Source organism: Octopus bimaculoides, chromosome 1 (genome assembly GCF_046866305.1).
Source record: "Octopus bimaculoides isolate indiv1 chromosome 1, ASM4686630v1, whole genome shotgun sequence".
Taxonomy (NCBI): Eukaryota; Metazoa; Mollusca; class Cephalopoda; order Octopoda; family Octopodidae; genus Octopus; species Octopus bimaculoides.
Window position 1 is genome coordinate 40,965,961 of NC_142928.1, and position 124,727 is coordinate 41,090,687.

Consider the following 124,727-nt stretch of genomic DNA (forward strand, 5'->3'; position numbering starts at 1 on the left):
GTCTTCGCAAGCCGAGTTTCGTGTCCAATGAAGGAGACGACGTTGGCATGGGTGCCAGTCGTCAAATTTAGTTCGATTTCGTTTTCGCTTGCCTCAACAGGTCTTCGCAAGCCGAGTTTCGTGTCCAACGAAGGAGACGACGTTGGCATGGGTGCCAGTCGTCAAATTTAGTTCGATTTCGTTCTCACTTGCCTCAACAGGTCTTCGCAAGCCGAGTTTCGTGTCCAATGAAGGAGACGACGTTGGCATGGGTGCCAGTCGTCAAATTTAGTTCGATTTCGTTTTCGCTTGCCCCAACAGGTCTTCGCAAGCCGAGTTTCGTGTCCAATGAAGGAGACGACGTTGGCATGGGTGCCAGTCGTCAAATTTAGTTCGATTTCGTTCTCACTTGCCCCAACAGGTCTTCGCAAGCCGAGTTTCGTGTCCAATGAAGGAGACGACGTTGGCATGGGTGCCAGTCGTCAAATTTAGTTCGATTTCGTTTTCGCTTGCCCCAACAGGTCTTCGCAAGCCGAGTTTCGTGTCCAATGAAGGAGACGACGTTGGCATGGGTGCCAGTCGTCAAATTTAGTTCGATTTCGTTTTCGCTTGCCCCAACAGGTCTTCGCAAGCCGAGTTTCGTGTCCAATGAAGGAGACGACGTTGGCATGGGTGCCAGTCGTCAAATTTAGTTCGATTTCGTTCTCACTTGCCTCAACAGGTCTTCGCAAGCCGAGTTTCGTGTCCAATGAAGGAGACGACGTTGGCATGGGTGCCAGTCGTCAAATTTAGTTCGATTTCGTTTTCGCTTGCCCCAACAGGTCTTCGCAAGCCGAGTTTCGTGTCCAATGAAGGAGACGACGTTGGCATGGGTGCCAGTCGTCAAATTTAGTTCGATTTCGTTCTCACTTGCCCCAACAGGTCTTCGCAAGCCGAGTTTCGTGTCCAATGAAGGAGACGACGTTGGCATGGGTGCCAGTCGTCAAATTTAGTTCGATTTCGTTTTCGCTTGCCCCAACAGGTCTTCGCAAGCCGAGTTTCGTGTCCAATGAAGGAGACGACGTTGGCATGGGTGCCAGTCGTCAAATTTAGTTCGATTTCGTTTTCGCTTGCCCCAACAGGTCTTCGCAAGCCGAGTTTCGTGTCCAATGAAGGAGACGACGTTGGCATGGGTGCCAGTCGTCAAATTTAGTTCGATTTCGTTTTCACTTGCCTCAACAGGTCTTCGCAAGCCGAGTTTCGTGTCCAATGAAGGAGACGACGTTGGCATGGGTGCCAGTCGTCAAATTTAGTTCGATTTCGTTTTCGCTTGCCTCAACAGGTCTTCGCAAGCCGAGTTTCGTGTCCAATGAAGGAGACGACGTTGGCATGGGTGCCAGTCGTCAAATTTAGTTCGATTTCGTTTTCGCTTGCCTCAACAGGTCTTCGCAAGCCGAGTTTCGTGTCCAACGAAGGAGACGACGTTGGCATGGGTGCCAGTCGTCAAATTTAGTTCGATTTCGTTCTCACTTGCCTCAACAGGTCTTCGCAAGCCGAGTTTCGTGTCCAATGAAGGAGACGACGTTGGCATGGGTGCCAGTCGTCAAATTTAGTTCGATTTCGTTTTCGCTTGCCCCAACAGGTCTTCGCAAGCCGAGTTTCGTGTCCAATGAAGGAGACGACGTTGGCATGGGTGCCAGTCGTCAAATTTAGTTCGATTTCGTTCTCACTTGCCCCAACAGGTCTTCGCAAGCCGAGTTTCGTGTCCAATGAAGGAGACGACGTTGGCATGGGTGCCAGTCGTCAAATTTAGTTCGATTTCGTTTTCGCTTGCCCCAACAGGTCTTCGCAAGCCGAGTTTCGTGTCCAATGAAGGAGACGACGTTGGCATGGGTGCCAGTCGTCAAATTTAGTTCGATTTCGTTTTCGCTTGCCCCAACAGGTCTTCGCAAGCCGAGTTTCGTGTCCAATGAAGGAGACGACGTTGGCATGGGTGCCAGTCGTCAAATTTAGTTCGATTTCGTTCTCACTTGCCTCAACAGGTCTTCGCAAGCCGAGTTTCGTGTCCAATGAAGGAGACGACGTTGGCATGGGTGCCAGTCGTCAAATTTAGTTCGATTTCGTTTTCGCTTGCCCCAACAGGTCTTCGCAAGCCGAGTTTCGTGTCCAATGAAGGAGACGACGTTGGCATGGGTGCCAGTCGTCAAATTTAGTTCGATTTCGTTCTCACTTGCCCCAACAGGTCTTCGCAAGCCGAGTTTCGTGTCCAATGAAGGAGACGACGTTGGCATGGGTGCCAGTCGTCAAATTTAGTTCGATTTCGTTTTCGCTTGCCCCAACAGGTCTTCGCAAGCCGAGTTTCGTGTCCAATGAAGGAGACGACGTTGGCATGGGTGCCAGTCGTCAAATTTAGTTCGATTTCGTTTTCGCTTGCCCCAACAGGTCTTCGCAAGCCGAGTTTCGTGTCCAATGAAGGAGACGACGTTGGCATGGGTGCCAGTCGTCAAATTTAGTTCGATTTCGTTTTCGCTTGCCCCAACAGGTCTTCGCAAGCCGAGTTTCGTGTCCAATGAAGGAGACGACGTTGGCATGGGTGCCAGTCGTCAAATTTAGTTCGATTTCGTTCTCACTTGCCTCAACAGGTCTTCGCAAGCGGAGTTTAGTGTCCAATGAAGGAAGGTACGCATAAGTGGGCTGGCTACACCCCTTGCAGAGGCCTTGGATTTAGGTCTCCCTTGGTTTGATGATATTAAATACTAATAAGTGTTACTCAGAATCCTTTACATCAATTATAATAAACAAGTAATGAATGAAACAATTCACAATTTGAAAGACAGAACAACAAAAATAATTATATTTGTACTGAGATAGCAATATTTTTATTCACAAAAAATGTTGAGCAAATATTTCATTGAAGTTTTAAAGATAAACATTAAAATTATATATCCAGCAATATGTTTTTTATAAAAGAAGATTCCTATTACATAAATTCTGTAGATATTTGATCAAAAGCTGTAAGCATATGTTATTGATTTCTAACATCGGTGTAAGTTAAAGTGACCCAAAATTTGACTTGTTATTATTTTACCAAGCTTAGAAAGATGAATGCCAAGTCATCTTCAGCAGATAAGATGTATAATATTCAGTTTCCATCTGTGACTTAGTGAAGGAATTTTAAGTAACTGTCCTGCTGATCAAAATACAGGTAACTATTGATTTTGTCGGCTATTAATCAAAAATCAGGAACCTTTCACTGAGAAAAATTGTAAATATTATTCCAGGCAATCAAGTTTCAATTAGTATCATTTGTGGTTTACTATCGGAATTAAGGATGACATCTTACAATAAAATAAAATGGACAGAAGCATAAATAATTCATTAGAAGGATTAAAAAAGTTGCAAAAATCCAAATTCTCAGAACTATCCAAATTATACAATCATGACAAATACATAAAACTCTGTGTATGTGTGTGTGTGTGTGTAGTCTAGGCAACTATGTGGCTAAATACATACAACAATTTCCCATGGATATTCAACATAGATACATATGATTGTACTTTTTCATGTACAGTTGAGTTTATTTGCATGTGTATGTGTGTGGACTTGATGTATGGGTATCTTGCATGTGTGTGTGTGAGTGTGTATGTAAGTGAGTATGTGTGTGTGTGTGTGCATTTATGTATGTGTTTAAATGGGTGTGTGGATGTTTGTGTATTTCTGTTTGCATGACTGTGCATTTGTATGTATTTGTCTTTATGAAAGTCTAAGTATTTGTGAGAGTTAGAAAGCATATAGATTATGTATGTTAATTATTTCTGCATGTTGGTAGACAAATAAAAATGTTGTCTAATTTTAGTTTGTGGAACATCACCTCTTCTATGTCTTAAGTTTAACAATCACAATTTTGGTATAGAAGTAAAGTGAAACTGACAGAATATTTCACAGAAGCATGTAACCTTAGAACAATTCTTCTGCTGATTAACGACCTAATAATAGTAAGCAGAAGTGATAACTTATGAGAAAAATGTAACACTATTCTGATGATGTGTTTACAGGTACTCATAACTGAAGGGTTATGAAAGTTCTGAGTTCAATCTACTTGCATGGCATCTTAAACAAATATCTTCAGCCATAGTATTAAGTCAACTCAAACCTTGTGAATGAAATTTGGTAGATGGGAACTGTGCAGAAGCCAATCAAATAAATTGTATTTGTAACTCAAAGATCTGTGTTGAGGTAATTCTGTCTTAGAATTATATTAAGGTTACATGAGCTTGTGAAATACTCAGTCACTTCCATGCTAATTCGATGGGTTGGTAATTCAGTTCTGTGAACAACTGAATAGATATTGCTTAAACGGACTGAAATCTATTTACTTACCTAAACATTTGGAATAGAAACTTTCATCAAATCTTATTTGAAAGTATCACTGACTTTACAGCTTGTTTTTCAACAAATAAACTACAAGAATTAAGCATAATCATTTGTTTGTTTGTTTGCATGCAAGTACATATGCATATATGTATGTACATATGTAGGCATGTGTATGTGTGTATGTATGTATAAACATAAAGTGTAAATGTATGTGTACTTATATGTATGTATGTAGGCATGTGTATGTGTATATGTATGTATAAACATATCTATGTATATATGTAAGTATGCATACATATATGTTCATACAAAATTATGTACCTATATATGCATGTATGTATGCATGCATACATGTATGTATGTATTTTTTGCTTGCCTTTGTATTGTGTTTTTCATGTATGTGCTAGGTAAAAGGAAAAACTGCACTACACAAAAAGATCCACCTCAAAAGATTTTCCTCCAGGCTGAACCATTGAAAACAAAAACATTTGAAAATAGAGATTCATTATTTAAATTCACTGTAAACCAAATATCACATGTAAAAATTAAATATCCAAAATACTGATTCAACTCGATATTATGCTTATTTTTAGAATATAAATTTTTATCTGTATGTATCATTAGCTCGGTGATCTCCAATCATCACCAGGGGTTTTATTCCTGAATAAAGAATAAATACATATGAAAAATGAAGGCTGTAAAAGCAAGTGCAGAGTTCTCAAAATAAATGGAACATGAGGAAAAGGAGGCCCATGAAGACTTGAGAGGAAGTAGTAAAGACTGATCTCATAATGTTGGACTTCACAGATGAGCTGACAAAGGGGAGAGAAGGTTGACAACATAAGGTGCTGGAGAAGACACACCCCTACATGCAAGTAGAGTGAGACAAGTGAAAAATGGTGGAGGCTGGGTGACATATCTGCATATGTATATGTGTGTTTTATTCATATGTGTTTGTGTGAGTGTGTGTGTGATTATTTGTATGTAAGTATATGTTGTCTCCTGCTATGTATGTCCCTGTTGAGTTTGCATCTGTTCCCTCCCCTATCTTTGAAAGACTTTCATCTCCCTATCATTTTCATATTGCACATCACTCTAACACCTATTCCTCTATCTAGTCATTTCTCCAACACTCACCCACTTTACCTCAACATTCACCCTATCATCACACATCCTCTTTTCTATTTACTGTATTTTATTAGTATAACTGTTACAGGTAGTATATGGTACTTTGTAACATCAACTTTTCTGTACTGCCAGTCATCACTTCCTCTCCTCCAAGTTACTGCTCCTTATATCTATCATTCTCAATATCAACCACCTCTGTTACTATCCATCACTCTCACTAACACTCCCACCCCCAAACGCTTACAAGCTAACTTACTCTTCATAATTAGTCTTCTGTTATCATTCTCAATTCTAGTCTCTAACTCAGACATGTAACCTGGCATGTATAAAAACATCATAGAGTAGTAAGGATTCTCAAACCTAACATGATACAAGACAAACTCACTAGTGCTTGTACCATGATAACATACACCCAATACTCTTTGTAAAGGAGTTGGTGATCAAGCAGAGACAATGTGAGCATGAGAAGACCCCTTTTCTCTCATTGAGGACATGACAATCTCTGCAGTACTAGTGCTATAATAAAATACACTCAATGCAATCTCTAAAGTGCTTGATGATTGAAAGGGCATCCAGCTGTAGAAACCATGTCAAAAATTAAATGTATGAGTGAGACATGGTCTGTAACTCCAAATAATAACAAACTCAACCTACAACAATCTGTCCAACCCATGTCAACAATAGAAAGCATTTATATAAAATGATGATGATGACAAATGTTTCAAGCTGGAAATCACACTATGATTTTCACCTTAGACAACTTACAAACTATAGCCATTTATTTATGATGCAAGACATGAGAAACTTAATGCTGGTTTCAAATTTTGGCACAAGTCCAGCAAGTTTGGGAGCAAGAGTAAGTCAATTACATTGACCCCAGTGTTCTACTGGTACTTATTTTATTGACCCCAAAAGAATGAAAGGCAAAGTCAGCCTCAGCAGAATCTGAACACTTAATGTAACGACAGATGAAATACCGCTAAGCATTTTGCTCAGCATGCTAACAATCCTGTCAGCTTACTGCCTTTGTAAGAAATCTGATGTTAAAATCTAGGTCAAAATTGTGAGGTAATATTCAACTGTAAAACAAAAACAATTGAATACAGCTACAATTTTTTGGAAATAAAGATACTGAAGGATGGTAGCCTTGGGACATCTAAGGACTGTTGAATAGACTTCATTGCTTGTGGCAATAAAACAGTAAGATGCATATCAAATTCATTCAATAAACATTATGACTTTACCTTCACCTTCCATGCTGGCAGGGGATAGAAGAGGGATCATCATGATCTAGCTTCCTGACACCACCTACTTTGCAGAGTGTGCATTTATTACTGGGTGCATTTATTATGGCCCCAATACTAGAGTGGCTGTCATGTGCCTGGTCAGACTAAAGAGTCCATTCATCATAAGTTTTTCTCTGTTCCTTCGCCAACTATTTTACTGTGTACTAGGTGCATTTTTGTCAAGGCACCAGCTTTAGTAAAGTTGCCTTGTACCTACAAGACTGAAGAATCCTCACTACTCTATATTGTCTTCATTTATACATGGCATCAAGATCAAGAGAGTGAACTGAAGAAGGAGCAACAGCAGATGTTCCATAGAAGGGAATAGCAGAAGAGAAGCAGCGATAGTAGCTACATATTTACCAATGTGAGAGAGAGAGACAAAGATATTAACTGATTGATGACAATAGTGATCGGTGATGACAAAAGAAAGTGATGGATGTCAATAAAGAGTAGCCTGAGGGAGAGGAAGAGATGGCTGGCAGAAGGCAAAGGTGAGGTGGAGTGTATCATATGTAAATAGCCTTCAGACATAAGGGAAAGATAAGAGTGATAAGGCTGGTTGTGGAAAACACGCCATTCTAATGATATTTCTCATTACACAAGTAGCATAATGCAGTCAATAGAAGGGAGTGAGTGCCAGAGAGATGAGAGAGTCAAAGAGAAGATATCCACTTCCATTCTTGCTATATAGGCAGCATGGTGACATGAAGTAAAGAATGCATAAATGGAGAAAGCCTAAGCCATGGAGATAAGTGACAGAGATGAATGATGGGGAAAGAGTGTGAGTTATGGAGAGATGAGTGATGGAAAGACGAATGGCAGGATATGAAAGGATATCTGAGATGGAGGATTAACAGGAACATATCAGACACAAGAAAATGTTCTTGTGTCTGTTTTCATATCAGTTGAGTGCATGGAGACAACATATAATAAGTGTCTGGTATGAAAGATACAATGCATCACCTAGTCTAGGAAATGAACCTATAACTTAATGACCATGCACCCAGCACCTTAACCACTTGGCTACATCACTACCACCATTCAATGTTTGCTTTACTGTACTTGCATAAGAGGACAGGTTTTCTCTAGGACCAATAAAGTCTGTCTTCAATCACAAAGCTCATTTGGTCAGAGCTTATCTCAGTTTCCATAACATTTAAACAACTGAGAATATGAGACAATATCCCCTGCACAGTTACCAGTCCATTACAGGTTACTCTAAGCTACCATTAGTATTCATGTCAGTTGGGTGCATGGAGACAACATATAATAAGCCATTATACTGTGACCTTACTGGATAAAAAAATCAATACAGTTATATGCAGTTACATTAAATATAAATGCAGTTATATATATATATATATATATATATATATATATATATATATATATATATATATATATATATATATATATATATATATATGCATGCACACACACAGATGCACATGATTTTGTTGACAATGACTTATGGAGTTTGCTAGGTTTCTTCAGACTGTAAGATGAAAACCTGCAGATATCATTGCTTACCACTAAGTGATAGGGGGAGGGTAGAAATGGTCAAAAACTTGGCGCAACTGATTGTAGGCAAAAATGCAAGTGATCAGAATTTAATAAGAAAATGAAGGTATAGAAAAATAGATAGTAGTGGAGCAGGTAATGACAATGCTAAAATAGGTGTTATGGTAGTTATAGAAGAAGTTTAGATGTAAGGAGGTATCAAATATCAAATATACATGATTAAATGAATGTAATAAATCAACATGGATATGGGATTTTCAGTTTAAAATAGTGAGTACAGGCCAAACTTGAAAGTTATTGTGAGCAAAATTATGATTTCTTCTGTTCAGATTTTAAGTTTTTTATTCAGTGATTGTTTATTGTCATTTATGCATCTAAAAACACTTGTTTTTTGCATCATACATACATACATGCATACATGTGTGTGTGTTTATACAGAAATACAGACAGATAGAATGATAAGTTTATTTTATAATTTTTAATAAGCGAAAAATTAAGAAACTCAGAAGCCAATTAAAATCAATGAAAAATGGGTGTATATACTCATATTATAGAATTATATTTCTTCTGTTTGTTCTAACAAACCTATATAGATATACATATTATAAATGAATCAGTTTCATTTAAGCACTTGTATTTTGTGGATGAGAACTTTCATACTTGTCCATGTAAGGTTTTACAGTATTCCACACCTGAAGAAAATAAATATTATATGTAACTTAGTGATTTTTTAAAAAACATGTCCATGTTCATAGATGCATATACAAACATATATAAATATAAAATACAATGGTTTTATTAAAGCATGTAGTCATTTTTGACCATTTTCTCATTCAAACATGTAAGCTACATACAACACTGTTGTTGCTGTCATTGTCCAACCAACAAATCATCTGCTTGCTTCACATCTTCAAAGAGATGTATGTAACAGATCCCTTTCTTGGAAAATAGGTAAGGCTTGGCAACAGAAAGAGTATCCATCTGTAAAGCAATGCCTCTATAATCTATTTGTCTGAACCCAAGCTAACATCATAAAATGGACATGAAACAAATGAACATACATACATATATGCATGTGTGTATATATATATATATAGATATAGATATATATAAAGAAAATGGAGAGTGTGAACACAGAAAAAATACTAATATATGACAAGTGAGTAGAGATAGGAGTGGCAGCCAGCCTCTAACAAAAAAAAAAACAGATCTAAATTCTATTAAGGGTGAATAGTAATATGACCTAGTTCTTCAGGACTGCAACTAGCCATTGACCACTGTGGTTGTAGTTTAACCACTAGCTATTTTTAGAACAGAATCCAAAGACACACATGCTTACACACACACACATGCACATACACACACACACACACATGTTGCTATTCAGTCATTAAGGAACTCTCCATCCTTTTGGATGTAAATGAATAGATGTCACTTTTGCCCTGAAGAGATTTTTACCTTTTAAATTCATAATGCAATTTTAATTGTAAAATATGAATGAAGGTGAGAAATTGAAACGTGCACAGGCGACATGAAATTGACTATTAAAACCTCTCTTACTTATATTTTCAAATAACCATTATAGCCTTTAGTTTTAGTTAATACCTAACTGGACTCACACATATCTTTCTTTCACATAAGGATAAATATGCATCTCCTAGATCCTATTCTGCTTTTTCTTTTCTCAAGTCCTATGTATAAATTCTGTTTACACTTGTTGCCCTGAAGAGTACAGTGATATATAATTAATTTAATTTAATCTAATTAATTTAATTCTACTTAACCATGAATTTGCATAATTTTTACATTGCTGTACAAAACAATCATCTGCATGAATTAAAATTCTCTTATATTTTAACATTTCTTCTCCATTTTTATTAAAATTTTTGAGTTTTATGGGATTTCTTTCCACAAATTCACAACACACAATATATAAATTGATTGTTCTCTGTTCACACTCTCTGTTTACTATATATTATTAAAATTCTGTTCTCCTATATCAGATAAAGGAAAACATCTATAACAACAACTGGAACTTCATAAGTATTAAGCACTGATGTCAAAGAAGAACCATCAATAAACACTAATACTAACACAAATTAACAGATTTCAGGAAAATTAATCGAAATGGAGCTAAACTGGTGTACACAGGGATGAATTACATCCCTTTTGAAAGAGCAACTTCTCCCCATTTGAAACCTTATATATATATATATATGCATGTGTATGTGTGTGTGTGTGCATGTCTAAGTGTGTATCTTTGTATATGTATCTGTGTGTGTTCATGTTATCTATGATAGACCAATATTCTGTATAACGCAATATCTATATTTCATTGACTTAATAATAAATACTTAATAGTAAGTACTTTCTCAAACTAAATACTCTAAAGTATTTAGTAGTACCAATTTACCTTCTAAGTTCATATCCCAACCAGGTTCATTATACTTTTCATTAGTTTGTGATTAATAAAGTAAGTGCCAGTTGAGACCTAGAAATGGACATATAATTGATTATGTTACAGCCCAATCACTTAAACCACTAAGAGAAAAAGACAATGAAAGCAATCATTACCTTTTCTTCTTTCAGCAACTTGGTAGCAGCATTAATATCAGGTGCCATATAACGGTCTCTGTCCCATGGTCTGTAATATGAAATCAAACTTTGTTTTAGAAAAAATGTTAAAATGACAGTTATTTATCAGAGTGGAAAACCACATTTGGAAATCCTCAAAAGAGAAACTCTATGACAATAACAATCCCCATAGCTTGGACTACATCTCAAAGGTTACCCCTTTTTCTTGGAACCAGAAATACTTCATCACCACCCCCCAAAAAAAATTTTTTGAAGCTCTACAGACTTCAAGTGAGGCTCACAAAGGAGAACTACCCCCATATCTGTGATGGCGTTGTCACACATACACAGACATCTTTGAATACATCCAGAGAAAAGCCACTTGACTGGTTGGTATATAAATCTTTCACAGACACACTCCAGTCTCTCTGTCTCCTTTCTCTGTCTTTTTATTGATACTACAATGGCTTCTGCTTTTTTAATCAAGCTTATTTCATGCCTCCTCCTCCACTCAGGTGCTCTTTGCATCAATAGTGCATTTAATAATATGACTCACAGAATTTATTCTGCTTCTCTGCATCCTGAGTTCAAATCCTGCTTGAGTCAGCTTTGCTTTTTATCCTTTTGAAGATGAAAATAAAGTACCAATCCAGAGCATCGGATTGACAGAACTGTTCAAAGTGTAGGTAAGAGAAGCTTTGTGATATCTGTTCTGATTCTCTACATTCTGATAGCAACACCTGTGATGACATTTGTTTCATGCTGTATTGGCCCAAGTCAGTAGCCTTTTCCATGGATAAAAATTGATGTTGTGCAGACTGAAGACTTACATCTATGGGCAATTGCCAGTCTTCTTCGAAAAATCATGTTCAAGTTTGTATACACATGTGCTGAAACATGATCTGCTATGACCAACAGGTGCACTATTAATATTTAATTGAAAATATTGTACATAACTATAAGTCAATATATATATATATATATATATATATATATATATATATATATATATATATATATATATATATATACTATACTGGGATTGGTTTGTTTGGCTTAACCCTTCAAGATGTTGCAGTCCAACAACTGAAACAAGTAAAAAGATTTTAAAATAAATGATAAATAATTGATTATCAAGTGCAGGAATGGTTCTGTGGTTAGAAGTTTACTTGTCAACCACATGATTTCAGAGTTCACTGCATGACATTTTGAATGAATGTCTCCTACTACAGCCCTGAGCTGCCCAAACCCTTGTGAGTATATTTGATAGATGGAAACTGAAGGAAACCCATGATGTGTGTTTGTGTGTGTGTGTCTCTTTCTCTCTCTTTGTGTGTTTGTACTTGTTCCCCACCACCACTTGACAACTGATGTTGGTTTGTTTATGACCCCATAACTTAGCAAAAGCGATTAATAGAATAAGTACCAGGCATAGAGAAAAACATGTATTGGGGTTGAGTCATTCAACTGAATTTCTACAAGGCAGTGCCCCAGCAAGGCCACAGTCTAATGATTGATACAAGTAAAAACCATAAACTGTACTTACGCAACAACACTGCGAACAAGCTTATAAACTTCCTCAATAGGCTTTGTAGGTTTCAATGGTTTCAGGAATTCCAGACCTTGACATGCAGCCAACAGTTCAATAGCTAAAACTGTTATGAGACAATATTATACAGATAGTAACACAATGATTTAAGGCACAATAAAAAAAATTATATATCTAAAATCTGTGGAGAAATGAATGATGTTATAAGAAAATTTTAATTGTAAACACTGTGTAGTAAGAAGTAAACTTTTAAAGTGTTTAGTCCTCTAGTAAGTTTTGATTCTTAAGTCCCTTTAAGTCATTTTTGCTGTATATGTCCTTGGAAAAGTTGTAGATGTTGAATTTTACTACTTTTCTCTCATTCTCTTTGTCAAAAAACTCAGCTTATTTTGTCGTGGTTCAAATCATAAGCAGAAACAGGATCCCCTACTGAAGGGGGTCAATAATGTATAGCTGTGGTTCTCAACTATTTTGGACCCTTTTGATTAATAAATTTATTCTGGTGGACCCCTATCGTCATTTGATGTTTAAAAACTACTCTTACTGATACTTCTTTCAAAATTCCTATTTTGTTTTTCACACTTTTAACTTGTGTAGTTTGTACTGTGTAAAATGTTAGATAAAGAAACTGAGCTGTTTCTTACAATAAATTCATCTGAAGCAAAATTTTTTCATAGGTCCTTAGAATAATATTGTGGGTAACCAATTAACTATTCTGCTTGTATGGACCCCCAAAATTTTATATGGAACCCCCAGGAGTCATACAGACCAGGTTGAGAACCTCTGATCTATATCAACAGTTCACAACAGAATGTCTCAAGATATAGCTAGATGTCATATAAAAATAACTAAATTTTATTTTAAAAAAGTAAAAAATACAAAGTGTTTTTCTACACTTTATTTATTGAATAAAGACCAAAAACCTAATAATTTTTATGGCTTAGATTATTTGTGCTTAAATATATAAATTCTTTTATTTGATCTAAAGTGTGTCATGAGTAAAAAAAGAATATTAGGGAATTACTGGTCTGTATAAACAAAGCACAAATTCTAAACATGCATGATCGTTCGTTTCATTAATTTCATCATTACCACCACCACCACTATTATCATCATCATCATCATATATCCACTTTTCATACTGGTTTTGGTTGGATGGGTCACATCACAAAACTCACCAAATAGCATTTATGTACAAAAATTTAAATACTATAAAACTAGTACTTATCGACTCATCATATGCTATATCAGTTGATGGGTAGCATATTCTAGCGTCACTAATAAAAGGATATTTAAAATGACTCTACTTTATGAAGCAATTTTTTTCTATATTTCCTCTTCATATAAGGTCAACCAAATATGTTTTCTTTCCACAAAGGAACTTATTATTTGATGCAGAAATTACGATCAACTATTCTAAAAAATAATTTTTTTTAATTATTGTTACCTTGTTCTACATTTTCAACAACATTCAGTGCTTTTCTTGCAGCAAATCCTCCCATGGATACATGGTCTTCAGTTCCTGCACTGGTTGTCTGTGAGTCAACAGAAGCAGGATGGCAAAGAACTTTATTTTCGGACACTAAAAATAAAAACAAATTTGAAGCGTCAAAAAATTAAAAAAATTAAGTAGCTTTGAAGTATCTTACAACATTTTAATACTTTCATCATCACCAACGTATTTATATATTACATCAGTCAATATCATTTAAAGATAAATCAACACAGAACTCACAGTAAGCCCTTTACAGATAGTTCTTTATGTTTGTTTATGTGCGTGTCTCAGAAATCTAAAAGGGCCCTTTTTGTACAAGAAAATTTATTCCATCCAGCCTTATATAGAACCAATCTAGCTTTATGCTGAAGAGTTAAATATTTATAGCCTATAAAATGTTCTGATCATCATCATCATCATCATCATCATCATCATCGTTTAACGTTCGCTTTCCATGCTAGCATGGGTTGGACGATTTGACTGAAAACTGGTGAACCAGGTGGCTACACCAGGCTCCAATCTGATTTGGCAGAGTTTCTACAGCTGGATACCCTTCCTAACGCCAACCACTCTGAGAGTGTAGTGGGTGTTTTTACGTGCCACCGGCACAAAGGCCAGTCAGGCAGTACTGGCAATGGCCACACTCGAAATGGTGTATTTTACTTGCCACCTGTACAGTTACGTGCCACCTCAATGCTTCATTATGATATTGTATAAATATCTGAATGCATTCAAAAAGAAATTAACAGAAATACAACAAAATGCAAAAGTGTCATATATTTAACACTTACCTAGGGCTGCAGCTGTGCAATGTGCAATCATAAAGCCAGAATTGAGTCCACCATTTTCAGTCAAGAAAGGAGGCAAATTCCCAAGAGCTGTAATAAAATATGTAATATTGACCATCAGTATCATCATCATCATCGTCGTCATCATCATTGTCATCATAGGTGCAGGAGTGGCTGTGTGGTAAGTAGCTTGCTTATCAACCACATGGTTTCGGGTTCAGTCCCACTGCATGGCACCTTGGGCAAGTGTCTTTTACTATAACCTTGGGCCAACCAAAGCCTTGTGAGTGGATTTGGTAGATGGAAACTGAAAGAAGCCCATCGTGTGTGTGTATGTGTGTGTGTGTGTGTGTGTTTGCTCCCTGGCATCGTTTGACAACTGATGGTGCATTTACATCCCCATAATTTAGTGGTTCAGCAAAAGAGACCAATAGAATAAGTACTAGGCTTACAAAGAATAAGTCCTGGGGTTGATTTGTTTGACTAAAGGCAGTACTCCAGTCTGGCCACAGTCAAATGATTGAAGCAATTAAAAGAATGTTTGCTTCCTATGCTAGTATAGGGTGGATAGATCATAATCAGTTCCTATTTTGAGCTACTGATCTCCTAATCAGGGTGGAGACCATGACTTGTTCGTACATTCTATTTTTGACATGTTTTCTATAGCTGGATGCCCTTTCTTATACCAACCATTTAATAGAGTGTACCAGGTATATTTCTTCTTAGCACAGCCTCTCTATTCTACATCATCTCCATTCATTCACCTACCACTTTACAAAACATAGGATGAGTATTTCATAGTAGTACCAGCAAAAGTGAGTTTACAAGACCAAAGTGTCCTCAGAGCTTTACACTGTCCCCTTTTTGTTAAAGGTAACATGATCAAGAGAAGAAAAAGAAGAGAGAATGATAGCCAAACAACTAAGACAACAGGATGAAAGAAGAGTGTAAGAGAGTAGAATGAAAGAGACTGAGTGCTGAGAACAAGAGGACGCCAGAGGATGGAGTAATGGAAGAGAGACAGTGACGGTAGCTGTATGTTTACATTTAAGGGACAGAGTAGTAGAGTTCAGTGATCATAAAAGAATGATGTTAATAATGAGTAACTAAAATACATATTGGTTTTACTATTTCACTTTTTGCAGTAATTAACTGGTTTCATATCAAATGTTAATTCTGACTATTAAAATAAATTAACTATTAAACTTATAAAATCAATCAACCAAAACTTCATGAAGTCTCTGTAAAGACTATATGATATGCATGCAATACACACACACACACACACACACACACACACACACACACACACTCACACTCACACAACTTTTTTCCATTTCAATATGCCAGATATACTGACAAGACTTTGGTCGGCCTTAGGCTAGCATAGAAAATATTTGCTCAAGGTGCCACACAGTGGGATTGAACTTGAAACTATGTGGTTAGAAAGCAAACTTCTTAACCAACCACACAGCCATGCCTACACACCTATATTACATTAAGGATATGATATACAATGCATATCAATACATGTATATGAAGACACAGAAATGTAAACCTGATTTATCTATTTCCTAGCAGAATATTTGAAATTCAATAGTAATGCATACATACGTTTATTTACGAGGCGTTCAATTCGTCTTTCACTTATATTCGCCAATTCATGAACTCCAATTGCAAGATAATCATTTGCCTGAAATGAAATATTTAATAACAGAAAGTCATACATTCTAAATTTTCCAAGAAAAATCTCAGGTAAAGAAAATTTATGGACATTGAGAATATAGAGTATTTTTAATGTTTTACTCCTTAACCCTTTTGTTACCATATTTCTGTTGTAAGACACAGTCTTTAATTCAATAAATTTTGAAAATAATGAAAGAATCTATTAAAATATACTTAAGTATTTATTTTATAAGATTCCTGATGTGAAATTGTGTGTTGAAACAAATATTATTATACTTGGGGATGGTCATATTTTTGCCAACCAACCATACATTCCTATATACTAGGAGAGCTTATCTCCCCTTGTCAGTCATTAAGATAGTGCTTTTGTGGCTATTGAGTGATTGATTTTGACTCTTATTTCTAGCAATACTAGTACTACATTGTACCCTCTGTCACTTTAGTGATATCATATATGTATGTGTGTGTGTGTGTGTATATATATATAGTTATGTTATCCTCATTATCCAGTTCAGCTTTGTTATTATTATTATTATTGTTATTATTACTATTATTATTATTATTATTACTATTATTATTATTATTATTTTAGTGTCCTTTCATCACGCATCCTGTGACCTCTTCAGTGACTCTTCATCCCACTTGTCTTCACCTGTTCTCTTTAGTCCATTTCAGACATAGGACTAAAATAAGAATAATAATAAAACTGAAATGAAGATACATATATTTATATACATATATTACTTATTATAATATTCAATTTGGTATGACTAAATTGAATATTCCTGTATATTTGGAATTTTACATTCCCTAATATTATAATAATTATATATATATACAACCAATTATATATATATATATATATATATATATATATATATATATACTTTTGTATAAGTTATATGCTTACACAAAAATGATTCTTAGAAATAGGCAATAATGCCTTTTTACTGAAAAAGGTTTTGAGGATAAGAATATACATGTTGTTTCATCATTTTATTTAATAAAGTTTCCTTCATCCTTAATAACAGCTTCTATTCGAGGTCTGAACTGCCTACATGCTAGAATCAAGTGGTCTGTGTCCATATTGAACATTACTCTGACTATGGAGGCTTTTAGGGGTTCTTTGGTGTTATGAGGATGCTCATTAACCTCTTTCTCAATTACGCTCCATACAAGTGTCTTCTACTATAGCGTCGGTCAACCAAATCCTTGTGGGGGGATTAGGTAGATGGAAACTGAAAGAAGCCCATCATATATATATATATATACACATACATACACATACATACATACATACATATATATATATATATATATATATATATATATATATATATATATATGTGTGTGTGTTTGTGTGTCTATGTTTGTCCCCCTTGACAAGCAATGTTGGTGTTTTTACATTCCTGTAACTTAGCAATTCAAAATTCAAAATCACCAGTGATCTGGCTGTCTGCTAGGGCGCTTATCTCCCCTTGTCAGTCATTAAGATAGTGCTTTTGTGGCTATGGAGTGATTTTGACACTTATTTCTAGCAATACTGATACTACATTGTACCCTCTGTCACTTTAGTGATATCATATATGTATGTGTGTGTGTATATATATATATATATATATATATATGTATATATATATATATATTTTTATATATATATATATATATATATATATATATATATATATATATATATATATATATATATATATATATATATATATATATATAGTTATGTTATATTCTGTTAAGTACAGTATAAAACTCGTCCACCTTCAGATTTCATCCAGTGCTATCTAGAAGTAGTATTATAAGTACTGCTAGATTTGTGTTGGGGTTTCTGTAGTGTCTGAATAGATAACTGAATAAAGTGGAGTCAACAAGGAGTACAGTTGGACATTTACTTGTAATCACTACATTGTTTCCACATAATGTAGTTCTCCAGGCTTGCAGGTATTTGGTTATGTACACTTATTAGCTGCTACTACCTTGCAGGCCACAACAGACAGAGAGGATGCACTTGAAGCCAAGAATTTGAGTTTATGGAGACAATATTTATATATCACCTGAGGAAACACAAATAGATCTCATAATGCAGGAAAATGGTTACAAAACCAAATACCTGCAAGCCTGAAGAACTACTTTGCAGGGAAACAATTGCAGTGATTACAAATAAATATCCAACTGTACTACTTCTTGCTGACTCCAACTTATTCAATTCGATATATATATATACACACACACATATATATATATATATACACACACACACACACACACACACACACACACACACACACACACACACACACACACATATATATATATATATATATATACGTGTATATATATGTGTGTGTATATATATATATATATATATATATATATGTATATAGGTGAGAGAGTTGGTATGTGAAAGCACATGGTTGGATGTATAAAAGACAAAATAAAGTGAAAAAACTGCAGAAGACTTGTCTTATATGGTTAAAAAATATATTTAAATCATTATGTTAGGAAAATGTTATAAAATTTTGTGTAGTAATATTGTTTTTGGAGAAATGTAGGACATGTCTGTTTGGTATTTTTAGGTTTATTTTTTTAATTTGTATATTCAAGAATGGTAGCTCCTTTTGGTTGTATTCCATTGTGAACTGTATGTTTAGGTTGATGGTGTTCAATAGTCCTTTGAATTTCATGAGTTTGTCTGTGTTTTCATTCCAGAAGATGAAACAATCATCTAGGAATCTTTACCAATTTTTCTTTTATGTATTGGGAAAGAGGATTTCCAAAGGTAGATAAAGATACCTGGTATATTATTATTTCCAGATAGCCCATTGTTAGGTTCACAATGACCTGAGCTGCCCTAGTGCCCATGGCAATTCCGGATTTTTGTCAATAGAACATGTTGTCAAACATGACGTGGTTGTTTCGTAGGATGATTTCAACCGATTCAATTATGAATTTTTTGCTGATCCTTTCCGGTATTTCTTCCGGATATTGGTCCAGCCAGAACTGAATTACTTCTAGCCCAACACAGACAAACTCCTGAAATTCAAAAGACTATTGAACAGCATCAACCCAAACACACACACTCACACACATATACACATATGTATATTTATACAATGAGCTTATTTCAGTTTCTGTCTACCAGATCCACTCACAAGGCTTTGTTCAACCTGGGGTTATAGTAGAAGACACTTACCCAAGGTGCCACACAATAAGACTGAACCCAAGATTATGTGGTTGGAAAGCAAGCTTGTTATCACACAACCGCACCTGCACATATGATATCCAATGTGATACCATAAATATAGATACTGACAAATAGGAGTGTATAAATAGGAGACTGAAAGACATCTGAAGACAAGGTCAGCTGATAAGGATGAAGAAACTTGAAAGATAAATGTAAATGTCCTACATGAATCATTTAACCTACTAGAAATATGTAGCAACCAAAGCTTCATTAAATTACACCTTGAAAATACATAGTAATGATGCCTGGAACATGTTTGGTCATAAAATCAGAGCCAGCACTGTAGCTAAACAATGACAGTGACAACCACTACAAAATTAATGATTAACTGCTTTCAAATTTATCATTAAGAAAGGTTATAGTCTATTGGTATATTTTGGAATGGTTATTTTTCTTTTTACTTGCCAAATAAATACACACACTATATATTCATTCTTCACTTGTTTATCATTGTTCTTATTTTATCTTATGTCCATTGTCTGTAATCTTTCATCACACATCTGTGACCTCTTCAGCGACTCTTCCATCTGAGTGTATCCTCCTGCTCTGATTAGTTCATAGAATGGACTAAAAAAAAATGACTGTTCCAAAATATAACGATATCTGTTTCAACACAAAAATTCATATCAGGAATCTTGCAAAACAAATTCATAAACATTATAGTCTACCTTAGCTGGGTATTCTCCATGGAAATTTCCTCCACTTATTATTTCACCACGGTCAGCAAACACCATCTTGGAGACTGTCAAGGAACTGGATTTTTCAAAATAAAAGCATTTAGGAATTCACAAAAATAAATTGTAACAACTGATTGACATTTTTATTTTGTGGATATGTGAAATATGGATTTGGAATTTCACAAACTATTTTCATCATCATCATCATTATTATCATCATCATCACATTATCATCATCTTCATCATTATCAATGACTTCATCATCGTCGTCGTCATCATCATCATTATCATCATCATCATCATCATCATTACCATTGTCATTGTTACCAGGGTTATTAGCCTTATCATCATCATCATCATCACAATGGTCATTTTTACAGTCTTCCATACAAAACTTTATAGGATGATATATGTAATGTAACACATTTGTGTTGAGTATATACAGAGATGTATATGCATATTTAGTATAGTGTATACAGTATTACATATTCATGCTTAAAACCTTATCTTTCACTGATGTATTTAGTGACATGGTTGACCATTAGTGAGCTGAATGGCTAAGCAGTATTTCAAATGCTTTGTAATGTACAGAGACAATTAATTCATAAGAAAGCAAGAAGAAAAGGAAACAGTATAGGATTTTAGGAGAGAAAAACAGTTAAAAAAAAAATTAAAAAATATAAAAAATTAGAAGCTTAGATAAAGATATAGGATTTTAAGAAAGAAAAATATTTTTAGACAGGACAAAGATATAGTTAAACCTTATGATAGTAAAATAAGATAGAAAGAAGAGATGTGTGAGAGACGAGATTTTAAGAAGTGTTCAGCAATATAGTTAAACTTTTATCATCTGTTAAAAGTACATAGTTGAGGTGTCACACCTCCACTCAAAAACCAAGACCATGCACATAACTTGTGAATGTTTCTTGCTGGTGATTACATCCTTGTCTTTCACACTGAGAGGATATACAGAGCCTAGTAGACGATTCTGACAGAGCAGACATAAATGTGAGTTTGTGTGTCAATGTAATTAAAATGTGTATTAATGTAATTAAAATTATTTGTTTTAAATTTCTGTAAAATATAAACAAAGGATACAGGGTTGTCTCCTGCACTGTTGAGCTCTGTGGCAAGGAGAGTTCGAACAAATGCATTTGTATCATTAACTACTCCATGAACCTGTAAGATTTAAGGAAGTGTTTGTTAGTTGCTTGAAAATCAGAAAGATTATAATCATGATTACTGTATCATCATATCAGAAGCAACAGCAGCAGCAGCAGCAGCAGCAGCAGCAGCAACAGTAACCACATCAACAAGATCATCTTCATCACAGTCATCATCAACATCAACTTTATCTTCATTCCCAATATCACTAAATTTACTGAAATGTTGAAATCATTTTTAAAAAGTTATTATTTCTATGTTAAATATGTGAATGCATATGGCTTAGTGGTTCAGGTGTTGCACCTATGATTGCTAGATCATGGGTTTGATTCTCAGGCTGGGTAGTGTGTCATGTTCTGGAACAAAACACTTCATTTCACATTGCTCTGTAGGTGGGAGAATGGTAGAATCATTGGCACATTGGCAGAAATGTCTTATGGTATATTTTCTGGCTCTCTACATTCTGAGTTCAAATCCTAGCAGCATGAAGAAAGTAATGGGGAACCACTCCAGTATCCATCCCAAGTCTAGTCATGGTAGCTGAAGTTCCAACAGTCTACTTAACAGTGGCAGGGAGGGTGTGGGCTCTCACAGTTCATATAGTGAGTGTTGGAGTAGATTTACATGTACAGGACCTGTCCAAAGGCAGACCACCTCAAGACTAGACTAGATAAATTAAACAGGTTGAAGCCATCTGTTTGTTTTAATCAACTATCATCTCATCTCAATACCTTTTATAAGTCTCTGAACTCATCTCATCACCCCTTTCCTGATCTGCTTTGATCTATACTTTTACACAAGCTGCCTTTGACCATCAGCATTTTTACACACCATTCATTCCTTTTCCTATACCTCTTCTACACATACCATTCAATATTTCATCCAGCCATTTTCTTAACTCATCTATACCATCTCTTTCATGCAAATTATTTTCCAGGTCTTCAATTAATATCGGTTAGACCACTGTTTAAAATATGTTGTTTTTCCTATTATATTTTATTGAACTGGCAAGAGGATATTTATAAGTCTTTCCCTAAAACTATTAATGTACACTCGTAATATGTGTGATATACACTTATTCATTTGCATCAGTATCATAACAGGATCTACTTACTTGTGGAATGCAACGTAGAGTGTAGGCATCTTGAACCTTGTTATTGGCAAGTTCACTTTCTAAAATTAAAGAAGGCCGTACAACAAATTAATCCTCTGACATAATATAAATACAATAGATATATAAGTATTAAGCTGGCTTTGCTTATATGAGTCATTTATGTATTGTATTGTACAGTATTTTATCATGAGATATTTATTTGTTGATCTATTTTTTTAACCCTAAAGTATATATTGTTAATTAGCATTACCCTAGAATTAAATTAACCTTTATAATGAGACAAAGATATGGTTGCTCAACCATTAATAATAGAAGCCAAAATATCCTTCAAATCGCACCCTTCTATCCAATAAAAAAAGGAAAGATACATTGGTTATGTGTGTTTTTTTTTATTGCTAATGTAAATGATAGCACCCACCATCTTCATAGGGTCTCAGAGAATGGAGAGATTGATTTTGTCATTGTTCCTCTTGACCTATTGCAAATTACTAACTGTAGGAAAGACACAAGCACGGAAGGAGTTTCCAGAGCACTGATATTCTGTGAAGAACTGGGTATAATGGTTACCATTTGGCTTAGAGATTTCTTTACAACAAGGGAAATGAGAGGCAAGTAAATGAGCATGCTGGAAGTAGAGGTGACATGAGCCCAGCCAGCTCTGAATAGCTGAGACCGTTATAATAGCAGTAGAAAATACAGAGAGAGAGAGAGAAAGAAGAGACAGTACCCCTCAGAAGCTGAAATGTCTGTGAGTCAAGAAATACTTTCCTGCTCACATTCTAGATGGCTATGTGTGCAGAAGAAGCACCATACCAGATGTGGATGCAACACTTCATTGAAGGCCTCAGCAAGAATTTTGTCAAGTTTCAATAAGCGCTGAGGCCTGAAATGCTTTCTGGTCCTGAAGATGAAGAGAAGGACCAGTTGTTGAATGCAGTGTTAGTTATGTGCCTACAAGAAAGATGAGAATGTTGAGGTACAGTGACAAATAGAACTTCTTAAACACACAGCCATGCTTGTACTTTTGTTCACAATAGTTAATGGTTAATGACCAAACCAGCTAAATAAATAAAAGAAACTGAATAAAATAGATATTCCCACATTGCTACCAACCTGTAATCTGTGATGGGTATAGATCAGAATGTAGAATGGAACGAAGTCTTGAAGCAACTTTTATTTGACCCAGATGTGGTCGAGCTTTATGAATATCTGCAAAGAGAAAAATTGGAAATTGTTTGTTATAAACATAATAATTATTATCATCACACAGGAGGTTTTAAGCTTTAGTTGAAGCCAATCTCATTTATATCGTTAGTGCTCTTGGGAAAAGAATGACTGACATAACCTTCTAGAGATTTGGGATTTTGGTGTTCATGCAAGATGTTAGCTCAACATCATCAATTCTGGCTCCACTGTATTCTTCTTTGCCATCATCACCATTCCTTTTATCAGGCATATTCTGTATTTCCAGCATCAGTTTGTACAGTAATGTCTTCCTTGATACTTCCAGTGCAAAGTCCCTCTTGGTAATGAGGATTGCTAATACCTTTAGAATTCTACAAAGACCCTTTATTTTTATTTGCTGTTCATTAATGTTTACCATTTATTCACCGCCTCTGCCTCTTGTGTATACAGTGAATAGAGACTTGCCCTACTTTTAATGAAAGATAATCTTGGAATGATAAAATTCTCTGATACACCAACATATGCAACCTGCAAGAAATAGCAGCCAAATTTCCTCAAATCACACCTTACTATCTGGTTCAAAGTCTTTTAAACTGCTCAACCAGAACTGATTTGGAGCAAAACAACAATAGTATCAAACGAAAAACCATCAATAGATCTTCACATACAGAAATCAAACATTTCAAATCAACTCACAGTCCAGATATATTTATATTTTTACCTTCATCATATGCTTTTGTTGTTCCTTTCAACGCTTCAAAGCTAACAGCAGCTACAATGTCAGCTTGGCGAGTTATTGCTTCCGCTCTTTCCAGAGCTGGAAAGAAAATAAGATTCATTATATGCAAAAATATGTACATGTGTATATACCAATGCATACATGTAATTGTGTATGTTATAAAATATTATGATTCTATATCCAACTATAAGAAAGTTATAATCTTAATACACACAAATAATGCATACACACACACACACGTATGCACACACGCATGCATGCACACACAATGATATACACATAAAAATCAAAAATCAACTAAGATACATCATATGTAAAACTATGACAAGAAATGTACCAGGTAAAATTTTAAGCATCAATCTGGACATTGCCAACATTATCAGGGGCTAGTGATGCACTTAAGTTTTACATTTGAATATATAGGAGAGTTAGGTGTAGCTTAAACAGGCAAATAAAAAACAGAGATCATATAAATATACAATCTAAATTCACATATCTAGATTAGTTTATAGCTTAACAATGACACTGAATAATCTATGAAATTGATAAATGTAGTGGCGCCAGAATTAGTAAAGTCATCAAAACCTTAGCATATTTATACTCAGTTATAGGAGACATGTCAAGGAGTTCACCGACTACAAACATCAAACATGAAACGGTCATCAACCTAAACTCCTACCTATTTGTACATACACTCGATTGATACACACACACACACACACACATATATATAAGTTCAAAAAAACAATAACAAAAAAACAATAACAAAAAAACAACAAAGTGAGGACGTGATATGGATAGTATTATTGGACGCTCAGGAAAGGAAAGAGAGAGTGTATGACGTTTCGGGCGTAGCCCTTCGTCGGAAAGATGGAAAGTTCAGAGAATGGAAGAACGGAGAAAGAGGAAAATGGTACCGATGCCCACGAGGTTACATTATATATATATATATATATATATATATATATATATATAGAGAGAGAGAGAGAGAGAGAGAGAGAGAGAGAGACATAGATGTACACATATCACAGTACATATAAACATATAAACTGTTATAAATATCCGCATTTCTATTCTTCCATGTAAACATGTCCAGCTATGGCCAAATATTACTTGCTGGGAAACAAGTTAAGGTTGGTATCAAGGAAGGGCATCCAGTCATAGAAACCCTTGCTACAATGGATTCCATTCAACCCATTCAAGCAAGAAAAGTAGACATCAAAATGAAGTTTTTTAGAATAGAAGAGTCATCTCAAATTATAACAAGAGCACTCATAGAGAGCGCAAGCGTCCGTCAAGGCAACACCAACGTCCTCTCAACGATTAGCCGGAGATGATTTTTTAAAAATGAGAATAATTGAAATAAATTCGACTGCTCTCGCAAACGAGAATACTAAAAATGAACCCGACCGCTCTCAAACGGAAAAATTATCCAAATACATATATTGAGTGAGAAGTGAAGAGAGAAGAGATGAAATACTAATACAGTGAAGGAGAAGTAGTGAGAATAATAGCCATGACTGAGAGGGAGTGAGAGAAAGTAATGACAATGAGAAAGACGAAACGAAGTGGCAAAGAGAGCGTCGTATGAATGAGAAAGGAAGGGGTGATAGATGAATAACGAAGAAAGGAGCGAAAAAGCCGATAAACGGCGCTTGAAGTGTATGTGTGTGTAAAAGAGAGGTTTGTTTGCGTGCGTGTGTGTGTGTGTGTGCGTGTACAAGAGAACTGTGAAACTTGACATATACATGTAAAGTAAACAAAATCGTAAAAAACTATCCAGAATCCTTGTCCGGTACCGGATCGATCTCAAAATCTAATGAGACCGTGCCAGTCAAAAGGCCAAACAGCCTTGAAAGTTACATCCGAATTCATCCAGTGGTTCTTGAGATATCTTGTCCACGAACAAACAAACACGACTGAAAACAATACCACCGCCTTCGCTAAGGCGGAGGTAATAACGATTTAATTATATAAAACTAAAACACTTATTTTTATAGACTTATTCTATTGCCAAGCACTTGTAGCATGTATGTGAAAGCTGTCAAAGCCAAGTATGACAGTACTTAAAGTTCGGTTGGGATCAAATGGGTGTCTAACTGAATATCTACCAAAATTCATAACTCAACTGATAGCTTGTTTATCTTAATCTTTATGGCATTGACACAGGACATCAAGAACGGACGTCAATGTTATACTGTAAGGGGAAAGCACTGCGTTTTGCATGAATCAGCGCAGTAAAGGTTAAACGGTTAGACGAAAGGTTAGACGGTTAGACGAAAGGTTAGAGGTTAGATGAAATAAGAGGAGTTCTGAGAGTTAAGAGAGTCGTCCCAATGGGACGACTCTCTCAACTCTCAGAACCATTAGAACTCTCAAAATATTTTTTTGTCCCAAAGATAATTTATTGTAGTCTCCAGTGTTTTCTTTTATATTTTTAATGCTATCAAATGATTTGATGTCTTACCTTCAGACCCAAGAGCAGTGATGAACTGAGCACCATTGATCAATGCAAGTCCCTGAAATAAATTTACCACAAGAACATGAATCTTTGTTCCTATTTACATACATAAATATATAGACATGCAGAAACGCCTTAACTTAACAAACCAATCGGTTCCAAATATCCAATCATGAAGAGAAATATCATTGACAGAGAGGATAACTCAATTAGAGTTTTCTTGTGTTCTCTTGGATGAGATTTTATTTTAGAATGACTTAAAATTCATGGAAGAAGGAACACTAAAACAATTTAGACGTGTCTAATGATTAAATACCCTAAAGACTTGTCATTAATGATTTTTCTTTCTTTCTTTTCTTTTTTTTCTTGGTAGTATGCGCTTTCAAAATAGGCACGTTTTGTCTACTTTGACAATGTAGGTGCTTGTGTGACAAAGTTTACTCAATTCGGTGTTATCAAATGTTATCCCTCTGCTTTGAAACCTCAACTTGTCAATCCCCTTGAATTTTGGGGGAAATATGATAGATTTCTTTATTTGGGATATATGATAATAGTAATATAGATGACTATGATTTAGATATCGTTATGCACACTTGGAAGCCGCCACTCTTCGATAATAATTCTGCCTAAGTTGAAAAAAAGTCAAACCCCTCAAGTTCTTTCTATGCTAGTATGTGGTCTTTGAAGGCGTAGAGATAAATGAACTTAATGGTTAATACATACATACATAATACATACATACATGTGCATATACACACAGATAGATAGATAGACAAACAGATAGATAGATAGATAGATAGATAGATAGATAGATAGATAGATAGATAGTGGCTAGCATGAAAATGGTGGGTTTGATACATGCATACGTGTTTATATATATATATATATATATATATATATATATATATATATATATATATATATATATATATATATATATATATATATATAGGTATGTATATATGTATGTATGTATGCATGTATGCATGTATGTATGTATACGCGCGCACACACACATGCAAATATCATATATATGATACATTTTGAAAAGAAGCCTTTTAAAAACTTTAACAACTACAAAATTTTCGACCGTAAAATAATTATCACTAATAATCTAAGTATCTAAGTAGCAAACATTTTTAACCTCTGCCCTCAACTTACCTACACATAAATACGTAACATGTAGTAAACGTAACAAAAAACATGTATATTAATATAAAACTCTACACCAGCCAAAGTTTTAAAAAATACTTTTTTAATAACATCCGTAGAAGTATCTCTATCTTGCTATCGAATGTATAAAAATCTTCGACAATACAGTCCCCTACAACAATAAACCACAAAAATCTAGAAGATTTAAAGATAAGGTCAAATATCTTTAACACTTATCGCCCCTTGTAAGAACACAAATCAATGCTTCTACATGTGATACATGTCAAATGAACTTTCACATACTGAACTGTTTGTAAAGATGTAGTATGATATTGCTTTTCAAAAGCACACATTGTCTGTTATGTGAATAGATGATATATGAAATTAAGTTAGTTTGACTTTACCTCTTTTGGACCAAGTTTAATTGGTTGCAGATTGTAAGTTTTTAACACCTGAAAAATAATTTCATAGCTCATTAGTACGAGTCACAAATAATTTAACCATTTGATAAACATTCCAAAATTTGAAAATAGAATTAACAGAACAAAAGTCGATGAGTACTTACATCTTTTGCCTCAGCCCATCCAGTTTTTGGACTCCACATTTTACCTTCACCCATCATTCCTAATGCAAGGTGAGCTAAGGGCGCCAAATCTCCACTTGCCCCAACAGTTCCTTTTTCTGGAACCCATGGCAAAAGGGAATCTAATAAACAAAAACATGAATTAAATAACTAGAAATATAAATTACAATCTCTGGCGCATTGTATTTTTCCACTTCTGTTCCTTCAACTGCTCCTGCGATGATTCTTGTTCTTTTAAAGTAACCAGCTACGTATGACTCCAGTTAGAGTTTAAGCAAAGTTTTCTGCTTCTCTACCTTACCTTTTCCAGTAAATCTTGACCTTCACACAATATTTCCTTGTAAACAATGCAACTGGAAACTCCCTCCCTACCAATATCTCCTCTGGCAACAATGTCAAAAATTCAAGCAAAGAGAACCAACAAACGCTGATAATACTGACCTATTTCCTCAGAATAAACTGTAATTTCTAACTTTGTCATAGAGACACAGATTTAAGAAATCGGTCGTTAATCACGGGGATGAGTGAAAAGCGGCGAACATTGGTAGGATTTGAATACAATAATATATGGGATATTTATTAAAAGTCATTTAGTTCATTACCATACTGTATTTTCCCGTTTTTACTTTCTGAGACAAACGAATTTTTCAAAAGTTATTCAACAACAATGCCATATATGAGTAGACGATTTTAATAGTGTTGTCGAGGGCGTTTTTGTATTTGAGTAATCAATACAAGAGATAGCTTTCTGCAAAAGCCAAATATGATTATCTAAATTTGGACTCAATAAACAAAACAGACCTGCTCAGCTTAGAAATCAAAGAGGATCATGTTACTTCTAAAAGCCTGAGATTTCCTCAAAGTAAATTTATCTTCTAGATATTTTATTTACAAATATGAATCAAGAATATGCATGTATGTATGTATGTATGTATGTATGTATGTATGTATGTATGTATATGTTAGGTAATTCTTCTGGCTACCGGTAACATGTAATCCAGTACAACCAGTTGCAGGGTCAGACTAAGTATTGTTGGTAAGGAGGAGAGTTTTTGTTTGGACACCCAGCAGGACGGAAATGAAATACTGTCAAAGGGTAAATGAACTCAGTAGAGTCAACATACATTCAACAGCCCTGGTCTTTGCTAACACATTTCTCTGGAAGGAAATTCCAAAATAACACCCTCCTCATTGCGTCCGGAGATCTTGCTCTTAATTGTTTCTGGACTACTTGGTTATGTAGGGCAGAGTCTTTAGCGGCGTTGGGCAAGGTGTTATTGATTTTAAAGTTCAACACAAGTGTTGTTGAGAGCCATTGTCTTTAACATCTAGATAATTTGTCAATTCGTCTCCGAGATGACAGCCACCTTGTATGTATATATGTATGCATGTATGTATGTATGTATGTATGTAACTAATGTAATGTAATATAATAGCTAAAGAATTCGTTTCGCAGCCATGAAGTCCCAAGTTCAATACGTATGTACGTATATCGTCAATGTATAGCTATCTATGTGTATGAATATATATATATGCATATGTATGTGTATGTGTGTGTGTGTGTGTGTGTGTGTGTGTGTGTGTGTGTGTGTGTGTGTGTGTGTGTGTGTGCGCGTGTGTGTTTATATATATATTTATATATATATGGATGGATAGATAGATAGATAGATAGATAGATAGATAGATAGATAGATAGATAGATAGATAGATATGTATGCATGCATGCATGCATGTATGTATGTAATTTATGTATATACGTGTGGTTGATATATGGAAAAGATAAATCATAAACTAAAAAAGAATACTTGTCTCCAGTGCCTCGTACTTCTCTATTGTACTTGTTTACAGTAAAAGAGATTGAGCCAGTGGATGATTGATAGCTTTGATCAAGACCCGTGCAATGTCAGTTAATAATGAACCATTATTTTTCTCGTTTTTTCTTTTTGACTTGTAAATAAGCAACCTATTAACTTTATCGTTATAATCTTCTTGAAAATAAGATGAGTGGAGTGAGTAAATTATTCAACTACTTCAATTTACAACTCTTTCGTTTATGAGCATGTGAACACGTCCAACACGGAATGAATATATCCAGTGATCTTTAAATTAGTTCAGCATATCATTCTGTACGCAATTCTGAAGAATCATATTCAACATATGTTATTAGAGTTAACCTGAATAGTAGGTGGAAAGTAAACCGCAGTTGCATGTATTATTACATGTTGTTGCAAAATTAATTGTACTTAATTAAGATTACATTATTGTAAATTAGAATAGTAAAAATGACTTGCTCACTCTATCTTTCTTATTTGTCATTATATATATATATAACGATATCTCCCACACAGTTTGCATTTTGATTCACAGGACATTTGTCAATTTGTCAGCACAAGGACTTTCCCAGCATGCGATGTCGTGGATTAAACCCCAGAACTACGTAACTGCAAGACACAGAGATAGACATCAAGTCTGCAGGAAAGTTACTAATGTTGAATGGAAATGAGAATGAGGAGGAAGAGCAGCAGCAGTAGGAGGAGAAGAGGACAGAGATGGAAATAACTTTCACGTGGTAAGAATATGAATGTATACTTACTATTGAATGCGTCGACATATTTCTTGAGATTTTCGAGAGAAATACCGCTGTATCCTTTAACAAGAACATTAATCCTCAAGGCCAACAGCATCCTGATTCTTTCAAGTGTTATAGACTCACCAACACCTACAGTAAATAATAGTATATTTTAAAAAGACGTCTCATTATTTGTTAAATACATTGTCACGTGTGTATGTAGACGTATAATTGTCTCTAACATAAAGCAGTTATCCTCATTTAACGTCTGGCTTCCATGCAGGCTTGGATTGAATGGTTTGTTAGAGCCTGTCAAGTCAGAGGACTTCATCCATGCACCAATGTCTACTTTGGCACGGTTTCTACGGTTGATGCTCTTCCTAAAACCAACTATTTTCAGAATGCTCCTAATGCTATTTTTGTGGCACCATCACTAGCGATGATCGCTTCATAATTTTAAAAGTTTGTGGTTTAAAGAAGCCTCTATAACTGAGAGAGGACAGAAGAAAGAGTGAGAGATGCGGAGAAAAGTAGAGGTGTGATAGGCGGTAAGAATAGAGGATGGGGAAGTAGGCAGTAAACATGGAGGAGGATAAGATTAATGATAAGGATTGAGAAAAGGGGAAAGATAGAGCTGAAAAGGTGTTAAGGTAGAGTTGAATGGTACTCATTTTATCTACTCCAGAAGAATGAAAGGCAAGGTTACTTCCAGTGGGACTTCCAACGGGGTTTTATTTCAGGATGTAAAGAAACGCTGGCTATTCACACCTTTCTGCATACACATAATGAATACACAAGGTAACGATGGAATCTCTATGCCATTATAGAAATGGCAGACAAATTTTCCCCATATTACATGTTAACGTCTTGAATGAAGAAAGGATTCCTTAGATAATAGAGTCCTACATAATACCCCCGCCATCCAAAAGAGTGGAATTACCATATGCTGAGGGGAGGGGTGACAAAGAGAAGGATAAAATGATTACATTACCTGCAGAATGGGATCTGATCAAATTTTCCTGTAATTCTCTGGAAGTACAAAATATATTCGACCGTTGGCAAAAGGCATTTTTTTGTTAAATTAATGAACAAAATGCGAGTGAATATATACCTGTGTAGTGAAAATGATTCATTCACAATAAGATGGTGCTGAATCGATTTCCCTAAACAGCACCCTTGGAGAAGGGACTGTTACTATCTTTGGTGGGATTTGAAATAAGAGTGCTTCATGGAATTTTATCTGATTATATAAAGATTTTGCTAATTTACGACCTTATATTTCGAAATTTGAGTGAATGAGTTTGCATGCATGAGAGGGCGTGTGTGTGTGTGTGTGTGTGTGTGTGTGTGTGTGTGTGTGTGTGTGTGCATTTCTGTGTACATATATATATGTATGTATCAATGTATGTATATGTATTTATTCAAACAAATTATTTTCATTTATAGTATTAGCAGAAGGAACTAAATGTACTAAACAACATTTAATTAAAATAAAATTTTAGAAATCGTATCTAAAATGAAAGGCAAAAAGTAAAGAGCAAAGAGAGAAAAAAGATGGAAAAAAGGCAGAAAATATGAGGAAAGATAATAAAGTTATTCAGATGTATACATCGATATACATCCGCTTAAATACATGCATACGCACGCGCGCGCGCACGCACACACACACACACACACACACACACACACACACACACACACACACACACACACACATTGTGGGAAGAGTCATTGGCACTCCAGGTGAACTGGAAGAATGGACTAGCCGAACTCTCATAAAGAGTAGAGTTTGATAGTAGTCTCGCGAAGTACGTACATTGATTATACCCCCGCCGCGTAATTTATATATCCAACGTGTCTCAAGGATATCAAAGTGGTGAAGAGATATAGGAAACTTGCGTCGGACGTTTAATTTTTTTTTTTCTTTTTTTGTATGAAACCAAAGCAAAAAATCATTAACACGGTTGACTTGTTGCGTGGTACAGTTCCAGCAGCAGCAACAACAGCAATTACAACAACAATTACAACAGCAGCAACAACAATACCAACAGTTACTGAAAGTAATGTTGAAGAAGTCTGAAAATACTTCAGGTTCGTTCTCGTCAGACAGCGTAGCAAATTCATTTGGAGAATTTATTCATAACCCAGAAGAAGGTACTATTTTTTCTGCATATTTTAGAAAACACGAAGAAATCTTCAAAGAAGAGTGTAAAAACTGGAATGACGAGAAGTTGCAACTGCTTTTAAGAAAGTTATCCCCTGCTGAACACGAAAAATACTGTAACTATATTCTACCAAAAAACCAGGTGAGTTTTGTTTCGATGAAACAGTCAATCTGTTATCGAGAATTTTCAGTGAAAGAAGTTCTCTGTTCAATACTCATTGGCAATGTTTAAATTTAGTTTAAAAAAAGATGATGAAGATTTCGTCACCTATGCAGAGAGTGTGAAAAGTTCAAATTAAATGAATTAACCCCGGATTTGTTCAAATGTCTAATTGTTGTTCAAGGTTTAACAGCAAGAAAATATGCTGATATATGTACCCGTATACTAATAAAATTAGAACAGGACCAAAAATTAACTCTACAGGCAGTAGCTGAAGAATGCCAGAGGATTATAAATTTAAGATATGACGCGGAAAAATTGAAGAGAAAGATTGCTCCCAGAAACATGTGTGTCGATTTGAAACGAATAAGAAAAAGAAAAACGATCGTCAAGACAAAATTCAGGCTATGGATGCAGAGGCTTACATTTTAAAAGCAATTGTCCTTTTAAAAATCGTAAATTCTAGAAAGAATGTATTGTTAAAAAAATTTCTAAGTGAGGATCAGAAAAAAAATTGTGTCCATAAAAATGAATAATATGAATATTAAGTTACAATTGGATACGGGCAGTGATATAACGATAATTAATACAGATACATGGAGAAAAATAGGGAAATCTGGATTAAAGGAAACTTCGAAAATTGCGCGAAATGTTTCCGGAAAAAAAAATTGCATTTCATGGGCGAAATGATACGTGGAAAAACCTTGAAAGCCAAAGTTTTTGTGTTGAAAAATACAACAAATTTATCGGAATGTTCAAAATTATTGACAATAAATACCCATAAAGGGCTGTATAAATTTAATCGATTTTCCTTTGGTATAAAGGTAGCACCTGGCATTTTCCAACAAATTATGGACATAATACACGCAGGTTCGGATTTCGCTGTAGTTTACCTTGAGAACATACTCATAAAAAGCAAATCTCAAGGTCAGCATGCTGAGCATGTTAAAAAGATATTCAAAAGAATAAAAGAGTATGGGTTTAAGCTCAGCGAGGAAAAGTGTGAATATTTTATGCCAAGAATAAAATATCTAGCGCAGATTATTAATGAAAATGGACGAAAACCAGACCCGTATAGAGCGAATGCAATAAAAAATATGCCTCCCCCAATGAACATTATAACGTTACAAGCACATTTGGGGGCTTGCAAATTACTACCAAGCATACATACCAAATATGCACGAGTTAAGGGCATCCCTGAATAACTTATTTAAAAAAGTGGAACTGGTCGGAAAATGCCAAAAAGTTTTTGAAGAAATTAAAAATGTCTTAACGTCGGAATTGTCGTTATTCAATTTTGACCCAAATTTAGAAATAGTAGCGAAAGCAGCAGATGCTAGTGAAAGTGGTATTGGAACTGTGATTTTACACAAGTATGAAGATGGTAGCCTGAAAACAGTAGCTCATTCTTCACGTTTATTATTGCCGGCTGAGAAAAGCTACAGTCAAATAGAGAAAGTGGCATTAGCCAACCTATTTGCCGTAAAAAAGAATTCCATAAATTTATATATGGAAGAAGGTTTCGGCTGCAGACAGGCCACTTCCCGTTATTGTCGATCTATTGATCAAAAATGGATATCCCCACTCATACAGCCAACAGATTGCAGCGCTGGGGGACGATCCTACTGAATTACGACTTCAAGATGGAGTATTTGCTATCGAAAAGATTGGGACATGCAGATGGTTTGTCAAGATTAATACCAAAATACAGTGAACCGCTAGAAGACATAATGATAGCGGCGTTAAAAGCCGAAAATGAAATAAAAAATATATTGTGCAATGTTGTGCGTGAATTTTCTGTGACATTGGAGGAAATAAAAATCAAGGCAGAGACAGATGAGTTTATCATAAAAAGGAAAAAAAAATAATGAGCTCAGAAGAAACAAATAAAAAATACGTATGGCAGGACATTAAACAGTTTCGAATTTGTATTCGATATGTGATAATGCTCTTATGTATGCACAGAGGGTCTTAATACCTACCGCGCTACAAGGTCGAATGTTAAAGGAATTTCACACAAGACAACCAGGAATTTCTAGAATGAAGTCACTTATGAGGAGTTATGTATACTGGCCAAAAATGGATCAGGATATCGAGAGGTTGGTAAAATCTCGCAAAGGCTGAGCTCTTACAACGAAATCACTACCTATAAAATTTCAACCTTAGCCCAAGACCCTGGGTTTCCTGACCGAAATATTAATTTATTTCGTCATTTATCATGTTGGTAAAAACAAGACAGTTTAGTAACTGTATTCGATGTAATTGAGGTTTGAACGAGCACACGTATTTAGAAAAAGGCGGAGAGCAATTAAGGGGTGATAAATAACTACATAGAAGATATAACAAGTATTTTACGAGTGTTTAAAAAATTACATAAACCAATACTGAAATGGATTATCAGGAATCTGCTGGTTTTTATTCTTAATCCTGCATTTACCTGCATCCGTGTCACTTTCATGCATCCAGTATTTTTGTTATTTTTTGTAACTGTGTTGAAAAAATACTCCATTCAAAGTGAGAGCTAATATCCCGAGTTATTGGTCCAACATAGACTACTTTGGTTATCTATTTTACTGTTATTTCGAGGCTTTCTGGCAACATAACCATGAATAATCTTCTCTTGATATGCATACAGAAATACATCTGATGTTCTGTTGCAGAAGTGTTGTACAACTCTGGTTGCGAAAGGATGTGCTGCTCAGGTACCTGGGATTTGAGCAAACCGAAAAGATGCTACCATCCATTTCATTTCACAGTTTTGTTAATGAATAGTGTTCAATACTCCAACAAACTCCTTTCCTCACAATTTGTTCAGCTGTGATGATATTATTAATATCTCAGTAATTTTGAGGTGGGATATAGCTTCACTCAGATTGTATACATTTTATATATTAGATTCCAGTATGCAATTGGCCAGGGGTTTTTATCCATGAAAACGGCAGTGTTTTAGGCTATCACTTTAATTTTGCAAGCGCTACCCAGCTTGGTTTGTTTACATCACTGTTGAGTGCTTGTTGGTAAAAGTCAATATTTCCGATAGAAGGTCAGCTGATTTCATTAGTACCCGAGAAACAAGTCTCTTTCAGATGCTTTCTTATCCCGACATTTTTAAATGATGGTGTATCCCCATTGATGGTGCATATTTTTGATGGGCAATAAGGACAATACTTATAAGGGCAATCCTTGTTTCAGAATTCATTTCCATTTTTGGCTACCATGCCTCCTGATTAAAGTCTTTTTCTTCACTTCAGTTGTTTTTTTTTTTAACGAATCTGTATCTTCCTCAGAAGCCTCTTTGCGTTTATTTTCACCTTATATCTCTGTGAACTTCTGATTGATTCCAATTAAATTCCTTGTTAATTACTTTTCGTTCAACTCAACTACCATCTCCTTTGGTGCTGGATTTTTTACTAGAGGTTTTAACTCTGGTCTATGAGTTCTTACTTTGTGGTCAACTATTTTCTTTTTACTGTCCCCAAGCATTGTTTTTGTTTTATCGTCTATTCTTAATTGACGTGGAATGTAGTTATTTGTTTGTTCCCTTGTGCTAAGCAGTTCCACATAATCAATAGTCTACTGCAGAAGACTATTTTCCCCCCAATTTTCCAAATTTATATGGACATTTATTTTAATTGTTTTGCTTTCCTCCAATTCAGTGCCTCCAATCCGTTGCATTGTAGTTAAGTGTTAATTTGCCAAAGTGAGAGGACATTGTAGTGTTGTAAATATTCACCATCAAGCTCGTTAATCACTTATTTTGGAAGAAATGCTCACATCTGCAGGGCATCTGCTGACTTCTATGACTACACATAATTTTTCGTCCCTGTCCCAAACTACTATATCAGGCACATTATGTTTTCACTTGGCAGAAGTTTTGATGAGCCTGTTTTACCAATATAATATGTGTCCTAGAACTGATGCGTTAGTTGTGTTTAGCCCAGAACAGTCTTTCTTACGAATGACATCATTGTGTTAGCAACATCATATTACAATGGGAAGTATGAACTCGATTGCATTTTGGGGAAACTGCTATAACCTATATATCTTTGACAGAAGTGTAACGCAAGCACCATTTTCGTTTGCATCTTAGGAATTTAAGTTATCTCCTGTTCTTGGATTGCAAAAGATTAATCATCAAAATGTATTGTGATGTAATTGTCTGCAGTTCAAGAGAAGCTATACCTCATGTTAATATATTCTTTGGTTACTATTTATTCACAACAACTTAATATTATTATGTATTTTTAGATATATTTGGAGCACTCATTATGCAGAACAGAGGGAATAAACAAACCATTATTGCAAAGTTTTGCGGTTTGAGAAGTAGTTTTACAGCGTTCCACTGTCAAATATAAATATTTTTTGACCAAACTCCATCTCTATATCAGCAGAAAATCTAGATGTTTCTCAGCATTGTAAATGTTTCAAGGTGAATTTTTAAATCTCCACAAAGTTAAGGGATGCACTAGTATCTCTTACTCTTTTAAACCCTACATAACCAGTGACTTGAGTTTCTTGTAAAAGTAATAACTGAGTTTAAAGACAAAATACATAGAAGTACTTACTGACTGTTTCCTTGGAATATTTCTTTTGACTTATAAAATCGGAGACAATCGTTTCGATTTCAGTTGCATGTTAAAGAGTGTTGGCCTGGTCTTTGCGAGCTTTTTAATGGTATCAACTAAAGCAAGCAGCCATGTGTCTGGAATAGATTCTAATATCTTTCTGTAATCAAGCCGTAATGTTTCTACATACTTTCTTTCATCAGACTGTACAGCATTATTTACCGAAAGTTTTTCGGCACATCTCACACTCGCTCCTTTCCATCTACTTACCCATCAGTCTTTATATTGTTTGACTTGAAGTAGTCTTGTACTAGCGTCAGCATCCAACTATTGGGTTTCTTCTTGATGTTTATTTTCTCCCATTATGCAGCTTTAAATACAGTATTGTAGAGAATGTTAACGTCGACTGTGTAAGTTTTATTGTTGTATTATTTCTTGACAGTAACAAGTCACGATGCATTCTGATTAAAATCTTTCCTTTCTTTCCATCTCTAAGACCACAACAATTTAACATCTCCACGAGAAGGGCACATTTTATTAAGATTTTTTTTCTTCATTCTCTTGTAATTCAGCTTGTAGATTAGAAGCAAACTTGTGATTAATACTGGGTCATCCGAAAATATTTTTTCAATAACGGAATTTTTCACTCAGCATCCTGAATGCATTTTTAAAGTTATAATATATGAGATATATTTTGATGAATGGATGGATGGATGGATGAATGGACAACTAATTATATTTTTAACGCATATTTACGGAGGAGGGTAGCGCAATTGTTCAAATTTTTAGAGTCTATGAAAATGGTAAGAGTAAGGGGGGAAAGGATCTTCAACCTAGAGACCTGATCCGGATGCTTGCTTGAGAGTGAAGGGCATATATATATATATATATATATATATATATATATATATATATACATACATAGTGCATGCATACATTCATACATACATACATACAAACATGCATACATACACACATGCATATATAGACACATACATACATGCTTGCGCATATGTACGCATACATACATACGGACATGAACAACCTAGAAATGCAGGAGAGGACAAGGAATGAGTACTTTGAAAGAGTTTTAAAAATATGGTCGTCTGGGCTCCCAGCTTACAAGCCTATCATACCTTCCCAGCGTCTGTCCTCACGCCCACATTTGGCCTAAACTGATCACTACACGAATTCAATGACGTAGCTGTACGATCTCACAAATTGCTTAGTGTTACAGGATACTTCAGCATCAATGGAGATGAAGGCAAGCTATCCTCCCATTTTAGGATGGTGGCCGTAGTCTTAAATTTGTATTGTGAAACTGAAGCAACATTTTTGGTAGGTAAAAGAAGCCAGTAACTATCTAGCCTAAGATGATTAAGTAGATAATGGATTTGAGGAGAGGCGTGAAATAAGAGCTGATACAGGTCTCTTCCCAAGAAACATTTGTAATTTTAATTTATCAAAAGAACAAAATAAATAAAATGAACTATTTCTCTGAGAAAGTAATACATGGTATTTGGCACAAAAGATACAAGCCATAGAAAGAATAGATCATATCAAAAACTTAACATGGAATACCGACAAGTTTATGACATCTCACTTTGAAGGCTGTCTCCACGTAATTCAAGAATAAGAGACCCCTACCAAGTACCTGCGGCATGAAAGGTAGACTGTGCAAAACCAAGATTGAAGACAACAAACATATTCAGTTCTTTACATTATTTATATTTGACGGATATTTGTCCTCATCTTGTTAGTTGTTAACAACGTTTCGGCTGATATACCCTCCCCGTATTCATCAGATGTCTTGGGGAAATTTCGAACCTGGGTTCTCATTCCTAAGGTATTTTTCGATGTTATTATTATTATTATTATTATTATTATTATTATTATTATTATTCAGGTCACTGCCTGGAATCGAACTCGGAATCTTGGGGTTAGTAGCCCGCGCTCTTAACCACTACGCCCACGGGCATATGGCGTAGGGGTTAAGAGCGTGGACTACTAACCTCAAGATTCCTAGTTCGATTCCAGGTAGTGACCTGATTAATAGTAATAATAATAATAATAATAATAATAAAAATCCCAGCAATGACTGAGAAGCTCAGGACTCAAAGCAGAGACTGAAGGATTTTTAATTGCTGCACAAGACCAAAGCCTCCCCACCAGAAATTACCAAAAACACATAATGAAAAGAAATATAACAAGTAACTGTAGAATATGTGGAGATCGACAAGAAACAATAAATCATATTATCTCTGGCTGCCCAGTCCTGGCTAAGAAGGAATATATTCACAGACACGACAGAGCTGGGACCTATATACACTGGAAGCTATGCCAACATTATTGAATAACAACAGAAAAAAGATGGTATAAACACACGCCAGAAAAGGTCACAGAAAACGAGAAAGCAACCATACTCTGGGATATGCCAATACACACAGATAGAGAAATTAAGGCAAATAGACCAGATATAGTTGTCAAAGATCATGAAGAAAAAAAATGCTTTCTAATTGATGTATCAATACCAGCAGATGACAACGTTTCTCTAAAAGAAATGGAAAAACTTTCAAAATACAAAGACCTGGAAATAGAGATAACTCGAATGTGGAATCTAAAAACAGAAACAATTCCTATCATAGTAGGTGCCTTAGGTATAATAAAAAAATATTCAGACAAATACATAACAAAAATAGCAGGACTTACAAATATATATAACATACAGAAAATTGCACTACTGGGTACTGCACACATTCTACGCAAAACACTTTCAATACAGTAAACATAAGAGCACCACAGCAAACCACAGCACATACCCAAGGCGCACAGAGCTGCGCTCGGTAGTGAAGTGAAAGCACGTTATAAAAATAAAACTACTGAATAATAATAATAATAATAATAATAATAATAATAATAATAATAATAATAATAATAATAATAATAATAATAATAATAATAATAATAATAATACCAACAACAACAACGAAAAATACCTTAGGAATGAGAACTCAGGTGACAAGTCAAAATTAATTCTGACTAAAAAATAGAAAAAGAAAACATACATACATACATACATACATACATACATACATACATACACACACGCACTTTGGATCTAGGTTAAAAACTGTCTCTTTATTGGCTAGAAATTTTGAAATAAAACTGAACAATGACATATATACACACACACATACACACATACGTACATGCATGCATAGGTACATGTGTACATATTACTTTATTTGTTTCACTCGTTGGACTGAGGTGCTGGGTCACTACTTAAAAGGTTTTAGACGACGAAATAGGTTCTTGTACCTATTTTAACCCTGGCACTTATATCGTTCGCCTCTTTTTTTCCTAAGGAACAGACACGTAAGCAAATCAGCAACAATATATCAAGCAGTGAGAAACAAAATACGCGCTGTCTTCTGCACGGTTTCTGTATACCAAATTTAACAAGTAGGCATTAGTCGGCTTTATTATACGACATTTGTCCAAAATGTGGCGCTGTGTGACTAAACCCGAAATCTCGAAGTTGCGAAGTAAAATCCACACAGCTATGTATGTGTGTATGTGTATGCATTGAGTGTCTGTGTGTGTGGTGGGGTGCTCTAGACCTGAGTCCAGATTCTGTCCAGTACAGGTATTATTTAGTCAACATCACTGTAGCCATTCTAAACTTGCTAATGTCTGCACAACAAAGATATCTTCTGCCCAACATAATTATGACATTCTCCATGCAGAAATACTTGATTCATATATTCACTATGACGGATTCTTCCATCGAAGACGTCGTATGAATGTTCAGCTTTTGCCGAACAACCTGTACAAATGATTTGTTTATAGTGATGCAATGCATGTGTTGTACATTATCTCACACCTTCTATCAAATCGATGTTGCCTGAAAAGGTGCACGGTGAACTACGCGTCAGGTGTCGAAGTGATCGCAGAGCAACGCGAGATGAAGTGTTTTGCTCAACAACACAACGCACCATCCGGTCTAGGAATTGAAACCACGATCTCGAGATCGTGAGTGCAGCACTCTAACCACTAGGCCATGTGCCCTCACATATTCATTATACCTAACATCATAATAGTAAAAAGAAAGGCTGCTAGCAAACGAAAGACCCGCTATGTGCTCGGTCGACCTGTAAGAAATAGTGGCAAAATCTTCTCCAAATGAATCTCACCGTCTTCCAAGATAGGATACATTGGATAATGTAGTCCTAGATTCTCCTAAATATGGACTGTGTTATCTGGAACGGTTTTGAACAAGGCTGACCTGAAGATAAATATCAAAAACAAGAAAATAAAACTGAAACATAAGACATATACTTACGCAAGTTGATTTGGAGGAATAATGGTCCGGGCAAAGTTGCCAAATCCTGTGGTGACGCCATACGCAACTATTAAGATAAATAAACAAGAACGAAATAGAGTACTAATTTACACAAACAGCAGCTCCATCTGTATACTAGCCACTGTTGATTTTGTGTGTATGTGTGTATGTGTGTTTACACACACACACACACACACACACACACACACACACACACACACACACAAAGATAGATAGATAGATAGATAGATAGATAGATAGATAGATAGATAGATAGATGTGTGTGTGTGTGTTTGTAAGATCCAAGGATCGAGGTGTAGGAAGAAAGTTAGCTTCAAGCAACTTACAAGGACAATAGTGGTCTATTGAGACAGAAAGTTGTAGATATTTTCGTATCGAAGTACGATAGACTGAAAAAAGTTCTTTTTATATTTCACGGTAGGTGACGAGGTTTGTCGGGTATGCGAATAAGAATACAAGAGTTAAGGAATGCAGTAGATAAGATCCGAGCAGCATATGTCTCATAGAGTACGGAACTTCGGAAGTGGTAAATATCCGAGCTAGGTGTATACTGCAGGCTACTCGTCAGGCCAAGAGTATCTTGATTAAATGAAAGTGTATATTGTCGCAAGGAGGAACCTAGCTGGCTGAGCTAAATTTCATTGAACCGAATCAAACTTTTAAATAACAATATATAGAATCTTCCCTTGAGAAAAGATACTTAGTCAAAGAGAACAGATTTGGGATAGTAATAAAGAGTTGAAACAGCGTATCATAGCAGCAGCAGGCAAGCTCTCCAGATATTAGAAATGAATAGATAAGTTTCAACTGAATAGATTATGTGAGACAGACCAGAGGAGATTTTATAACCAAATAAATAGTGGAGAACGAAGTACTGAAGATGGGAAACCTAATGAAGAAAAAGCTAGAAAGTTTTGGAGTAATATTTGGGATAAGCCAGTCAATCAGAATGGAGATCTATTATGGTTAAAGTAAGTGAGGGAAAAAGTAGTGACTGAGAAGCAGCCAGATCTAAGACTAGCTAGTGCATTAATGAGTAAAGTGTTCGGAAAAATGCCGAATTGGAAGGGCCCAGGGCCAGATTTAGTTCAAGGGAACTGGCTAAAGAAATTTAGTAGTTTACATAGGAGGCTGAGGGGACAACTGCAGGATTGCCTTAATGGAGGAATAATACCAGATTGGGTGACTAGAGAGAGAACAATACTCCTTATGAAAGATAAGAGCAGAGGTAACATAGCTAGCAACTACAGACCAATCACTTGCTTACCATTAATGTGGAAACAGTTAAGAGGAATGCAATCAGAAAGCATTTACATGCACCTTGACAACCAGAATTTACGGCCAGAACAGAAAGGTTGCAGGAAGAAGGCTAGAGGAACACATGATCTATTATACATAGATAAAGTAGTTCTAAATGAAGTAAAAGCTAGAAAGAAAAATCTAACAACACCATGGCTAGATTATAGGAAAACCTATGACATGATCCTACACTTATGGATAAGTGAATGTTTGAGTATATTCAGTACAGTAAGACAACATAAGAGAATTAATTAGCTTTAGCATGAAGAGATGGAGAGTAGATCTTTACTCAGGTGACACAGTCTTAGGGAATGTTAATATCAAGAAAGGAATTTTCCAGAGGGACTCGTTGACCCCTTCACTATTTGTCTTATGTTTGATCCCCCTCAATTTAATATTATGGAAGACAAAGGCTGGGTATCAGAAATAGTAAGGGAAAAAATTAACCATTTGCTCTACAGATGATCTGAAGTTTTTTAGTAAGAATGAAAAAGAGAAAGATTCCTCAATAGAAGCTAGAAGGTCTGATTTAGTAATAGATAAAAAGAATAGAAAATGCCAGATAATTGACTTTACAGTCCCAAATGATGAAAAAATCAATATGAGAAGTATAGAAAAGATAGCAAAGTATCAGGACCAAACAGAGACTATGGAAAGTGCGAGTAAAATGTATCCCAGTAGTTATAGGTGCATTGGGAACTATCCCTAAAGATCTGAACTGATGGATAGAGGAAATAGGCATAAAACCCAGTTTAGTACAGCTCCAGAAAACAGTGTTATTAGGGACAGCTAGGATACTCAGGCGGGTCTTTGGCATGTAAGGTTACTTGATGCAGCCCGACGTTAGGATTTTTCTTTTCCACCAGTCTATCTGATGTATGTATATGAAAATAATGATGATAATAATAATAATAATAATAATAATAATAATAATAATAATAATAATAATAATAATAATAATAATAATAATGGTTCAAAGACAAAATAATTAGAAGTGCATAGGTTACTTAATATGTTTTATTTCAGAACTATGATATCTATCAACTTTGTCAGAAGAGTATCAAAAGCAAAATTTCCCTTCTTTTCAACTCAAAATTCATTCTAAAATGACGAAAACAAATGTTTTTGTTGTTGTTTTTTATTTCTCATAAATTGGGGTTGCAACATCAACAGGGCTACACTATCGAAAAATTCATATCAGTTACCTTGATTCTTTGCTACAATGTCATTCAATAGATCACGTGATTTCCTTACTCTTTCCAAGGCATCATCTGAAATCTGAACAGAAGTAAAATTATGAAACTGATGAGAATGGAACATTACTTCATCTGGTTAGCGAAATAAAGTTCTATACAGGATTAGGAATACATTTTCCCTCTCTTAGCTTTAAGCTTGTAATTGATGCTAAAATGCACAAGCGTAGTTAGGGGACGGTAAGGGCGGTCCGCCCCGGGTGGCACTTTTAAAGGGGCACCACTTTTGGGTCTGCTGAAGGCAATATGTATATTTTGTGGCGTCCAGGGGCGGCAAACGGAAAGGCCACTCCAGGCAGCACACACTCTAGCTACGCTAGTGCTAAAATGATTAATTTATTCAAAATATTTCTATAAAATATTTGATGCTTAATCGACTGAAATGATATATGAATTTTGTGATACCAAAAAAAATTCTGATTTGAACATAAAATAGCTTTAAAAGAGACACAAAATACTCACTAACCTTGAGAAGGTATTCGCCTTTTCCCAATTGAAGCAGGGCGCTTGTTGTCAGTGAATTGCCATCGAGAGTTATGTACTAAAATATAAAATTGGATTTTTGTTTAATTATTTAAAATGAAGCTAATTATATATTGGGTTGTTATTTTTCACTTAATTGAAACTGACAGTGCCAGGACAATTTGCATACCATCTCGTATGTTTTGATTTTCGAGTTATGGAGAGCAATCTTAAATGTGAAACTTGATTCGAACTGTTGGTTTATGACTGCTTGATTTATTCTGAAAATGTTGATATTTGATAACAATTTGAACACAATTAGGAAGGAAGGTTAGACAACTTTAATGATATTACTGTATATTTGCCAATAGAAATCTTATGATGATGGAAAGGGCTTGCCAAATGTAATTTAGGATATTTAAAATTAAATATATATAATTTTTAATGAGAATGCACCATTATAGAATTGAGGAATTTGTCGGTATACTTAAGAATGAATTCGAATGAAAATCGAGATTTTGGTTACTCTGGTGACTGGAGCTTTCACCGTTTGCTGCACCTTTATACTCAACGGCAAAAAAATAAATAAACATTTACAGTTAAGTTTTGTTGGTGGGTTCTATTTTCAGCATTTTAAAAGATGATATTTACATTCATAGACACCTATATACATACGTTTGTTTACATAAAACCATTCAACAATAAACGTCTGTAAGACTTGAACCGCTAAGGAATTATAACGATAAAATATATTACGTTGACATATCGGCAAATTATGAGTCCATACTTCGGCAATGGTACATAAAGAAGTCAATGTTATGTTTAGTTGCCAAAAACAAATGAAAAATTAAATTAATCATTGGCTGATAATGTTTTCATTTTTTCATCACATATTCGGCTTCCACTGTACTAAATTGCTGACATCCACTTATTTACTCGTTTTAGTTAGTCTGTAACAAAAACCGTGAAGAATTATCACATTGGAATTTTATGGCTAAAACTTTTGCTTTCAAGTATTTTGTAAGTGAATGCAATATAGTTAACCAGCTCGACATCGCTATGGCATTTTTGACCCTGGTCAATCCTCAGTAAGATTTGATCTCGGAACTGAAAGTTCCTCTTTCTATTTTTCAGCCAATTCTCTTGCACTCAAAAACATTCATAAAATCTATTTAAGCGTATTCGATGTAATCTAATAATTTGTTAAAAGTGCATGTGTGAACGACTAAAATACTTTGGATTCTAAGAACAGTCCAATTATCAACAAACATAACGACCCAATTTCCCACTAAATATCAACGAAGAGGCAGGTTTTGTTTGCATTCTTGTTTTTTTTTTTTTGTTTTTTTCGTTATCGCATTGTCAAAGCATTGTTGCTTATTGCTTTATCAACGCTGAAGTAAATCAGTAAGGTGTGATCATTAGTATATGATATTTAAACATTTTATCCTACAGATGTACTACTTTTGAAATCGTTACAAACACACACATATACACGCACACATACATTCATATATATATATATATATATATATATGTGTGTGTGTGTGTGTGTGTGTGTGTGTGTGTGTGTGTGTGTATACATATATATATATATATATATATATATATATATATATATATATATATATATATATATATATAACAGTAATAATATTTGTCTCTTATTAAGAAACAAAAAAGGTTTATAGGACTGCAAAAGAAGTACTCAAATATAAATGAGACAAGGATAAAAAAACGCATTAGTGACAGAATAAAAACATTTACGTTCGGGTCAATGATTGTTCGGGTCAATGATTGTTCGGGTCAATGATTGTTCGGGTCAATGATTGTTCGGGTCAATGATTGTTCGGGTATATGATTGTTTGTTGGAGGGGTGGTGTTATGTTGAGTCGTTGACCCGAACGTAATGTTTTTATTCTGTCACTAATGCTTATATATATATATATATATATATATATATATATATATATATATATATATATATATATATATATATATATATATATATATGGAAAAAAGACAAGGTAGAAAATGCTAAAATACTTTTATAAAAAACATTTCAGTACTGTTTTCGATCCTTGAGATCTTTTCATCTGTAAATATGGATAACAAATTTTGGAAAAATAGAATTTTGGCAAATTTAAATGAAAAGTCTTTTTTAAAACATATTTGTATAGTATTCAAATAACAGGGGCATTTTCCTTGTTTCTGTCTGTCTCTGTTTCTCTTGTTAACTCTATATATATATACGAGTGTGTGTGTGTGTGTGTGTGTGTGTGTGTGTGTGTGTGTGTGTGTGTGTGTGTGTGTGTGTGTGTGTGTGTGTGTGTTACATGTGCACATACAGAAACAATTTTGCATTAAACTAAAGAATTGCTCAACATTTTTTGTAGGGCTCATATCCATTATACTTTTAGTAGAAGAGTGTTAACAATAACTTCGAAGTTTAAATCTAAGAAAACACACACACACACACACACACACATACACGCACACACACACACACACACGCATATACATACGCATGGACTTGCCACAAGTGTGAGCAAAATAAGTAGTATCTATTCAGATTAAATCTATAAATGGCAATAACTACGGTATTGTGGGTTCTTATTTCTATGTCTTCAGGATTATCCTTCCGACGGATTTCATTATAGAGTGTCCGAGCAGCAACATCATGTCTCATTGGTAGATAATACCATGGTGACATTTTCGGACAACTGCTTATGATGTTGGTGATATCTTCAATGTGAACATCACAAAATCAGCATCGATTGTCACATTTTACGGCTTTTCCTGCATCTCTATCCCTTTTGTGCATCAGGTACTTGGTTGATATTTCCTGTTCCTGGATTGCAAACGCATACCCTTCAAAGTGGGACGTAGTAATCCGGTTACTGGTCCATGATATTACTATCATCACGCAGTTTTTTACTAACATATCCATGCATAGTCTTCTGCTCATATCGGCTCATCCTTTCATCTGATGATACGTTGCGGTAGAGTCGCGCGACTTCTTTGGGCATGTATTCTAGGTTATCAGACAAAGAGTGTTGCTTAAGGAGCTGCCTTCCAAGTCTTATAATGTTATCAGCTTCATGTATGCAAACTTGGTCCAGGGATACACTTGACATTTGGTGGTTAAATGATGTTGTCGAAGGGATATGATGCGACGTTCAAAGGAATTTTGGATCGATGTTAAGCCTCTGCTACTTTGTTTTCGTTTTAGGTAGGGCGGTCTACGTCACTGTTTATGTGGAAATTATATGTGCTTGTTAGTAATTTTTGGTTTTTTACATCAATGGCTCGGATCTCATCAAGCGTCCAATCAAGCAGCCCAAATGTTGGTATAAGTACTGGCACTGCAAACACGTTGCAGGCCACTGTTTTATTGAATGCAGGGAGTTATGTGGTTCAAATTTTCTTTATTCGGCTGTAATATTCTTTAGTGACACGTGTTTTGTTACAGATGCCATGGTAAGATATTTTTTATCTCATTTCTCTTGGAGTTATGAATTGAATAATCATCTATTCAACTGCAACAAAAAAGCGAAACAAAACACCGCTGTTGGCTATATGAATCGATTGAAATCATATTGGGACGATCTGCATCCAGAATTAAATCATTTTACTGCAAAGCAATTACGCCATATGTATGTATGTATGTATGTATGTATGTATGTATGTATAGAAATTTAATGCATTTTCAATCCTCTCTTACGTTTACCTAGGCGTAAATGTGGCTGTGTGGTAAAAAACACATGGTTCCTGACTCAGTCTCACTGCGTAGCACTTTGGGCGAGTATCTTTTACGATAGCCTCGGGTCGACCGAAATCTTGGAAGTGGATTTAGTAGACAGAAACTAAAAGAAACCCGTTTTATTTAATACTGACAATTTATACCAAAGTAGAAACCCGAACCACGTAATTCAAACCAATTTACCTAGACAGTAAAACCAGCCTCCTAGCAATTTAAATATAATTAATATCACTGACAATTTCTACAAACGAAATTGCAGTAAACATTTTTTAGACCGAGCGGAGAGAAACATCGGCGCACGTTGGAACAAAACATACAGGAGATACCCAAAGTAATATATTTATTTTTAAAAAAACTCTCTCTGTAACAAAAATCAGTCTACTAGCTAAAGGACTAAAATTTAACCCAACCCTACGAAGAATGAAATTAAAAATGATATTTCAGAATTCTGCAGAAAACTACGACTTACAGAAGCACCAACTGACTACAACAACGAGAATGAATGACTGGTTAAAAATAGAAGCAACTATTTTCCATCTAAGTGTAGAAATAAAACACTAGATGACTTTTGCAACCATATACAAAATTTCCCAAATACTTTCCAAAAGCGAAAAATTAATTCAAACCTCAACAATTTAGAACGGAAACTTCTAATTGAACTGCAAAACGACAAAGAACTGACAATCAAAGAATCAGACAAAGGAAGTGCTGTAGTTCTGATGGACACAGAATACTACAAAAACCTAGTATTACCCATGCTAGAAAACGATACCTTCTACGAAAAAGTTGTAAACTATAAACAAGAAAACAATGAAAAATCTTGCATCCTTAATTCATCTACATGAAAAAGCCAGACAGAAAAAGAAATAGATTATATCACGAACTTTAAATGTAAACCTAGTCTTTTTTACGGCCTACCTAAAATACAGAAAAGAGCCAGGTAATTAATGAAGCCTGCAAACAATCACCAGGTACATACATAAATATCCTAGCACCAGGAGATTTAAAGTTATACCTGGTCCTATTTGCAAAACCCACCGCCTAAGCAAAATTTTGATATGTGCGCGTCTCCTGTTTTCTGTTTATCCTGATGAAGGGGTCATCGCCGTGTTGCACTTTAGTGTAAATAAACTGCGGTGGTGAGCTCCCGAAATGGCCAGATATATGTGAGTGTTGAATTTGACCTGTGAAGTCTGCTTATTATGAACTTTTGGACGTACTTGTGTGAGGGGAGTTAAAGATTTTTTCAAGATGTATGTGAATTTGACCTGTGAAAGTTGGTTACTTATGAACTTTGGACGTATTTGTATGAGGGAAGTAAGACTTTTTCAACCATTTTTTTCAAATATTAAAAAAAAAATTTATTTTTAATTTTCAAAAAATATTTTAATCGTCTAATAAAACTTTTTTAGTCGGTGGACATTTATTTTATCTATAACTTTACATATTTTATATTTGTCTATTAGGATTTTTGGTAGTTTTGAAATTTTAGCCGTTTATCTTTGACTTTTTGACAGGCCGTTCTAATTGTATTTTATTCGATTATATACTTTTACCTTCTTTGATTTTATGTATATGTATTTTTTTATGTGTTTCGGAATCATGATTTTTGTATATGATTAAATGTTTGAGAGGTGGTGTTGTATGTAAAGTCGTTAACCTAAATTTAATGTTTGTTCTATAACCAATGCTTCTTTATAAATGTATATATGTGTGTATGTGTGTGTGTGTGTATATATATATATATATATATATATATATGTACATATATATATATGTGTGTATATGTATATATATGTATGATGTGTGTATATATGTGTGTGTGCGCGCGCGGACGTGGCTAGTTTTCTATCGTAATTTGAACAGTCTTTACGTTACATCTGTTATGATTCGAAGCAATCATATTTTTGTGAAATGAACTTTCGTTATATATATCGAAAGGGTATGATTGTTATACAGGCCCGAGTTTTATGAAGCTTGGTAGACAGATGAAATAAAGCAACATGATTGAATACTAAAAGAACAAAAAATTAATTGTTACAGGATATATTTTTGATTTATTTTTAATATTTTGCTTCAGAAGATACAATATGGTGCGTAGAAGACAACACTTTTCTATCATCTGAAGCCCGACGATCCAGGAAGTTGAAGGGATAGGAAAACACAAGAAGGCGGGGCATGCTCCAATCTCAATCACAACGAAATGCCGTGGAGATACAAGAAGAACGAGAAGTAAATCATCAGTCTTAAACAACCAGACAAACCCGCTTGAGGGAGTAAGAGACAACAGAGTCTCAAGCCGAGAGAAAAGCCCACTTAAGAGAACAGGTGTTAACAGAAAAACTTCAAAGTAACATAGTCAGAAATACCCTCTCCAGAGAAGAGAAATATCTGACCTTTTTCTCGTTAAGAGTGACGACCAGCAGTCTTTAACTACGATCTGACTTAGTACTGTGCAGACCGGGGCGAAGGCCGGGTAAATGCGCGCGCGCATGTGTGTGTGTGTGTGTATGTGTGTGTGTGTGTGTGCATGCGTGTGTATGTGTATGTGTGTGTGAGAGAGCGCGCGCGTGCGCGTGTATGTATTTAAAAAATGGGGGAAGTTTCAGCTCATAGCTGTGGCCATGCTGGAGCACCGCCGTTTTGCTATACTTTTATTACTGAGATCTTCCTTTAATATATGGCACTTGATGTAGAATGGAGTTTGATGTAGCTACCCTCATTTGCACCTCTTGCCGTGAGGTAGGTTCATCTGGAACTCTCGACAGGAGGAGGTCCAGCCTTGATTTAAAAACGCCTACATCTACTTTGTGGAGATTCCTCAGGCTCTTTGGGAGAATATTAAAAAGCTGTGGTCCGCAGCAACTGGTCCTGAAGCGCGATGGCACCGCTGAGATCCCCGGCACCATGCAGTGTCGACCTGTTCTGGCACTGGTGTAGCTTTCAATGCCAAAATTTGGCACAATTCCTTCCAGGATTTTCCAGATGTATATTACTGCATACCTCTCCCGCCCTCGCTCCAGGGAGTAGAGTCTTAGCTGTTTCAGCCTTTCCCAGTAGCTGAGCTGTTGCAAAGAGACGATCTTCTTTGTGAAGCTTCGCTGAATTGCTTCAAGGTCCACTGTAAATTTTATACTGTTGGGTGACCATAGATGGGAGCAGTAATCCGGGCGGCTGAGGACTAATGTCCTCCAGAGGACCATCATGGTTTCCTTATTTCTGGTTCTGAATGTTCTTAGGATCCATCCAGCCAGTCGTCTGCATTTTGTCGCCATCCTGGTGATGTGCACTTGAAAAGAGGTATCATCACTCATGTCGATACCGATGTCCCTCACTGATTTAGGCTCTGGGATTGTTTAGGAAGGATGCATATATATTATATTATATATATATATTTCTATATATATATATATATATATATATATATATATATATATATATATATGCATAAATACACACACACACACACACTAGGTCTGATCAATAAGTATCCGGACTGTCGCCATAGTAACGACGTTAAAGCATGCAGAGCAAAGCTGCCAGGCAAAGATTGACTTAGAACTCTGCTATGCATGCGCACTAAGTTTTCACGTTCCAGCTTGGAAGGAATGTATGTAGCTTGTGATCGTCGCATTGACCGTGACTGAGAAATTTGTCGTAGCGATACCTGCTCAAAGGCCTATGCAAAGTTGCAAAAAGTCTATGGAGAAAAATGTATGAGATGCACACAAGTGCACGAGTGGTTCTGACGTTTCCAAGATGGTTGAAAAAATGTCGATACTGACGAACGTTCTGGGAGACCCGCAACCAGTAGAACAGAGAAAAACATCGCAGATGTGCGTGCAGCTGTGAGGGGAAATCGTCGAATCCCTATGCGTGAGTTATCAGAAGATGTGCAGATTAGTTACGGCTCAGTCCATTATCACCGAAGATTTGGGTATGAGACGCATGTCGGCTAAGTTTGTGCCAAAACTGCTTTCAGTTGACTAAAAAGACACTCGGGTTTCAGTCGTACAAGATTTCTTCGATTGTGTCGAGAACGATGAAAACTTTTTGAAAACTTTGCATAGACCTCTGAGCAGGTGTCACCAAGCTTTTGTCAGAATTTGATGCAGATTCTCTGCCCAGGATCATATATCCAAAAAAGAAGCAGACTCAAAAGAATAATGTAGTTATGTATTTACATGCAGTTAAATGTGTCCAGTATACAGTGACCAGTCATAGAGTATACGTACATATTATTATTAATAATGAAGAGTATGGGGACTTATGCATCCACCAAATTCATTTTATAGTTATATACAGCATATAATGATCTACACATATTTCCGCTGCAGCGTCTACTCATTGTTGCAAACGCAACCTTGCATTATTGTTGGTGGAAGTCATCAGGTTTCGTCCATTTGAAAAATCCTCGAAGTGAACTGATTGAAGTAAATTTTTGTTAGTTAGTGTTCTGTAGGAGGTGGCGACGTTGTCATTTATAGGCGTGGTCTAAAATAAGTTACAGTCGTCATTAGGTCGAGTTTTTGTAAGGTTCTTTGTTCATTTTAATGCTTTTTATTTCGACGGGAGTGCTTGTACTGAAGAATTCATATTTGTTTATATTCTTTTTTCTTTTTTCTTTTTTTTGAGCTACTCTTGGTTTGTGTTATACATTGGGTAGAGTTTTTTTGTATTTTTTTTGTATTAATGACGGTTATTAAATATTTTTATGTTTAGGTTATGTTATTTTATTTGTATGTATGTATGCATGTATGTAAGCCTGAATGTCTGTGTGTATGTATGTATGTATGTATGTATGTATGCATGCATGTATGTATGTATGTGCAGATTTGTATGTTTTATGCATGTATTCTCATGCATATAGTTGCATATCTAGACATGCTCATGTATATTTGAATGATAAACTTCCAAAAAGTTTTACAGATTTTTACAGTTCCAGTGATGGATTGGATCTGTAGTCTTCGAATTAGTTTTCTCCTTTCTGGTCCCGAGAAGCCCAATTTCTCAAGGCTGGTATTTAGGCAGTGTGTTACATATCCCCAGGACCCCAATAATTACAGGTATAAACCTGAACTTGTAATCTGGACAGAGTAACTACAGATTTCTCAATTGTTCAGCATAGGTGTGCTCTTTTTCACTGATCTTCAGCTTTATGTTAACGTCCACTGGGCAGCTAATTTCCGTATGTATGTATATGTGCGGATTTGTATGTTTTGCTTTATGTATGTATTCTGATGCATATGGTTCCATATCTAGACATGCTCATATGTATTTAAATGCAAAGCTTCCTGAAAGTTTTACAAATTTTTACAATTTTAGTAATGGATTGGATCTGTAGTCTTCGAATTAGCCTTTTCCATTCTGGTTTTGAGAAGCCTAATTCTCATGATTGGTACTTACCCAGTGTGTACATATCTCAGGACCCCAATAATTACAGCTATAAACATGTATGTATGTATGTATGTATGTATGTATGTATGTATGTATGTATGTATGTACCGTCTGCTTGGGAGGCGCAATGGCCCAGTGGTCAGGGCAGCGGACTCGCGGTCATAGGATCGCGGTTTCGATTCCCAGACCGGGCGTTGTGAGTGTTTATTGAGCGAAAACACCTAAAGCTCCACGAGGCTCCGGCGAACCCTGCTGTACTCTTTCTCCACTCTTTCTCCACAACTTTCTCTTACTCCCTGTTTCTGTTGTGCCTGTAATTCAAAGGGTCAGCCTTGTCACACTGTGTCACGCTGAATATTCCCGAGAACTACGTTAAGGGTACACGTGTCTGTGGAGTGCTCAGCCACTTGCACGTTAATTTCACGAGCAGGCTGTTCCGTTGTTCGGATCAACTGGAACCCTCGACGTCGTAAGCGACGGAATGCCAACAACCGTCTGCTTGAGAAAGACAAGTAGTGCCTACCCAGACTTAATACATATATATTGACAAAATATGAAAAGTAAATCATTTCGATTTTATTATAAAAATCCTATTTTTATGCATGGAATTCAGTTAATTAAATCAGGAAATGCTTAATATTTTAGATAACCACAATTTACGCCATCAATTTCAATGTATATACATTGAAATGGATGGATGGATGGATGGATACGAGTATGATAAAACTTTGAAGTCAATGCTATCAACCTTAAAAAGTTTAAACATGTATTCTATCAAAACGTATTGAGCAATCATTCAGTATAATGTTAAAGTGTTTCTGTGTGTGCGCGCGCGCATGCTTAAGTGTATATCCGTAGGGCGGAGTTTAAGCTAATATATTTAGGCATACATACATGCACACATGCATATACAAGTGTGTATGTGACAGACAGACGGACGGACGGACGAGCAGATAGATAGATAGATAGATAGATAGATAGATAGATAGATAGATAGATAGATAGATAGATAGGTAGGTAGATAGATAGATAGATAGATAGATAGATAGATATCTTTTTATTATAGCCACACAGGGCTAAATACAGAAAATGGACAAATTACAAAGTAGAGCTTTTCTTGGGGGGGGGGGGATTTCGATCAAAAGGGATCGCGGAAAAAAAAAGGTGGGGATTTCGATCAAAAGGGATCGCTGGAAGAAAAAAAAAAAAAAAGTGGGTGGGTGGGCGATCAATAGGGATCGTGTATCACAGTCAATGTAAAAAACGGGGAACAGATTAGGTTTATCCGTGAAGAGAAAAGCTTACGGAAAAGACCACGGTCACCTCAGGCTTTTTTTTTTTTAAGGTACATGAAAGTAAGTACCTTCTCTCTTTTTGTCTCTTTTTGTTACAAGTCTATGCTTAAAATGGTGTCGTCTTTCATTCTTACCATTCTTGCCACATTTACCCATTTTTTACTGAAACTTTCATTCGACAACACTTTCCTCTTTATCCTCATCCTCCTTTTCAAGTGGTACTTGAAAAAGTTGACGAGGGACTGACCAGAGAGGAAAGTGTTTGTTTGTAGACCTTTCAAACGCGTCCACCACACGCATTCTTTTGCCATAGCTATCAGTGTTACAAAAACCGTTTTTTCTTCCCGTTTAAAGGAAGGTGACGGAACAATATTCACGATAGACTCGGCTGATAAGTGGGCTCGTCCCACACGCGACAACAGCCGTTCGACGAAGGTCCACAGCTCTGAAATATCTGGACACTGCACGAGTGCGTGCAGAACGGTTTCGTCGCTCTGACCGCATCTCGGGCAGGTCGGTCCGGTGGTTTTCGAACCGTGTCTGTAGATCTTCTCTCGAACTGGTAGTGCGTCTCGATAGCATTGCCAAGCCAGGGATCTCTGGAAATTATCCATAGGCCCCGGCCCGAACGTCGTCTTGAAAAGACGGGTTAGGAATTTCTCGTCGACACCCAGGTTTGCCCCGAGAGTGTCGTCAGACCTCCCCTCCACTAGTCCTCTATAGAACGCATTGGTCGTTTGGAAGTTGCACAAGTTTGATCCCGGACGGCAGAGCTGTTGTAGAGCTTGGCGACACTCGCGGTGCCAATCGCCCAGTTTCGGTCTCTTCCTGATCCATGTTTGCAGTTCGGTGAGTGAGACGAGCTGCGGGAAGGCGTGCCTCACAAACGGCGCCCACACCTGTTCACCGTCGTCAATGAAGTTCCAGAGATGCCGCAGTCTCAGCGCATGTCTGCGCATCATTAACCACGGCATCCCCAGTCCTCCATGTAACGGTTGTTGACAGCAAATGGATCGCCTCACCATCGGAACGCCACCCTTCCACAGAAAGCGGAAAAGTATGCGTTCTAGTTTCGTGATGGTGGCATCGGGACAAGGCACGACGGTCAGGCGGTAATCGATGACTGATGCGATATACACATTAGCCACCTCCGCCCAGCCTTTTAGAGATAACTTTCTCTCAGCCCATGTTTGGCTGAGTTTGATCACTCTACTGGTGATCTCGTCCCAGTTCTTATCTATTTGGAGGTCCGGACTGAACCAGACCCCGAGCAGTTTAACCGGTCCGTCCGTCCAGCGTCCCACTACGGAGTCACTGTTGGACGGTATGGGCTTGCTTCTCCAGGTGCCGAGTAACAAACCCACTGACTTTTCCGGGTTAATTTTTGCTCCTGTCACCGTTTCGTATTCTTTAAGTGTCTCGCCTAGCATCTCGACGTGCTTTTCGCTCGACACTATGACGGTGACATCGTCCGCATATGCAGACACGCTCGTCCCGCAACCCAGCTCTCGTGGGATACCCCTCAGTGTCGCCAGCTTCCGCAGTAGTGGTTCGAGCGTCAATACATACAGAAGCGCCGACAGGGGACATCCCTGACGGACCGAACGCGTGATGTCGAACGGTTTTGACAGGTGACCGTTTACCCGAATTACCGATCGGATGCCGCTATACAAGGCAGCGATCCAACCGCGGAAGACGGGACCAAAGCCAGCTGCCCTGAGGACGGCCGCCAGGTATCGATGGTCGACCCTATCGAAGGCTTTAGATTGATCTAAATTGATCAGCGCCCCACCCAAGCCAGGATCCTTAACTACCCTGTCCATGATGTAGCGCATGAGGTGGAGGTTGTCATGGATGCTTCTGCCCGGCACGGCGCATGTTTGCGTCTTGTCGACCAGTTTATCGATGACAAGCGTCAACCTCTCGGCTATTACTTTGGCCAAAATTTTCAAATCTGCGTTGAGCAGAGTGATGGGCCTGAAATTATCTATAAAATTCCCCTTGTTTGGTTCTTTCTTCAGCAATGTCACTGCACCTCGGCTCACGAAACCGGGAATTCTCCCGTTTTGTTGCCAGTTGCAGTAGACTGATGCCAAGAGGTCGCCAAACAAGTCTGGCATTTGACAATACAGCTCGTAGGGTAGACCATCCAATCCAGGCGACTTATCCCTCGCGCAGCCCGACATAGCATCCCTTACTTCAGCAGCTGTGATGGGACCCTCACAACACTCTGCCTCTCCCGCCGAGAGCCGCGGCAGGCCGGTCAGGTAAGCAGTGAAGTCCATCCTGCGTTCCGACCCACCGCTCGCACCGAACAGTCGAGCAAAGTGCTGTTGAAAGGCCCCACACATCCTTTCGGGTTCGAGCAAACTACATCCCTGTTCATCGATTAGAGACCGAATGGTGGCTCTGTTACCGCGTTGCGCCTCCGCCACCCGGGCTTCTCGCACAGTTTCGATCCCTTCGTTCCTTAAGGCACGCATTTTAGCTCTGACGACGCAACCTTCGTGTTTGGCGTTGAGGTGTTGGTCGAGGGCCATCCTCGCAGCCAAAACGTTGGTTGCGCTGCCAGTTGTAAGTGCCTCTTCTAGTTTCTTAACTAAGTCTCCCTCTACTCTATTTCGATCTATCGCTAGTTCTTTACTATACCTAATAGATTCCGATTTAATTGCCATTTTCAGGGCAAACCACCAGCGGTTGTTAACGATGGCTCCTGTTAACGCCCTCTTAATTAATTCGATAATCCGGTTCCTGTAAACCTGCCGCGCTAAGAGCGAAGCGTTCAGTTTCCAGTAACCGGGACCCTGCCTATGTGTCTTATCTAAGTCGAGCGTACACATCACAAACTTGTGATCTGTGTAGCTGACTATTTTAAATTGTGGACATCCTACACTATCTCTATCCGCTGTCCTACATAGAACTCTATCTAGATACGATCTCGACGATTCGACGTGGTTTGTCCAAGTCCACGTTGGCACGTTCGGATGGTCGAGTCGGAACCTGTCAGACAAATGGAAACGTCTGAGCAGGTCTTTGAGATACTTACATCCCCTTCTACTCCTATCCACTCCCACATAGTCTATATGCGTGTCCAAGGTAGCGTTCCAGTCCCCTACTAACAGTAAAGGTCGTGACGTTCCCAGGAAAACCTCTAGACGTCTAAAGAAATCCGCCCGACCCGTTAAGGACGGTGCATACACTGCCACCAGACGGAAAGCACACCCGTTTGTGCCATCGACGTCCAAGACAACCAGCCTACCCTCCGGGTCTAGGAATATTGGCCTTACTTTTAGGTTCAGACTCTTCCGAAAAAGCACCGCGGTACCACCACCACCCATGTTTGGCAGACAGGGAGAAAAATAAATGCCGAAATGTCCGCCAAACATGGACTTGAGGGCCCGCGGGTTACTGAGTCTGGTTTCACTGATAGCTATGATTTCTATGTTCTGTGACTTGATGTCATTTAGAAGGTAACCTTGCTTCCAAGCTGACGCCAAGCCACGTACATTTACACAACCTAATTTAAGCATAGTTGAAGTCGAAATTTGTGATTCATACACGACAGTAAAAGAGACAAGAGAGAAGGTTACTTACTTGTTTCGAAAGTTTTAGCTTCCTCTTCTTTTGAAGTATCTTGGATGAGGTTTTTGAAGAGTTTCTTTGATAAATATTTTTGGAACCCCCCAACCGCATTCGGAAAGAGGGTTTTGAGTGTGTGGTACTGCGTTTGTGTGATGTGAACTATTTTGATGTGTTTTGAAGGTGTAGTGCGTGGATGATTGTTAAGCTTATAATCATCTTCAGAAATGTTTGTTTGAGATATGATGTAGTCCATTAGTTTTGTGTTTTTTGTGTCTATCGCTGATAGCATTGTGTGTGTTTTTGTGATGTTGGTGTTGGTTTGTTTGTGCAAGGGGCTTTCAGCGGTTACATATTTCCCTGCTTTGCATGCATTTAATTTTGGGGTTGTTTTTTATCTTTTTCTTTTACTTCCTGTGGCTATTTGCCATTCTGTAGAACTTTCATCGTTAGACGAAATGTCTGACGAATCAGAAGGGGGTAAAGGCAAAGCATTTGGTTCTATTTGTGTGTGTGTCGATGGTGTTGTGGTGTGTGTGTTATTGGGGAATTGGGAGTAGTATTGGTCTTTTCTTCGTTCTCAGTGGTTGTCTTCTTGGTTGTTGTTCTTGGTGTTGGTGATGGTCTGTCTTTAGTTGTTGGTGGTGGTGTTGTTTCTGTTTTTTACTCAGGTGGTGGTGTTGTTTGGTTGGGTTGGTTTGTTCGTTGTTGCCGTTCTTTCGTTTTCGCATATAGCTGCTTGATCAGTTGTGCATACGGTGGTGTGGGTAATAATGCTGGTGTTTTTGGTCTTTGGTTTTCCCGTGGCTGTTGTTGTTGTTGTTGCTGTTGTTTCGCGGCAGAATTGCAGTCCTTTTGGAAGTGAGCTTCACTGCCACATATTTAACAGCGTGGTCGTCTGCCTTCCACCACTACATACAGCCTTTGCGTTGATGGTAACTTTATGTAGGTGGGTATTTTATTTAGTGACTCCTGGGTAATATGGAGAAGGATCTCCATTTTTTTACCCACCCACTGTTGCTTTTCAGAAACATTAATTTGCAATATGTCAACTTCCTCCATATCGACACATACGGCTGATGTTATCCATAGTGTGTCTACCGTGGGAGGAATATTTTTTATGATAACCCTTGTTACCCTCTGACCAAGGTAACTCGGTATCATTGTTAACTGTTCTGTCTTAAGAGTTAGCGTTGAGATAGATAGATAGATAGATAGATAGATAGATAGATAGATAGATAGATAGATAGATAGATAGATAGATTTACATGTAAATGAAGAACATAATTTAGCATGATTGCAGACATTATGGCTAACAAAAATATTTTCTACACATTAAACAAATAGATAATGCTGAGTAAATCTGCTAATAAGAAAGAGAAAGAAGAGAGAGAGAGGAGTGTGTGTGTGTGTATGTGTGTGTGCATATGTATGTGTGTATATGTATGTCTGTGCGTGCGTATGTAAGTGGGTGCATGTACGCTCACCCATCGGTGTGCGCGCTGCATGTGTACGTGCGCGCGTGCGTGTGTGCATGTAAATGTGTGTATTCGTGCGTCCCACCTACGGGTGCGCGCGTTGTATGTATACAGGCATGGGTGTGTGTATTTATGTATATATATGTAAGTACGCATCTATTTTTAAAAAAGTAATTGAAGAACAAACGAGAACGAGACTTGAGAGGAACAAGTTCAAGCTGGAATGTTAAGCATGAACTATATAAACAACTTTTGTATAAAGATTATAAATCACCTGGTGGCTTTAGTCTACCTTTCTTGGGACTAGCAAACGGTTCTCTACTGACGTGATTACAAAAGTATGAAATATGTGGAATGCTTTATCATGAAAACACACAGGTATGTACACAATTACATATATGCATACATACATAGATATATACATAGATGCATACATAAACGTACGTACGTACATACATGTGTGTGTGCGTATGTTAAAATGTTTATTATCATAATTTGACGTGAAAACAACATTAATGTGTGTGTGTGTTCGTGCGTGCGTGCGTGCGTGCGTGCGTGTGCGTGTGTGTGTGTGCGTGTGTGATTAAATTTATAAAAGCAAACATTAATATAACCGTTTACTAAGGCGGCGAGTTGGCAAAATCCTTTACTCGACAAAAATGTATTGAGCAATTCTTCGGGTTTAATGTTAAATAACAACAAACATTTATATACATACATCTTTTTCGTTTTTATCGTTTTATTCTTTTAGTCTTTAGACTGCGACTATGTTGGGGCACTGGGATCTATTTTAAAACGGGGGCCACATTTTTCATTAATGTTTTACGTAGTGTTTTTGGTACCGAAAGACTTTCAAACTTCGTATATTTATCTATTTTGTGTTATAGAACAGAAAAATATTTTTGTATTCGAATTTATTTCATGTAAAAAATTGTCTTATTTCGATAATTTCAACCAATCACTGACAAGTATTCAGTTGTTTATATTTACTCCTTTGGCTGATTAAGCGATGTAAAGCGTATTTAATCTCCATACCTTCGTTTTATTTGCTTTTTTCATTTTAAATTTGCTTTAACCCTAACCCTAACCCTAGTGTTAGGGTTAGGGTTAGGGTTAGGGTTAATTGTTTCAGAATCGTTTGTTTATGTAGTCGGCACTTAATGTATATTGGCTGAATGGACGTCAGTGGTTGGTTGAAATTACAGAAATACGACAACTTTAATATGGAATAACTTATGGATTTCTTTTTTTTAAAGAAGACTAAGAGAAAAAGATGTTTTATATGACACATTCTACCAGTGTTCCAAGTTTCAAAGTGTTTCGTTAATGAAAAATGTGGCCCCCGTTTTAAAAAAGATCCGGGCACTGCGTTAAAGAATTTTAGTTTAATGAATCGAACCCAGTACTTGTTTTTTTTTTCAGGTGAGTTGGGTGAAGACCAAGCTGATGCCTATCGGTGATAGTCCGGACCCGCCTCCTCTCCATATTAACCCCGACGTCGTGGAGTTTGTCAGCTCCATCATCTACCTAGGCTCCACAGTCACCATCAGTGGAGACCTGACCCGGAGGTCAGCCACAGACGGGTCATGTACTCTCTATGGAAATACATTTGGCGCCACTATTTTACCTCCCGGAAGAGGAAGACGAAGCTTTGCATCTACAACACGTCGGTCCTCCCCGTTCTTTTCTATGGAGCAGAAACGTGGCCCTCACGAAGGCCCTGGCAAAGAGGATCGACAGCTTCGTCAGCAGAGCCTGAGAACCATTGAGAATATCAGAGGATACCATCATGTTTCCAACAAAGAACTGCGTGCGTACAAGCATCATCCTCAAGCCTCAAGCCTCTCGCCTCATAGCTATCCACTACATGCGCTGGTACAGACATGTCGTCTGCATCCAGCCAGATCAACCTACCAGGGCCTTACTCTCATTTGATGCAGCAGCTGCGGGCTGGAAGAGGTCCCCTGGCAGGCACCTCACCAGATTGCTGGACGTGATTAAGGAAGACCTCAAGAGGCTCGACGTCACCTTGGAGGGTGCAAAGGGCTGACACAGGACCGTCGGCGAATGGAAGCACTGGTGGACCTGGTCGACTCTACGCATGATGACGCTTTGGGACCACTAATCTGAGATAATCCTAGCCCCATCAAATAAAAGCAAGTAGCAATCAAGCATTTATTTATATTTGTATTTACAAACACACGCATACATACACATATATAGAGCGAAGGAAAGAAAGAAAAAATGAAAAAAAGAAAGAAAGAAAGAAAGAAAGTGAGTGGGTGGGAGGACGAAGCAACTGCTAGCAGCTATGAGTCTCTGTGTGCCTTTGCACCTTTTTGTATGCGTGCGTGTATATGTATGTGTGTCAGAGTGTGCGCACGTGTAGGCATACTTGACAGATATGTTCCTTAGAAGAATGCTAATGAAATGTAGATACGTGGTATTTCGTTATGCAACCGTAATTTTTTTCTGTATATATGTATGTATATATTGGGTCATCCCATGGATAATGCAGATTTTTTATACTTCTTTTATTTTGTAAAATTAAGAAAAACAAAGTTCTTTTTTTAATCTAAAATGTACTCTCCTTCATTTTCTACAATGCTCTTCCATCCATCTGGGAGGCTTGCAATGTCCCTCTTCCAAAATTCACTTGTCCGTGATGAAAAATACTCCTCCGGTACTGTTATGACCTCGTCTACAAAATTCATATTTTTACTGTCCAAATGATTTTGAAGACTGCGGAATAAATGATAACCTGACGGGGCAATGTCCGGCGAATATGGTGGGTTGAACATCGTTTCTGATTCAAACTGCTTCAGCCTTTGGAATGCCATCCTCGCTGTATGTGGGCGAGCATTATCCTGAAGGAAGAACACCTTTCGTCTTGAAACCAAAGAAGATCGTTTTTCTTCTAGCGTTGATTTGAACGACCTATTGAATGACCAAATCCAAGCTTCTCTACTAGTTCCTCAACAGTTACGATAGGATTTTGTTCCACCAGGGTTTGCAGGGCGTCCTTGTCGAGCTCTACAAATCTTTCCGGGCGAGGCTTGTCTTCTAGGCTGTAGTTTCTGGCTCGGAATTTCTGAAGCCACTGTTGACACTGACTTAGGCTTATTGTCCGATCAGCATATACTGTATTACTATTCTTCGCACTTTCCGTTGCGTTGTTGCCTTTATTGAACTCATAAAGCAAAATATGCCGAATATGCTCCTTTGTCACTTCCATTATAGCTTTGAAAAAATAACTGTTAAAATCGGACTGCATTCTTCAAAACTTGTAAGAATAACAACATGGTAAAATTGCTACCTGCTTTTATAGCAAGTTGATTCAGGTAGTTTATCCTGTTTCCCTCCAACTTTTAGTCCATGTTTCCCATCCTGTTTCCCTCCAACTTTTAGTCCATGCAACTTTTAGTCCATGCAATTGAAAAAACCGCATTATTTATGGGACGACCCAATATATATATATTTATGTATACATATATTTATGTATATATATATATATATATATATATGTATATATATATATATTTGTTTTGCAAGATTTTTGATGTGAAATCGTGTGTTGAAACAGATGTTGTTGTACTTGGGGACGGTCATATTGCCAGTTTAGCCAATAAAAACACACGCACTGTATATTTGGTGTTAATTTGCTTCAGCTTTATATTACATTAATCTTAATCTTATTTCGGCCAGAGTTCTTTCGTCACACTTCTGTGACCTCATCAGTGGTCCTTTGTTTCCTTCCTTCTTATGTGTGTCTCACCTTGCTAAATATCAGCCATTTTGTATTTTGTATTCCTATTGTATGTGTCTACGCATGCGTGTCTTTCAATGTGTCTGTGTCTTTTGTAGGTGCATGTGTGTATGGGGAGTGTCTGTATCACCTATATACTCTGTTAATACGTGTTCGTTTGTATTTGTTTTTATTTATTTATTTGTTCATGTGTGTGTGTGTGTATGTGTTTTTTTTTGTGTGTTTAAGTACAAAAAAAAAACACACGCACACACATGAACAAATAAATAAATAAAAACAAATACAAACGAACACGTATGTATGTATATATATATATATACATAGAGGAGACTCTGCTAGTATACTATAAAATATATTAAATGTCTTTATAAGTCAGTACCACGTTCTACTGCGTTAGTAGTGCGCTTTACATTATTTTGTTTATGTGATTTCCACAGATATTCTATAGAAATTATTGTCAGCACTGATTTTTCCATAATGCTAATATAAACAAATTGAGCAAAAGAAAATAAAAAACCACGTTACAAATACAAAAATTGATTCTCAAATACCAACAAGTCTCGGTTCCAAAATGATGAATATTCGTTTTGGTGTTAGTGTTGACTTATGTAAGTTGCTTTGATAAATTCACATGTAGAGTATTCGGGCTACATTTGACAATTTGCATAAAGAAAAAGAAAACAGTACTTATCCACGAATAAATGTATTTTAAAAAATCAGAAAATACTGTCTAGATTATATCTAAGGAATGACAGTTCACTCAAAGTAGCCGCCCTCAACTTCCAACACAGCCTCAAGACGGCTCTGGTATCTGGTGTATGCGTTCCTCATTGCTTTCCTGGGAAGATCTTCAAACATCTCCTTGATCTTGGCCGCCAGTTATGCTTTGATGTTGCTGACAGAGCGGTTGTTGTCTTTCTCAACAGCACCCCACACATAGGTAATCTATGGTATTACCAATCGGGGAGATTAGGCAGCCAGAAATTGGAGTTAGAGATCTAGTAGAAATTCTCCGTCAGCCACTTTTGAATCTTTCCAGAATTATGGCAAGAAGCTGAATCCTGCTGCCGCACAATGTGGCCTTCCAGCAGCAACCCTCTCCAGCCAGGGATTGACCACAGTCTCCAGCGGCTTCGCATAGCCAGGAATTGACCAATCTCCAGCAGTTTCACATAGCCATCTGAATTGAGCCTAAGATCCTGTTCAAAGATGTGGGGATGCATTTCGGTGTGCGGAAGCAGTCAGAACGCCTGCTGTGTCCCTTCCTTCTGGCTACGACTTCAATATCTTCGTTGCAGTTGTTCATATTACTTCATATATCCTCTACAGCAGTGATTCTCCACTGGGGTCCATATGAGAGTCCATATAAGATTTTTGAGGGTACACACAACCAAATAGTAAATTGAGAATCCACAATAGTATTTTACGGGCCCCTGAAAAAGTTTTGCTTTAGATATAAGTATTGGTATGTATTGCAAGAAACAGCCAGGTTTCTTTGTCTAACATTTTACATAGCTAATGCGTGAAAAACAAAATAGGAATTTTGAAAGAAGTTTCTATAAAACTAATTTTTAAACATCGAATGACTGTAAGGGATCCACCAGATTAAAATAATAATCAAAGGGGTCCATAGATAAAAAAATACGGTTGAGAATCCTTGCTCTACAGTGTTCATAAAACATTGAACAGCAGCCATGATATTGGCATTTTCATACTAGCACGAATCATGATGACACAGCTAACTCTTTTCTAATATTCAACTGGTTTCCAGTCTATCATGTCAGCTACATTTTTCTCAATTCCAACTTTAATCTCTATGCTTTCCAACGCTGTTCACTATTCACCAATACATCAAGCTGTTCTTGAAAAAAGGAGACATAAAGATCGTCAAATTTATCCCGAACACCCATTATAGTTCTGCATGAGAAATGTATAAGAATTGTATAACTGCCGAATAGACATTACAGTCAATAAAACAGTAAAGCATAGATTTTTAACGCGTCTTTTTGCGCGTTAGTTAATTTTCCTTGGTTCACTTTCATTTTGAACAGGATATCAAGGGCGTTTTCTCATGAACATATTCGGCAAGACTTTCATATATTCTTCGATTTTTACCAAGTTTTTTTTTATTTGTTACTTGCGTCTCATTCTGTTGAAACTTTCAGCCAACCAAAATATCGTCACATTAGTGAGTGCGTATATGTATGTGTGTGTGTATATATATATATATATATATATATATATATATATATATACGTGCATGTATGTGTGTGCGCGTGTGTGTGCATGCGTGTGTGAGTGTGTATATGCATGTATGTGTATATATATATATATATATATATATATATATATATATATATATATATATATATATATATATATATATATATATATATACATACATATATACCTATATATATATATTTATTTATATGTATATAAATACACACATATATATATATATATTAAATAAATATATAATTGAAATAAAAACTTCATGTGATCTTCCCCAGTCACTGGGGCAATTTCACCAAAGTAAATCATATATGTATATTTACAATATCACTTTACTCCACGCTGAACAATTTTCTTACCTCTTTTGCAGTGTTCATTTCTCTGTTTAAATTAATAAAGGAAAATCGTTCGGGAAATTACCATTGGGAATTACAGAGAAACATATAGATAGATAGATAGATAGATAGATAGATCGATAGATAGATAGATAGATAGATAGATAGATAGATAGATAGATAGATAGATGTGAGAGAAAGAGAGAGAGAGCAAGTAGATTTTTATACAATTATGCTTGGTAAAGAGAAAAATTATTTTTAAATTTAAAAAAAATAATGGTCAACAATGTATCGGATTTACCACTTTCTGATATTCATTGATGTAAATTACAATTTTCTCTTATTTAGTTGCTTTTCCTTTTGTTTTGTTTTGTTTTTCTTTTGTTTTTTTGCTTTTTTTTTTTTTTTTTGCTTTTTTTAAAAGATATTGAAGTATATTAAATAAATCATACAATTGATGTAAAGGATACATTTCTTTTTCTTAGCACAAGTTTTTCAGACTAGTCAATGTTACCGTCTACTCCTGAAAAATAAAAAATAGCGTGCTAAAATAATCTTCATTAATTATGTTGGCATTTTTTCATTAATTATTTTCAGTTTTAGGGTGGGGATTAATAATCATGCTGGTACGTTTGATATACATAAAATAGAAAAGAGTTATTCGATTTTCCATAAGAAAAGAATTTTAAACAATTAGCTAATGTAAAAATGAAAAATTATAGTGAAATATATGCCTTGAATTCACTATGTGAACAACTAGTAACGCTGTTTGTCTAGTATCTAGATAGGAACCGCTACGATTAAAGTGAAAACCCGCCAGAGTCAACTTTCCCTTTTCTCATCCTGGAGCACAATAAAGGTCAAGTAAGTACTGTTGAAGTATCACAGTGGAATCAATTAAATGTGTCTCTAGAAATTATATTCTAATCCCGAAATTCGTTCGAATTGCCTCGAAGTAGATTAGCAATTTGTTTCATCTTCTTTCTAAATAGTAGAGATGAGCAGAAATGACTGAAGAAAACTATGCAAGCAACAACTATATTAAAAATATATATGTGATAGCCACTGATAAAATAACTTTATTAGATACAACAGTTAGAGAAAGAAAAGGGAAATATATGTGCATAAATATATTACCTACCGTTGCAAAATTCCTGTAGTTCAATATTTTCTTTAAAATAACCAAACACCGTTTAGAATTTTCTGATTTCTTTTGAATTTCGATAATTGCTTGGAATCTTCTTTGCGAGACAATATTACTTTCTGCTATCTTTATAAAGTACAGAATAAGTTTCAGTTCACTTCGTTTGACTGACCTGTCTTATATGCAAAACCTCCTTATCAACAGTTTCCTTCTAAAGATCTGACCTCAACCCTATTGACGAATGAGATAAGAGAAAAGTTACAATAAACAGTTTGCCTTTTTAATCAGCCCAAAACACACTTCCAAGAATTTTGCATTAATTTCTCTTCGTCAAAGAATATTTGCGTTATAAATTTAACAATGAATAAATCGTGTTGTCAGGTCTTGTCGAATAATCAATGGTTTCTATAGCTACTTGGAGGCGTGAATAAATTAACATTGAGGGCGGGTAAAATTTTCTGAGAACTTCACCAACCTTAGAGATATTTGGACTTTAGCACACACATCTATTGTTGTTGTTTAACCCATGGTTTGCCTGATCGAGCAAACTTATGATCTAAGGCGTTCTGGCCGTTACCATCTTGTCTTTAATCCAAACATTTAAGATTATATTATCAAGTGCCCCATACAAAATAAAATAAAAAATGGGGGAGATAAAAGAGTAAGATTTAAGGAAAATTCGGCCCCTATTTCCAGTAGGCCTACGAATACTGTAGGGACCCAGCCCATTTGCTTTTTTCAATAGTCTCATATTTTACAGAAAGTATAATTGAGGGCGACGCGATTTGTCTTTGTTAATTACTTAAATTAGATTAACTACCACTTCTTCCAGTCTAACCTTTTGGGTAATATAAAGACAATTTAATTAAAGTGTAATATATTGAATACTAGCAGAAATACCCGGCTTTGCCCGGGTTAAAGAGAATAATGAAATCTAAAAACGCCGTCTAGACTACGCAACCCTCAACTGTTAGTAGCTACGATACCATATTTCTACATTAATAACTCTCCAATCCATGCCAGCATGGAACATAGACATTAAGTGGAATGCTAGTCTCTCATCTGGGAAGGCCTTGAAATCAACGTTACCAACTGGGGACTATGTGTCGCAGTGATAATAAAAAGACTCAAAGGAGGTCTGCAACGAAATAATTTTACTCAACACTTTGCAAGTGAATCAGTGGAGGCAAAGATGCGTCTCATTTACTTGACAATTTATGCACCACATTGCAGAAATCACAATGTAAGTATATCTGAAAGGGTAGTCTTACACTGTTGTACCGTTGAATTACAAATAATGCTCATCTGTTATGTTCGGGTTAAAATTTCATCAACATCAAAAATATATGAATTTTCATGGGAGTTATGGCCGTTATGCATAGAATATAATTTCCAAATTGCAGACAAAATTTACAATCGATAAATGTCTTAGAACAACCAGTCTCTTATCTGGGAAGGCCTTGAAATCAATGTTACCAACTGGGGACTATGTGTGTCGCAGTGATAATAAAAAGACTCAAAGGAGGTCTGCAACGAAATAATTTTACTCAACACTTTGCAAGTGAATCAGTGGAGGCAAAGATGCGTCTCATTTACTTGACAATTTATGCACTACATTGCAGAAATCACAATGTAAGTATATCTGAAAGGGTAGTCTTACACTGTTGTACCGTTGAATTACAAATAATGCTCATCTGTTATGTTCGGGTTAAAATTTCATCAACATCAAAAATATATGAATTTTCATTGGAGTTATGATCGTTATGCATAGAATATAATTTCCAAATTTCATAAAGATCCGTTCAGTACTTTTGACGTAGTTTTGGATAAGAAAACAAATGACTAATGTGTGTTTGTGTGCATGTGTATGTGTGTGATGGGTGTATATATGTATAGATATCTGTATGCATGTATATATATGTATATATGTGTACATATTATATGTACATCTATATATATATACATCTACACATATGTATACATATACATGTATGCATATAGATCTATATCTATATATATATATATATATCTATACATATACGTGTACATATACATCTATATGTATACATATACATCTCTCTCTCTCTCTCTCTCTCTCTCTCTCTCTCTCTCTCTCTCTCTCTCTCTCTCTTTCTCTCTTTCTCTCTCTCTGAAAGTATCTGTCATTACAGTATCGAAATGTGATTGTTTCAGTTAGTGGAATAACGTGTACATATACATCTATATGTATACATATACATCTCTCTCTCTCTCTTTCTCTCTTTCTCTGAAAGTATCTGTCATTACAGTATCGAAATGTGATTGTTTCAGTTAGTGGAATAGTTTCATTTTTAAAGTGAAAGTATTTGACATGAGTGTTTTTGTTTCACTTTTGACACGTAATACTTAAATAGTGGAGGAGATATTATGTTGCCGTGGGCTCGAACTCTGCAAGAAGTTAAAAAATTTTTTTGACTAAAACACAACTGGAACCCTAAGTAAGGCATCTGTAAAATTTGAATGAAATTGGTTGCGTAGTTCTCGATTTTTAGGGATTCACACAGACAGACAGACAGACAGACAGACAGACACACATTCTCATTTTTATATATATAGATTGTATACAAAATAAATCTTAATTGAAAATTTCTTCTTATTTAGTTTAGGAAAAAAAAAGCCTAACCGCACTTTTTAGTGACTCTCAAAGAAAAGGAGAGACCATTTCGAAAGATTAAAATTTATTTCTCCAGTTAATTTGCATACTTAGGATATGCATTTGTACAATGCACAACATTTTTGTTTCTCTTCGGGTGATTGCCTAGCATGATTTACGATAGTTGTCAAAATTCACCCATGTGGAATAGGTGAGTGAGTTTTGTAGGTGGTGTAGATGGCGTTCTTTGCCTGTACTACTACAGTACAATTACATGTAAACCACTTTAAATATTTGGGTGTATTAAATTTGGTTGTATGAGATGCGTGAATAGATAATTGATGATTTCGATCACCTGCTCAACTGTCTTAGAGAAATCAAAAATTAGAATTTGCGGAATTTGATCGTGGTCTGTGTCAGCAAACGTCATGATGTGAAGTTTGTATGTTTTATAAGTTCGTTTTATGTGAGACGAAATAGGTACTGACATTTTGAAACTGACATTTGTTTGAGAAAGACAACCAAATTCGTTCTGCGAAGAGTCAGGTGTGAAGTGCATTTCCTGCCAAGCTATCATAAAACTAACGGACCTCCGATTTCTTAGAGGACTTATATACGTTTCGAAAGGTAGGATGTTTTGTAGTATGTAGATATGTGCTAGATACCTTTGATTATGTGATGGTCAGACTGTCCAATTCCTGCAGAGACAAGGAGAAAGATAAATATTTGGAATGATGTCTGTCCATGAGGCTAGGAGCAAATGATGATACTATTGCAAATGTTTCGGTTTCTGGTAAGGAGACCGAGAACCAAGAGGAATTTAATTCGGAGAGAGATGATTTGAAAAACAGTTAGTTAAACATTTGTAGGTCATCGGAAAAGTTTGTTTGTATTGGTAGTAGATGAATATAAACGGGTGAGGCTAGGAAAGTTTGAACCAGAGTCACGGAGTGATTTTTATTGCTGATATTTTTGTACTCGCTGAGTCTGGAAGAAATAGGGCAGTATCTATGACTTTTATAAGTCCACTGAGCTTGATGTCGTTAATCTTCTGTTTAAATTGTTGCAAGTCAACATCGGTAGAAAAGTCGTGAGCAGGGAGAAGATTCTAGAGGCTCTGTACTGGCAAAGACTGAATATAGTTGTTAGTGCAACGTTGGAGGTGAAGTTGAATGTAACCATGATGACGCGAGATAGAAAGAATAAGTCGGGGTTTCTTGAATGGAGAGGTACTGGACATGCCTGCTCCGTGAAGTAAGACAAAGAGAATATAGTATGCCTGTAGACCAGGGATGGAGTATGTCTGTTAGTATTTAATAGTAACTAGACGGGTAACCTTCTCAAGATACAGTCCAAGACATCTATGTGCGGATCAGTACCGTTCCAGTGATGAGCATGGTGAACGATTTCATCAAGAAATAAAAGTGGTAGAAAGCTGCTACAGTGGCAGACTTACACCAAACATGCTAACGGACTACTGCTGGTTTTTAAAACGAGAAATGGACATGCAACATAAGTGTAAAAAGAGGACGCCAAAGCTATTTTTGAAAAACATAAAATTAATAATATTCACTTTACACTTTTGTTTTGTGTTGTATTAATTTTGGAGCTACTTATCCATCTAGTTGCTATTGTTCTTATACCAAATAACAGTAATTTACGCTTCACATAACATTCATTTTATTTGTCATGAATTTTCACATTATTGTAATTTTGATAGCAGTATAATAATGATAGCGCAAAAACCTGACATGCTAGAGCAAAAATGATTGCAGATTCGGAATCAGCTCTCCCAAATTACCTATGAGCACCATTTTGTCTAAAAGTAACCAAAATTTCGTTGTCTAGTGTAATCGTTGTGGAAACCAGCAAGTTGTAAGTTCTACATTGAAGTGATCTCTTCTTAGGTGAGGTCTAGAGGGCTCAGCCTTTCCTAGAATTTCCAGAAGAATACCAAAGAGAGCACTGGACCGCCTGACGGACTCCACTCCTGGATTGTCGAGGTTAACTTCCCGAGCTTCTTTCTTTACCGTGGAACTCACACGGCAGTGAGGGTTTGTGTTTGAATTTCTTCCATAACATGCTAATTAACCTATAGCTAGGACCCTGACAGGTACTAATACTCCGAGTCAGAGTAGACCTAGGAACAACAGTGGATATGAGATGATTCTATACACCTCAAAACCTTGGATTCCATTTCCTGGTGCAGTTTATTTAGACAAATGTCTGAATAAAAGGTGGGGTAATTACAATTAGCCAGACCGTTTTTAATCGCAGGTCTGTTCAGTCAGGAGGTTCACAGGGGTCTAAACAACAACTATGATAAAACCATTATCAGGAATGTAACGGTTGGGTGCTGCTATCTGGACGTTGACTGGAAATTCAGACTGCTTAGGTGACAAGCACTCACACACACACACACACACACACACACACACACACACATACACATGCGTGTGTGCAGAGCGCATAAATATGCAAATACAGACCGAAAGAGAGAGGTGATAGTGACATTACAATTTAGTAATTAAACACGATTGACATAAACACTTCCCTCGATTATTCACATTGAGAAATATGCTCTCTCACACATAAACAAGGAGAGAGAGACGGGATGAGTGAGAGAGAGGGGGAGAACCAGAGAAACATTGAAAAGGGAGAAGCATTGAAATGTCTGGTATGAAACACGTCAGCATCGGCGTCGGCGTCGGCGTCGGCGTCGGCGTCGGCGTCAGCGTCGGCGTCAGCGTCGGCGTCAGCGTCGGCGTCAGCGTCGGCGTCAGCGTCGGCGTCGGCGTCAGCGTCGGCGTCGGCGTCAGCGTCGGCGTCAGCGTCACCAAACGGTTACACCAAAACAGCTGTGCCAGAACTTGATAATGATATTATATCAATGATTTCACTCTTCATAGTCTCTACCTCCACCATTATCCATCAATGCTTCTACAGGAAGCTTTATGTACTCGTCCGACTTGCTAGAAATACTAACTAAATTTCCCTTGTATCCAACCTTACTGTCTTACCAAGATATATCAAAAGTTGGGAAATCTAATTTTAGGTACATGGTACCAAGAAATATACGGGATGGTCATGGCCAGAGTGATTTTCATCCTAATTCAACTTAATCGGGGTTACTACTAGAGCTAAACAACAATTAACACCATAACCACCGCTAAAACTATTAGCATCGATCCATTGGAGAAATATATATGCAGCCATTCAACCTGCTAGATATACCATCCAAATCCCCGTCTTAAAATGCATAGATTCACTAAGATAAGAAGATATGACATTTATGTCAGTGAAAACACACAATGGTTATAAGTCAAGTAGAATAGGACTGACTAGAGTTAAACAGCAACAATAGAATTCAACTTGTTAAATTAATAGTCCCTGCCAACTATTTTTATAAGTTTGTTACAGTCAGCGTCTCCGAGAGAAACCAAGCACGGCGGAACACGACTACTTTCGGATCCCTAAAAGTAGGGGGGAGTAAGAGATTGAGCAGGGAAGTTTGTCAAAAATACACGAGTCCCCACGATTTCCACTGGTTCCGAAGCGTTGTTTCGGTTGAACTTAATTCATATAGGCGTCTGGTCACAGCAGCAGACTACAAATTGTATTCAGGTCACATCTCTTGGTAACACATAACACTCACCTTAGTGATTTTCAACTGGCTAAGAAATATATTCATATAATAAATATAAGAGATACATCAATGAAATAATATTGACATGTCAACTATATAAGCAAAAAGGCGCTACATTAATGTTTAATGATATGTGTATATGTGTATGTGCATATGTATGCGCGTGTGTATGTGTGAGTGTGTCCTTGTATTATAAACCTAAACCAATACAATGTGGTTTCAGTACGACTTAGGAATGTGTCCTGCTACTTCTAATCCTTTATGATATTGTTACTAACAAACTGAACCACTTAAGCAATATATTCTCCCAATACAAAATATTAATTGAGTTTATCACAATTAGAAACACAGAACATATTGCAGCTAAATTTTTCAAATTTGCACTCAAGATTTCTTCATGGTCCATTTTTGGAATAAAGGGAACGAAAGTCATGTTTGAATATAATATCTTTAACCAGTCAAAACCTATCAGTTCAATTTAATCGAAATTAGACAACACCGAGAGAAATCCTTTATTTTTATACTCAAATATGGTTCTTTATGGCTAACCTATTTTTTTGTGCAACTACTGTTATCACTTTCATGGAGATTTTCAACGCTGTGACCTCCTATTAGAGCAAGGCTCTGGCAGCAAGCGTGGTTATACCAGGATCTAACACTCACAAAAGAAAGTGTTACTGTAAGGTCATTTGGTTTGCCCCACCCTTCCCACTCAACGTTAAAACTTGCATAAGGATCTTTTTTAGTTTAGTAAACAAGCATTTCACACACTCCCATAGGTATGGATGATTATTTAATACACAAAACTTAGGGGTCTCATTCAGCTATGCGCCCAGTGTTAAAAATATTTTAGTGAACGCCACCCCTAGACCCCGTACAGAAGTAGGATGCTCACGTAGGGTTAACAGGGAATGCCCATTTGGCGACTGATGCAACTCCGAGAGTCCCTTTAAGCTGCATCTAAATTATCACTGATCCTCTTTTACGATCTCAGAGAAGCACAACGTTACGTGTTTAGCCAAATACATATGGCATTTAAAAGAATAGAGAATGCTATACAGAATTTAATGGAAGATCCTGGAACAGCTTTGACCATAATTCAACGGGAGCCGTCGATGCAAACTTTGTTTGTACCCGTACTATGTGGTGCACAATTTGAGACCCTCTCGTCCACAACTTTGCCTCATCCTATAGGAGATGATTAGCATTAAACAATATGGTTGTATGGCGAAGAGTATTTCTTAAGGATTTTTATTCTCCCTATAAAACAAAACCAATGCAGAATATGATCTCAGGTCTCAAAACTAGTCAAGTGCCAGTCACTTTCTTTTCATTCTTTTTCATCTATTAGCAAGATATCTTTAGCACTAATTATGGATATAAACGCATACACTTTAACCTAGGAGATTGACACCTTACTTATTTACTCTCTGCGATGCTGAACGAAAGTACTGTATAAGTATCTTCATAAGGAATCATTTGTTTCCTGTTTTCTGGCCTACAGATGTGCTATCTCCTCTCTTCGTCTTTTTTATCTCTACATTTATGTTCTCTGCTCCTCAGATCTTGTTGTTCTCATATCTCTACTAATCAGGTACCTCAACCTGCTCGTTTCTCCACCTCTTGTCACTCACCCCTGTTGCATCCTAGCACCACCACCATCATCCCGGGTACGTATTAAACCAATTTCTAGCTCTTCCTACTCAGAAATCAGTTCTCTGGAATCATCTCTCTCTGCCCATGGGTTTCTTGCAGGTGTTGATCTGCAGCAGTTTAAAATTAAAATTAGCAGCATCAAGTTCAGTGGTCAAGGAGAGCCTGCAAAAGTCACAGACACTTCTTCTTCCTTCAGACTCAGCAATTAAAAAACCCAAAACTATCTTACTAAATGTTTAACATAGTATTGACTTCTTTAACGTGTGAGACGAATTATAAACTTTTACTGGCATACTTAAGTTCAGCAAAATTTATAACAACCGAACTTTCCAAATTTAGACACAGTCATTTTGCAGAGCCCAGTCTAACTTTGGAATAGTCAGGAAATTATGTTAGAACCGAATATCATTAGTCTATCAAAACCTAACAGAACAATTTATTTATCATATACAACTTCTTCAGAAACCACTCCCTACGCACAATTACGTAGAGAATGTTTTTTTCTTTTTTTTCTTTTTTGCACCCTACTAAAATTAAGCTACCTTTTAAATAAATAAACAATTCAATGACTCACGACACATCCAAACAACTTAATTTTCCCAATATTTAAGAAATAGCTCTACGAAAGCTAACCATTAAACACTTGCTCGAGTTCAAAATCATAAAGTACTCAGAGATCTGCTGAAATTTATCGCTACATAAGGTATCTAAATCTCTTAGTAGCTAATATACGTCATTAGTTTAAACATTATGAATTAGTATCACTCAAAATAAATTATATCAATTCTACCGTTTCGTGATTTTTCATCATCACAGCATGGAAATTATATTGTCATTGAAACTGTTTTTCAAATATCTGTTAGAAAACTGTTGTAATAATGCCCTTTTATTTGTTCTGTAGTGTTATAAATTCATTCATATTTAAGTCCACGCAAACATTTAAATTATCACGAATTTCGCAGTCTTTTGCATATATATGCACACATAGACGATCTTTTGATAGCAAACTGCAATGAGAACAGTAGCATTCAATATCTTCTAACGGCATTCAAACGACTTTTCAAAAATGCTTACGTGCTATAAATCTCATTTAAATGTGGTCTTCTTTTTTTATATTTTGGCGTTTTTCCCAAGATATTGTGCAGAATTTCATTGATTCCCATGAAAAATAGTGCAATTAAAAAAACCTTTTTTTCTATATGCAAGGCACAATTGCAGAGTTTTATAGGCATGATAAACTTATTTCGCTTTTTTCCTTAACCGTGTTGAAGAAATGTTTCCATCAGGAAAGTTAAAATTAGATTTACAACCATATTTTTCACGCCGCTTTAACCGAAAACTTAAGGCGAATTACGAATACACTGACTCATGTTATTTCCACCACATGTTAGAAAGAAGAGATTTTATCATCTATACAAACCACAAATACCTCACATATGTTCTGTCTTCGAACTCCAGTAAATATCCTCACCATGAAATTCATTACTTTTTCATAATGCCACTGCTTCATGCCGATGACTTTACACGTTCAAAACCAAGGACACAGTTGCCGATGCCTTAATTAGTTCGCATCAAGAAACTAGTTTTCACTAACACAACAGACTTTGCTGTTTTAGTAGTGGATCGAAATAATAGCAATTGTATATAGTCTGGATGTTCGACCAATCACGCTATTCAACGCAGTAGTTTTATGCAACGTATCGAACGATTTTCTACAATACCTGACGCAATTCCTCTCCAAAAGTTCGTCATCGTGTTTACAGAAGTTGAAACTTTGGCCAGCAGATTCGTAGGACCTGGCGTCAATAAAGACGTGCGAACAAGGGACTGAAATCATTTCTACCATAAGCGATCAAATTTTCAAATATTGCGAAATTTTCTACAAAGAATTCAACGTTCTTTTTTTGAACTTTGCAGCTATGCCACTTTATTTTCCACTGGGTATCTATATATTAGATATTCAATGATTAATTTCTTAAACATTTAATGTACTTAGCTATATGGGATCATTCCTGAACATGATTTGGTGATTAGGGTGTTGAGCTTATGATCGTAAAATCATAAGTTCGATTCCCGGACTGAGTGATGCACCTGATGACCATTTCTAGACATGCAGTAAAGAGCTTTGGCAGTATGGTATCTCCTTCCTTGACACCCTTCTTAACTGAGACCTTTACTGGTAATATAATACTGGTAATCCGTTGAGTATCCAGAGTTTGATGTATTGCGCATCGACACCTTGAATTTCCCGAGATTTCAATACTGTTCATTTCGGCGCTATCGAAGGCCTTTTCGTAATCAATAAAAGCGATACACAGAGGAAGCTTGTGTTTGTTCATTCGTAGTGTGAGTGGTGTTAGAGTGAGTATGTGATTTATTGTAATATAATTCTTACGGAAACCTCTGCTGTTGGTCGTCGGGGTGTTTCGATAGCCTGGCAACTATGGCCTTTGCAAACAAGTTAAGTGAGACAAAAGGCATATGGGGCGAGCAACTAACACACCTCCGATTTGTAGATGACATTGTACTCGTCGTTGAAACCACAGACCAGCTGCAGACCATGCTGACAGAGCTGAAAACTCAGAGCTTAGTTGTAAGTCTTAAAAGTAACTCACGAAAATAAAATATATGCGGTCGGAAGACCTAGCACAAGGCCGAATAGCGGTGGGAAGCGATGAAATCGAGGAAATAAAGGAGTACGTCTACTTAGAGTACACTGTGAATATACGCCGAGATATAGATACTGAAATAAGCGCAGGATGGAACGCATTTAACTTAAAGGATGCGCTTCAAACAAAGCTAGACAATGCCATACGTACCAGACTCTTTAATAGCACCGTCCTACCTGCGCGGTGAGATGTGGACTACTACAAAGAGGATAAAACAGCGATTGATTACGACGCAAAGGGTCATGGAAAGATCCATGCCAGAAACATCACTAAGAGAGCACATTCAAAATGAGATAATTCGAGGTGGTATCAAAAAGTCCCCGAACTAGATCTGTAGCATGCCAACAGATGGCAGCTCACGGTTGCGTGTGCAATGAGAGCTGGAAGTGACCTTCATGAGATAGTGTGCCGAGTGACATTACTGTGTTTACTTCACAAGTTGTGAAATTTGGGATTTTGTGATCACGTGTATGCTGTAGTCTACTATTTTTGTCATGGACAGTAAGTTGGAACAGAGAGCCAACGTGAAATGTTACGTTAAACTTGGGATTAATGTGAGACGAAGCGATTTCGGTAGAGGCATAAGGTCAGTCCAAACAGCCTTTGAATATCGCATTGTATCGCTCAAGATAACACCTGCTGAATAGTAAAGAAAGAAATGTATGCATTCCATGCATTCCTAAAAGTGATGGTAACAACATCTTCAGAGTAAAAGAAGAGCTACTGTACTGGTACTTTAAGAATACAGCTGCTTCATGCGACCCAAAGGAGCCTGGATTGACCTACCTACACAAACTTGGAAGAGAAGCAGGCATCATACCAGCACAAGGCAATGCATGGGTACATATCCCATAAGCTAGAGGGCAACAACAGCATTAACGGGAAGAGTATTTTCTCCTGGATCTGCAATATATACATTACATACCTAGAAGGATATGCTTTCGCTATCCAAGAACAGGAGATAACTATTGAATACCTGATAAACAAGGACAAAGATACCACCAAACCCTCACATTGTGATTTAAAAAATGTTGTGCTATATCAGCGTGGTTGATATCGCCCACATCATCAGTAGCTGCTCCAGAATGTATAGAGATACTACCTGCTCCTGAGACATGATATAGTTGCAAAGACTATTTACAATGTTATACGCAGGAAAGACTGCCTTGGCGTATACATCAAAGACATGTCGGTGCCCACAAGTATTCACACCTTTAAAAAACAAGAAATACTGGTGGAATACCTCCAACAAAAACCATCAATTCGGTGCAAAAATAATAGATCTGATATTGTTCTGTGGGACAGGGGACAAAATCATCCGCTGTTGTAGAGGTCAGCTGCCCAGCGGATGTAAATATACAATCAAAAACCCAGGTAAAAGAGAACATCTATGGTGAATTAGTGCTCTTGTACTCTGACTATAAATTCTCATTTGTACTTATCATCATTGGTGTATTAGGTTATGTATCAACAAATTTGCACAAAGACCTAGAAATACATACATGCACACATACATACATACATGCAAACATACATACATACATACATACATACATACATACATGATGGCTGCCCCCTCATTATCGAGTATGGCCATTGCACGAGGCTTAACGTGACTTTTTAGCCCAGCTAAAGACCTACAATGTCTTGTACAGAATTGGCAGTTAAAACCTTTACCAACGATAGCCGGCTGTACTTGTAACTGGGCTTCATGTACCTTTGCATGTCGTTTAAGTCCTCCCGCCGAATTACACTCCCTTCCACATGCCTAACAGATATGATTAGTATGGTGTGTAGCATACATACATACATACATACATACATACATACATACATACATACATACATACATACATACATACATACATACGAATGTACGTATATACGCATATGTGTATCAAATCACAAATTTGATTGACAAACTCTGAGGATGTATATTGTTTTCCTTTCATAAATGAAGTAGAGATCACGGTTTCTGCGTTAACTTCACCTTCGTAACACAAGATGAACACCTATATTAAAGCGATATTTGGCGAGCAAGATAGGACAGGTAGATTGCGTTTGGAGTTCTCAAGTTTCTTATGATCCGTCACCTCTTACATATTCTTGTTGTGCAATAACACGGTGACTGTGAGTAAGACCTTATTTGCATAAAAATGCATAAATATCATTGATTTGTGCCTGCGCCTTTTCTCTTGACTCTCACTGAATTTGCCCAAAGATAGTTTCAACAGCTACCACTCTCTAGCGAGTATGACTTGATAGCATGTACCATACTTTCGCTAATAGTTTGAGGCACCTGTGCTACCTCGAGCTGACCCCGATACTCTTTCGATCCTACCACTCTAACCCAGAAGGACAGCCAGTATATCACAGCAGGAGAGACAGGGTTGCACCAGCACTAGGCCGATACTCATAAGGTCCGAGCAGCATGAAATGAAGTATCTTGCTCAAGGACACAACGCGCTGCTCGGTCTAGGCATTGAATCCATGGCCTTATGATCCTATACTCAACACCCTAACCACTAAGCCACCTTCAGAAATAATTCCATTATTTATGAACATGAAATACTTAGGAGATTAATCATTGAGTGTATAGCATCCACGTATTCGATAGAAAAAAGTATAATTGCAAAATTCTATTAAAACTCACAATCAGCCCCAGCCCTCCAACTGCCCTGCAGCAGTTTAGGTAAAACCAAGGCTTTCAACGCTTAGCGGAAACCAACCAATCTTACAAACTACAATTTTGCTACACCATCATTTTGGACATGAAGGATACTTCCATGCATTACACATTCCTCAAGTATCCCCACTTTCCAAAATGTAGCCAGTCCATCTCTTCCTTCTCTTTCGTTCAATCCTCATCTCTTTCACTTCTCAACCATGGTGGTTCTATGAGCAGTGCTCCAGCGGAAAAAAAACGTCTATATTCAACGTCCGCTTTGTATCCAATCTCACAATACACGTACTTGGCAAATCTTTGCAAAATATATTCCTTCATCTCGTACACTCACACACTCATTCACACGCATATTCGCGAGCACCTCTGGTTACTTCAAACAAATAATTACATAGCCCCTAACGATGTCCTTTGCATTACCTTCCAAAACTGAAGTCAAAAAACTTATCCTTTGTACTCATTAAACACTTCACTCTCTTTCTCTCTTCAGGAATATATCCCAAATTATGGAAATACACTACAGTGTGTGTCACAACCAAGAAAGTGTTCCTATGATCCTGTTTGCTATTGTCCAAACACACTTGCTTCCATCATTTCAAAACTAATGGTGCAGTCATTAACAACCTACGGTACTGTATCAGGTATGTGAAATCCCTGCCAGGACTACCTGCCAGTGAGTACTCTCCACCTTCCTTGGATTGTTTTCTTCCTGTCTTGTCGTGCTTTCGTGACACGTGCTAGCAGAGTTTTCTCTGATTCATACGTTATCATCTCATGGAGGTTCCAGAAGTTTTGCTCCAGTGATTTTTTTCTTTCCCTATACACTCTTCCGTTTGCTCCAATAACGTCTAATCTTTCACAGATTATGCCAACCTTCATTTCTTCCTAACCTTTCGCATTCAGTATTATTCTCACTAATTTGCCACGAATCTCATAAGCAATTACTTTGAAGACATCAACAAGTGGAGTCATGCCAGTCTTGTCAGCTTCCACAACAAAAGTAAATAATTACTGCACTTATCACGGAAACATTGCCTCTAACCACCACTATACTAAACATGAACAGCATGCAATTATAACCATCCCGATCACTTCAATTACTAGACCTCACTAACATTGCTGATCTCTTCTGGCGAACACATACTGCTTCTAAGACAACACTATCCAGTGCGTCTTTCGTTATTTGAGATATTTGTGTCTGGTTTGGGGAAAATTTGGATGATATTTCTAACAATCGTGTAGACGCGTAATGGTTTGCTCTTTAGCTCGAGGAATTTTCGTTGTTAATTGACCCCCAAACCAACCCTAATAGAGTAGAGATATGATGAAACACACCTCGACTATGAATATCTCGTCCTGTTTTCAGACATCGAATATTCTAGTTTACAATATGTAAACATGTATTTTCTTTTTTCAAGATTAGAGTGTCAAAAATAAAGGGAGATTTTACAACTAATACTAGCTATTCGAGTGACCACATAAAAGCTCTTGTTGATGATCCTGTTACTGTTACTATTGTTGTAGCTGGGAGGGGCAGGTTAGCCCCAGATCAAGTCTGAGAAAAAAAGTCTATGATCAAAGACATTCCAACCATAACCGTCCTATTCTTTTTTCTTGTATGCAAAGAACTTATGACTGCATTATCTAGTGTACTCTTGACTAAGAAGCAAGGTGTGGTCTAAGGCTGATTTGGCTACTATATCTAGCATATCGAGTAACAAAGTAAGGGTTTCTTGGTTGTTGTTTATATTGATGGTAATGTTTTTTCCTAGACTCCGCAGAATGAGACTTGAAGGAGGTTAGACTCTCCTTTCTAATAGTTCGAACGAACGTGTAGAAGGCTCCCTTGTGAGTCAGTTGTCGATGTCGGTGGTTGTGCTATTTAGTCGCAGTCAGTTCCGACGTTGCAAGTCTAGAAGTAAAAACTCGTTACAATGGCCCTGGATGGACCATCCTAACTAGTAAATTATATGTCCTTCTCAACAGAAGTATTTACTTCATTGATATCATTTAATACGCATCATGAATTCAAGAACAACAGGATCTGACTGCCTACTCAACTCATAGCTTATCTTTGAGGTGTTGAATATCTCCGGTTTTTTGCATAAAAATGCGAATGGAAAATTTTGATGATTAAACGTAATTCCAAGAAAATTCACGTTTCTCTATTCTGAGAAACTGAAACGTTTGTATTTAAATATATTTAGTTGTGATTAAATAATGAACCTACTGTGTTTTATTACCTAAAAGGTCTAAACAATTTGACAGTTAAGAATTTCAGTAATATCCCCTGGAGCGGGGATATTCCCAGTACCCATTACAATGCCTAATTTCTCTCAGACAAAAATTAAATCAAGACATAGGACAGATAATAGAAAGCGAAGCAGATTCATTCACGAAACAATAATACAAATAAATACGTGTGAAATCGGAAAATGACCACCGTTTAGTCAGATGAGCGGAAAGCTGCAAATATATAGTCAATGGAAACATCAAGAAAGGAATTGTAAAGGAGTAGTATAAAAAAAAAGAACATAAAAGTTTGAAAAGTAAACAAAAATTTACTTAGAGAAAAGAGATTTTATACTTACAAAAACGGCTGGAGTGCAGAGGTGACAACGTGGCGGTCATAAGAGTCGTAAGGTGCTATGAGAAGGGAAAAGGAGCATATAAAATTAACGATTTTCGTCATTTGGGGGCAAATTCTCTTGCAACCTAAGAGAAAATTTTAAGTGCACATGCATTTAATTTGACGACTGTGTTTCATGGGTTTTGTTCCACTGATCGCGAGAATCAAATATCGATTGCAACGGTTAGAACCGACAATTTTAAATGCAGCTGTTAAGAAAATGCATGTTACATGTTTGAACACACAACGTTGCAACGTTTAGAATTGATAATTTATTTTAAGTGCAGGTGTTAAGAAAATACATGTTACAGCAACCTGAGAATGCTGAAATAATTGATGACCATTTTAACCCTACAACAATTTAGGTCAAATTTCGTTAATCAGTTAATCAAAAATCATCTTATGCTTTGCTTGAGTGGCCTAGGTAAAAATTCCTTTGTTTCACCCCATCTTTAGTGCATATTCCATCTGTGTATATAATTTCAAGAAAATCGTTTGAAAACGTTAAAAGTTATGGCAGAAAATAACATTCCTATGAGAATTTGCATTGAAATGTCCTACTGATTTTTGAATAATCGATTCTGATTAAAAGTTATCGATAGTTTTGAAATTCTAAGTGCGTCAGTGACCGCATGGGCATAAGCACCACACACGTATCAAGTTTCATCAAGATTGGTTGAATAGTCTAGGAGGAGTTAAAGTAACAAATTCACAAACACATGCACACACACAGCCACAAACAGACAGAAATTGCTATTTATGTATATAGATTGTCATCATCGTTGTTATTATTATCATTATTGTTGTTATTATTATGTGATGAAAACTCACAGCTTATTTTGCTGGGTATGATGGAATGTGTCAGCTGTCCACAGCCAGCAAACTATGGTAGCACTTGTTTACTCGTCATGCTCCAAGAACCCTGCGAAGAATTCTTGCAGTTCCAAGTACTGCTGGTTTTTGTAGATGTTCTACCTTCACACTTTTTCAGCAATGCTGGAAGTTGAGTGCTGATACTTCCAAGGGCGCCAATTACTATTGATGTCACGTCTACTCTCCTAATTGACCACAACCTTCATGACAATGTTGCAAGAATGATCTATTTGGAGCTCTACGGAAATCAGGTCCTACAAATAATAAAAACTTAGTATGAGAAAACCCTAGAAGGAGTCACCGAGAATGAGAACTGCAAAATCCTGTGGGATGCAATGATTCAGTGCAATCACCTGATCAGACATCGGAAACCGGACATTGTTGTGGTGAATAAAAAAGAAAGAACATGCATGTTAATTGACATAGCATGCCCCGGTTACAAGAAAATAAGGGTAGAGAGGGAAGTGTTGTCTTCTAGCCACTTTGCTGAATGGTGGGTGAAAGTGGCAAGAATAGTACGAGTGAACGGGACTACCCCGAGCATACCCCTGTAGTTGGAAAAAAGGAAACAAAAAAAGGCACCTGCCCCAAAAGTCAGGGTACCCATGGTTTTTTTATAGGATTTTTCCATGAGCAGCCCTCGAACGTTGGGTGCATATATTTGTTTGCTTCTTTTGATTTCATTCTAAGTGATTCAGTAATAATAAAGAATGCTCTTGCTTTGAGACGCCAAATTATTTTGATCTCCATCTCCACGTCCTTATATTTGCTCAATTTCTCAAATGTTCTCAGAATGTTTTTATTAGCTATGGCTGCAACATCCATCAAAAGACAAGCCTTACCGCATGATTTTTCACAATGATATCTGGTCGGTTAGCCTATATTTCCCGATCAGTCTGATACATTCAGTATCCCGTGCAACTTGTGGTGATTTATGTTCCCATAAATTCCTTAAGTGAAGGATATTATATGCACGGCATATTGATTAGTGTATGCATTGAGATGCCCTGTCAAGTCGTTGAAAATACTTTGTCCTTGGAACTAATCCCTGCCATGCCGGGAGGCTGGTTTGTTTGATTATAATTTTTATTTGTTTTGCTTTTTCAGTTCGTGTATTGGTTCATCTAGTATTTTCCGAAAGTCTATCACATCTTTCGTCGTTGAGTGCAGCTTAGCTTTATGGCACTTTGAGGTTTCAGAACCAGCTTTAACATCCAGTTATTTGCCTGCTGCAAATAGGAAAAATGTTCCACGGTTATTTTCAATGAAAGCTGTGACTGTGCTAATTCCCAATCGCCTTCTTTTCTCGGAAAATATAATCAATACTTTTCCCGGAAAGTATAATCGATACTTTTCCCGGAAGGTATAATCGACCATTTAATTGGAAGGTATAATCGATTCCTTTCTCGAAAAGTATAGACAATCATAATTATTTTAATATCTTGGAAGTATAGTAAATAACTTGGAAGTACAGATTCTATGGTAAAAGAAGACCTATCTTTAGGTATAAGGATAAGTTGAAACAATCGCTAAAATCCCTACAGATTAATTTAACATATTGTTTTCCTTCAAACACTCGTGCATCGAAATCAACCATCCTCATCATCATTATAATCACCCTCATCGTCGTCGTCATCATCATCATCATATCATCATCATCATTATTATTATTATTATTATTATTATTATTATTATTATTATTATTATTATTATTATTATTATTATTATCATCATCATTATTAAGGCGGCGAGCTGGCAGAATCGTTAGCGCGCTGGATGGAATGCTTAGCGGTATTTCACCGGTCGCTACGTTCTGGATTCAAATTCCGCTGAGGTCGACTTTGCCTTTCATCCTAACGGGGTCGATAAATTAAGTACCAGTTAAACACTGGGTCGATATGATCGACTTGTTCCCACCCCAAAAATCTGAGGCCTTGTGCCTCCAGTAGAAAGGATCATTATTATCATTATGATAATTACTATTATTATTATTATTATTATCATTGCTATAATTATTATTATAATTATTATTACCAGTTGAGAACTGATGTCAATGTAATTGACTCATCCCCTTCACCAAAATTGCTGCTCTTGTGGCAAAATTTGAAAATATTATCATTATTATTATTTTATGTTTGACTTTTGCTTTGCATTTTACAAGTTGGATCCAAATCTCACCCAGAGACCTCAAGAGACAACAAGTTAGAAGTTCATGTAGGTGTTATGCCTAGGGTACCATATATTTGGATTTGTACATAGTGTTGTTATAGAGAATGTTTAAGAAACCATAAGAAAATTATGTTTGTTTTAAAATTTGAGATCACATAGACAGTATTTTACGTAGGATATGGGCAGTTCCCATGAGCACTATCTTTTGAACTTCAACCATTTTGGGGTTTCCTGGTATCTGAGCTAGGTAGTAATCAGCCCGTTTCGCTGTCCATTCCCAGGGCACCTATGACAATAGGTATTGTTTTAGTCTTCAGGTTCCACATTTTGCTAATTTCTATTTCAAGATCTTTATATTTGCTCAGTTTTTGGGACAGTCATATCAATGAGGAGGCATGATTTTTGTCTGAAGTCTTTCAGTATGATGTCTGGCATATTTACATCTATCTTTCTGTCAGTTTGAATGGTGAAGTTCCAGAGGAGTGCGATGTGATCATTTTCAAGTACTGGGGGTGGTTTGTGTTCCCACCAGTTTTTATCTTGGGGCAAGTCCAGGTTTTTGCATATTACTCAGTGAATATATTGTGCAGCTCTATCAAGCCTGTTGGGATACTCTGTAGGCGCAAGCAGACTGCACATGGAGACAACATGATTGATGGTCTCATTTTGTTGTTGGCATATACGACATAATGGGGAGCTGCGGTTCTTTAATATGTTGGCCTGGTAGTTCTTTGTAGGTAGGCATTGATCTTGGGCTGCTATGATAAATCCCTCTGTTTCTGATTTCAAGCCAGAGGCCATTAGCCATTGATGGGTAAGGGCTTTGTCAATATCTGCATTATTCGCTCTCTTTGGGTATTTGCCATTGAGAGGTTTTTCCATTATTATTATTATTATTATTATTATTATTATTATTATTATTATTATTATTATTATTATTATTATTAAGGCGGTGAGCTGGCAGAATCATTAGCACGCCGAGCGAAATGCTTATCCGTAGTTCGCCCGTCGCTACGTTCTGAGTTAAAATTCCGCCGAGGTTGACTTTATCTTTCATCCTTTCGAGGTCGACAAAATAAGTAGCAGTTGAACATTAGGTCCATGTAATTAACTCATCCCCTCTCCACAAAATTGCTGCTATTGTGGCAAAGTTTGAAACCATCATAATTATTATTGTTTTTGTATTGTCCCCTCATTCTTCGCCCTTATGGCAAATAAATTAAATCATTACTATTTTTTTTTATCAGTAGTTTTATTTTTATCACATGTTTTCACTACACTACCGAGCGCAGCTCTGTGTGCCTTGAGTATGTGCTGTGGTTTGTTGTCATGATCTCATTTTTACTGTATTGAAAGTGTTTTACGGAGGATGTGTGCGGTGCTTGGTAGTGCTACTTTTTGTATGTTATATATACTTGTTAGTCCTGGTGCTTTTGTTATGGATTTGCCTGAATATTCTTTTATCATACCTAATGCGCCTATTATGATAGGAATTGTTTCTGTTTTTAGACTCGACATTCGAGTTACCTCTATTTCCAGGTCTTTGTATTTTGAAAGTTTCTCCGTCTCTTTTAGAGAAACACTGTCATCTGTTGGTATTGATACATCAATTAGAAAACTTTTTTTTTTCATGATCTCTGACAACTACATCCGGCCTATTGGTCTTAATTTCTCTATCTATGTGCATTGGCATATACCAGAGTATGGTTACTTTCTCACTTTCTGTGATCTTTTCTGGCGTGTGTCTATACCATCTTTTTTCCGTTGTTATTCCATAGCGTTGGCACAGCTTCAAGTGTATGTAAATCCTGACTCTGTCGTGTCTGTGAACATATTCCTTCTTAGCCGGGATTGGGCAGCCAGAGACAATACGATTTATTGTTTCTTGTCCATCTCCACATATTATGTAGTTACTTGTATTTCTTTTCATTACATGTTTTTGGTAATTTCTGGTGGGGAGGCTTTGGTCTTTTGCTGCATTTAAAAATCCTTCAGTCTCTGCTTGGAGACCTGAGCTTCTCAGCCATTGTTGGGATTTTGCTTTGTCTTTTCGTTTAGTTTAATCGAGTATTTGCCATGAAGGGGCTTTTCTTGCCATCGTTTTATCATGGTCCGTTGCTGTTCCCGTTTTAGTTTGGATTTCAGTTGTTTTACAGCTTTTGTTGTTTCTTCTTTTTCTTCATAGTTGTTAGATACTATGACTTCTTTTTCTATATTTGTCAGCTTCCTTAAAGTCTGAAAACAGTCTTGGATTCTTTTACTGTTTCAATGACCTTTTGAATATTTCAAGACGCTGATAGTTCTCTTTCTTAACTATATTCAGTATTGTTTTTCAAACCTATTGTCCAGGTACTAATGGTGTCTTCTGTGTTTAACAACCCTCTGCCTCCTACCTTTCTTGATAAGTAGAGCCAATGGAAGATGGCAGGACAATTACGTATCACAATGCGCTCAGCTGGTAGCTGAATCAGTCCTATACGTGACAGTTGGTATTTGACGTAACTCCACAAATAAACAATGCCCGGATTCTGGACGAGTGAGTGTAGAGCAGTTTCCTCGCTCTGCACGTATCTCAGGCAGTCTCGATTGGCGGCACATCAATGTCTGTAAAGTTTATGCCAACCAATAATGCTTCCGAGTGTAAGAATTCAAGAATTTATCCATAGACTACTTCTCAAAAGTCCTCAGTAACATACCAGCTAATTGATTTTCGTCGACGATAGACTTTCCCCGAGAACGTCGTCGCCAGAACTTTCATTACTCGCATTTCTTGACCGATAGAGGGCAGTGGATGCTTGATAGCATTCTAAATGTCACGCAGAGATCTGTGAGTGCTTGGCGATACTCAAGATGCCAAGAGACCTATTTCAATCTTGTTTGATCCAGGACTGCAGCTCTGACAAAGAATGGAGCTAAGGAATACGTGGCTGACAAACAGCAACCTCATATCTTCATCGTAAAGGAATTGATAGAAATATCGCAGCCTTGAAATAATAATAATAGTTTCTGATTTAGGGACAGGGTGCGTGACATTTAGAATGCTGCTAAGCTGTGGAAAAACCGATTTGACAAAGGATGATGATATCTATTCAATTAAAATATAACAAAGCTTAGGAGTAACAAAACTTAGGAGTGTTCAAAACGTGCTTGGTAATATATCTCAACAGGTTTATTATTTAATCACAGCTAAATATATTTAAATACAAACCGTCCAATTTCTCAGAATAGAGAAAGGCAAATTTTCTTGAAATTACGAGTAGTCATTAAAAGATGTAGACTAGGCGGTCAGATCCTGATGTCCTTGAATTCATGACGTAACTACGTGTTAAAAGACTTCGTAACTACTTGTCCTTCTTAGCCAAAGGAGATCAGTTGGAAGAGCTTCGCATTGGACTCACCTACTAGCCAGATCAGTGCTGCACGCGATAGCTGCTGTTCGACATAACTCCAAAAGTCAGCAATGCCCTGGCGTTGGACGAGTGCAAACAGAACTTTTTTGTTGCTTGCTGCAATCTAGGATGAGCCCGGATGACGACAATTCGTCTTTGTACAGTTTATCTAGAATTGGTAATTCCCACTACAGCATTACTAAGCCAGCAGTTTCCGAAAATTATCAATGAGCTTTGTTCTGAATGTGTTTATGAAGTGATTAGCCGGTTGATTTTCATTGACATCCGGAGTTTATCAGAGAATGTCGTCGCCTTCATTCACGACTTATCCTCCGTAGAACGCCAACGTGGAACTTCTACCCAGTGGCTTGCCCGAGGAGCAGAGATCTGTAAGTGCTTGGCGACACTCAAGATGCCAAGAGATCTATTTCAGTCTTGCTTGATCCAGGACTGCAGCTCTGCCAAAGACAGGAGCTAAGGAATTGATGGAAATATCGCAGCCTTGAAATAACAATAATAGTTTCTAATTTAGGGACAAGCCCAGCAGTTTTGATTAGAGGAAGAAAATCGATACCATTGACGCTACTATTGGACTGGTACTTTATTTGATCAACACCGAAAGAATAAAATGGCAAAGGTAACTGGGATTTGAATTAAGAACATTGAGAGCCAGATCAAAATGCTTTACAGTATTTCTTCCAGTTCTTTCCATTCTGAGTTCAAATTCCGCCGAGAACAACTTTGCTTTTCTCTAGAATCGATAAAATTAAACATCTCTCTTGTACTGGGAACGAAGCTGTCGACTTATCTCATTTCACATAAGGATGTTAGCCTTGTGTCTAAATCAGAAATAATAATAACAGGAGTGCTATAAGAGCGTAAATCTCTGCCAAGGCAACACCAACCTCCTCTCAACGATTAGCCAGAGATGATTTTAAAAATGAGAATATCAGAAATAGACTCGACTGCTCTCATAAACGTGAATACTAAAAATGAACCCGACTGCTCTCAAAAGTTAAGTAAAAAAAGAAAAAAAGAAAAATCCAGAATCCTTGTCCAGTACCGGATCGATTCCAAAACCTAATCAGTTTGTGCTAGTCAGAGTTTCATCCGAATCCATCAATCGATTCTTGAGATATATTGTCCACGGACAAACAAACAAACACGATTGAAGACAGTACCTCCACCTTCGCTAAGGTGGAGTTAATAATAATAATAATAATAATAATAATAATAATAATAATAATAATAATAATAATAATAATAATAATAATAATGATAATAATAAATGGTGTTAGGAAGACACTCGGCAAGAAATAGAAACAGAATTGAAAGAAGATGATAATGAAAATAATAATAATAACAATCCTTGGGGAAGGGATAGTCAATTACATTGACCTCCAGAGTTCTACACCAAATTGTTCATTTACAAAGTTATGTGATAGAGAAAGGGGAAGAAAGACAGAAAAAGACAGTAAAAAATAAAAATAGAAAAATAAAGGGGAAAAGGGAAAGAAAATTCACAACGACAATGCTCTTCTCAATACGTGTGACGTACCAGTTAAGACAATCTTTTGCACTTATTGTATGGATGGTAAGACAGGGATCATTCTTAAATAATTTTCAGTTCCTTTTTTGATCATTCCAAGTGCTCCTACAGTCACTGGTATTGTAACCGTCTTGAGGTGCCACTTTTTCGATTTCGATGAGCAAATCTTTATATTTTCTAAGCTTAACAAATTATTTTAAAGAGTTATTATAGTCACAGAGTAATGTCATGTCAATCAATAAACAGACTTTATTGCTTTTGTCTTTCACAACAATATCTGGTTTGTTTGCTTTGATGGTCCAGTCTGTACATACTTGGAAGCCCCAAAGAATAGTTATGTTTTCTCCCTCGGTTACAGCTTGTATCATTTGTCAGTAGTTTTGATTTTATAATGCTGACACATTATCCAGTGTAGATATTGGCCAACTCTGTTATGTCTTGATTTGTACTCTACAGGTGCTAGAACCTTACATCCAGAAATTAGGTGCTCCACTTTTTCTATCCCATCGTTGCAGTATCGGCATTTTAGATATACACCATTTTTCATCACATTGTCTTGATAGTTCCGGGTGAATAAGCTCTGATCTTTGGCAGTCAAGATAAAGCCTTCACTCTCTGCCTTTAGCCCTGAGCTCCGTAACCACTGATAGGTGTGCTTCTGGTCTACAACAGCTTGTTTGCTACGGGCCACATATTTGCCATGCAGAGGTTTTTGTTCCCACCTATCAGCCAATTGTTCAAGCGCATTTTGCTTTGCTATTGATTTAACCTTCTTTGCAACTACAGTTGCTGCACTTCCATCATGCTGTTCAACTTGGGTATTATGCATAAGCTCACTCGAGAATATTTTGCTCTCCTTCATAACAGAATGTAGCTTCTTACATCTTTCATGGTTTTCAATGAGATTTAGCATCCAGTGGTTGGATGTTTCAAGATATTTTACCAGTCCAATTGTGGTGGTTTTGTAAGAGATTTTAAACTGGATCAAGCCACGACCTCCTTGAGCTCTGGGTAGTTAAAAATGATATGCGTCTGCTTTTGGGCGGTACACCTTATTGCAAGTTAGCAGCTTACAGATTTTCCTGTCAGTCTTCCTTATTTTGTTCATATTCCAGTTCAACACACTGAATCTGTAATTAACAACCGGAAATGCTAAGGAATTTATAGCTAACATCTTATTGCGTGCATTTAACTCAGATTTAAGGACTGCTTGAAGTCTCCTGTAACACTCCTTCCTGATCTTCTCTTTCATACTTACATGTTGAATGCCAGATCCCTCATTTATTCCGAGGTATTTGTAAGTTTGTTCCTACTCGAGTTCTTTTATGACTATGTCAACATCCAACTCCACTGAAAGTGAGGTCTTCCGTTTCCCTTTCTGGAAAGTGGCCTTGGCACATTTATCAAGACCAAATTCTATCCCAATGTCATCACTGAATGCTTTCACAGTACGTAGTAGTCCTTCAAGCTCATTATCGTCTTTGCCATAGAGTTTTAAGTCATCTATATAAAATAGATTACTTATTTTCTTGTAGCCAATTTTCATCCATACACTGTTCTGTTAAGTTCACTTGTCAGAGGTATTAGGGCTATACAGAAAATTAAAGGTGAAAATAAGTCACCTTGGAAAATGCCGCAGTTGATATTAATATTTTTTATGGTCAGTACTCTATTAGAGTGGTATTGTTGGAGATTTGTATTCCACGTTGACATGTTGTGCTTCAGGAAGTTTGAAATCACAGGAGAAATTTTGAAGGTAGCCAGCGATTTTAAGATCCATGATTGTGGTATGCTGTCGAAGGCCTTTTTATAATCAATCCATACAGAAGTGAGCTTTCTGCGTTTGTTATAACAGTTCTCAAGGATCATGCGATTGACAAAGCGTTGGTCTTTGCATCCATGATTATCATTATTATTATTATTATTATTATTATTATTATTATTATTGTTCAGTAGTTTTATTTTTATAACGTGCTTTCACTTCACTACCCAGCGCAGCTCTGTGTGTCTTGGGTATGTGCTGTGGTTTGCTGTGATGCTCTTATGGTTACTGTATTGAAAGTGTTTTGCATAGGATGTGTAGTGCCCAGTAGTGCAATTTTCTGTATGTTATATATATTTGTAAGTCCTGGTGTTTTTGTTATGTATTTGTCTGAATATTTTTTTATTATACCTAAGGCACCTACTATGGTAGGAATTGTTTCTGTTTTTAGATTCCACATTCGAGTTACCTCTATTTCCAGGTTTTTGTATTTTGAAAGTTTTTCCATTTCTTTTAGGGAAACGTTGTCATCTGCTGGTATTGATACATCAATTAGAAAGCATTTTTTTTTCTTCATGATCTTTGACAACTATATCTGGTCTATTTGCCTTAATTTCTCTATTATTATTATTATTATTATTATTATTATTATTATTATTATTATTATTATTATTATTATTATTATTATCATTATTATTTGTTTGACTTTTGTTTTGTATTTGTACATGTTGACTCCAGGTCTCATCCAGAGACTTCAAGAGACAAGTTAGAAGTTCATGTTGGTGTTATGCCTTGTGTGTCATATATTTGGTTTTACATATAGTATTGTTCGAGTGAATGTTTAAGAAAACATAAGAAAACTATGAGTTTGTTTTAAAATTTGAGATTACATAGACAGTATTTTCTATAGGATATGGACAGTCCCTATGAACACTATCTTTCGAATTTCTACCATTTTGGGGTTTCCTGGTATCTGAGCTAGGTAGGAATCAGCCTCTTTTGCTATCATTCTTAGGGCACCAATGACAACAAGTATTGTTTTAGTCTTGAGGTTCCATATTTTGCCAATTTCTATTTCAAGATCTTTATATTTGCTCAGTTTTTGGTAGGTCTTGACAGATACATTTACGTCAATTGGGACAGTCATATCAATGAGGAAGCATGATTTTTGGTTGAAGTCTTTCAATACAATGTCTGGCTTATGTGCATCTATCGTTCTGTCAGTTTGAATGGTGAAGTTCCAGAGGAGTGAGATGTGATCATTTTCAAGCACTGGCGGTAGTTTGCGTTCCCACCAGTTTTTATCATGGGACAGGTCCAGGTTTTTTCAAATTACCCAGTGGATATATTGTGCTGCTCTATCATGCCTGTCGAGATACTCTGTAGGTACAAGAAGACACAACACGATCAATGGTTTCATTTTGTTGTTGACATACATGACATGTTGGGCTACTGCTATTTTTTAATATGTTGACCTGGTAGTTCCGTGTAGGTAGACATTGATCTTGGGCTGCTATGATAAACCCTTTTGTTTCTAATTTTAAGCCAGAAGACACTAATCATTGATGGGTAAGAACTTTGTCAACATTGGCACTATTAGCCCTCTTTGGGTATTTGCTATTGAGAGATTTTTCTTGCCATTTATCAGTAAGAATATCTAAGGCAGCAGTTTTAGTACGGATTTTTATTATTATTATTTTATGTTTGACTTTTGCTTTGCATTTGTACAAGTTGGATCCAAGTCTCACCCAGAGACCTCAAGAGACAAGTTAGAAGTTCATGTAGGCGTTATGCCTAGGGTACCATATATTTGGATTTGTACAGTGTTGTTCTAGTGAATGTTTAAGAAACCATAAGAAAATTATGTGTTTGTTTTAAAATTTGAAATCACATAGACAGTATTTTACGTAGGATATGGGCAGTTCCCATGAGCACTATCTTTTGAACTTCAGCCATTTTGGGGTTTCCTGGTATCTGAGCTAGGTAGTAATCAGCCCGTTTCGCTGTCTGTTTATTATTATTATTATTATTATTATTATTATTATTATTATTATTATTATTATTATTATTATTATTATTATTATTATTATTATCATTGAGTGAGAGAGCAGAGCATGCCATCAAAGTGACACTGGGGTAAAATATACGCAGCCCAATATACCCATCATGACTACCCGTCTGATAAGGGTACACCAGGCACATGCATCACAACCATATGTGCGTGACATGGTGATCTCATATCAAGATAAACAGCGCATGACCTCGCAGGTGGGGCCCAGTTAGAATTTTCTTCATGTCGAGTAGCCTATCCCGCTCAGAAGGTCCCTGAATAAGGTTTGTTTAAGGATGTTGAGCAAAACACCCAGGTTTCCAAAGGTGAATTATTCAAACCCCAAAGAATTCCTCTCAACACATGGCTATGATGCTCCCCCACTACTTCTGCTCATAATCAGAGATGCACATATCGTCAGACACCAAGGGACATGCTCAACTGGTTACGGTCAAACAACTGATTATTATTATTATTATTATTATTATTATTATTATTATTATTATTATTATTATTATTATTATTATTATCATTATTATTATTATTATTATTATTATTATTATTATTATTATTATTATTATTATTATTGTATGACAGAACTATTCCCTCTAAGCCGTGCACACATGTATTTTGTAATGCACAAGTAATTAATGCATACACAAGAATTTGTGTTGCACATAAATAGTTAGTTGTCTAAAATAATGTAAAAATTAATAGCTATATTCAGAGCCTTCATACTTAGTCACAGAAAAATGTTTTGCACAATATAAGATATATACCCATTCTGACTTAGAGAAATTAAAGGAAACATTCTGATAGGACATACAGATAAGACTCAGTGAGGAAGAATTTGAAACTCAAGAAGAACCATATACATTAAATAATCGAGATGAGAGGTAGGTGAAAAATCATAGGTAGTTGATTAATTTCAGTTTTGCCATGAATCCATCTGACAATCCGTTAAAGAAACACACTTAAAATTTTCCTACGACACAATAAATCTTGTCCTTGAACGTTATTGTACTTTTTGTCCACTGATTAGATCTCGTTCAGGCTTATACTCAATTTTCCTAACAGCAAGTTTGATTCTCGTCTGAATAAGAGCCACAGCTAAAACAGTAACTTAAACCATTTTCCTACATATGCCTCTCTACATCCAATTCATAACCAAAGCCTACCCCTAAAAAACACACAAAAGAACACAATTAACAGCAACCTGGAGAAGTTGCTAGCACCAACACGAACGTAAAGAACGTTCGGAAACAATCTCCTCTTCCATCACGATTTCCGTACAGCAAGAGCTACTGCTGACTCATTTTCCTGCATCAGTTATACCAGCCAACAATACTCTTCAGTCTTTAGAAATTCAGTGAAATTAGCGGTGTTATCCTGGGTACATTCGGTGATCAATGGGATGAGAATCTCCAAACTAAATTACCCGTGTACTATATTTACGTCCTATCTTTTATATCAGACTTTCCACTCCACACTCCATAAATTTTGATGTACCCCAAATTTATATTTTCCACACACGTTTGTAAACCAGTGTATGTGCACATGTGATGCATATCTATGTAGGAGTGTATCATTGTGTTTAACTTATTAAGACGTCAATGTCTGGTACGATTCAGTAAAGTTTTCATATCCTGGTTGCATTAAAACTTTTCTTTGATATTGCTTATTTCTTTTGTTTTGCAAGCATGGCCAAGTAGGTAACATTTATGTGTTCGGCTACCATTTGGTCACTTTTAACGTTCTGTAAAGAATGACTCGTTGCAGAATTGTTCAAGGTATGATACTCAATACAGACCAGCATGTCATTTAAAAGGACACGAGATACTATTCATATTTTCTACAAAATAATTTTCTAGGAAATATTTACAAAAATCTCTAAGCAGTCATAAATGTGTACGTGCGGTTGAAACCATACCTACAAAAGAATGTAATTGCTTGGACTTAAAAAAATTTTATGTGACCCACAAGTAAATTTCATATCATATATTTCGTTTCATATTCAGACTTACTGCGAGGATAACTTCTCAAATATTATCATTGCTAAGGATAAATTATTATTTTTTTTTTTTTTTAGGAGTAACTCTTTCATTGTCTGATAGATAAGCCAGTGATAACCTTTCGGTAACCAACGTACAACTAGATAACGCTGATATGACGTAGGGGCGGGTGGTTTTTCAGTATTTTAATTTGATTTGAATCCTGATACAAGCAATTATCACGATTTCAGTCTATATGTGTGCGTGCGCGCATGAGTGTGTGTTAAATATACAACAATTTTCTATATACCAGCAGCCCTTAATATTGTGTATTCCCAACAAAGAATTGAAATAATCTACGCTCACAATCCAGAGTTTCTTTGGTCTTTCTTGTGCTTTAAAATCTAACATCTTGATTTTAGATGCTTAGTACGCTCATGGGGAGAATTTTTAATTCCTTTGAAAACCATTCTTAACTAATGCATTTCACAAACTGACTTTTCACACTCTCTCTCTCTCTCTCTCTCTCTCTCTCTCTCTCTCTCTCTCTCTCTCTCTCCCCCTCTCTCTTTCTCTCTCTCTCTCTCTCTCTCTCTCTCTCTCTCTCTCTCTCTCTCGCTTTCATTCTTTCTCTCTTTTAGTCTCTTTCGCTTCATATATATATATGGAGAGAGAGAGAGAGAACGAGATAGAGAGAGAACGAGATAGAGAGAGAACGATATAGAGAGAGAACGAGATAGAGAGAGAACGAGATAGAGAGAGAACGAGATAGAGAGAGAACGAGATAGAGAGAGAACGAGATAGAGAGAGAACGAGATAGAGAGAGAACGAGATAGAGAGAGATCCTTGTGAGTGGATTTGGTGGACGGAAAGAAGCCCGTCGTATATTTGTGTGTGTGTGTGTGTGTGTGTGTGTGTGTGTGTGTGTGTGTGTGTGTGTGTGTGTGTGTGTGTGTGTGTGTGTGCCTGTCTGTCTTTCTGTCTGTATCTGTTTATCTGTCTGTCTATCCGTGCTTGTGTGTGTGTTTGTGTGTGTATGTGTGTGTGTGTGTGTGTGTGTGTGTGTGTGTGTGTGTGTGTGTGTGTGTGTGTGTGTGTGACCACCGCTTGACAATTCGACCCAAGAGAATGATAGAGTAAGTACAAGGCTTTAAAAAAAATAAGTACTGGAGTCGATTCATTTGACTAAAATTTCTTCAAGGTGGTGCCCCAGTATGGTCGCAAGCTAATGAGTGAAACAAGTAAAAGATAAACGGTAAAAGATATGCGCGCGTGCACGAACACACACACACACACACACACACACACACACGCACACACACACACACACACACACATACACACATTCATACATCTCGGAATTTGTTGTGAAGAATTTCTTCGAGGGATGAGGAGAGGAATTTCAGAAAATTCACTCATGTCGATTTTATTTTCTCATAACTTTCGGAAAAAGGGGTATTTTTAGATGAAGTTTCCCACAAATACCTTTCAGTGTATATTGCAATTTGATGTGAAAAAGAAATAATGGTAAACACGCGTACATACATACTGACACACAACTCAAATTTTTTTCGAAATTTCAAGTTTCATTCTGTAAACATATGTGATGTGTGGCAGTATGTATGTGTGATAGACACCAATTCTTTTATGGGGGGGGGGGGGTTCATATTCAGTTCCGATATAATTGTAACTTAAGCATACTGAAAGGTATTTGTAGAAAATTTTACCAAAAAATATCCAGGTTTCTAAAAGTTATGAGAAAACAAAAGCAAATCCCATGAATTTTCCGAAACTCGAATCTAGTTTGTTTAGTTGCCAGCATTTCGAAAATTAAAGTTTATCGAAAATTTTAAAATTTGGCACAATAATAAACTTTTCCTAGCTGAATTGCTGGAGCTATTTCAGTTTTACCAGAAAAATGGTTTTAAAAAGTTATAGAGGTTTAAAGTTTGATCATTTTCACCCAGTCAGGAAACAGGATTTGGAAGCTGTCATTTTGTGAGTGACTGCACATTTTGTTGTAAATATCCGGAAAATAGACCGTATTGTCAAGAAAGAGTAAACGTCTTTTGTATTTTAAGCATTGCGATAATACGAACTTGAAAAATTTATCCAAAAATATCATTTAGCTGTTATTTTTAGCATACCTCACAACCGCCTCCCTACCAAAATGAAATGAGTAAGCAACACATATTTTGTGGTTTTAAGCATTCAATATGCATTGTTCTAAAACATGTAGATGTTTATATGTTATATATTAAAATAAAACAATGAACAAAATATGATTACAAAAAACAAACATTTAAGCATACAATAAGCAACACATTACAAAATATTTTTAAAAATTAAAAGCGTAAGTTAGAAATACATTAAATCAATTTCTCAAACAAATTACAATTTTCGTATCTCCTGCGCCACATAAATTCACAGAGATATGAATCCACCATAGAATGGTGAGTGCCACATCGTCGTTTATTACCTCACTCCACAGAGACCCCACACACACACTTTCCACTTGTTGAGTGTGGGTACCAACTTTCGGATTAACAAACCCAACGCTGTGATTCACCGTTCTATGCTCAAAATTGTAATCATCAATTCCAGGAATGTGAGAGTACGCCCTCCACAGATCGCCGAAAATTGTGGTTCCTGAAAGAATCAAGTCACGTATGCATTCTTCCTGTGTGTTACGATCCCGCATACAGAAAAACCTGTCTGGCCTCGCGACACACTCCTCAGAAAACCCGCTGCTCATGTAGGACCCTTCCTCTGTTGTACTTACGTCTTGAGAAGACTGTTTTGTCTATTTCAACAATCTTCCTAGGACCACCAACTTAAATAGCTGTAAAGGAAGAGCACTACATTCCTAAGAGGAAGAGCACGTGCTTTCTCGCAGACAAAAGAGTTCTCATGTTCCGCTTATTACTCTGGTAACAGGCATGAATGTGTCTGTAGCTTACGATTGGCTAAAATTATCAAAATTATCAAACTTTAATTGATAATAACTCTATATTTATTGATTTATAGGGAAAATTATTTTCCCGCCATTCATCAGCGAATGAAAGTGTATCATTACACTGAATATGAAATCACTTCGAACAGAATTGGTGCTGGCAGCCAACCCGTCTAGATCGTCTACATCTTTTAGAACATTGTCATTTTATAAGATTTTGCTGGCAAAACTCAGAACGCCGTCGACGTTGACGTTTTATCGTGTGTCCTATAATTTAATTGGTTTTTTCTTGACCACTTCATCCCCTCTTACCGTGTTTATACCTGCCGCTGATGACTAATGAGACCGATTCTTACATAGAAGCATCTGTTGCAAAGTTCACAAAGGATCCGTGGTGGAGGCTTTGCTTGTTGCAACCTCCATTTTCTTTCTTGTCGTTTCTCTTCCTCTTTCCTCTGTCGTTCAGCTTCAATATGATCTGTCACAGTTAACTTTTCACTTGGCTTGGACATCCTTCAAGTAAACAAGCAAAAATCTATTGCAAGATGGAATACATATACCTCTGCCACCTAAGCTATATTAACTTTCGTTCTAACATAATTTTCCGGATTATTCACACAAGGATAAATTTGCACGAATTTCTACACGGATATTTACCACTGGAATGAAACTACTCTTCAAGTACTGTTCTCTCTTTTTTCAGCACATCACACTCTTTACCACTTCATACTAAAAATATCCGCCTATGGACATAATAATAGATAACTTTATTTTTTCTGTCTCCGATGAAGGGAAGTACTGGATCTTCCCAGAAACAGCTGTAAGACTCTATCCATAAATTTCTTCAACCTTACCTTTACTCTCTTTATCTTTTTGTTTTTATATATTTACATATACACACGCTAATACACGACTTATAATACCCAATCCTGTTCATACAACGATCGGGGCAAACTAATCGGTATACAGTACTTACTCGGTATTACCTGTATCCTCCGGGGTTTGGTTAAATCCAATACCCTCCTCAACCTTATATATATATATACTAATGGATGCGTGCCGTTCGATCATATAATAATATAATAAATATATATATGTATTTATACATACATATATGTACATACCTACATATATATGTATATATATATATGCATAAATGGGTACAGGACGTCAAAAAACGTGACAAAAATGAAAAAACGAGAACAAAAAAACACATGGAAACCGAATTTTTTCCGAACAACTTAAGAAACAAATAGAGAAACGAGACAGGCAACATAAAGAACAATCCCTTCATCAGCTATTCAATAAAATTTGGGATTTTGTGGAGGTAACAAAAACAGGACAGTAAGAACAAAGCAGTAAAAACAAACGGTAAGGGCTGTTAAGCCATAACGAGGTAAAGTGGTGAACGCTGGAGAAAGGAGCTATGACAGGAGACAGGCAAAAATAGGTCTTGTCTCTTGTAAAGCAAGAGGGAGTAAGAATAATAGCCGCTGGTCACGTGTGAGCAACGAGAGAGTCAAGGAGGAACAGTGAGGGAGAGAGGGACAGAAAGGGACCGGTTTACGTCTGTAAATGTTTTCGTGAAATTTTTTCTCCACAAGATCATGGCTTTACAGGAATAAGAGTGAAAAACTACTTCAATATAACCGATTTTCAGATTTTTTTACTTCCTTTTAAAAAATACAGATTCTGTGAATGAATTTAACTAGATGCCATGATAGATCGCTGACCACTACATTTATATTTTTTCTCCTTGTTTCTCTCCTTATTTCTTTCTGTGTTCCTTTCAGTTGAAGAGCGTAGGCTCGAAACGTCAAAGACTTTCTCTATTCCCGAGCGTTAAACTAATACATACATTTGTTGTTTATACCACCTGTCTTCGTCTGTTGCTTTCGTAAATTCTCCCATATATGTGTGTGTGTGTGTGTGTCTATCTATACATATATATATATATATATATATACATATAGTTGAAATTAACAGAAAAACAAAAAATGCATACATACATACATATCAGGCACGTGCTGTCAGTAATTACTCATGATAGGCAGTCGGTGACATTTATGTATTCGACAAGTCGTAAATCCCCTTGGTGTATTATAATCAAATGAATAATAATAGGCGATGGATAATTGGCAGCTCAATATAACAGTTTCTTACGCATTTTTAATAGTTAGCTTCGCGAGACTTCAGCCAGGTCTCCGCTATATTCTTGGGATATTGTTTTGTTTCTAAAATAGTGTTTCATCTTGTAATGAAGTAATGTTCTCATTTTTCTTTTTAAAATGTGTTAGAAACAGCTGTAACAAGCTGATAATTTTCCATCGTCTATTTTGATTTATTATATATTCGTACTAACAAGTAGTATTTAACGCCAACTAAACACGGGTGTTCACTAAAAACTGGCGTTACTGCTATTTTAACCCCAAGAGGATACTTCCTTTAACTGGTTATGCAGTGCACTCTGCACTTGGTGTATATTGCAAGCGGAGAGAGAGCTCCCTACTATTTTAGCCCCGAGACCATCAGACCATACAGTTTCGACTTTCTTATGATCATCCTTGGTGGTGGATACTCGTCCTGTAGATATAATAGTAGACATAACAGTAGTATGTATGTATGTGTGTATGTATGTATGCATGCATGTATGTATGCATGTATGTATGTATGTATGCATTGTGTATGTATATGTGAGTGTGTATATTCATGTGTGTTCGCGCGTGCGTGTGAAGATGCCGTTTTACAAATCTGAGAAATATAGTTGAAATTGTTCTCAACAACTTCACGTTTTGAAGGCGTCTGAAATAAGGTATAAGAAAAAGAAATAAGGGTAAGTATCGGGAGGATCAAGCATGGAAACAATGAACTGACACGAAAGTGTCAGTCCCACTGCGTGGTACCTTGAGTAAGTGTCTTCTACGATAGCCTCGGGCCGACCAAAGCCTTGTGAGTGGATTTGGTAGACGGAAACTGAAAGAAGCCCGTCGTATATATGTATGTGTGTGTGTGTGTGTGTGTGTGTGTGTGTGTGTGTGTGTGTGTGTGTGTGTGTGTGTGTGTTTGTGTGTCTGTGTTTGTCCCCCCAACATCGCTTGACAACCGATGTTGGTGTGTTTACGTCCCCGTAACTTAGCGGTTCGGCAAAAGAGACCGGTAGAATAAGTACTAGGCTTACAAAGAATAAGTCCTAGGATCGATCTGTTTGACTAAAGGCGGTGCTCCAGCATAGCCACATTCAAATGACTGAAACAAGTAAAAGAGTAAAAGAGAGAGAGAAAAGAGTATATATATATATATTATTAATAAATCTCAGGGTAGCAAAATATTTAGAGATTCTTTTTGCTACTAGTGGTCTAGCGAGAAGAAAAATCTAGTCAATAGACTATATATTATTCATATAAATACATACAGTGTACATTTAAACACATAAGAGAGATGTCCATAATAGGACATCTAACCCGTTAGAAGGAGCAGCCAAACTCCAAACTACAATTAGGGATAATTTCGAAAGGAAATGAAAAATAAAAACATTTACCATCTATTTCCTAAACCATGGTTTCAAGCTATTTTCAGCAAAATAAAATAATTTGCTAGGTCAGCTATCATCAGCAGGAAAGCCAAGATTAACATATAAACACGAGGCAATACATAGAACGTACCCCGTGCTTATGTTATAATTTTTCATATCTACCGCGCATGTGCGGTTTTCTTAGCAGCAGCAAATACAAAAAATGCTCATTTTCTTCCAGAAATTAGCCAAAAAATCATTATATCATTATAAATAAATCTCAGGGTAGCAAAATATTTAGAAATTCTACCAGTGGTCTAGCGAGAAGAAAAAACTAGTCAATATATTATATATTATTCATATAAATACATACAGTGTACATTTAAACATATAAGAGAGATGTCCATAATAGGACATCAAACCCGCTAACACATAAGCACGATGCATGTTCTATGTAACAGTTTATATTAACTTTTTTGTTGTTCTTTTTCTGTGTTCCCTTATTAAAATAAATTTGGAAATCTATCTATATATAAAACACAGGATGTGTGTCTGTCTGTGTTTGTCATGTCTTTAAAACTCGAGATCCAACCAACCGATTTTAATGAAATTTTATACATACATTACATAGGAGTGTCATGGGCCAAAAACATTTTCAAATTCTTGCCTAATGCAGACCCAGGTGCAGATAAACCGCATTTTTAAAGCATTTTCGCAGCGTCAAGGCCCGTAACTTGAAGAGTATCCAGTCGCTTTCCTCCAAATTTGCAGCGAACATTAATCAGGCTCCTCGAATTGTTGTTGACTAAAAAAAAATTCCGACGCCGACTATGCACCTCCACCAAAAAAGATGCAGGTTAATCAGGTTTGAGTATACTGTGCTGGGTTTTATCTTTGTTTTAGGCCATTTTCCGACGATGAAATATTGACGCTACTTGTGCATTATAAGCAGCGTATAATATTTCATGAAAACCTTTTTGTCCAATTTGGCAAAGGAAACAAGAAAATCGTTAACATTTTTGTCGCTGCCCTGTTAATGTTTCATGTTACCATCCCGCGCACCATCGGGCCATGTGCGTGTGTGTGCGGCTGGGTAAAGGCACAACAAACCCATTCGTACATTTTCCGGAAGTACCCTGTTGATGTTTCACGTTTTCCAATCCTGCGCGACGCTTTCTATGTCATCTATGTCTGAATGCAAAATGTTCATACAAAAAAAAAAAAAAACTGCTGTTGTGACTCACAGCCATTTGAGTTTGACTGCGTGACCACTTCCGGAAGTTACGTTCGCAACCTGCAATTAGTCCCCTATCCTGTGTTCCCTCCCCAGTTTAGTCGGACGTATAAATATCGGGTGTCCCAGAATAATGATGATTTGAGTGAAATCGGATGCATTTTTTGAAAACTCACTTTTATTTATGTTTAACATGTTTAATATGTATTAAAAGTGTGTAAATTTTGAGTTCTGTTTAGAATTTTATTTTCATTCCTATTGGACCCCTCTTATTTTCCATGACAGCATCTTTTCAATTTAGCAGTAATCATTTTCTTTACCTTCATCTCCAAGATGGAGCACTCGTTTAGCTGAGCTTAAAGAACACATGCAGTTAGCAATGCAAGAGCTAATTCCTGAAATATTCAAAATGTGTTCCACAACGCTAGGGAGAGATTTGAAGTATGCAGGGATACAGACATGTTGAAAATTTTCAATAAAAGTTGACGTAAGATTTATAAATCTATTTGTTTCTGGTAATAAACATAAAATTCTGTCAGTTTTTTTTTTTTAATTTGCTCAATTTCATTGAAATAGATAGTTAATTATGGAACACCTTGTATGATGTAGCGTTGTTAGTTGTTGCGTTGCTCGAGTAAATATTCAAATCAAAGGTCTTCTCGCCGTAAACATCCCATCTTTTTGTTAAGCATATTGTATCAAGGAGTATATTATCCAAAATGCATCTTTCCTTTATAGGCGTGGCTGTATGGTTGAGAAGCTTGCTTTCCAACCATGTCACCTTGGGTTCAATCCCACTGTGCGACACGTTGGGCAATTCTCTTTCATTACAGCTCCGCGCCGACCAAAGTCTTGGGTATTATATAATTGTCATTACTGTACTGATATATAAAATAACACATACAACGCACTTAATATTGTCATATAATAAACAAACAGAAGTTCATGTATGAAATTGATCTCTTTCTACAATTATTACATGTTTTTTTCTTATAAAATACAAACATACAGGAGGAGTTAATCTATATATATAATAACACTTTGAATGTGACTCCCGAGAAAGAGTAAAAGTAATTACCCGAGCAACGACAGGTATTACTGCTTGTTATTTAATAAAGAATAAAGCTAAATAGAAAAAAGCAATACATTTTAAAGAATATATTACTTGATTAAATGAAACGAGCAGACATTTAAATAGGTCAGACGACATTTAACCCCAATATCAAAACATGTTTCAAGCAGAAAGAATATACTCATTCGATTTTATATATCTAGTTACACACACACACACACACACACACACACACACACACACACACACACACACACATTACGTGAACGATAATATTTTCAACAAAGACGTGGCAACCGTATCTATTTTTTAACAGACTGTGCGCTTATATATTTTTTATTACTAATACAGTTTATTACTGACGTAATATAATATAATACAAGATGGAATCAGCACTTGAAAAAAGATTAACTAGAAAAAGACATAAAAAAACGAAGCTCTAATTTCAGTCAAGAACAATTGGGAGCTAAACGAAAAGCTGATCGTGAAAAGTCAGAGAGAAAAGAGCTCAAGCCAGAGACAGAGTAGCTCTCAGATGCCAAAATAAAAACGTAGAGCAGGCAATTTCTAAGAGGTAAAAAAAACAGGAGCAACGAAATCGAGATGAAAATCAGAGCAACAGAGGGCAACATAATGCCGAAAGGATGAGAGCCACTTGACATGATGAACATGTTAAATTCAACGTACAACGAGGGAAACGTTGAACAACATTATTGTGGAGAAAGGAATTTACTGTGTCAATTTTGCACGGCCAAACATTTTCTATCTGAACCTCAATACTTTCCCGCAATGCACTTCATGCAGTTAGTATCCTATTGAAGGGAATTATGCATTCAGATAGACCGTTTGTTGGCAAAATTCTTTTGGGTGGAAATTTTCGCAGGACTGTACCAGTTATACCTAGAGTGGCTCAAATGCTGTAATTGCATACAGGAAGTGTACGCATTAGAGGACAAGAAGATTTTCTAAATGTCTGTTGCGAATTGGTAATAACACACTTATTGAAATACCAAATTACATCATTACATGAAAACATCGTTAAGATACCAAATTACATGCTATTTTCAGGAGATACTTTGAGAATCTCTTGACATTGCAAATGAAAATCACATGGAAGATCTCTCTTCAAAGATTACTCTCGTTTCAAAAAATAAAGGTGTCTTTAAAGTATATGAGTCTATTCTTACACTACTTCCTGAACAATCAAAGGAATAGTCCAGTGTGGGCAGTATTTCTTTAGAAGATCATGTTATTTTAGAAGATCATGTTAATGTCCCAGTTGAATTTTTGAATTCTCTAATTCCTCCAGGAATGCCACCTCACAAACTGGAACTCAAGAATCTGAATCTACGGAGAGAGCTATTGAACGGCACACGTTTGTTGGTAACGTCCCTGCATGATTTTTACATTCATGGAAAGTTACGAAGTGGAAGCAAGAAGGAAAGGCGGTGTTTATCCCTAGGAGGAACCTTTCACCAAGTGATACAAATCTGCCTTTTGTAATGAACAGAAGACAATTTCCTGTAATACCTACATTTGCCATGACCATCAACAAATCACCAGGACAATCATTAAACCAAGTAGGTGTTTACTTATCTTCTCCTGTGTTTAGTCATGGACAACTTTGTATTGCTTTAAGTAAGACAAAATGCTGGAGCAATATTAAGATATTCATAAATAACGATGGAAAACAAGGAACTCTTTATGGAAATCATAGATTTTTTGTAAATCATAGTTTTTATTGTAACAAAAGATCTTTTGAAATAATGCTAATTACATGTTAAGATATATGTCCGTACGTACAATATGCTTATGTAAGCATAAATAGTCTCACTGTGTGATTTTTCTTCGAGATTGATTAACCAATGGGAGATTACATGCTTATCTTTCAATGTATTCGAAATAAAAGTATAACATTTTTGTAAATACAGTATTATCGTTTTAAATTAAATTTTTATAACTATCATTAAATTTTTCAATGAAGCAGTAAAAGAATTATCAGTAAAAAAGCTGGCAATATACAGGGTTATTCAAAAAGAATGAACCGATTTCATTACATAATATTTTAATAAGGAAAAACCAATAGAAAACTCCAGCTAAGTCACAAATATCAACTCACAATCGACTTTTATTTCCTGTCTGATATAGTGTTCAATGTGGCCACCACCTGCAGCACGGGCATCATCAATGCGATAAGAGAATTCCTCCCAAACGCATATCAGCATATCACGATTCACCGAGTACTTCTTTGGCTGTCTGGTTGAATGCTTTATCGAAGTTTTTCCATTTCCCTTCTAAGTCAATATCTTCTGGAATCGCCTCAAGCAAAGCAAATTTATTCTTTAGTTCCATAATGAACTTGCTTTTGATATGCTGATACGCATCTAGGAGGAATTCTCTTATCGCATTGATGTTGCCCGTGCTGCAGGTGGTGGCCACATTGAACCCTTGTAAGACCGGAAATAAAAGTTGATTTTGAGTTAATACTTACGACTTATTAAAGTTTTCCTTATTAAAATATTGCGTAATGAAATCGGTTCATTCTTTTTGAATAACCCTGTACTTTATAAATATAATTAAGAATTACTAAAAATATTTTTTTCTTTTAAATAAAGAGTGCAAAGTCTTTAGACGAGTAATTTTTCAAGTTTCTCCCATCGTTTTGGTGCTCTATTTTCTATCATTAACAAAAATGCCTGCATTTTTTACGACACAAGTATGCTGACATGTATGCATACATACATACATACATATATAATACATACATACATACATACATACATACATACATACGAATGTACGTATATACATACATACATAGAATATGCATGAGATGAAAAAGAGCGTTGACCTAGTTACACTCTCAAAGGGTGTAGGGCTGGAGTTTGGTCAGGATAACTGTTGTTATATGGTTGTTTTCACAACCATATGTAGTTCTATAAACATTATAAACCAGACTAGCAACATCTTCATCAATGGTTTGACTGTTTTTCCTATATCTGACGAGGAATGTTACAGGTATCTAGGGATGGATGAAAACATATCTTACAATGGCACCTGTAATAAAAACACGTGTCACTAAAGAATATTACAGCCGAATAAAGAAAATATGGACCTCAGAACTCTCTGCATTCAATAAAACAGCGGCCCACAATGTGTTTGCAGTACCAGTACTCATACAAACATTTGGGCCGCTTGATTGGACGCTTGATGAGATCCGAGCCATTCGTGTGAAAAGCCAAAAAATACCTGAAACGTAAACAAGGCAGCAGAGGCTTGACGTCGATCCAAAATTCCTTTGAATGTCGTATCATATCCCTTCGACATCTTTTAATTATTAAGTGTCGAAGTGCATCCCTTGATCAAGTTTGCATGCATGAGGCTGATATAAGACTTTGAAGACAGCTCCTTGAGCAACATACTTTGTTTGATAACCTAGAATACATGCCCAGAGACGTCGCACGACTCTACCGCAACATATCATCAAATGAAAGGATGAGCCTATATGAGCAGAAGATTATGCATGGATATATTAGTAGAAACACCGAGATGACATTAACATTGACCATCAAAGTTGTCTATCATAGACCAATAGCCGGATTACTATCTTCCATTTTGAAGGGCATGCATTTGCAATCCAGGAACAAGAAATATCAACCAAATACCTGATGCTAAAAGGGATAGAGATGCAGGAAAAGCAGTAAAATGTGACAACCGATGCAGACTTTGTGATGTTCACACTGAAGATATCACCAACACCATAAGCAGCTGTCCGAAAATGTTGTCACGATATTACCTACCGATGAGACATGATGTTGTAGCTAGGACACTCTATAACGAAAGATAACGTCTGAAAGATAACCTTGAAGACACAGAAATAAGAACCCACAGTATGGTAGAAGCTATAGCTACTCATGATAAAAAAGGAGTACTGCTGAAGACCTCAATAAAATGTAAGCACAACAGACCTGATATAATGATTTGGGATAGAAATTACTATTTCTAAAGCTCTGAACGAAAAACATTCCGTAACAATACTTTAGGGTAAAGACTATTTGCCAACATAATGTGACAGCCCTGGTTAGGACGAATGTCACTGTTATTTAGCCTCAGGAAACATTCGTCCTAACATGGACTGCCACATTATGTTGGCAAATGATCTTTACTCTAGAGTACTGTTTCTCACGGAATGTTTCTCATTCAGATATATAGAAATAATATTTTTTCTATCTATGGGATCAGTAATTGTGTGTCACTCTGAAAAATAGATATTTCGAACGGGAACTTAGTGTCACCATCTCTAGCCGAGCAGTTATTCTGTGCTGATGAAGAGAAATAACCCAGAACCCACTGGTACACAGATATTGCTTTAGCGCTGAGTGGGAACACTAAACTCCCTTGTTCGAAAATATAAGGACGCAGATAGTGCGTCGGTAGACAGCTGGAGACGTTGCTTCCTGGGGCTAAATAACAGTAATATTCGTCCTAAACAGGACTGCCACATTATCTTGGCAAACAATCTTTACTCTAGAGTACTGCTATTGAATGTTTTTCGTTCAGAGGTTTATAAATAATTTTTTTGTTTATGAGATCAGTGAAAGCCAAACCATGTTTTAATTTTATTCAATTGATATATTATTATTAAGTATACTCTTTTATTCTTTTACTCTTTTCCTTGTTTCAGTTATTTGACTGTGGCTATGCTGGAGCACCGCCTTTAGTCGAGCAAATCGACCCCAGGACTTATTCTTTGTAAGCCTAGTACTTATTCTATCAGTCTCTTTTGCCGAACCGCTAAGTTACGGGGACGTAAACACAACAGCATCAGTTGTCAAGCGATGTTAGGGGGATAAACACAGACACACATACATACACATATATATATACATATATACGACGGGCTTCTTTCAGTTTCTGTCTTCCAAATCCACTCACAAGGCTTTGGTCGGCCCGAGGCTATAGTTGAAGATACTTGCCCAAGGTGCCACGTAGTGGGACTGAACCCGGAACCATGTGGTTCGTAAGCAAGCTACTTATCACACAGCCACTCCTACGCCTGAACATATATATACAAACTTCGACGGAGTAACAGTTATATATACAACTTCAACAGACACACATACCAGTACATAAACATACATTTAACAGTCATATATACAACTTGAACAGACACACATATCAATACATAAATATACATTTACTTGTACATACACATATACACACAGACACGTCTATACACTTATAAATACAAATGCTTACATACATACATACATACATGATAACAGGTTCAATGTGAAAGAAGAAGGAAAAAATAAACAACTACGACGATTTGAAGTGAGAAATACGAAGGTTGTAGTCAATGAAGAGAGTAGACGTGGTACCAATAGTAATTGGTTTACTTGGAAGTATCAGCGCTCAACTACCAGCATGGCTGAAAAAGATTGGTGCAAGGGTGAAGGTAGAACACCTACAAAAATCAGCATTGCTTGGAACTGCAAGAATTCTTCGCAGGGTTCTTGAAGCGTGACCAGTAAGCAAGTGTCACCTTAGTCTTCTGACTGTGGACATCTGACACTCTCCACCATGCCCTACAAAATAAGCTGTGTGTTTTCGTGTAATAATAATAATAATTATTATTATTATTATCATTATTATTATTATTATTATTATGTTGTTATTTTTCTTCTTTTTTCAAAATGTCTTCCATTTCTCGCCGAGTGTTTTCCGTACACCTAGGGCAGAGAAACTCGTTGTATGCATTCCCAGTTTACACACGCAAATTCACAGGTAAAATATGTATTTAAGAAAAAAAAAAATTCGTGAATGGATGTTGTTTTCACAGCGATAATGCTCTTCTCAGTACATGAGTCGTTCCAGTTAGCACGATTTTTTGCACTTCCTGTAGGGATGGTAAGCCTGGTATCATTTTCAAATAGGTTTCAGTACCTTCTTTTTATCACTCCTAGAGATCCTACAATCACTGGTATGGTAGTCGCCTTGACTATTATTATTATTATTATTATTATTATTATTATTATTATTATTATTATTATTATTATTATTATTATTATTATTATTATTATTTCTTTATAAACTACAAAGAGTTTATATAAAAAAGCATTATGGACCATACAGGACAACTACAATGTAGGATTACATGAAAGTCGTGTAAACAAAGGAACACAAAAACAATAATCGACCATAACAAAATTCCCAAAAAGAGGGAGACCTCCTTGGACTGCTCGTGAAAACCCCACAAGTCCACAACAGTCCTGATCACCTGGATAAGTGCCCTTTACATTTTGTCTACAGGCGCATGATTAGAGTAGACCCATTCACTCGGGCCATTCTTGCGACATTCACCTACCCTTTAACAAAATTGCTGGGGTGAGTGCAGAACTTCCTTCTCCACCCTCAAGCGAAATTTGAAAAAGTTTATGAAGGCTTGGACAAAGAGAAAGTATCCGTCTTCAGCCCTTTCAACCTGGTCCACCACACAACCTCTTTCACTAAGGCCACCAAGCAAAGATAAACAGCCTGCCCTTCCCGGTCAAAGGAAAGCCGATAACCGGATTCGTCCTACACACGTCAGCAGGTGTTCGACATAAACTCACAACTCAGAAATATTTGGGCACTGGACATGTCTGAGTGTTCGGAGGTGTGCTTTGTTGATAGGTTTGTTGTTTTGAGGGGTCCTGATGCTGTTGTTTTTGTTGCTGCTTGGTGAGAGCAAGCCATAGAGGTTGGTGAGTTGTTATTTTGTTTGATGTTGTTGTTTCCACAGTTGTTCTTGTTGCTGCTGCTGTCGGTGCTGCTGTGATTGGTGTTGCTACTACTGTTGCTGTAACGACCACCTGCTTTGCCGGTACAGTTGCTGTTGCTTTTGTCATTGTTGTGGTTGTTGTTGCTGTTGTTGTTATTGTTGTTGTTGTCGTTGGTGGTGGTGGTGGTGTCTGCAGCAGTGTGGTTTTCTCTTTTGATTGTCTAGGGCAGAAAGCCTTTAAGTGGTTTGTCTGTCCACAAATGTGGAATCTGGGCTCTCTGCCCTCTACCGCTACAAATAACATTGAACCTACAGGGAGCTTGATGAGATCTGGAATCTCTTGTGCGGTTGCGAAATCCGCTTGCGATAAGATTTCCATCCCAGTACCGTGCAAATTTTCATTTTTTTTTTTTTTTTTTGTCTCTGTGTTTCAAGAATTTTACATCTCTCCTCTATGCTGTACAACACGGCCGCTGCCAGTAAGAAGATGTTCGCATCTGGTGGCACCTCCCCTCCCTTCACTCTAACAACTCTTCGACCAACGTACGTGAGAATCATATGTAATTCCTCGGTCTTCAGGGTTATCGTGACATTTTCTTTGACCAGTTGTTCGGTGGAAAACCTCAACTCTACTGTACCAAAGCTTTTACCATGTGCAATATGCGATTTTATGTTCCATACAGGTCTCAGGAATTTTTCGACCTGAGCCTGAGTAACTCTTTCTATTTTAAGCGTTTTCAATGATATACATCTGTATATTATTGTTCTTCTCCGTGTCTCTTCTTGCACGTCCTCTGGTGTGTTCAGGTGGACTGTCCCGCCAGTTCTTGTTAGATGCACTTTTGCTCTAGCTAAGGCGGTTTCTGATAATTTTACCTCTCCCATTCTGCAACACATTTCGGCAAATCCACTTTGTGATTACTTAGAAGCAAACGACGTTGTTGCTTTATTTGTTCTCCTTAAGGCGGCCAACTGACAAAATCGTTAGCACGCCGGGTGAAATGCTTAGCAGTATTTCGTTCACCTTTACGTTCTGAGTTCAAATTCCGCCGAGGTCGACTTTCCCTTTCATCCTTTCGGGGTCGATTAAATAAGTACTAGTTACGCACTGGGGAGGATGTAATCGACTTAATCCCTTTGTCTGTCCTTGTTTGTCCCTTCTCTGGTTAACCCCCTGTGGGCAATAAAGAAATAAATCATTTTTTCTCTTTCTTTGTTCGACGTGGTGCTGGCGGCGGTAGCGATATATGCAGGTGTTTCACGTGAAAGAATTCTTTTTCCTTTCTTTTCACTTTTCTGGTTATTTTTATTACTCTCATTGGCCCTCGTGATGATAGTGGTGGTAGCGATGTTAGTGTTCTCCTCCACCCCTTCCTTCATGCCTTCGTCGGTGTTTATGGTGTTGTTGGTGGGGGTGGGGGTGACGGTGGTGGTGGTAGTGTTGCTGCTGCAATTTTTCATCTCTTTCCATATTTGGAAATAAATTTCAAAAGCGCTGTTACAAAAATTTTCAACGCCCACGATTTCCATGACTATATTGTAAATTTTGTTTAGATTTTTTTCTTTTTAAAATTGAAATTTTGAGCTATTAAAACTCAAAAAGCCATAATTTTTGCCCCACCAGCTGCTTGTGGCAAGCAAACTGGGTTACAAAGATAATAGTTCAACAAAATTTAGAAGAACAAAACGTAAAATAACAAGTTTGAAAAGAATTTAACAGACCTCCGAACACCCGGCCGACAGCTCCAGACACAAATAATAATAATAATTATTATTATTATTATTATTATTATTATTATTATTATTATTATTATTATTATTATTATTATTATTATTATTATCATTATTATTATCATTGCCTTTGCACAGCTAACGCTGGAGATGTACTGCAGTGTCAGCTGTTCACTACCAGTGAACTAAGGTAACACCTCTTATTTTTCGAGCACCTTCGGGAGTATTCGAGTGGTTCCAAGCAGTGCTGTTTTCTGCAAGTGTTCCACCCTTACTGCAGCCCCTATTTGTTCCACGTACTTCTCATTATTATTATGATTATTATTGTTATTATTATTATTATTATTATTATTATTATTATTATTATTATTATTATTTCTTTATTAGCCACAAGGGTTTGCATTGAGAAAAACATTATAAACAGTACAGGACAAAACAAAGAATGTGTGTGTGTGTATGTGTGTGAGTGTTTGTTGCGAGAGATACAAAGATACATAGTGTGGGCGTGTAGAAAATCAAATGAAGGTGAAAATTCTGTGAAATTAACGTCTACCTTGTATACAATTAATGGAGAGGTGTCATTGTTATTTCTACTGGTTTTTTCTCCTATATTTTGTGTTATAATCTAAATAATATTAATGGCAAAAATATCATTTTCATTTGTTAAACTTGCACGTACTTGTGGGTTGTTTTTTTTTGCAAAATGTGCTTTGTTCATATTTTTATTTGTTGTTGTTGTTGTTGTTGTTGTTGCTGCTGCTGCTGCTGCTGCTGCTGCTGCTGCTGCTGCTGCTGCTGCTGCTGCTGCTGCTGTAAACACCATTTTTACTACAAGCATCTTAACCGGGAACAAAAATGTGTCTAAAAAGACAGGTCATTGAAAAATTCATACCGTATGAGGAACGTCCGTCTAAACTTCTCAAATGCGATTCACTTCTTAAGTAATCCGAAAAAGGAAGCTTCCTTCATTTAATAAACAAGTGGAAATAATCTATACCTTCGGAACTCACGAGAAACCATCTTGTCACGTAGAGAAATAACATCAACGACGGCGCCGACAACGATGCGCTCTCCATTTACTTTTCCTCATTGCGTTAATTCCTCTGACATGCATACTTAGAGCGCTGCAACCACATATCGAAGGTGCTGCTACTCGACGAAATTAATATCCTACACCGCATACAGAGAAGGGTCACTCGGCTGATTGGTATACCATCACAAATGGATACACTCCAACCTCTTCTTTCCGTTTTCTCTGTTTTTTCTAGCACTACTATAATGGTCTCTGTTCCTTAGATCTGACCGATCACTAAGATAACCCCACCCGCCCGTCTCTTTCCCCTTTCATCGCCCTTGTAGCGTCCAACGCTCCTTTCTCCGCCCTAACCACTATTCCCAGAACTTTCTGGAACCTCTTCCCTGCTCATGTCTTTCCTACAGATGTTGACGTGCAACAGTTTAAACGGAACGTTAATGATATCAATCTCATCGGTGTCAGAAGGCCTGCAACGGTTATGATGTCAGCCTCTTCTTCCAAGCTCAGCAAATAGAAAAAATAGTATTACTCGACATTGCCCACTTCCTATGTTATTTTATACTCAACACGGTCACCACCAAGTTATACAATTCATACAGGACAAGCTCTACTTAAATACTACCCATTGATACAATACAGTTTTTTGAGGATACCTCTTTCAAGAACTCTTTCTTCTAACATAATTTTTTTTTATCTTACTTTTCAGAAAAGTGACATCAGATATCAGGTTCTCTCAGTAAATGAAAAGGCACGCTGTAGTCGTTGCCCTAAAAGTGCAGTATAGTGATTCTGAGATAGCTCGATCTTGAAAGTTGCTCGGTCCTTCATTGTCAATGTTCGAAAGGAGCTGGAAGCTGCTAACGGGGATCCAACATCAGAAGCTGAATATAAAATTCATGCACAGAGTCCTGATACCATCATAACATATAACCTTGTACAAAACGTCCAAGAAATAATCGATAAAAATCCCAGAAAGTCAGTCAGAGGCATTGCAAAGGAATTCAAGATTTTAGAGTACACCACCAGAAGAGTTGTACATCCGGTACAAGTCGTATGTGACGCTGAGGGATCAGTTTTTATCGGTTGTGACAAGAGATAATTGCTCGATGTATGCAAAGCGCTTGTTAAACAAGTAATACACCAAGGGGATGGAATGCTTTGAGTTTTTTTTTCCGATGAGAAAAATTTCGATCAGGACCAAAAGGTAAACCGAAGGAATGTTAGATAGTTATCCAGAGACCCAAATGAGGTTCCAACGGTCGTACATACTAAGTTCATGGCAACTGTGATGGTTCTGGGGGTCATCAGCAACGAGGCTAAAGAGTAAATTCCACTATCTACCCAGAGGTGTTGGAGAGAGCTGTGAGGCCCTAGATAGAGAGGATACGTAACGGGAGACCGTGCGTCTTCCAAGACTCTATACCATCTTATAAAGCTAAGCAAACCCAAGCATGGATACTTGCCAAGCTTCATGATCATGTTCTCCCAGACACATGGCCTCCTAACTTACAAGGCCTCAATCCACTGGACTATTATGGATGGGGTATAGTCGAGAGAAAATTCAGTCAACATCCCCATAATACCATACAATCTCTCAAGTCCGCCACAACCAGTATTGTATCCAAAATTTTTCTAAATTCATACAAATGACCTCAAGGACAAAAGAAAAAAAGACTGACTCACTCAGTACAATCGACACCTGATACTATAACTCTTCTCTCACACCAGCGACTCACATAGCTCATATTCTACACAATTGCCATCAAATAATATAAAGCAACCTACAGTTTATGCAGCACATAAAAAGCCATTGACAGTTCACAATAAGAGATCTCACAGAGCAAGTATTCTATACAACAAACAGATGGAATATTAAATATTTTGACCCGGTAACATATGACATTTAGTGACTAAGTACAAAATAATTGAAGAGAGTCATGCGAAAATAATGGAAACAAAATGAAAATAGTTTGATGAGTACCTTTTTATGATTTACTTGTTTCATTCATTCAACTGTAACCATGATGGAGCACTGCTTTGAAGTGCTTTGTCAAATAAATCGATCCCAGTACATATTGTAAGCTTGGTACTTATACGTTTCTTCTTGCCGAGCCACCAGATTACAGGTGCATAAACAAACCAACACCGGTAGTCAAGCTGTGATGAAGGACAAATACAAACACACAGACACACACACACACATAGATATATACACATGTACATATACGACAGGTATCTTTCAGTTTCTGTCTACCAAATCCACTCACAAGGCTTTGGTCGGCTCGGGGCTATATAGCAATAACACTTGCCCAAGGTGCCACGTTGTGGAACTGAACCCAAGAGTATATGGCTGGGAAGCAAGCTTTATACAACACAGCCACGCCTATGTTTTTTCAGAATATTAACTTTATTATTGAGCACATTCATTTGTAAATTATGCACAGCACTTCAAATAAGCTGACGAATCGGACATTCACTAGTTATATGCCAACTATTCCTGACAGTGCATGTGCTTCTCTCCATAAGAGACCAACAGATCGAAATTAGTATACACGTAAAAGTTCTAAAATACTGCTTTTGTTTGTTTGTTTGTTTTAATCTTTGATCATTGTTCTTCTTCCCTGCTTTTTGTAAGACTCTTTTCTTAGTCTTATTTTAAATGAATATGTAAATCCAGCAAATACCTTCAAACATGACATATCTTCTCCAAAGCATTTTAAGGTTATCATTAAAGGTACTTCGTTGAGTACTAATATAATTTAATTCTGATAGCATGTCTATAATTATTCATGTCTAATTTAGATAACACGCTAGTAACACAAGATTTTCCCTTGTGCGATCTTTAAGCTGATAAATCAATTGACTTTTTTAAATGATGTGTGATATCTATCAATTAGTGATCAATGTTAATGATTTCACCAAGTGCGACACATGAGGATCTAAGTTCAAAACTACAAGCCAGTATTTTCACAGTGATACCACTTTTTAAGGCACCAAAATTTTCTGTCCTATTGCATTTATAAACAACTAAGTGGAATAGGCCACTGAGACTTTGCAGAATTAGAGAAACTCTTCCTCCAGGATGAAACATACTTTTGCGTTTTTACATAGAATGAAACAGATCCATTAAACTACTACGGAGAAATTTTAATAAAACTCAATGTTAGAACTATATAACAGAATGTCAATGATAGAACAGTTCTTAAAATTCATCTCGCATAACTTTAGCCCAAAATTGATGAACACTACAGTAATTCGCTCTTTACGCTTCTTGTCAACTCTCACTCGTATGCAGCTCAGCACTGGTGACACAATAGCAACTGACAGCTACTTACTCGGATAGCCGATATCCTATCCATTCAGTCACTTTCACACTCGGTCAGCTATATAAAGACGAACAGTATACATATCAAGCAAAAGATAGGCCGAGGTAAAGAAATAGTGGCGTGATGGGATGGAATAGGCTTCTTAAGTGCTATGAGCGAGTTAGCAGGTGCAACATGTTGGTGAATTATTTTTGCCAATCGCCTTTGATAATTATCTTTTTTTAATGCAGTTTAGAATGTTAGTGTGCACAGAGCACAATTAAAGTGCCCTTAGTTTTCATGCACCCATTGGAGGATGTCTTTTATGTTTCTGTCGATGAAAGAAATGCGAGATCCAAAGACAGTGAAAGATGGTTTTATCTGTACAAGAATGTGTCATTAGATGTAGCAGTAACTAATTTATAAAGGTGTTAAAGGCAAAACCAAACCCTGAAGTACACCAGAGGAGATAGAACGTGAGTGCAAATAAACCCACCAGTGCACGTTGTAGGTATAAGACCGAGAGAAAAAGTTCCTACCTAAAAAGTAGGAGATGGATGCAGTTTAAAGCCAAAATGTTCGAAGGTTTTGCAGAAATCCAACGCAATAACATTTCTTTCATTGAGAGACTATTGTATATTGTATGAGATAACAAGTCGACAGCATTTGACAGAATCAGAGAGGTTATCCAGATTCAGAATGATGAATATTCTTGCATCTTTGCATAGAATGAAATAGAACATGAGACTACCATGGAGAAAGTTGCAATAAAACTCACTTCTAGAACTATGTAACACGATGTCAGTGGTAGGGACAGTGGTAGGGACAGTAGTAGGGCTTTCTCTAGCCTCATTTAGGTAAGCTTCTGCAGAAACTCTTCTTTTTGCTTTTTACTTATCTCTCATTTAAACTAAAATAGACACCACAATGCAGATTTTCTTTCTTTCTTTCCGATTGACAGGGATCCGCTCAATGGCGTAAGATTTCCAGACAAACGATTTTGACATGAAGAGATGAAAAACAGTTACATCTAGACAGACAGATACGCAAACGAGCTCTTATGTTGATTTTGTTACAGAAGCAACTCCGCATCCACTGTTGGGATGAATTCTCACCTAATGTCTCTTTTTAGTATTCAAATTTCCTTGAATTTGTATGTCATTCTTATCTATGAGTCAACGAACGCTGAGCGTATGACAAACAAAAGGTAAAGTTACTTTTTACATAGACTCCAGTACGGGATGTCTAAAATCTCGGCAATCTAATCCTACGGTTAGAAGAGAATAACTGTAGTTCTGTTGAGTGCTCACTGAGTTAAGATGATGAACCAAAATGTCTTTTTTCCTGCTTTCTCTCTGCAATGAGTTTAATTTCACTATTATTTATGCCATTTCCAATAAAAATATGAACACAAAACATTCGAAAATATCCAAGACTCATTCTGTTAATGCAGGGACCACCGAGGGGCGAGGCGCACACGCACACATAAACAAGCTGAACAAATGCTGATCGGTAAAGTACAAGAACCAGACATCGTGAATCCAGTAAGTGCACGAAAGAGAATTATATGGCTTTATATCATGCGTGGGAATATGAACTTCAGTTTGCGCCAAATCCAAAAATAAGTCCAGGTATGACCTATATATGGTGTTTGATAATATGACCAAATCTATTATTTTTGTTTTTTGAGTGTATTTTAGAAAGCAATCTCTACAGTGGGCAAGGTGCATAAAATGATTTAGATGCCTATTATACCTACAATAAAACTATGCAACAATGTACCCTTGTGTCCGTGTTTATTCTTTGTGGATGATTGTATACTTATAGTCTATGCTTTAGTGTCATCTTCGTTTCTGCAAGTTGAGTTTTTGATCTCACACTCCTCATTTGGAAAACGTATTACTTCTCCCTGTCATTATACAACTTTATTTCCCAGTTGTGTCTATTGATGACTAACCATCTAAAATAGAAACCTTGAAACAATAGTGCACTCGACATACGCGAAAATGAATATAAAATTACTGTTATGTGAGAGAAGTATGCTTAGTAAAAACAAAAGTTCATAAATCTACGCTTATTTCACAGTAAAATTGACTATCTATTTCTGTCCTCGGGTTGCTTGTTTAATGCGCACAGATAATAATTATTAATTCATACAGTGACAGCTGTATTATCTTGTAGGAAATTCTTGTATTTAATGTTAATTCCTTCACATTATACATGAAGATATTCTTTGTATTATACATACGTGATATTTTGGTTATATGTGGAATGCGAAAGATTTTTACTCAACTTTAGTTGCAAGTTAAAGACAACAAAAGTTGAAAGTGGAAGACGTCTGATAATACATAAAAAAAACTATGAGTTAGCAGAATGGAAGCAACATCTAATATGCAATGTTATATCAATTCACACAGTTTTGGCAACTTATGGACAAATTGAGCAGTTGATATACTTTCTTCTAATTTGCAATAAGGTAAATATTCCAACAGCAAGGTGGGTCCAGATCTGGTGTCGGTGAACAATATTGAAATATATGCAATCTTAAGCTGACAACATAAACTAAATTTTTTCGCATTCATATTCTTTACCATTAGTGACGTAGCTAATAGGGGAGCAGTTGCTCCCCACGAGGACATTTTTCAAAACTGGCGACTTTTCAACAATCCTTTTTTAACTCTTTAGTTCACTTGTGCGATAAAAGTCGAATTTTTTTGTTGATTGCATTACCTTGGAGAACCTTTCCGAAGTCATTGCTTTATTTAACCAATCTCCCATGTCTTTGAGCTGTCTGCTCAATCTCCTGTGATGTATTGGTGGTTACTGACATCTGAAGACTCAAAACAAACCCTATAACGTCATAACTGCTGGACACTGGACAATCCTGTGGAGTTTCATATTTTCATATCACACCTATATCAGTAGTTGTAAGTTTCATACATAATGACATTGTTATGGACACATGAAGTTAACGAATGCAGGATACAATTACGTATAAACATTATCGATGTATGTTTTGTCGGTTTACCAGAGTCGCTGCGACATGTCGCTTGGAGAGAAAACAAAAAAACAAACATTGAGAATGTGCGATCGATAATGTTTACGCCACTACCGCTGCTTTTAATTTGTTATCGAATTTAATCTTATATGTACATCACCATAGCAAACACCAGCAAATAGTTTTAACATTATTTATATATAGTCATAGACTGGCGATTCGATTTCATTCCCGGTTCGATCCAGTTACGTGATGTTAAGCCATAAAAATAGCGAAATATCGATAACCATTACTCCCGAATTCGGTCCGTGGCGTGTTATCTCACGTCTAAAACTTTCCGGCGAACAAACAAAACACATGCATTGAGTACGAGCGATCGATTATGATTACACCACCAGCGCTGCTTTTAATTCGTTACAATTACGTATATTACAACTAATAGAAAATTTTGCGTAACATAAGAGAAATGGGCAAAAAATTGTCTGGTATGTGTCACGGGACCTTTCTTTTATGTGCTGTCTTTTCTTAACTTTAGAACTTGATGCGCCTCTGTTTACTGACTGTCTAGAGCTAAACCTTTTCTTCTCGTCCAGGAAAAAATCTGCTACACTATGACGATGCTACTTTCATTCATTGTCTGCTTCAACAATTGCCTCATTAACACACTTAACTTCGCAACAAAACTTCATGCCTCCCACAAATCTATTCGCTGACGATATCATTCAAATTGTCGGATTTTTAGCAAGGATTAATATAAAGTTCTCTGAGGTCACCAGTGTGGCAGTTTGGGATCTTTTTGGTTTGACGGGCAACATTTATTTTCTTAACGAAACACTTTCAGACTTGGGATATTGGTAGAATGTGTCATATAAAACATCTTTTTCTCTTAGCCTGCTTAACAAAAATTAGTTCTTAATAAGTTATTTCATGTTAAAGTTGTCGTATTTCTGTAATTTCAACCAATCACTGACGTCTATTCAGCTGAATACAGTTAGTGCTCTTTTTACAAACAATAATTTTTACTGGTGTCAAGAGTGTTATTCCTTGTTTAATTATATCATTATTCCCTAGTAAGGGTTTAGGGTTTTAGGGTTAGGGTTCGGGCTTTAGAGTTAGGGTTAGGGTTTTAGGGTTAGGGTTGGGGTTAGGGTTATGGTTATGAGTTTTAGGGTTAGGGTTAGGGTTATGAGTGAGGTTATGGCAAAAATAATCATAACCCTAACCGTAATCCTAAAACTAACCCTAACTCTAAAACCCGAACCCTAACCCTAAAACCCTAAAGCTAAAACCAGTACAAACGCACGAACGATGTCATAAATAAGAGTAACACGGGTAGTTGTTGACAAACAACGGCACTAATTTTATTCAAGGGAAAAGATCCTATGACACCGTTGTTTACATTCCACGCCATTAATTGTTTTCACCTCAATAGACGTCAGTGATTGGTTGAAATTAACGAAATACGACAACTTTTTACATGAAATAACTTCGAATACAAAATTTTTTATCTGTTCTATAATACAAAATATACAAGTATACGAAGTTTGAAAGTGTTTCGGTACCAAAAACACTACATAAAACATTAATGAAAAATGTTGCCCGTCAAACCAAAAAGATCCGCAGTTTGTTGATACCAGGTTGACTCCATTGTTGTTGGTTGAAGATGACGATGTCGGCGACAGTAGTTGTTGATAGCAGTGTGTGACAGACAAACGTCGGCAACTGTGATCGTGTGTTCCATAGATGTGTGGTGATGTACAATAACAACTCGACTTGTTCGATCGTAAAGTTTTATTCACAGCAGTGGGTTAACTTGTATAGAGTTCTATATACAGGTGTGTAGTGTTTAATAGAGATGTCTCTGGTGTGTTAACAGTAAATGAATGAATGCATGAAGACCTTAGTT

At 36.6% G+C, this 124,727-nt stretch overlaps 2 protein-coding genes across 9 annotated transcripts; one reads left to right on the plus strand and one right to left on the minus strand.

Annotated features, from left to right (window-relative positions):
• Nucleotides 1-2,809: 2,809 nt before the first annotated feature.
• Nucleotides 2,810-78,074, minus strand: LOC106871166 (histidine ammonia-lyase). Of its 3 annotated transcripts, XM_089350494.1 has the most exons (24): nt 77,884-78,074; nt 68,518-68,751; nt 67,847-67,899; nt 67,401-67,422; nt 47,575-47,624; nt 45,533-45,607; nt 45,019-45,091; nt 42,494-42,560; nt 32,254-32,291; nt 31,287-31,412; nt 28,676-28,815; nt 28,515-28,562; nt 26,965-27,016; nt 24,480-24,575; nt 23,687-23,782; nt 22,574-22,632; nt 21,394-21,474; nt 20,287-20,352; nt 16,291-16,369; nt 14,680-14,766; nt 13,841-13,975; nt 12,391-12,499; nt 10,845-10,914; nt 2,810-8,962 (listed from the first exon to the last, which is right to left on the minus strand). In XM_089350494.1, exons 5-24 carry the CDS (start codon nt 47,587-47,589, stop codon nt 8,894-8,896), a joined length of 1,581 nt encoding a protein of 526 aa, XP_089206620.1. In that variant the 5' UTR covers nt 47,590-47,624; nt 67,401-67,422; nt 67,847-67,899; nt 68,518-68,751; nt 77,884-78,074; the 3' UTR covers nt 2,810-8,893. The 3 variants fall into 3 exon arrangements, with proteins under 3 accessions (XP_089206620.1, XP_089206614.1, XP_089206618.1); XM_089350488.1 differs by lacking the exon at nt 47,575-47,624 and having other exon boundaries at nt 77,884-78,072; XM_089350492.1 differs by lacking the exons at nt 47,575-47,624; nt 77,884-78,074 and having other exon boundaries at nt 68,518-68,881.
• LOC106871129 (uncharacterized) lies at nt 61,287-121,604 on the plus strand. Of its 6 annotated transcripts, none has more exons than XR_016241422.1 (5): nt 61,287-61,418; nt 82,297-82,479; nt 108,298-108,568; nt 111,673-111,740; nt 120,785-121,604. XR_016241422.1 is itself a non-coding variant. In XM_089350499.1 (5 exons), exons 1-3 carry the CDS (start codon nt 61,395-61,397, stop codon nt 108,489-108,491), a joined length of 369 nt encoding a protein of 122 aa, XP_089206625.1. In that variant the 5' UTR covers nt 61,287-61,394; the 3' UTR covers nt 108,492-108,568; nt 111,673-111,740; nt 120,785-121,604. The 6 variants fall into 6 exon arrangements, 2 of the variants coding, with proteins under 2 accessions (XP_089206625.1, XP_089206632.1); XM_089350499.1 differs by having other exon boundaries at nt 82,297-82,447; XR_016241423.1 differs by lacking the exon at nt 108,298-108,568.
• Nucleotides 121,605-124,727: the final 3,123 nt, after the last annotated feature.

Excerpts from the sequence above, each read along its gene's own strand:
- LOC106871129 (XM_089350499.1), top strand. The coding sequence starts at position 61,395 with ATGCTTTATCATGAAAACACACAG. Across the intron at positions 61,419-82,296 it reads TTTATCATGAAAACACACAG|GAATATATCCCAAATTATGG; the intron begins GTATGTACACAA and ends TTCTCTCTTCAG. Across the intron at positions 82,448-108,297 it reads AACCTACGGTACTGTATCAG|GAATGCCACCTCACAAACTG; the intron begins GTATGTGAAATC and ends TAATTCCTCCAG.
- LOC106871166 (XM_089350488.1), bottom strand. Across the intron at positions 24,576-26,964 it reads CACTGCTCTTGGGTCTGAAG|CTCTGGAAAGAGCGGAAGCA; the intron begins GTAAGACATCAA and ends TTTTCTTTCCAG. Across the intron at positions 16,370-20,286 it reads ATGGAGAATACCCAGCTAAG|GCAAATGATTATCTTGCAAT; the intron begins GTAGACTATAAT and ends ATTTCATTTCAG.